General features: G+C 31.4%; 4 protein-coding genes and 3 long non-coding RNA genes across 16 annotated transcripts in view; 4 read left to right on the top strand and 3 right to left on the bottom strand.

Moving 5' to 3' along the window:
• The window catches only part of LOC134686859 (uncharacterized), a 63278-nt gene extending 20218 nt beyond the window's left edge, over window positions 1-43060 (top strand). For 4 of the 9 annotated variants that reach the window (XR_010101671.1, XR_010101666.1, XR_010101670.1 and 1 more), the window contains 20 exons: window positions 484-550; window positions 3751-3817; window positions 4114-4180; window positions 5204-5270; window positions 6302-6368; window positions 8480-8546; window positions 9578-9644; window positions 11756-11822; window positions 15741-15807; window positions 17920-17986; window positions 19373-19439; window positions 25295-25361; window positions 26748-26814; window positions 29290-29356; window positions 41140-41230; window positions 41520-41595; window positions 41855-41922; window positions 42187-42264; window positions 42569-42626; window positions 42880-43060. This is a non-coding gene — a long non-coding RNA (uncharacterized LOC134686859). Of the gene's footprint in view, window positions 1-483; window positions 551-3750; window positions 3818-4113; window positions 4181-5203; window positions 5271-6301; window positions 6369-8479; window positions 8547-9577; window positions 9645-11755; window positions 11823-15740; window positions 15808-17919; window positions 17987-18646; window positions 18714-19372; window positions 19440-25294; window positions 25362-26384; window positions 26452-26747; window positions 26815-29289; window positions 29357-41139; window positions 41231-41519; window positions 41596-41854; window positions 41923-42186; window positions 42265-42568; window positions 42627-42879 lie in introns of all 9 variants that reach the window. The other 5 variants (XR_010101667.1, XR_010101674.1, XR_010101669.1 and 2 more) reach the window with 5 other exon arrangements.
• On the top strand, window positions 30392-40076 carry LOC134686860 (uncharacterized). The gene is made up of 4 exons (XR_010101676.1): window positions 30392-30446; window positions 37108-37174; window positions 39283-39349; window positions 40005-40076. It is a non-coding gene; the product is annotated as an uncharacterized LOC134686860 (long non-coding RNA).
• On the top strand, window positions 34200-34996 carry LOC134686861 (uncharacterized). Its single transcript, XR_010101677.1, has 3 exons — window positions 34200-34270; window positions 34566-34632; window positions 34929-34996. It is a non-coding gene; the product is annotated as an uncharacterized LOC134686861 (long non-coding RNA).
• Window positions 43061-87991: 44931 nt separating the features above from the next.
• LOC134686038 (uncharacterized) lies at window positions 87992-89969 on the top strand. Its single transcript, XM_063545737.1, has 3 exons — window positions 87992-88178; window positions 88379-88599; window positions 89050-89969. Exons 1-3 carry the CDS (start codon window positions 88168-88170, stop codon window positions 89193-89195), a joined length of 378 nt encoding a protein of 125 aa, XP_063401807.1. The 5' UTR covers window positions 87992-88167; the 3' UTR covers window positions 89196-89969.
• A 1830-nt stretch (window positions 89970-91799) lies between these two features.
• LOC134687700 (uncharacterized protein K02A2.6-like) lies at window positions 91800-93676 on the bottom strand. Its single transcript, XM_063548158.1, has 2 exons — window positions 92340-93676; window positions 91800-92250 (listed from the first exon to the last, which is right to left on the bottom strand). Exons 1-2 carry the CDS (start codon window positions 93674-93676, stop codon window positions 91800-91802), a joined length of 1788 nt encoding a protein of 595 aa, XP_063404228.1.
• Window positions 93677-102649: 8973 nt separating this feature from the next.
• Window positions 102650-110172, bottom strand: LOC134686857 (zinc finger protein 239-like). The gene is made up of 2 exons (XM_063546672.1): window positions 110070-110172; window positions 102650-105583 (listed from the first exon to the last, which is right to left on the bottom strand). The coding sequence occupies exon 2, from the start codon at window positions 105410-105412 to the stop codon at window positions 104285-104287; it is 1128 nt and encodes a 375-aa protein (XP_063402742.1). The 5' UTR covers window positions 105413-105583; window positions 110070-110172; the 3' UTR covers window positions 102650-104284.
• Window positions 110173-120779: 10607 nt separating this feature from the next.
• Window positions 120780-128648, bottom strand: LOC134686856 (zinc finger protein 235-like). Of its 2 annotated transcripts, none has more exons than XM_063546670.1 (2): window positions 128609-128648; window positions 120780-122572 (listed from the first exon to the last, which is right to left on the bottom strand). In XM_063546670.1, the coding sequence occupies exon 2, from the start codon at window positions 122453-122455 to the stop codon at window positions 120917-120919; it is 1539 nt and encodes a 512-aa protein (XP_063402740.1). In that variant the 5' UTR covers window positions 122456-122572; window positions 128609-128648; the 3' UTR covers window positions 120780-120916. The 2 variants fall into 2 exon arrangements, with proteins under 2 accessions (XP_063402740.1, XP_063402741.1); XM_063546671.1 differs by lacking the exon at window positions 128609-128648 and adding an exon at window positions 128512-128599.
• Between the last annotated feature and the right edge of the window lie 15531 nt (window positions 128649-144179).

Here is a 144179-nt window from a genome sequence, read left to right as displayed (position 1 = left end):
TGTAAATCAAATGTCGCTGATTTAAGATTTGATTCAAAACACATCACATCAATTTCAAAAGCCAAAATATATTCCCCATTTTGAAGCTGATACTAATTTATTATTTCCTTTTGTTACAGATACCCAAATATGTTCCACTCCAACGAGAGGGATTTCGTGGTGAATAACACTCCGGGATGAGTCGCATGTTAGTATTTGCTAATTACAATTGTACTTGAAACTATGTTAATATAAGGGAGACAATAAAAATATGTTTTACTGTAACAATAGCTTAGAATTGTATGACAAATTTAGTCTTAAATCAATTTCTTTTATTCAAATTTAGACTCGAATGAGGCATATTTTAATTAGAATTCACAGTAATTGTAAATCAAATGTCACTGATTTAAGATTTGATTCAAAACACATCACAATAATTTCAAAAGCCAAAATATAATCCCCATTTTGAAGCTGATACTAATTTATTATTTCCTTTTGTTACAGATACCCAAATATGTTCCACTCCAACGAGAGGGATTTCATGGTGAAAAACTACCGGGAAGAGTCGCATGTTAGTATTTGCTAATTACAATTGTACTTGAAACTATGTTAATATAAGGGAGACAATAAAAATATATTTTACTGTAACAATAGCTTAGAATTGTATGATAAATTTGGTCTTAAATCAATTTCTTTTATTCAAATTTAGACTGGAATGAGGCATATTTTAATAAGAATTCACAGTAATTGTAAATCAAATGTCGCTGATTTAAGATTTGATTCAAAACACATCACATCAATTTCAAAAGCCAAAATATATTCCCCATTTTGAAGCTGATACTAATTTATTATTTCCTTTTGTTACAGATACCCAAATATGTTCCACTCCAACGAGAGGGATTTCGTGGTGAATAACACTCCGGGATGAGTCGCATGTTAGTATTTGCTAATTACAATTGTACTTGAAACTATGTTAATATAAGGGAGACAATAAAAATATGTTTTACTGTAACAATAGCTTAGAATTGTATGACAAATTTGGTCTTAAATCAATTTCTTTTATTCAAATTTAGACTCGAATGAGGCATATTTTAATTAGAATTCACAGTAATTGTAAATCAAATGTCGCTGATTTAAGATTTGATTCAAAACACATCACAATAATTTCAAAAGCCAAAATATATTCCCCATTTTGAAGCTGATACTAATTTATTATTTCCTTTTGTTACAGATACCCAAATATGTTCCACTCCAACGAGAGGGATTTCATGGTGAAAAACTACCGGGATGAGTCGCATGTTAGTATTTGCTAATTACAATTGTACTTGAAACTATGTTAATATAAGGGAGACAATAAAAATATGTTTTACTGTAACAATAGCTTAGAATTGTATGACAAATTTGGTCTTAAATCAATTTCTTTTATTCAAATTTAGACTCGAATAAGGCATATTTTAATTAAAATTCACAGTAATTGTAAATCAAATGTCGCTGATTTAAGATTTGATTCAAAACACATCACATCAATTTCAAAAGCCAAAATATATTCCCCATTTTGAAGCTGATACTAATTTATTATTTCCTTTTGTTACAGATACCCAAATATGTTCCACTCCAACGAGAGGGATTTCATGGTGAAAAACTACCGGGATGAGTCGCATGTTAGTATTTGCTAATTACAATTGTACTTGAAACTATGTTAATATAAGGGAGACAATAAAAATATGTTTTACTGTAACAATAGCTTAGAATTGTATGACAAATTTGGTCTTAAATCAATTTCTTTTATTCAAATTTAGACTCGAATGAGGCATATTTTAATTAGAATTCACAGTAATTGTAAATCAAATGTCGCTGATTTAAGATTTGATTCAAAACACATCACATCAATTTCAAAAGCCAAAATATATTCCCCATTTTGAAGCTGATACTAATTTATTATTTCCTTTTGTTACAGATACCCAAATATGTTCCACTCCAACGAGAGGGATTTGTGGTGAATAACTACCGGGATGAGTCGCATGTTAGTATTTGCAAATTACAATTGCACTTGAAACTATGTTAATATAAGGGAGACAATAAAAATATGTTTTACTGTAACAATAGCTTAGAATTGTATGATAAATTTGGTCTTAAATCAATTTCTTTTATTCAAATTTAGACTCGAATGAGGCATATTTTAATTAGAATTCATAGTAATTGTAAATCAAATGTCGCTGATTTAAGATTTGATTCAAAACACATCACATCAATTTCAATAGCCAAAATATATTCTCCATTTTGAAGCTGATACTAATTTATTATTTCCTTTTGTTACAGATACCCAAATATGTTCCACTCCAATGAGAGGGATTTCATGGTGAAAAACTACAGGGATGAGTCGCATGTTAGTATTTGCTAATTACAATTGTACTTGAAACTATGTTAATATAAGGGAGACAATAAAAATATGTTTTACTGTAACAATAGCTTAGAATTGTATGACAAATTTGGTCTTAAATCAATTTCTTTTATTCAAATTTAGACTCGAATGAGGCATATTTTAATTAGAATTCACAGTAATTGTAAATCAAATGTCGCTGATTTAAGATTTGATTCAATACACATCACATCAATTTCAAAAGCCAAAATATATTCCCCATTTTGAAGCTGATACTAATTTATTATTTCCTTTTGTTACAGATACCCAAATATGTTCCACTCCAACGAGAGGGATTTCGTGGTGAATAACTACCGGGATGAGTCGCATGTTAGTATTTGCTAATTACAATTGTACTTGAAACTATGTTAATATAAGGGAGACAATAAAAATATGTTTTACTGTAACAATAGCTTAGAATTGTATGATAAATTTGGTCTTAAATCAATTTCTTTTATTCAAATTTAGACTCGAATGAGGCATATTTTAATTAGAAATCACAGTAATTGTAAATCAAATGTCGCTGATTTAAGATTTGATTCAAAACACATCACATCAATTTCAATAGCCAAAATATATTCTCCATTTTGAAGCTGATACTAATTTATTATTTTCTTTTGTTACAGATACCCAAATATGTTCCACTCCAACGAGAGGGATTTCATGGTGAATAACTACCGGGATGAGTCGCATGTTAGTATTTGCTAATTACAATTGTACTTGAAACTATGTTAATATAAGGGGGACAATAAAAATATGTTTTACTGTAACAATAGCTTAGAATTGTATGACAAATTTGGTCTTAAATCAATTTCTTTTATTCAAATTTAGACTCGAATGAGGCATATTTTAATTAGAATTCACAGTAATTGTAAATCAAATGTCGCTGATTTAAGATTTGATTCAAAACACATCACAATAATTTCAAAAGCCAAAATATATTCCCCATTTTGAAGCTGATACTAATTTATTATTTCCTTTTGTTACAGATACCCAAATATGTTCCACTCCAACGAGAGGGATTTCATGGTGAATAACTACCGGGATGAGTCGCATGTTAGTATTTGCTAATTACAATTGTACTTGAAACTATGTTAATATAAGGGAGACAATAAAAATATGTTTTACTGTAACAATAGCTTAGAATTGTATGATAAATTTGGTCTTAAATCAATTTCTTTTATTCAAATTTAGACTCGAATGAGGCATATTTTAATTAGAATTCACAGTAATTGTAAATCAAATGTCGCTGATTTAAGATTTGATTCAAAACACATCACATCAATTTCAAAAGCCAAAATATATTCCCCATTTTGAAGCTGATACTAATTTATTATTTCCTTTTGTTACAGATACCCAAATATGTTCCACTCCAACGAGAGGGATTTCATGGTGAAAAACTACCGGGAAGAGTCGCATGTTAGTATTTGCTAATTACAATTGTACTTGAAACTATGTTAATATAAGGGAGACAATAAAAATATGTTTTTCTGTAACAATAGCTTAGAATTGTATGACAAATTTGGTCTTAAATCAATTTCTTTTATTCAAATTTAGACTCGAATGAGGCATATTTTAATTAGAATTCACAGTAATTGTAAATCAAATGTCACTGATTTAAGATTTGATTCAAAACACATCACAATAATTTCAAAAGCCAAAATATAATCCCCATTTTGAAGCTGATACTAATTTATTATTTCCTTTTGTTACAGATACCCAAATATGTTCCACTCCAACGAGAGGGATTTCATGGTGAAAAACTACAGGGAAGAGTCGCATGTTAGTATTTGCTAATTACAATTGTACTTGAAACTATGTTAATATAAGGGAGACAATAAAAATATGTTTTACTGTAACAATAGCTTAGAATTGTATGATAAATTTGGTCTTAAATCAATTTCTTTTATTCAAATTTAGACTGGAATGAGGCATATTTTAATTAGAATTCACAGTAATTGTAAATCAAATGTCGCTGATTTAAGATTTGATTCAAAACACATCACATCAATTTCAAAAGCCAAAATATATTCCCCATTTTGAAGCTGATACTAATTTATTATTTCCTTTTGTTACAGATACCCAAATATGTTCCACTCCAACGAGAGGGATTTCGTGGTGAATAACACTCCGGGATGAGTCGCATGTTAGTATTTGCCAATTACAATTGTACTTGAAACTATGTTAATATAAGGGAGACAATAAAAATATGTTTTACTGTAACAATAGCTTAGAATTGTATGACAAATTTAGTCTTAAATCAATTTCTTTTATTCAAATTTAGACTCGAATGAGGCATATTTTAATTAAAATTCACAGTAATTGTAAATCAAATGTCGCTGATTTAAGATTTGATTCAAAACACATCACAATAATTTCAAAAGCCAAAATATATTCCCCATTTTGAAGCTGATACTAATTTATTATTTCCTTTTGTTACAGATACCCAAATATGTTCCACTCCAACGAGAGGGATTTCATGGTGAAAAACTACCGGGATGAGTCGCATGTTAGTATTTGCTAATTGCAATTGTACTTGAAACTATGTTAATATAAGGGAGACAATAAAAATATGTTTTACTGTAACAATAGCTTAGAATTGTATGACAAATTTGGTCTTAAATCAATTTCTTTTATTCAAATTTAGACTCGAATGAGGCATATTTTAATTAAAATTCACAGTAATTGTAAATCAAATGTCGCTGATTTAAGATTTGATTCAAAACACATCACAATAATTTCAAAAGCCAAAATATAATCCCCATTTTGAAGCTGATACTAATTTATTATTTCCTTTTGTTACAGATACCCAAATATGTTCCACTCCAACGAGAGGGATTTCATGGTGAAAAACTACCGGGAAGAGTCGCATGTTAGTATTTGCTAATGACAATTGTACTTGAAACTATGTTAATATAAGGGAGACAATAAAAATATGTTTTACTGTAACAATAGCTTAGAATTGTATGATAAATTTGGTCTTAAATCAATTTCTTTTATTCAAATTTAGACTGGAATGAGGCATATTTTAATAAGAATTCACAGTAATTGTAAATCAAATGTCGCTGATTTAAGATTTGATTCAAAACACATCACATCAATTTCAAAAGCCAAAATATATTCCCCATTTTGAAGCTGATACTAATTTATTATTTCCTTTTGTTACAGATACCCAAATATGTTCCACTCCAACGAGAGGGATTTCGTGGTGAATAACACTCCGGGATGAGTCGCATGTTAGTATTTGCTAATTACAATTGTACTTGAAACTATGTTAATATAAGGGAGACAATAAAAATATGTTTTACTGTAACAATAGCTTAGAATTGTATGACAAATTTGGTCTTAAATCAATTTCTTTTATTCAAATTTAGACTCGAATGAGGCATATTTTAATTAAAATTCACAGTAATTGTAAATCAAATGTCGCTGATTTAAGATTTGATTCAAAACACATCACAATAATTTCAAAAGCCAAAATATATTCCCCATTTTGAAGCTGATACTAATTTATTATTTCCTTTTGTTACAGATACCCAAATATGTTCCACTCCAACGAGAGGGATTTCATGGTGAAAAACTACCGGGATGAGTCGCATGTTAGTATTTGCTAATTACAATTGTACTTGAAACTATGTTAATATGTTAATATAAGGGAGACAATAAAAATATGTTTTACTGTAACAATAGCTTAGAATTGTATGACAAATTTGGTCTTAAATCAATTTCTTTTATTCAAATTTAGACTGGAATGAGGCATATTTTAATTAAAATTCACAGTAATTGTAAATCAAATGTCGCTGATTTAAGATTTGATTCAAAACACATCACAATAATTTCAAAAGCCAAAATATAATCCCCATTTTGAAGCTGATACTAATTTATTATTTCCTTTTGTTACAGATACCCAAATATGTTCCACTCCAACGAGAGGGATTTCATGGTGAAAAACTACCGGGAAGAGTCGCATGTTAGTATTTGCTAATTACAATTGTACTTGAAACTATGTTAATATAAGGGAGACAATAAAAATATGTTTTACTGTAACAATAGCTTAGAATTGTATGATAAATTTGGTCTTAAATCAATTTCTTTTATTCAAATTTAGACTGGAATGAGGCATATTTTAATAAGAATTCACAGTAATTGTAAATCAAATGTCGCTGATTTAAGATTTGATTCAAAACACATCACATCAATTTCAAAAGCCAAAATATATTCCCCATTTTGAAGCTGATACTAATTTATTATTTCCTTTTGTTACAGATACCCAAATATGTTCCACTCCAACGAGAGGGATTTCGTGGTGAATAACACTCCGGGATGAGTCGCATGTTAGTATTTGCTAATTACAATTGTACTTGAAACTATGTTAATATAAGGGAGACAATAAAAATATGTTTTACTGTAACAATAGCTTAGAATTGTATGACAAATTTGGTCTTAAATCAATTTCTTTTATTCAAATTTAGACTCGAATGAGGCATATTTTAATTAAAATTCACAGTAATTGTAAATCAAATGTCGCTGATTTAAGATTTGATTCAAAACACATCACAATAATTTCAAAAGCCAAAATATATTCCCCATTTTGAAGCTGATACTAATTTATTATTTCCTTTTGTTACAGATACCCAAATATGTTCCACTCCAACGAGAGGGATTTCATGGTGAAAAACTACCGGGATGAGTCGCATGTTAGTATTTGCTAATTACAATTGTACTTGAAACTATGTTAATATAAGGGAGACAATAAAAATATGTTTTACTGTAACAATAGCTTAGAATTGTATGACAAATTTGGTCTTAAATCAATTTCTTTTATTCAAATTTAGACTCGAATGAGACATATTTTAATTAGAATTCACAGTAATTGTAAATCAAATGTCCCTGATTTAAGATTTGATTCAAAACACATCACATCAATTTCAAAAGCCAAAATATATTCCCCATTTTGAAGCTGATACTAATTTATTATTTCCTTTTGTTACAGATACCCAAATATGTTCCACTCCAACGAGAGGGATTTCGTGGTGAATAACACTCTGGGATGAGTCGCATGTTAGTATTTGCTAATTACAATTGTACTTGAAACTATGTTAATATAAGGGAGACAATAAAAATATGTTTTACTGTAACAATAGCTTAGAATTGTATGATAAATTTGGTCTTAAATCAATTTCTTTTATTCAAATTTAGACTTGAATGAGGCATATTTTAATTAGAATTCATAGTAATTGTAAATCAAATGTCGCTGATTTAAGATTTGATTCAAAACACATCACAATAACAAAATATATTCTCCATTTTGAAGCTGATACTAATTTATTATTTCCTTTTGTTACAGATACCCAAATATGTTCCACTCCAATGAGAGGGATTTCATGGTGAAAAACTACCCGGAAGAGTCGCATGTTAGTATTTGCTAATTACAATTGTACTTGAAACTATGTTAATATAAGGGAGACAATAAAAATATGTTTTACTGTAACAATAGCTTAGAATTGTATCACAAATTTGGTCTTAAATCAATTTCTTTTATTCAAATTTAGACTCGAATGAGGCATATTTTAATTAGAATTCACAGTAATTGTAAATCAAATGTCGCTGATTTAAGATTTGATTCAATACACATCACATCAATTTCAAAAGCCAAAATATATTCCCCATTTTGAAGCTGATACTAATTTATTATTTCCTTTTGTTACAGATACCCAAATATGTTCCACTCCAACGAGAGGGATTTCATGGTGAAAAACTACCGGGATGAGTCGCATGTTAGTATTTGCTAATTACAATTGTACTTGAAACTATGTTAATATGTTAATATAAGGGAGACAATAAAAATATGTTTTACTGTAACAATAGCTTAGAATTGTATGACAAATTTGGTCTTAAATCAATTTCTTTTATTCAAATTTAGACTGGAATGAGGCATATTTTAATTAAAATTCACAGTAATTGTAAATCAAATGTCGCTGATTTAAGATTTGATTCAAAACACATCACAATAATTTCAAAAGCCAAAATATAATCCCCATTTTGAAGCTGATACTAATTTATTATTTCCTTTTGTTACAGATACCCAAATATGTTCCACTCCAACGAGAGGGATTTCATGGTGAAAAACTACCGGGAAGAGTCGCATGTTAGTATTTGCTAATTACAATTGTACTTGAAACTATGTTAATATAAGGGAGACAATAAAAATATGTTTTACTGTAACAATAGCTTAGAATTGTATGATAAATTTGGTCTTAAATCAATTTCTTTTATTCAAATTTAGACTGGAATGAGGCATATTTTAATAAGAATTCACAGTAATTGTAAATCAAATGTCGCTGATTTAAGATTTGATTCAAAACACATCACATCAATTTCAAAAGCCAAAATATATTCCCCATTTTGAAGCTGATACTAATTTATTATTTCCTTTTGTTACAGATACCCAAATATGTTCCACTCCAACGAGAGGGATTTCGTGGTGAATAACACTCCGGGATGAGTCGCATGTTAGTATTTGCTAATTACAATTGTACTTGAAACTATGTTAATATAAGGGAGACAATAAAAATATGTTTTACTGTAACAATAGCTTAGAATTGTATGACAAATTTGGTCTTAAATCAATTTCTTTTATTCAAATTTAGACTCGAATGAGGCATATTTTAATTAAAATTCACAGTAATTGTAAATCAAATGTCGCTGATTTAAGATTTGATTCAAAACACATCACAATAATTTCAAAAGCCAAAATATATTCCCCATTTTGAAGCTGATACTAATTTATTATTTCCTTTTGTTACAGATACCCAAATATGTTCCACTCCAACGAGAGGGATTTCATGGTGAAAAACTACCGGGATGAGTCGCATGTTAGTATTTGCTAATTACAATTGTACTTGAAACTATGTTAATATGTTAATATAAGGGAGACAATAAAAATATGTTTTACTGTAACAATAGCTTAGAATTGTATGACAAATTTGGTCTTAAATCAATTTCTTTTATTCAAATTTAGACTGGAATGAGGCATATTTTAATTAAAATTCACAGTAATTGTAAATCAAATGTCGCTGATTTAAGATTTGATTCAAAACACATCACAATAATTTCAAAAGCCAAAATATAATCCCCATTTTGAAGCTGATACTAATTTATTATTTCCTTTTGTTACAGATACCCAAATATGTTCCACTCCAACGAGAGGGATTTCATGGTGAAAAACTACCGGGAAGAGTCGCATGTTAGTATTTGCTAATTACAATTGTACTTGAAACTATGTTAATATAAGGGAGACAATAAAAATATGTTTTACTGTAACAATAGCTTAGAATTGTATGATAAATTTGGTCTTAAATCAATTTCTTTTATTCAAATTTAGACTGGAATGAGGCATATTTTAATAAGAATTCACAGTAATTGTAAATCAAATGTCGCTGATTTAAGATTTGATTCAAAACACATCACATCAATTTCAAAAGCCAAAATATATTCCCCATTTTGAAGCTGATACTAATTTATTATTTCCTTTTGTTACAGATACCCAAATATGTTCCACTCCAACGAGAGGGATTTCGTGGTGAATAACACTCCGGGATGAGTCGCATGTTAGTATTTGCTAATTACAATTGTACTTGAAACTATGTTAATATAAGGGAGACAATAAAAATATGTTTTACTGTAACAATAGCTTAGAATTGTATGACAAATTTGGTCTTAAATCAATTTCTTTTATTCAAATTTAGACTCGAATGAGGCATATTTTAATTAAAATTCACAGTAATTGTAAATCAAATGTCGCTGATTTAAGATTTGATTCAAAACACATCACAATAATTTCAAAAGCCAAAATATATTCCCCATTTTGAAGCTGATACTAATTTATTATTTCCTTTTGTTACAGATACCCAAATATGTTCCACTCCAACGAGAGGGATTTCATGGTGAAAAACTACCGGGATGAGTCGCATGTTAGTATTTGCTAATTACAATTGTACTTGAAACTATGTTAATATAAGGGAGACAATAAAAATATGTTTTACTGTAACAATAGCTTAGAATTGTATGACAAATTTGGTCTTAAATCAATTTCTTTTATTCAAATTTAGACTCGAATGAGACATATTTTAATTAGAATTCACAGTAATTGTAAATCAAATGTCCCTGATTTAAGATTTGATTCAAAACACATCACATCAATTTCAAAAGCCAAAATATATTCCCCATTTTGAAGCTGATACTAATTTATTATTTCCTTTTGTTACAGATACCCAAATATGTTCCACTCCAACGAGAGGGATTTCGTGGTGAATAACACTCTGGGATGAGTCGCATGTTAGTATTTGCTAATTACAATTGTACTTGAAACTATGTTAATATAAGGGAGACAATAAAAATATGTTTTACTGTAACAATAGCTTAGAATTGTATGATAAATTTGGTCTTAAATCAATTTCTTTTATTCAAATTTAGACTCGAATGAGGCATATTTTAATTAGAATTCATAGTAATTGTAAATCAAATGTCGCTGATTTAAGATTTGATTCAAAACACATCACAATAACAAAATATATTCTCCATTTTGAAGCTGATACTAATTTATTATTTCCTTTTGTTACAGATACCCAAATATGTTCCACTCCAATGAGAGGGATTTCATGGTGAAAAACTACCCGGAAGAGTCGCATGTTAGTATTTGCTAATTACAATTGTACTTGAAACTATGTTAATATAAGGGAGACAATAAAAATATGTTTTACTGTAACAATAGCTTAGAATTGTATCACAAATTTGGTCTTAAATCAATTTCTTTTATTCAAATTTAGACTCGAATGAGGCATATTTTAATTAGAATTCACAGTAATTGTAAATCAAATGTCGCTGATTTAAGATTTGATTCAATACACATCACATCAATTTCAAAAGCCAAAATATATTCCCCATTTTGAAGCTGATACTAATTTATTATTTCCTTTTGTTACAGATACCCAAATATGTTCCACTCCAACGAGAGGGATTTCATGGTGAAAAACTACCGGGATGAGTCGCATGTTAGTATTTGCTAATTACAATTGTACTTGAAACTATGTTAATATGTTAATATAAGGGAGACAATAAAAATATGTTTTACTGTAACAATAGCTTAGAATTGTATGACAAATTTGGTCTTAAATCAATTTCTTTTATTCAAATTTAGACTGGAATGAGGCATATTTTAATTAAAATTCACAGTAATTGTAAATCAAATGTCGCTGATTTAAGATTTGATTCAAAACACATCACAATAATTTCAAAAGCCAAAATATAATCCCCATTTTGAAGCTGATACTAATTTATTATTTCCTTTTGTTACAGATACCCAAATATGTTCCACTCCAACGAGAGGGATTTCATGGTGAAAAACTACCGGGAAGAGTCGCATGTTAGTATTTGCTAATTACAATTGTACTTGAAACTATGTTAATATAAGGGAGACAATAAAAATATGTTTTACTGTAACAATAGCTTAGAATTGTATGATAAATTTGGTCTTAAATCAATTTCTTTTATTCAAATTTAGACTGGAATGAGGCATATTTTAATAAGAATTCACAGTAATTGTAAATCAAATGTCGCTGATTTAAGATTTGATTCAAAACACATCACATCAATTTCAAAAGCCAAAATATATTCCCCATTTTGAAGCTGATACTAATTTATTATTTCCTTTTGTTACAGATACCCAAATATGTTCCACTCCAACGAGAGGGATTTCGTGGTGAATAACACTCCGGGATGAGTCGCATGTTAGTATTTGCTAATTACAATTGTACTTGAAACTATGTTAATATAAGGGAGACAATAAAAATATGTTTTACTGTAACAATAGCTTAGAATTGTATGACAAATTTGGTCTTAAATCAATTTCTTTTATTCAAATTTAGACTCGAATGAGGCATATTTTAATTAAAATTCACAGTAATTGTAAATCAAATGTCGCTGATTTAAGATTTGATTCAAAACACATCACAATAATTTCAAAAGCCAAAATATATTCCCCATTTTGAAGCTGATACTAATTTATTATTTCCTTTTGTTACAGATACCCAAATATGTTCCACTCCAACGAGAGGGATTTCATGGTGAAAAACTACCGGGATGAGTCGCATGTTAGTATTTGCTAATTACAATTGTACTTGAAACTATGTTAATATAAGGGAGACAATAAAAATATGTTTTACTGTAACAATAGCTTAGAATTGTATGACAAATTTGGTCTTAAATCAATTTCTTTTATTCAAATTTAGACTCGAATGAGGCATATTTTAATTAGAATTCACAGTAATTGTAAATCAAATGTCCCTGATTTAAGATTTGATTCAAAACACATCACATCAATTTCAAAAGCCAAAATATATTCCCCATTTTGAAGCTGATACTAATTTATTATTTCCTTTTGTTACAGATACCCAAATATGTTCCACTCCAACGAGAGGGATTTCGTGGTGAATAACACTCTGGGATGAGTCGCATGTTAGTATTTGCTAATTACAATTGTACTTGAAACTATGTTAATATAAGGGAGACAATAAAAATATGTTTTACTGTAACAATAGCTTAGAATTGTATGATAAATTTGGTCTTAAATCAATTTCTTTTATTCAAATTTAGACTCGAATGAGGCATATTTTAATTAGAATTCATAGTAATTGTAAATCAAATGTCGCTGATTTAAGATTTGATTCAAAACACATCACAATAACAAAATATATTCTCCATTTTGAAGCTGATACTAATTTATTATTTCCTTTTGTTACAGATACCCAAATATGTTCCACTCCAATGAGAGGGATTTCATGGTGAAAAACTACCCGGAAGAGTCGCATGTTAGTATTTGCTAATTACAATTGTACTTGAAACTATGTTAATATAAGGGAGACAATAAAAATATGTTTTACTGTAACAATAGCTTAGAATTGTATCACAAATTTGGTCTTAAATCAATTTCTTTTATTCAAATTTAGACTCGAATGAGGCATATTTTAATTAGAATTCACAGTAATTGTAAATCAAATGTCGCTGATTTAAGATTTGATTCAATACACATCACATCAATTTCAAAAGCCAAAATATATTCCCCATTTTGAAGCTGATACTAATTTATTATTTCCTTTTGTTACAGATACCCAAATATGTTCCACTCCAACGAGAGGGATTTCGTGGTGAATAACTACCGGGATGAGTCGCATGTTAGTATTTGCTAATTACAATTGTACTTGAAACTATGTTAATATAAGGGAGACAATAAAAATATGTTTTACTGTAACAATAGCTTAGAATTGTATGATAAATTTGGTCTTAAATCAATTTCTTTTATTCAAATTTAGACTCGAATGAGGCATATTTTAATTAGAAATCACAGTAATTGTAAATCAAATGTCGCTGATTTAAGATTTGATTCAAAACACATCACATCAATTTCAATAGCCAAAATATATTCTCCATTTTGAAGCTGATACTAATTTATTATTTCCTTTTGTTACAGATACCCAAATATGTTCCACTCCAACGAGAGGGATTTCATGGTGAATAACTACCGGGATGAGTCGCATGTTAGTATTTGCTAATTACAATTGTACTTGAAACTATGTTAATATAAGGGAGACAATAAAAATATGTTTTACTGTAACAATAGCTTAGAATTGTATAACAAATTTGGTCTTAAATCAATTTCTTTTATTCAAATTTAGACTCGAATGAGGCATATTTTAATTAGAATTCACAGTAATTGTAAATCAAATGTCGCTGATTTAAGATTTGATTCTATACACATCACATCAATTTCAAAAGCCAAAATATATTCCCCATTTTGAAGCTGATACTAATTTATTATTTCCTTTTGTTACAGATACCCAAATATGTTCCACTCCAACGAGAGGGATTTCGTGGTGAATAATTACCGGGATGAGTCGCATGTTAGTAATTGCTAATTACAATTGTACTTGAAACTATGTTAATATAAGGGAGACAATAAAAATATGTTTTACTGTAACAATAGCTTAGAATTGTATAACAAATTTGGTCTTAAATCAATTTCTTTTATTCAAATTTAGACTCGAATGAGGCATATTTTAATTAGAATTCACAGTAATTGTAAATCAAATTTCGCTGATTTAAGATTTGATTCAAAACACATCACATCAATTTCAATAGCCAAAATATATTCTCCATTTTGAAGCTGATACTAATTTATTATTTCCTTTTGTTACAGATACCCAAATATGTTCCACTCCAACGAGAGGGATTTCATGGTGAATAACTACCGGGATGAGTTGCATGTTAGTATTTGCTAATTACAATTGTACTTGAAACTATGTTAATATAAGGGAGACAATAAAAATATGTTTTACTGTAACAATAGCTTAGAATTGTATGATAAATTTGGTCTTAAATCAATTTCTTTTATTCAAATTTAGACTCGAATGAGGCATATTTTAATTAGAATTCACAGTAATTGTAAATCAAATGTCGCTGATTTAAGATTTGATTCAAAACACGTCACATCAATTTCAATAGCCAAAATATATTCTCCATTTTGAAGCTGATACTAATTTATTATTTCCTTTTGTTACAGATACCCAAATATGTTCCACTCCAATGAGAGGGATTTCGTGGTGAATAACTACCGGGATGAGTCGCATGTTAGTGTTTGCTAATTACATTTGTACTTGAAACTATGTTAATATAAGGGAGACAATAAAAATATGTTTTACTGTAACAATAGCTTAGAATTGTATGATAAATTTGGTCTTAAATCAATTTCTTTTATTCAAATTTAGACTCGAATGAGGCATATTTTAATTAGAATTCACAGTAATTGTAAATCAAATGTCGCTGATTTAAGATTTGATTCAAAACACATCACATCAATTTCAAAAGCCAAAATATATTCCCCATTTTGAAGCTGATACTAATTTATTATTTCCTTTTGTTACAGATACCCAAATATGTTCCACTCCAACGAGAGGGATTTCGTGGTGAATAACTACCGGGAAGAGTCGCATGTTAGTATTTGCTAATTACAATTGTACTTGAAACTATGTTAATATAAGGGAGACAATAAAAATATGTTTTACTGTAACAATAGCTTAGAATTGTATGACAAATTTGGTCTTAAATCAATTTCTTTTATTCAAATTTAGACTCGAATGAGGCATATTTTAATTAAAATTCACAGTAATTGTAAATCAAATGTCACTGATTTAAGATTTGATTCAAAACACATCACAATAATTTCAAAAGCCAAAATATATTCCCCATTTTGAAGCTGATACTAATTTATTATTTCCTTTTGTTACAGATACCCAAATATGTTCCACTCCAATGAGAGGGATTTCATGGTGAAAAACTACCGGGAAGAGTCGCATGTTAGTATTTGCTAATTACAATTGTACTTGAAACTATGTTAATATAAGGGAGACAATAAAAATATGTTTTACTGTAACAATAGCTTAGAATTGTATGATAAATTTGGTCTTAAATCAATTTCTTTTATTCAAATTTAGACTGGAATGAGGCATATTTTAATTAGAATTCACAGTAATTGTAAATCAAATGTCGCTGATTTAAGATTTGATTCAAAACACATCACATCAATTTCAAAAGCCAAAATATATTCCCCATTTTGAAGCTGATACTAATTTATTATTTCCTTTTGTTACAGATACCCAAATATGTTCCACTCCAACGAGAGGGATTTCGTGGTGAATAATACTCCGGGATGAGTCGCATGTTAGTATTTGCTAATTACAATTGTACTTGAAACTATGTTAATATAAGGGAGACAATAAAAATATGTTTTACTGTAACAATAGCTTAGAATTGTATGACAAATTTGGTCTTAAATCAATTTCTTTTATTCAAATTTAGACTCGAATGAGGCATATTTTAATTAAAATTCACAGTAATTGTAAATCAAATGTCGCTGATTTAAAATTTGATTCAAAACACATCACAATAATTTCAAAAGCCAAAATATATTCCCCATTTTGAAGCTGATACTAATTTATTATTTCCTTTTATTACAGATACCCTAATATGTTCCACTCCAACGAGAGGGATTTCATGGTGAAAAACTACCGGGATGAGTCGCATGTTAGTATTTGCTAATTACAATTGTACTTGAAACTATGTTAATATAAGGGAGACAATAAAAATATGTTTTACTGTAACAATAGCTTAGAATTGTATGAGAAATTTGGTCTTAAATCAATTTCTTTTATTCAAATTTAGACTCGAATGAGGCATATTTTAATTAGAATTCACAGTAATTGTAAATCAAATGTCGCTGATTTAAGATTTGATTCAAAACACATCACATCAATTTCAAAAGCCAAAATATATTCCCCATTTTGAAGCTGATACTAATTTATTATTTCCTTTTGTTACAGATACCCAAATATGTTCCACTCCAACGAGAGGGATTTCGTGGTGAATAACTACCGGGAAGAGTCGCATGTTAGTATTTGCTAATTACAATTGTACTTGAAACTATGTTAATATAAGGGAGACAATAAAAATATGTTTTACTGTAACAATAGCTTAGAATTGTATGATAAATTTGGTCTTAAATCAATTTCTTTTATTCAAATTTAGACTCGAATGAGGCATATTTTAATTAGAATTCACAGTAATTGTAAATCAAATGTCGCTGATTTAAGATTTGATTCAAAACACGTCACATCAATTTCAATAGCCAAAATATATTCTCCATTTTGAAGCTGATACTAATTTATTATTTCCTTTTGTTACAGATACCCAAATATGTTCCACTCCAATGAGAGGGATTTCGTGGTGAATAACTACCGGGATGAGTCGCATGTTAGTGTTTGCTAATTACATTTGTACTTGAAACTATGTTAATATAAGGGAGACAATAAAAATATGTTTTACTGTAACAATAGCTTAGAATTGTATGATAAATTTGGTCTTAAATCAATTTCTTTTATTCAAATTTAGACTCGAATGAGGCATATTTTAATTAGAATTCACAGTAATTGTAAATCAAATGTCGCTGATTTAAGATTTGATTCAAAACACATCACATCAATTTCAAAAGCCAAAATATATTCCCCATTTTGAAGCTGATACTAATTTATTATTTCCTTTTGTTACAGATACCCAAATATGTTCCACTCCAACGAGAGGGATTTCGTGGTGAATAACTACCGGGAAGAGTCGCATGTTAGTATTTGCTAATTACAATTGTACTTGAAACTATGTTAATATAAGGGAGACAATAAAAATATGTTTTACTGTAACAATAGCTTAGAATTGTATGACAAATTTGGTCTTAAATCAATTTCTTTTATTCAAATTTAGACTCGAATGAGGCATATTTTAATTAAAATTCACAGTAATTGTAAATCAAATGTCACTGATTTAAGATTTGATTCAAAACACATCACAATAATTTCAAAAGCCAAAATATATTCCCCATTTTGAAGCTGATACTAATTTATTATTTCCTTTTGTTACAGATACCCAAATATGTTCCACTCCAACGAGAGGGATTTCATGGTGAAAAACTACCGGGAAGAGTCGCATGTTAGTATTTGCTAATTACAATTGTACTTGAAACTATGTTAATATAAGGGAGACAATAAAAATATGTTTTACTGTAACAATAGCTTAGAATTGTATGATAAATTTGGTCTTAAATCAATTTCTTTTATTCAAATTTAGACTGGAATGAGGCATATTTTAATTAGAATTCACAGTAATTGTAAATCAAATGTCGCTGATTTAAGATTTGATTCAAAACACATCACATCAATTTCAAAAGCCAAAATATATTCCCCATTTTGAAGCTGATACTAATTTATTATTTCCTTTTGTTACAGATACCCAAATATGTTCCACTCCAACGAGAGGGATTTCGTGGTGAATAATACTCCGGGATGAGTCGCATGTTAGTATTTGCTAATTACAATTGTACTTGAAACTATGTTAATATAAGGGAGACAATAAAAATATGTTTTACTGTAACAATAGCTTAGAATTGTATGACAAATTTGGTCTTAAATCAATTTCTTTTATTCAAATTTAGACTCGAATGAGGCATATTTTAATTAAAATTCACAGTAATTGTAAATCAAATGTCGCTGATTTAAAATTTGATTCAAAACACATCACAATAATTTCAAAAGCCAAAATATATTCCCCATTTTGAAGCTGATACTAATTTATTATTTCCTTTTATTACAGATACCCTAATATGTTCCACTCCAACGAGAGGGATTTCATGGTGAAAAACTACCGGGATGAGTCGCATGTTAGTATTTGCTAATTACAATTGTACTTGAAACTATGTTAATATAAGGGAGACAATAAAAATATGTTTTACTGTAACAATAGCTTAGAATTGTATGAGAAATTTGGTCTTAAATCAATTTCTTTTATTCAAATTTAGACTCGAATGAGGCATATTTTAATTAGAATTCACAGTAATTGTAAATCAAATGTCGCTGATTTAAGATTTGATTCAAAACACATCACATCAATTTCAAAAGCCAAAATATATTCCCCATTTTGAAGCTGATACTAATTTATTATTTCCTTTTGTTACAGATACCCAAATATGTTCCACTCCAACGAGAGGGATTTCGTGGTGAATAACTACCGGGAAGAGTCGCATGTTAGTATTTGCTAATTACAATTGTACTTGAAACTATGTTAATATAAGGGAGACAATAAAAATATGTTTTACTGTAACAATAGCTTAGAATTGTATGACAAATTTGGTCTTAAATCAATTTCTTTTATTCAAATTTAGACTCGAATGAGGCATATTTTAATTAGAATTCACAGTAATTGTAAATCAAATGTCACTGATTTAAGATTTGATTCAAAACACATCACAATAATTTCAAAAGCCAAAATATAATCCCCATTTTGAAGCTGATACTAATTTATTATTTCCTTTTGTTACAGATACCCAAATATGTTCCACTCCAACGAGAGGGATTTCATGGTGAAAAACTACCGGGAAGAGTCGCATGTTAGTATTTGCTAATTACAATTGTACTTGAAACTATGTTAATATAAGGGAGACAATAAAAATATGTTTTACTGTAACAATAGCTTAGAATTGTATGATAAATTTGGTCTTAAATCAATTTCTTTTATTCAAATTTAGACTGGAATGAGGCATATTTTAATTAGAATTCACAGTAATTGTAAATCAAATGTCGCTGATTTAAGATTTGATTCAAAACACATCACATCAATTTCAAAAGCCAAAATATATTCCCCATTTTGAAGCTGATACTAATTTATTATTTCCTTTTGTTACAGATACCCAAATATGTTCCACTCCAACAAGAGGGATTTCGTGGTGAATAACACTCCGGGATGAGTCGCATGTTAGTATTTGCTAATTACAACTGTACTTGAAACTATGTTAATATAAGGGAGACAATAAAAATATGTTTTACTGTAACAATAGCTTAGAATTGTATGACAAATTTGGTCTTAAATCAATTTCTTTTATTCAAATTTAGACTCGAATGAGGCATATTTTAATTAAAATTCACAGTAATTGTAAATCAAATGTCGCTGATTTAAGATTTGATTCAAAACACATCACAATAATTTCAAAAGCCAAAATATATTCCCCATTTTGAAGCTGATACTAATTTATTATTTCCTTTTGTTACAGATACCCTAATATGTTCCACTCCAACGAGAGGGATTTCATGGTGAAAAACTACCGGGATGAGTCGCATGTTAGTATTTGCTAATTACAATTGTACTTGAAACTATGTTAATATAAGGGAGACAATAAAAATATGTTTTACTGTAACAATAGCTTAGAATTGTATGATAAATTTGGTCTTAAATCAATTTCTTTTATTCAAATTTAGACTGGAATGAGGCATATTTTAATTAGAATTCACAGTAATTGTAAATCAAATGTCGCTGATTTAAGATTTGATTCAAAACACATCACATCAATTTCAAAAGCCAAAATATATTCCCCATTTTGAAGCTGATACTAATTTATTATTTCCTTTTGTTACAGATACCCAAATATGTTCCACTCCAACGAGAGGGATTTCGTGGTGAATAACACTCCGGGATGAGTCGCATGTTAGTATTTGCTAATTACAATTGTACTTGAAACTATGTTAATATAAGGGAGACAATAAAAATATGTTTTACTGTAACAATAGCTTAGAATTGTATGACAAATTTGGTCTTAAATCAATTTCTTTTATTCAAATTTAGACTCGAATGAGGCATATTTTAATTAAAATTCACAGTAATTGTAAATCAAATGTCGCTGATTTAAGATTTGATTCAAAACACATCACAATAATTTCAAAAGCCAAAATATATTCCCCATTTTGAAGCTGATACTAATTTATTATTTCCTTTTGTTACAGATACCCAAATATGTTCCACTCCAACGAGAGGGATTTCATGGTGAAAAACTACCGGGATGAGTCGCATGTTAGTATTTGCTAATTACAATTGTACTTGAAACTATGTTAATATAAGGGAGACAATAAAAATATGTTTTACTGTAACAATAGCTTAGAATTGTATGACAAATTTGGTCTTAAATCAATTTCTTTTATTCAAATTTAGACTCGAATGAGGCATATTTTAATTAGAATTCACAGTAATTGTAAATCAAATGTCGCTGATTTAAGATTTGATTCAAAACACATCACATCAATTTCAAAAGCCAAAATATATTCCCCATTTTGAAGCTGATACTAATTTATTATTTCCTTTTGTTACAGATACCCAAATATGTTCCACTCCAACGAGAGGGATTTGTGGTGAATAACACTCCGGGATGAGTCGCATGTTAGTATTTGCTAATTACAATTGTACTTGAAACTATGTTAATATAAGGGAGACAATAAAAATATGTTTTACTGTAACAATAGCTTGGAATTGTATGATAAATTTGGTCTTAAATCAATTTCTTTTATTCAAATTTAGACTCGAATGAGGCATATTTTAATTAGAATTCATAGTAATTGTAAATCAAATGTCGCTGATTTAAGATTTGATTCAAAACACATCACATCAATTTCAATAGCCAAAATATATTCTCCATTTTGAAGCTGATACTAATTTATTATTTCCTTTTGTTACAGATACCCAAATATGTTCCACTCCAATGAGAGGGATTTCATGGTGAAAAACTACCCGGAAGAGTCGCATGTTAGTATTTGCTAATTACAATTGTACTTGAAACTATGTTAATATAAGGGAGACAATAAAAATATGTTTTACTGTAACAATAGCTTAGAATTGTATGACAAATTTGGTCTTAAATCAATTTCTTTTATTCAAATTTAGACTCGAATGAGGCATATTTTAATTAGAATTCACAGTAATTGTAAATCAAATGTCGCTGATTTAAGATTTGATTCAAAACACATCACAATAATTTCAAAAGCCAAAATATATTCCCCATTTTGAAGCTGATACTAATTTATTATTTCCTTTTGTTACAGATACCCAAATATGTTCCACTCCAACGAGAGGGATTTCGTGGTGAATAACTACTGGGAAGAGTCGCATGTTAGTATTTGCTAATTACAATTGTACTTGAAACTATGTTAATATAAGGGAGACAATAAAAATATGTTTTACTGTAACAATAGCTTAGAATTGTATGACAAATTTGGTCTTAAATCAATTTCTTTTATTCAAATTTAGACTCGAATGAGGCATATTTTAATTAGAATTCACAGTAATTGTAAATCAAATGTCGCTGATTTAAGATTTGATTCAAAACACATCACATCAATTTCAAAAGCCAAAATATATTCCCCATTTTGAAGCTGATACTAATTTATTATTTCCTTTTGTTACAGATACCCAAATATGTTCCACTCCAACGAGAGGAATTTATTATTTCCTTTTGTTACAGATACCCAAATATGTTCCACTCCAACGAGAGGGATTTCGTGGTGAATAACACTCCGGGATGAGTCGCATGTTAGTATTTGCTAATTACAATTGTACTTGAAACTATGTTAATATAAGGGAGACAATAAAAATATGTTTTACTGTAACAATAGCTTAGAATTGTATGACAAATTTGGTCTTAAATCAATTTCTTTTATTCAAATTTAGACTCGAATGAGGCATATTTTAATTAAAATTCACAGTAATTGTAAATCAAATGTCGCTGATTTAAGATTTGATTCAAAACACATCACAATAATTTCAAAAGCCAAAATATATTCCCCATTTTGAAGCTGTTACTAATTTATTATTTCCTTTTGTTACAGATACCCAAATATGTTCCACTCCAACGAGAGGGATTTCATGGTGAAAAACTACCGGGATGAGTCGCATGTTAGTATTTGCTAATTACAATTGTACTTGAAACTATGTATATATAAGGGAGACAATAAAAATATGTTTTACTGTAACAATAGCTTAGAATTGTATGACAAATTTGGTCTTAAATCAATTTCTTTTATTCAAATTTAGACTCGAATGAGGCATATTTTAATTAGAATTCACAGTAATTGTAAATCAAATGTCGCTGATTTAAGATTTGATTCAAAACACATCACATCAATTTCAAAAGCCAAAATATATTCCCCATTTTGAAGCTGATACTAATTTATTATTTCCTTTTGTTACAGATACCCAAATATGTTCCACTCCAACGAGAGGGATTTGTGGTGAATAACTACTGGGATGAGTCGCATGTTAGTATTTGCTAATTACAATTGTACTTGAAACTATGTTAATATAAGGGAGACAATAAAAATATGTTTTACTGTAACAATAGCTTGGAATTGTATGATAAATTTGGTCTTAAATCAATTTCTTTTATTCAAATTTAGACTCGAATGAGGCATATTTTAATTAGAATTCATAGTAATTGTAAATCAAATGTCGCTGATTTAAGATTTGATTCAAAACACATCACATCAATTTCAATAGCCAAAATATATTCTCCATTTTGAAGCTGATACTAATTTATTATTTCCTTTTGTTACAGATACCCAAATATGTTCCACTCCAATGAGAGGGATTTCATGGTGAAAAACTACCCGGAAGAGTCGCATGTTAGTATTTGCTAATTACAATTGTACTTGAAACTATGTTAATATAAGGGAGACAATAAAAATATGTTTTACTGTAACAATAGCTTAGAATTGTATGACAAATTTGGTCTTAAATCAATTTCTTTTATTCAAATTTAGACTCGAATGAGGCATATTTTAATTAGAATTCACAGTAATTGTAAATCAAATGTCGCTGATTTAAGATTTGATTCAAAACACATCACAATAATTTCAAAAGCCAAAATATATTCCCCATTTTGAAGCTGATACTAATTTATTATTTCCTTTTGTTACAGATACCCAAATATGTTCCACTCCAACGAGAGGGATTTCGTGGTGAATAACTACTGGGAAGAGTCGCATGTTAGTATTTGCTAATTACAATTGTACTTGAAACTATGTTAATATAAGGGAGACAATAAAAATATGTTTTACTGTAACAATAGCTTAGAATTGTATGACAAATTTGGTCTTAAATCAATTTCTTTTATTCAAATTTAGACTCGAATGAGGCATATTTTAATTAGAATTCACAGTAATTGTAAATCAAATGTCGCTGATTTAAGATTTGATTCAAAACACATCACATCAATTTCAAAAGCCAAAATATATTCCCCATTTTGAAGCTGATACTAATTTATTATTTCCTTTTGTTACAGATACCCAAATATGTTCCACTCCAACGAGAGGAATTTATTATTTCCTTTTGTTACAGATACCCAAATATGTTCCACTCCAACGAGAGGGATTTCGTGGTGAATAACACTCCGGGATGAGTCGCATGTTAGTATTTGCTAATTACAATTGTACTTGAAACTATGTTAATATAAGGGAGACAATAAAAATATGTTTTACTGTAACAATAGCTTAGAATTGTATGACAAATTTGGTCTTAAATCAATTTCTTTTATTCAAATTTAGACTCGAATGAGGCATATTTTAATTAGAATTCACAGTAATTGTAAATCAAATGTCGCTGATTTAAGATTTGATTCAAAACACATCACATCAATTTCAAAAGCCAAAATATATTCCCCATTTTGAAGCTGATACTAATTTATTATTTCCTTTTGTTACAGATACCCAAATATGTTCCACTCCAACGAGAGGGATTTGTGGTGAATAACTACTGGGATGAGTCGCATGTTAGTATTTGCTAATTACAATTGTACTTGAAACTATGTTAATATAAGGGAGACAATAAAAATATGTTTTACTGTAACAATAGCTTGGAATTGTATGATAAATTTGGTCTTAAATCAATTTCTTTTATTCAAATTTAGACTCGAATGAGGCATATTTTAATTAGAATTCATAGTAATTGTAAATCAAATGTCGCTGATTTAAGATTTGATTCAAAACACATCACATCAATTTCAATAGCCAAAATATATTCTCCATTTTGAAGCTGATACTAATTTATTATTTCCTTTTGTTACAGATACCCAAATATGTTCCACTCCAATGAGAGGGATTTCATGGTGAAAAACTACCCGGAAGAGTCGCATGTTAGTATTTGCTAATTACAATTGTACTTGAAACTATGTTAATATAAGGGAGACAATAAAAATATGTTTTACTGTAACAATAGCTTAGAATTGTATGACAAATTTGGTCTTAAATCAATTTCTTTTATTCAAATTTAGACTCGAATGAGGCATATTTTAATTAGAATTCACAGTAATTGTAAATCAAATGTCGCTGATTTAAGATTTGATTCAAAACACATCACAATAATTTCAAAAGCCAAAATATATTCCCCATTTTGAAGCTGATACTAATTTATTATTTCCTTTTGTTACAGATACCCAAATATGTTCCACTCCAACGAGAGGGATTTCATGGTGAAAAACTACCGGGAAGAGTCGCATGTTAGTATTTGCTAATTACAATTGAACTTGAAACTATGTTAATATAAGGGAGACAATAAAAATATGTTTTACTGTAACAATAGCTTAGAATTGTATGACAAATTTGGTCTTAAATCAATTTCTTTTATTCAAATTTAGACTAGAATGAGGCATATTTTAATTAGAATTCACAGTAATTGTAAATCAAATATCGCTGATTTAAGATTTGATTCAAAACACATCACATCAATTTCAAAAGCCAAAATATATTCCCCATTTTGAAGCTGATACTAATTTATTATTTCCTTTTGTTACAGATACCCAAATATGTTCCACTCCAACGAGAGGGATTTCGTGGTGAATAACACTCCGGGATATGTCGCATGTTAGTATTTGCTAATTACAATTGTACTTGAAACTATGTTAATATAAGGGAGACAATAAAAATATGTTTTACTGTAACAATAGCTTAGAATTGTATGATAAATTTGGTCTTAAATCAATTTCTTTTATTCAAATTTAGACTCGAATGAGGCATATTTTAATTAGAATTCACAGTAATTGTAAATCAAATGTCGCTGATTTAAGATTTGATTCAAAACACATCACATCAATTACAATAGCCAAAATATATTCTCCATTTTGAAGCTGATAGTAATTTATTATTTCCTTTTGTTACAGATACCCAAATATGTTCCACTCCAATGAGAGGGATTTCATGGTGAAAAACTACCCGGAAGAGTCGCATGTTAGTATTTGCTAATTACAATTGTACTTGAAACTATGTTAATATAAGGGAGACAATAAAAATATGTTTTACTGTAACAATAGCTTAGAATTGTATGATAAATTTGGTCTTAAATCAATTTCTTTTATTCAAATTTAGACTCGAATGAGGCATATTTTAATTAGAATTCACAGTAATTGTAAATCAAATGTCGCTGATTTAAGATTTGATTCAAAACACATCACATCAATTTCAAAAGCCAAAATATATTCCCCATTTTGAAGCTGATACTAATTTATTATTTCCTTTTGTTACAGATACCCAAATATGTTCCACTCCAACGAGAGGGATTTCGTGGTGAATAACTACTGGGAAGAGTCGCATGTTAGTATTTGCTAATTACAATTGTACTTGAAACTATGTTAATATAAGGGAGACAATAAAAATATGTTTTACTGTAACAATAGCTTAGAATTGTATGACAAATTTGGTCTTAAATCAATTTCTTTTATTCAAATTTAGACTCGAATGAGGCATATTTTAATTAGAATTCACAGTAATTGTAAATCAAATGTCACTGATTTAAGATTTGATTCAAAACACATCACAATAATTTCAAAAGCCAAAATATATTCCCCATTTTGAAGCTGATACTAATTTATTATTTCCTTTTGTTACAGATACCCAAATATGTTCCACTCCAACAAGAGGGATTTCATGGTGAAAAACTACCGGGAAGAGTCGCATGTTAGTATTTGCTAATTACAATTGAACTTGAAACTATGTTAATATAAGGGAGACAATAAAAATATGTTTTACTGTAACAATAGCTTAGAATTGTATGACAAATTTGGTCTTAAATCAATTTCTTTAATTCAAATTTAGACTAGAATGAGGCATATTTTAATTAGAATTCACAGTAATTGTAAATCAAATATCGCTGATTTAAGATTTGATTCAAAACACATCACATCAATTTCAAAAGCCAAAATATATTCCCCATTTTGAAGCTGATACTAATTTATTATTTCCTTTTGTTACAGATACCCAAATATGTTCCACTCCAACGAGAGGGATTTCGTGGTGAATAACACTCCGGGATATGTCGCATGTTAGTATTTGCTAATTACAATTGTACTTGAAACTATGTTAATATAAGGGAGACAATAAAAATATGTTTTACTGTAACAATAGCTTAGAATTGTATGATAAATTTGGTCTTAAATCAATTTCTTTTATTCAAATTTAGACTCGAATGAGGCATATTTTAATTAGAATTCACAGTAATTGTAAATCAAATGTCGCTGATTTAAGATTTGATTCAAAACACATCACATCAATTACAATAGCCAAAATATATTCTCCATTTTGAAGCTGATAGTAATTTATTATTTCCTTTTGTTACAGATACCCAAATATGTTCCACTCCAATGAGAGGGATTTCATGGTGAAAAACTACCCGGAAGAGTCGCATGTTAGTATTTGCTAATTACAATTGTACTTGAAACTATGTTAATATAAGGGAGACAATAAAAATATGTTTTACTGTAACAATAGCTTAGAATTGTATGATAAATTTGGTCTTAAATCAATTTCTTTTATTCAAATTTAGACTCGAATGAGGCATATTTTAATTAGAATTCACAGTAATTGTAAATCAAATGTCGCTGATTTAAGATTTGATTCAAAACACATCACATCAATTTCAAAAGCCAAAATATATTCCCCATTTTGAAGCTGATACTAATTTATTATTTCCTTTTGTTACAGATACCCAAATATGTTCCACTCCAACGAGAGGGATTTCGTGGTGAATAACTACCGGGAAGAGTCGCATGTTAGTATTTGCTAATTACAATTGTACTTGAAACTATGTTAATATAAGGGAGACAATAAAAATATGTTTTACTGTAACAATAGCTTAGAATTGTATGATAAATTTGGTCTTAAATCAATTTCTTTTATTCAAATTTAGACTTGAATGAGGCATATTTTAATTAGAATTCACAGTAATTGTAAATCAAATGTCGCTGATTTAAGATTTGATTCAAAACACATCACATCAATTTCAAAAGCCAAAATATATTCCCCATTTTGAAGCTGATACTAATTTATTATTTCCTTTTGTTACAGATACCCAAATATCTTCCAATCCAACGAGAGGGATTTCGTGGTGAATAACTACCGCGATGAGTCGCATGTTAGTATGTGCTAATTACAATTGTACTTGAAACTATGTTAATATAAGGGAGACAATAAAAGTATGTTTTACTGTAACAATAGCTTAGAATTGTATGATAAATTTGGTCTTAAATCAATTTCTTTTATTCAAATTTAGACTCGAATGAGGCATATTTTAATTAGAATTCACAGTAATTGTAAATCAAATGTCGCTGATTTAAGATTTGATTCAAAACACATCACATCAATTTCAATAGCCAAAATATATTCTCCATTTTGAAGCTGATACTAATTTATTATTTCCTTTTGTTACAGATACCCAAATATGTTCCACTCCAACGAGAGGGATTTCGTGGTGAATAACTACCGGGATGAGTCGCATGTTAGTATTTGCTAATTACAATTGTACTTGAAACTATGTTAATATAAGGGAGACAATAAAAATATGTTTTACTGTAACAATAGCTTAGAATTGTATGATAAATTTGGTCTTAAATCAATTTCTTTTATTCAAATTTAGACTCGAATGAGGCATATTTTAATTAGAATTCACAGTAATTGTAAATCAAATGTTGCTGATTTAAGATTTGATTCAAAACACATCACATCAATTTCAAAAGCCAAAATATATTCCCCATTTTGAAGCTGATACTAATTTATTATTTCCTTTTGTTACAGATACCCAAATATGTTCCACTCCAACGAGAGGGATTTCGTGGTGAATAACTACCGGGAAGAGTCGCATGTTAGTATTTGCTAATTACAATTGTACTTGAAACTATGTTAATATAAGGGAGACAATAAAAATATGTTTTACTGTAACAATAGCTTAGAATTGTATGATAAATTTGGTCTTAAATCAATTTCTTTTATTCAAATTTAGACTCGAATGAGGCATATTTTAATTAGAATTCACAGTAATTGTAAATCAAATGTCGCTGATTTAAGATTTGATTCAAAACACATCACAATAATTTCAAAAGCCAAAATATATTCCCCATTTTGAAGCTGATACTAATTTATTATTTCCTTTTGTTACAGATACCCAAATATGTTCCACTCCAACGAGAGGGATTTCATGGTGAAAAACTACCGGGAAGAGTCGCATGTTAGTATTTGCTAATTACAATTGTACTTGAAACTATGTTAATATAAGGGAGACAATAAAAATATGTTTTACTGTAACAATAGCTTAGAATTGTATGACAAATTTGGTCTTAAATCAATTTCTTTTATTCAAATTTAGACTCGAATGAGGCATATTTTAATTAGAATTCACAGTAATTGTAAATCAAATGTCGCTGATTTAAGATTTGATTCAAAACACATCACATCAATTTCAAAAGCCAAAATATATTCCCCATTTTGAAGCTGATACTAATTTATTATTTCCTTTTGTTACAGATACCCAAATATGTTCCACTCCAACGAGAGGGATTTCGTGGTGAATAACACTCCGGGATGAGTCGCATGTTAGTATTTGCTAATTACAATTGTACTTGAAACTATGTTAATATAAGGGAGACAATAAAAATATGTTTTACTGTAACAATAGCTTAGAATTGTATGATAAATTTGGTCTTAAATCAATTTCTTTTATTCAAATTTAGACTCGAATGAGGCATATTTTAATTAGAATTCACAGTAATTGTAAATCAAATGTCGCTGATTTAAGATTTGATTCAAAACACATCACATCCATTACAATAGCCAAAATATATTCTCCATTTTGAAGCTGATACTAATTTATTATTTCCTTTTGTTACAGATACCCAAATATGTTCCACTCCAATGAGAGGGATTTCATGGTGAAAAACTACCCGGAAGAGTCGCATGTTAGTATTTGCTAATTACAATTGTACTTGAAACTATGTTAATATAAGGGAGACAATAAAAATATGTTTTACTGTAACAATAGCTTAGAATTGTATGACAAATTTGGTCTTAAATCAATTTCTTTTATTCAAATTTAGACTCTAATGAGGCATATTTTAATTACAATTCACAGTAATTGTAAATCAAATGTCGCTGATTTAAGATTTGATTCAAAACACGTCACATCAATTTCAAAAGCCAAAATATATTCCCCATTTTGAAGCTGATACTAATTTAATATTTCCTTTTGTTACAGATACCCAAATATGTTCTACTCCAACGAGAGGGATTTCATGGTGAAAAACTACCGGGAAGAGTCGCATGTTAGTATTTGCTAATTACAATTGTACTTGAAACTATGTTAATATAAGGGAGACAATAAAAATATGTTTTACTGTAACAATAGCTTAGAATTGTATGACAAATTTGGTCTTAAATCAATTTCTTTTATTCAAATTTAGACTTGAATGAGGCATATTTTAATTAGAATTCACAGTAATTGTAAATCAAATGTCGCTGATTTAAGATTTGATTCAAAACACATCACATCAATTTCAAAAGCCAAAATATATTCCCCATTTTGAAGCTGATACTAATTTATTATTTCCTTTTGTTACAGATACCCAAATATGTTCCACTCCAACGAGAGGGATTTCGTGGTGAATAACTACCGGGATGAGTCGCATGTTAGTATTTGCTAATTACAATTGTACTTGAAACTATGTTAATATAAGGGAGACAATAAAAATATGTTTTACTGTAACAATAGCTTAGAATTGTATGATAAATTTGGTCTTAAATCAATTTCTTTTATTCAAATTTAGACTCGAATGAGGCATATTTTAATTAGAATTCACAGTAATTGTAAATCAAATGTCGCTGATTTAAGATTTGATTCAAAACACATCACATCAATTTCAATAGCCAAAATATATTCTCCATTTTGAAGCTGATACTAATTTATTATTTCCTTTTGTTACAGATACCCAAATATGTTCCACTCCAACGAGAGGGATTTCGTGGTGAATAACACTCCGGGATGAGTCGCATGTTAGTATTTGCTAATTACAATTGTACTTGAAAGGCGGACGAAAGACACCAAAGGGACAGTCAAACTCGTAAATCTAAAACAAACTGACAACGCCATGGCTAAAAATGAAAAAGACAAACAGAAAAACAATAGTACACATGACACAACATAGAAAACTAAAGAATAAACACGAACCCCACCAAAAACTAGGGGTGATCTCAGGTGCTCCGGAAGGGTAAGCAGATCCTGCTCCACATGCTGCACCCGTCGTGTTGCTTATGTGATTACAAATCCGATAAATAGTCTAATTCGGTAGGTCAAATTCATGAAAGGGAAGGGGATTGTAGTTACGACGTAAGGAACATATCCGATATCATTTGTGAAACGGTTATTCCATAACGGTCAACCAACTCGTGATGGCGTCCGTAAAATTTACGAAGGGATGATTTCAGCTTCACCATTTGGAACTCTTGGTTTAATAGCTTCCTTGTGAGCAGTAACCCTCTATCAAGAAAAACATGATAGGAAATGCAAGCACGGGAATATCGTATCACTTGGGAGATATATACCCCGTATGCAGGTGCTGCTGGAATGTTGCTACTTAGAAATGGAAAGTTCACAATTGGAAAGCTGAAATCATCTCTTTTGTCGTAAAGTTTTGTCTTCAACGGACCCTCATTGTCAAATTGAAACTATGGGAATTTAATGCATTAAATTGGAGTTTATACATTTTCGTTCATGTCCTCATCATCTGTTACCCTTTCTTATCATGTGTTTAATATTAGCAGAAACTTTGATAAGTTATTTTTGTCTACAGAGATAAGATAAGGATTTGACCAATCACATTACAGATAGGGAAGGGATAGGTGGTCATTTTATAAAGCTTGTTGCAGTTACAGCAGCCATTTTTGTATCTCAGAGATTTAATTTGATTTTACTTCTATTATATTTGCTATTCGGATTTATATATATACAGTATTCGTATGTTTATTCTCAACTGACACTCGTTCACTAAGAAGAAGTGTTTTTGTTTCCAGTAACACAGATTTACGTTTTAAAACATTCAGAATCAGCAACAAAGGTACTTTGGTTCATGCTGCATTATCTTGTTGAAATAGAACACCGTTTTCTCCAGAATTTGTAACTTTCATTTTTTCTCGTAAAGATGATTCTAGTTGCGTGGATTATTTTCTGATTATTCTAAACCCTACGTTATCATGGGACCAATTCGTAGATCGGGTACAAGGACAAACGTGCATTAAGATCCGGAAATGCCTGAAAATTGGACACTAGTTAGACTTAGACAAGAACTAAACACAAGAGGGATAAGAAACTATGTTAATATAAGGGAGACAATAAAAATATGTTTTACTGTAACAATAGCTTAGAATTGTATGATAAATTTGGTCTTAAATCAATTTCTTTTATTCAAATTTAGACTCGAATGAGGCATATTTTAATTAGAATTCACAGTAATTGTAAATCAAATGTCGCTGATTTAAGATTTGATTCAAAACACATCACATCAATTTCAATAGCCAAAATATATTCCCATTTTGAAGCTGATACTAATTTATTATTTCCTTTTGTTACAGACACCCAAATATGTTCCACTCCAACGAGAGGGATTTCATAGTGAAAAACTACCGGCAAGAGTTGCATGTTAGTATTTGCTAATTACAATTGTACTTGAAACTATGTTAATATAAGGGAGACAATAAAAATATGTTTTACTGTAACAATAGCTTAGAATTGTATGACAAATTTGGTCTTAAATCAATTTCTTCTATTCAAATTTAGACTGGAATGAGGCATATTTTAATTAGAATTCACAGTAATTGTAAATCAAATGTCGCTGATTTAAGATTTGATTCAAAACACGTCACATCAATTTCAAAAGCCAAAATATATTCCCCATTTTGAAGCTGATACTAATTTATTATTTCCTTTTGTTACAGATACCCAAATATGTTCCACTCCAACGAGAGGGATTTCGTGGTGAATAACACTCCGGGATGAGTTGCATGTTAGTATTTGCTAATTACAATTGTACTTGAAACTATGTTAATATAAGGGAGACAATAAAAATATGTTTTACTGTAACAATAGCTTAGAATTGTATGACAAATTTGGTCTTAAATCAATTTCTTCTATTCAAATTTAGACTGGAATGAGGCATATTTTAATTAGAATTCACAGTAATTGTAAATCAAATGTCGCTGATTTAAGATTTGATTCAAAACATGTCACATCAATTTCGATAGCCAAAACATATTCCCCATTTTGAAGCTGATACTAATTTATTATTTCCTTTTGTTACAGATACCCAAATATGTTCCACTCCAACGAGAGGGACTTCGTGGTGAATAACACGCTGGGATGAGTCGCATGTTAGTATTTGCTAATTACAATTGTACTTGAAACTATGTTAATATAAGGGAGACAATGAAAAATGTTTAACTGTAACAATAGCTTAGAATTGTATTACAAAGTTGGTCTTAAATCAATTTCTTCTATTCAAATTTAGACTGGAATGAGGCATATTTTAATTAGAAATCACAGTAATTGTAAATCAAATGTCGCTGATTTAAGATTTGATTCAAAACACTTCACATCAATTTCAATAGCCAAAATATATTCCCCATTTTGAAGCTGATACTAATTTATTATTTCCTTTTGTTACAGATACCCAAATATGTTCCACTCCAACGAGAGGGATTTCGTGGTGAATAACACTCCGGGATGAGTGGCATGTTAGTATTTGCTAATTATAATTGTACTTGAAACTAAGTTAATATAAGGGAGACAATAAACATATGTTTTACTGTAACAATAGCTTAGAATTGTATGACAAATTTGGTCTTAAATCAATTTCTTTTATTCAAATTTAGACTCGAATGAGGCATATTTTAATTAGAATTCACAGTAATTGTAAATCAAATGTCACTGATTTAAGATTTGATTCAAAACATGTCGCATCAATTTCAATAGCCAAAATATATTCCCCATTTTGAAGCTGATACTAATTTATTATTTCCTTTTGTTACAGATACCCAAATATGTTCCACTCCAACGAGAGGGATTTCGTGGTGAATAACACTCCGGGATGAGTCGCATGTTAGTATTTGCTAATTACAATTGTACTTGAAACTATGTTAATATAAGGGAGACAATAAAAATATGTTTTACTGTAACAATAGCTTAGAATTGTATGACAAATTTGGTCTTAAATCAATTTCTTTTATTCATATTTAGACTCGAATGAGGCATATTTTAATTAGAATTCACAGTAATTGTAAATCAAATTTCGCTGATTTAAGATTTGATTCAAAACACATCACATCAATTTCAATAGCCAAAATATATTCACATTTTGAAGCTGATACTAATTTATTATTTCCTTTTGTTACAGATACCCAAATATGTTCCACTCCAACGAGAGGGATTTCATAGTGAAAAACTACCGGCAAGAGTTGCATGTTAGTATTTGCTGATTACAATTGTACTTGAAACTATGTTAATATGAGGGAGACAATAAAAATCTGTTTTACTGTAACATTAGCTAAGAATTGTATGACAAATTTGGTCTTAAATCAATTTCTTTTACTCAAATTTAGACTCGAATGAGGCATATTTTAATTAGAATTCACAGTAATTGTAAATCAAATGTCACTGATTTAAGATTTAATTCAAAACACGTCACATCAATTTCAATAGCCAAAATATATTCCCCATTTTGAAGCTGATACTACTTTATTATTTCCTTTTGTTACAGATACCCAAATATGTTCCACTCCAACGAGAGGGATTTCGTGGTGAATAACACTCCGGGATGAGTCGCATGTTAGTATTTGCTGATTACAATTGTACTTGAAACTATGTTAATATAAGGGAGACAATAAAAATATGTTTTACTGTAACAATAGCTTAGAATTGTATGACAAATTTGGTCTTAAATCAATTTCTTTTATTCAAATTTAGACTCGAATGAGGCATATTTTAATTAGAATTCACAGTAATTGTAAATCAAATGTCGCTGATTTAAGATTTGATTCAAAACACATCACATCAATTTCAATAGCCAAAATATATTCCCATTTTGAAGCTGATACTAATTTATTATTCCCTTTTGTTACAGATACCCAAATATGTTCTACTCCAACGAGAGGGATTTCATAGTGAAAAACTACCGGCAAGAGTTGCATGTTAGTATTTGCTGATTACAATTGTACTTGAAACTATGTTAATATAAGGGAGACAATAAAAATATGTTTTACTGTAACAATAGCTAAGAATTGTATGACAAATTTGGTCTTAAATCAATTTCTTTTATTCAAATTTAGACTCGAATGAGGCATATTTTAATTAGAATTCACAGTAATTGTAAATCAAATGTCGCTGATTTAAGATTTGATTCAAAACACGTCACATCATTTTCAATAGCCAAAATGTATTCCCCATTTTGCAGCTGATACTAATTTATTATTTCCTTTTGTTACAGATACCCAAATATGTTTTACTCCAACGAGAGGGATTTTGTGGTGAATAACACTCTGGGATGAGTCGCATGTTAGTATTTGCTAATTACAATTGTAATTGAAACTATGTTAATATAAGAGAGGCAATAAAAATATGTTTTACTGTAACAATAGCTTAGAATTGTATGACAAATTTGGTCTTAAATCAATTTCTTTTATTCAAATTTAGACTCGAATGAGGCATATTTTAATTAGAATTTACAGTAATTGTAAATCAAATGTCGCTGATTTAAGATTTGATTCAAAACACGTCACATCAATTTCAATAGCCAAAATATATTTCCATTTTGAAGCTGATACTTCTTTATTATTTCCTTTTGTTACAGATACCCAAATATGTTCCACTCCAACGAGAGGGATTTCATAGTGAAAAACTACCGGCAAGAGTTGCATGTTAGTATTTGCTGATTACAATTGTACTTGAAACTATGTTAACATAAGGGAGACAATAAAAATATGTTTTACTGTAACAATAGCCTAGAATTGTATGACAAATTTGGTCTTAAATCGATTTCTTCTATTCAAATTTAGACTGGAATGAGGCATATTTTAATTAGAATTCACAGTAATTGTAAATCAAATGTTGCTGATTTAAGATTTGATTCAAAACATGTCACATCAATTTGAATAGCCAAAATATATTCCCCATTTTGAAGCTGATACTAATTTATTATTTCCTTTTGTTACAGATACCCCAATATGTTCCACTCCAACGAGAGGGATTTCGTGGTGAATAACACTCCGGGATGAGTCGCATGTTAGTATTTGCTAATTATAATTGTACTTGAAACTAAGTTAATATAAGGGAGACAATAAAAATATGTTTTACTGTAACAATAGCTTGGAATTGTATGACAAATTTGGTCTTAAATCAATTTCTTTTATTCAAATTTAGACTTGAATGAGGCATATTTTAATTAGAATTCACAGTAATTGTAAATCAAATGTCGCTGATTTAAGATTTGATTCAAAACATGTTGCATCAATTTCAATAGCCAAAATATATTCCCCATTTTGAAGCTGATACTAATTTATTATTTCCTTTTGTTACAGATACCCAAATATGTTCCACTCCAACGAGAGGGATTTCGTGGTGAATAACACTCCGGGATAAGTCGCATGTTAGTATTTGCTAATTACAATTGTACTTGAAACTATGTTAATATAAGGGAGACAATAAAAATATGTTTTACTGTAACAATAGCTTAGAATTGTATGACAAATTTGGTCTTAAATTAATTTCTTTTATTCAAATTTAGACTCGAATGAGGCATATTTTAATTAGAATTCACAGTAATTGTAAATCAAATTTCGCTGATTTAAGATTTGATTCAAAACACATCACATCAATTTCAATAGCCAAAATATATTCCCATTTTGAAGCTGATACTAATTTATTATTTCCTTTTGTTACAGATACCCAAATATGTTCCACTCCAACGAGAGGGATTTCATGGTGAAAAACTACCGGGAAGAGTTGCATGTTAGTATTTGCTGATTACAATTGTACTTGAAACTATGTTAATATAAGGGAGACAATAAAAATATGTTTTACTGTAACATTAGCTAAGAATTGTATGACAAATTTGGTCTTAAATCAATTTCTTCTATTCAAATTTAGACTCGAATGAGGCATATTTTAATTAGAATTCACAGTAATTGTAAATCAAATGTCGCTGATTTAAGATTTGATTCAAATCACATCAATTTCAATAGCCAAAATATATTCCCCATTTTGAAGCTGATACTAATTTATTATTTCCTTTTGTTACAGATACCCAAATATGTTCCACTCCAACGAGAGGGATTTCGTGGTGAATAACACTCCGGGATGAGTCGCATGTTAGTATTTGCTAATTACAATTGTACTTGAAACTATTTAAATATAAGGGAGACAATAAAAATATGTTTTACTGTAACAAAATCTTAGAATTGTATGACAAATTTGGTCTTAAATCAATTTCTTTTATTCAAATTTGGACTCGAATGAGGCATATTTTAATTAGAATTCACAGTAATTGTAAATCAAATGTCGCTGATTTAAGATCTGATTCAAAACATGTCGCATCAATTTCTTTAGCCAAAATATATTCCCCATTTTGAAGCTGATACTAATTTATTATTTCCTTTTGTTACAGATACCCAAATATGTTCCACTCCAACGAGAGGGATTTCATGATGAATAACACTCCGTGATGAGTGGCATGTTAGTATTTGCTAATTACAATTGTACTTGAAACTATGTTAATATAAGGGAGACAATAAAAATATGTTTTACTGTAACAATAGCTTAGAATTGTATGACAAATTTGGTCTTAAATCAATTTCTTTTATTCAAATTTAGACTCGAATGAGGCATATTTTAATTAGAATTCACAGTAATTGTAAATCAAAAGTCGCTGATTTAAGATTTGATTCAAAACACATCACATCAATTTCAATAGCCAAATATATTCCCCATTTTGAAGCTGATACTAATTTATTATTTCCTTTTGTTACAGATACCCAAATATGTTCTGCTCACACGAGAACGATTTCATGGTGAAAAATTACTGGGAAGAGTTGCATGTTAGTATTTGCTGATTACAATTGTACTTGAAACTATGTTAATATAAGGGAGACAATAAAAATATGTTTTACTGTAACAATAGCTTGGAATTGTATGACAAATTTGGTCTTAAATCAATTTCTTTTATTCAAATTTAGACTTGAATGAGGCATATTTTAATTAGAATTCACAGTAATTGTAAATCAAATTTCGCTGATTTAAGATTTGATTCAAAACATGTCACATCAATTTGAATAGCCAAAATATATTCCCCATTTTGAAGCTGATACTAATTTATTATTTCCTTTTGTTACAGATACCCAAATATGTTCCACTCCAACGAGAGGGATTTCGTGGTGAATAACACTCCGGGATGAGTCGCATGTTAGTATTTGCTAATTATAATTGTACTTGAAACTAAGTTAATATAAGGGAGACAATAAAAATATGTTTTACTGTAACAATAGCTTGGAATTGTATGACAAATTTGGTCTTAAATCAATTTCTTTTATTCAAATTTAGACTTGAATGAGGCATATTTTAATTAGAATTCACAGTAATTGTAAATCAAATGTCGCTGATTTAAGATTTGATTCAAAACATGTTGCATCAATTTCAATAGCCAAAATATATTCCCCATTTTGAAGCTGATACTAATTTATTATTTCCTTTTGTTACAGATACCCAAATATGTTCCACTCCAACGAGAGGGATTTCGTGGTGAATAACACTCCGGGATAAGTCGCATGTTAGTATTTGCTAATTACAATTGTACTTGAAACTATGTTAATATAAGGGAGACAATAAAAATATGTTTTACTGTAACAATAGCCTAGAATTGTATGACAAATTTGGTCTTAAATCAATTTCTTTTATTCAAATTTAGACTGGAATGAGGCATATTTTAATTAGAATTCACAGTAATTGTAAATCAAATTTCGCTGATTTAAGATTTGATTCAAAACACATCACATCAATTTCAATAGCCAAAATATATTCCCATTTTGAAGCTGATACTAATTTATTATTTCCTTTTGTTACAGATACCCAAATATGTTCCACTCCAACGAGAGGGATTTCATGGTGAAAAACTACCGGGAAGAGTTGCATGTTAGTATTTGCTGATTACAATTGTACTTGAAACTATGTTAATATAAGGGAGACAATAAAAATATGTTTTACTGTAACATTAGCTAAGAATTGTATGACAAATTTGGTCTTAAATCAATTTCTTCTATTCAAATTTAGACTCGAATGAGGCATATTTTAATTAGAATTCACAGTAATTGTAAATCAAATGTCGCTGATTTAAGATTTGATTCAAATCACATCAATTTCAATAGCCAAAATATATTCCCCATTTTGAAGCTGATACTAATTTATTATTTCCTTTTGTTACAGATACCCAAATATGTTCCACTCCAACGAGAGGGATTTCGTGGTGAATAACACTCCGGGATGAGTCGCATGTTAGTATTTGCTAATTACAATTGTACTTGAAACTATTTAAATATAAGGGAGACAATAAAAATATGTTTTACTGTAACAAAATCTTAGAATTGTATGACAAATTTGGTCTTAAATCAATTTCTTTTATTCAAATTTGGACTCGAATCAGGCATATTTTAATTAGAATTCACAGTAATTGTAAATCAAATGTCGCTGATTTAAGATCTGATTCAAAACATGTCGCATCAATTTCTTTAGCCAAAATATATTCCCCATTTTGAAGCTGATACTAATTTATTATTTCCTTTTGTTACAGATACCCAAATATGTTCCACTCCAACGAGAGGGATTTCATGATGAATAACACTCCGTGATGAGTCGCATGTTAGTATTTTCTAATTACAATTGTACTTGAAACTATGTTAATATAAGGGAGACAATAAAAATATGTTTTACTGTAACAATAGCTTAGAATTGTATGACAAATTTGGTCTTAAATCAATTTCTTTTATTCAAATTTAGACTCGAATGAGGCATATTTTAATTAGAATTCACAGTAATTGTAAATCAAAAGTCGCTGATTTAAGATTTGATTCAAAACACATCACATCAATTTCAATAGCCAAATATATTCCCCATTTTGAAGCTGATACTAATTTATTATTTCCTTTTGTTACAGATACCCAAATATGTTCCGCTCACACGAGAACGATTTCATGGTGAAAAATTACTGGGAAGAGTTGCATGTTAGTATTTGCTGATTACAATTGTACTTGAAACTATGTTAATATAAGGGAAACAATAAAAATCTGTTTTACTGTAACATTAGCTAAGAATTGTATGACAAACTTGGTCTTAAATCAATTTCTTCTATTCAAATTTAGACTCGAATGAGGCATATTCTAATTAGAATTCACAGTAATTGTAAATCAAATGTCGCTGATTTAAGATTTGATTCAAAACACATCACATCAATTTCAATAGCCAAAATATATTCCCTATTTTGAAGCTGATACTAATTTATTTTTTCCTTTTGTTACAGATACCCAAATATGTTCCACTCCAACGAGGGATTTTATGGTGAAAAACTACCCGGAAGAGTCGCATGTTAGTATTTGCTAATTACAATTGTACTTGAAACTATGTTAATATAAGGGAGACAATAAAAATATATTTTACTGTAACAATAGTTTAGAATTGTATGACAAATTTGGTCTTAAATCAATTTCTTTTATTCAAATTTAGACTTGAATGAGGCATATTTTAATTAGAATTCACAGTAATTGATTCAAAATATGTTCCACTCCAACGAAAGGGATTCCCCATATATTTTAACCAAAAAATTACTGATTGGACATGAAATACCTGCCACATTTATTTTATAATTGATTTTATGAGCCAATAGTCTATCCAAAGCTGATGCTAATTCATTAAGATTTTTTTTGTTATAGATACAGCCTACATATGTTGTGCTACTGAACAATGAATATTGTTTCATGGTAGATGGATCTCACATCAGAATGTTTAGCATGTATGGATTTGGTATGTATAACTGTACTTTAAACTATGTCTATATGTGTGGGATAACAAATATCTGTTTTCCCCAGAACAACAGCAAAAATAACAATTTATTACAAATTGGTTTAAAATTTCTTTTATTCAAGTGTATACTGTTTTGTAGTATTGTTTAACAAAAAGGTATATAATTGTCTATATACTTGTCTCCAAATGAGGATTTTAAAGAAAAATGCATCATGAGATTAAATTTGAATAAATTGCAACTATCAGTTTTCTCTATTTAAAGCTATTACTAATTACTAATTTATTACAGATACAGCCAAAATATATTAAACTCCTAGACAATGAAGATGCTTTCATGGTATACAACACTTGAGGATTATTGACATGTATGTATTTGGTCATTGTAATTGTAAATCAGATTTTTCATGGAACATCTTGAAATTTAATAACAAATTGGTCTGACATTTCTTTTTTCCAATATTTACTATAGTAAGGTTTATTTCAATAAGAATGTAAAGTAATTGTAAATATGCTTGTCTCAAATTTAGGATTTGACATAAAATATGCGCCACTAATTTCTGAATTGAATGAACAGCAAATATTCTTTATTAAAAAATACCAATTTAAAACTTTTTTTTGTTGCAGATGCAGCCTATATATGTTACTCCTCTCCAATGAAGATAGTTTCATTGTAGATAGTGCATAAGTCACATGTAAGTATTCCACTTTAATCTATGTTTCTATTTGTTAGGTATTAAAAATATTTTTCAAGTAAGTGAAATAACAGATTGAGACTTTATAACAAATTGGACTAAAACTTCTTTTATATTTTGATCAGAATATACAGAAACTGCAAATATATATTTCCAATTTAGGATTTGACTTAAAACATGCATCTCATTGATTTCTAAATTGATTTACAAAAGCAAATTGTCTTGATTTTGGCAACAAATTTATAATTTTTGTTTTTGTTGTAGATCCAGCCTGAATATGTTGGCACTCCTTTACCATGAAAGATGCTTGCATTGTAGATAACACATAAGAATGAGTTACATGTAGGTATTTTGTCATTTCAATTGTTCTGAAATAATAAAAAAAAAGTTTTTCCAGGAACAACAGTTTAAAAGTTAATTACAAATTGGTCCTACATTTCTTTCATTAAATTATTTACTGTAATGATGTATATTTTCTTTTTTATATTTAATAAGAATGCTCATTGATAGTAAAACTACTTTGTCTCGTCTCTAATTTCGGAATTGGCATTAAAAAGGCATCACATTAATTTCTTAAGTGGTTTGCAACTGGAAATAGTCTCTTTTTAAAACTGAAATTAATGTATGTTTTTTGTTTTTGTTACAGATACAGCCTCAATATGTAACACTCCTTTACCATGAAAGCACATTGGGACAAGTTGCATGTAAGTATTTGGTCATAACAATATTTCTCAAAACTATGTCTATGTCTATTAGTTAATAAAACATTTTTGCTGGAAACAATAAACTGAAGCTTTATAACAGACATTGGTCTTAAATTTTTCTTTCATTCAGATTTATTCATGTGAAGTATATTTTTATCAGAATGTATAGAGATTGTAAATATATACCTGTCTCCAATTTAGGATTTAACATAAAACATCCATCACATTAATTTCCAAATTGTTTTTGTTACAGATTCAACTTAAAACAGATGATGTTTCAGTCGTATCAGGTGCAGCATGACAGCCAAACAGTTGAACTGATTATTGTGATGAGACAATTTATTGCTTTGGAAAATCTAATTATATAGTTTATAGATTTAGATAATAAAATTCTGTAATGTTCATAATATCAGATGATAATTTGTTAAGTGCCCTCAATATGTCTTCAACGAGATATTAACATGCACAATTAAGGATGTACTGTACGAAATCTTCAACATTCTTATTCATAAAAGTAGTTTCTGATTCTCAATTTTATAAGATATATACATATTTACCTGAATTTATTTTTAAGGTAATTGTAACAATATGTAGATTGTTTGAAATTCAAGTTGAGTTTCAATTATTTCTTTTCAAAATATGATATATCACATTCTTCTGGTTTCAATTTTTGAAATCTAAAAATGAAATATAGCCAAACGATCAATTGAACAGTGGTGTTGGTTGAAGTTAATACCAGCTCTTCATAGTATCTTAAAATGCCTCAAATGGAAACAATGTTTAAATTTAACAAGTTACCATATCTACTGATGAAGAAATTAGAATATTGTGTATGTTCCTTTTTTGTACAGATGGACATCTTTTGAGTAATTGATTGGAACACCCAAACAATAATTTAATCATTTGGGTTTTTTCTTGTATATCCATCATTGATTTTGTAAGATAAAAATAAAAAAAAGTCATTTTTTGTTAAAATTATTTCTCATTTTTATCAACACAAATAAAATTCTATTAAACTAATAGTTTAGTTCATGCTCCTTTTATCTATATCTTAAAAGTTTTGTGGTGGACTAAGAAAATATCAAATGATCATTTCAGAAATACACTTGATTGCAGCGCTGCATCTTCACTAACATTTAACATAGTTGGTTCTGGGTTTCTGATCTAGTTCTTGTAGGTGTGTTTCTTTGTTTTTTCTATTGAGGAATCGGCGGTTTCTAAGTCTTCATGATATGGTTTTGTCATTCAAAGGGAACTCGCAATCTTGCAATGTAATTCTGAAATGATCTACATTTGATATTTTATTTTCATTGAAAAAGAAACAATATTAAATTTGTTGTATGAACATTTGAACTATTTAAACTTTATAATTCATAATTTTTGGAAATAAAATTCAAATTGTACCTGACACAGTTTGGAAATAAAATTCAAATTGTAACTGACACATTTTGGAAATAAAATTTAAATTTTAACTGACACAGTTTGGAAATAATATTCAAATTTTAACTGACACATTTTGGAAAATAAATTAAAATTGTAACTGACACATTTTGGAAATTGAATTCAAATTGTAACTGACAGTTTGGGAATAGAATTCAAATTGTAACTAACACATTTTGATGGATAGAATTTTAAAAACAAGAAAATTTATGTACTTCATTTAAGCACAAGTGAAAACACAATTCCAAAATTAAAATTTTTGCTACATTTGATAAATTGGATTTGCAAAATCACTGATGGCTTTCAAGGTTAATTCCCTTATTAGTTAGATAATGAAGTATAGTCTAGTGGACCCTGTAGACATTCTACTAAATATATTGATATATTAAAAGTTTTGTTTATATCTCAATCAAAATTTGTACATGCCTCGCACAAAATGGTGCAAGCAGAGTTGCATGTACTAGACAGAGTCGGCTATCAACTTTTATATAAAAAACCATTTCACAATCAATATTTGTAAATGCCTCACACATAAAGGTGCAAGCAGAGTTGCATGTACTGGACATTGTAGAGTATTTTAATAACAAAACCACAGAACTGGTATCCAGGAAATTGAAATGAATCAACAATACTGTCATTTATGTTGTAGAAATATGTTTTTCAGCGTTTCGCAGTATAGCGGAAAAATTCTGTCTTAAAGTTTGTGTTATATTGTGTATGGGTCATAATGATTCGATAGGTCAGGTAACCTAATGTTTTGTTATGTTAATTTGTTTTTCACGAGTCCGTGAAAAAATTGTCTAGGTGGTCATTTTAGCTGTAGATATCGTACAGTTAAAACTTTTTTTTTGCATAAAAAAATGTTTTTTTTATATAATCATGACTAAGTACATGTACGGCATCATTACCCAGAAATGGCTCTTGCATTGCTCCGTGCGCAGGTTTTCAAACTATATAAGTTGGTTTTTCCTGTACGGAGAGTGTCTGTTTATGACGGGTATTTATGATGTGATATTTATCATTTGGTATGTTCTTGGAAGTTATAGATATTCATTACTATTGTTGCCGAAAGTATATTTTTTGGTTCACAAAGTTGTGTGTTAAATTACTTAGTATAGATACTATTACTGTGTTATATATGATGTAATATATGAAATTATTGTATTGTACTGAATTAAATGCTGGCTCCAGTCTGTCTGCACGGCAAAATGCATATTTTAGTTTAGTCTAATTTAGTTGATCAAAATTATTGTGTAGTTAAGGCTAATATATTTCTCATTATAACTTACTTATGATGCAGATTTAAAAATGTACTACATTGAAATAGCACCACACGTTACAATATATTTAGATACTGTCACTTATTTTGTACTTTCTGTCATGATGCAAATTTTTGTCATGTTATTTTAAACATGGTGCATTACTTTTTTATAGTTTTATGTATAATGACGTATGCTATATTTGCTAAACTTGAATGCATGTTCATTATGTTGATGAAAATAAAATATGATGTCTAGGTTATCAGCAATATGAATATATTGTTTGTTTTGTTTAAGCCTATAAATCATTTTAAAGATTCTTAAATAAAATTTGTTTGAAAACCAAAAATGTGTATAGTACCAGACTTATAATACATTTATATGTCTGATAGTATTATATGAATCCTTGATAAAACCTATGTAACATCTCATTACCCTCCTTATACGGTGATGCACATATTAAACAGATGTGGTATAATGGCCAATAATACAACTCTCCATTAGAGACAAAATGACATAGAAATTAACAACTATAGGTCCCCTTATGGCCTTCAACAACGAGTTAAGCCCAAACCGCATAGTCCGCTTCAAAAGGCCCCAAATGATAATGTTAAACAATTCAAACGAGAAACTAACGGCCTAATTTATGTGCAAAAAATGTAAGAAAAACAAATATGTAACGCATAAACAAACGACAAACACTGAGTTGCAGGCTCCTGACTTTTGACAGGTACATACATATAGAATGTGGCGGAGTTCAACATGTTAGCGGGATCCCAACCCTTCCTAACAGTACGACATGTTCGTCCATTCCTTTGTCCTATCTCATGTTTTCTTTCATTTCTGATTACCGGTAATTATGGTTTTAAGCTCATCTGACCCACTGGGCCAAGTGAGCTTTTGTCATCACCTGGCGTCCAGCGTCGTCTTCGTCGATGTCCATTAACTTTAACAAACATCTCTGAAACTACTGGGCCAAATTTGATCAAACTTGTCCACAATCATTATTGGGCTATCTAGTTTTAAAAATGTGTCGGTTGACCAGGCCAACCAATCAAGATGGCCACCATGGCGAAAAATAGAACATGGGGTAAAATGTAGATTTTGGCTTGTATCTCTGAAACCAAAGTAGTTTGAGCAAATCCGACATGTGGATATAATTGTTACTTAGGTCAAGATCAATCTGCCCTGAAATATTCAGACAGTTGGCCAAGCCGTTATTTGGGTGCTGCCCCTAAATTGATAATGTTAGGTAAATTTGGCAGATTTTGTTTGTCTTAACTGATCCATTCAGGAGTTATTGTCCTTTATAGTAAAATAATTTCATTAGATGTATGTTTCATTATAATAATACGTTATTCTGATTGGCTAATTGCACATCACATGTTATTCCGTAAGCAGTTGCATGAGACAATAACATTTCATTCATGATGACACGAGGTCCCACAATAAAGTGCACAGGTGAATTTAAAAATTTAACTTCATGAAAATCGTGTTTTTATAATCCTAGCTAAAAAATGTAATTATAAGTATTGAATGCTTCTTTTTGTAACTTTATAGGGTTGTAAAGGCGTTGACCGTGCGTACATTTTTAGAATGAAGCGCTTCCGCGCTTTATACAAAATGTACTTCGGTACAATATAAATGAGTCTGATGACCCTGCCTGCCAATCAACATGGCAGACATGGCTATAGGTCCTACAAAACTTTTAAAGGGGCCTTCAAATTTAGTTTTATGTTGTTTATTAGCTTCTTTATACCTTTACAATGCTAAAACCATGGTAAAATTGATTATTTTCCTTTAAATTATGGACCGTAAAAATTGCTCTTTCAAAATTTCAAATTTGAAGCCTCCATGGGGGAAAATCCCCGCAAATAGTGACCGTTGGCAGGTATGCCTAAGGGTATCAAATTTTTAAAATGTGTCCAATGACCCTGCCTGCTAAAATATTTTACCAGTTGGTCAGTTAGTTTTAGAAGAAGCCTAACTGCCAATTGGTAAACTGTTTTAGCCATTGCTATTGTGATACCACAAAGGTTACTTGATTAGCACAGTAAGGGGAGGGGTCAATTTGCAACAGCATAGTGTATTGCGCAAAAGCAAAAAAATGAATATAAAATCAAGTTACCAATTTAAATTTCTTTGGCTACAGTTATTCTGTGTCAGAAACCTATTATGTCGCAACTTTACTACACTCCAAATTTGAGAAGTTGATACGGAATATTTATCAACAAGGTCTTGGTACCTTCCGATGAACTTTTTTAGAAAAAGGACGAGACGTTCTTTGACATACCCCTGGTTCATCAACTTTCTACTCAGACACTGATGACGTTTTACAAAGTCTGAGTAGGAGCTGCAAGCTCTTGAATATCGAATAAGTTGGAAAATATATATCCCATATGCAGGTGAAGTTGGTATATTGCTACTTATGTGGGGGAAATTTATAATTTCGAAATTGAAATCGTCTCGTTTGTCATAGATTCTGGTACTGAGATGACTGTGTAAGTCAAATTCGAGATATAAGTCTAAAAATGAGGCGGAGGAAGCCGTGTCTGTTGTTTCTTTAATCTCGAGTTCTGGGGGATATATTAATGGAACCCAATCAGAAAAGTTCGGATTGTTTAAGGAAAGAACATCATCAATATATCTGAAAGTGAAATTAAATAATCTGGCTTCTTTGATCCTCTTGTTTTTGACAAGTGTCTGGAGGAACTCCGATTCATATGAAAATAAGAGGTCGGCAAGAAGAGGCGCACAGTTTGTTCCCATAGGAATGCCGACAATTTGTTGAAAAAGTCTACCTCCAAACTCAACAAATATGTTGTCGATAAGAAACTCCAGCATACTGACTACTTGTTCTTCTGTGTAGCATGATTTACCTTTTTGTTTGTCACTATTAACGAAATATGCTTTATGAAATCCCAAATTAATAAATTTATAGCGTATGCTACCATTTTTATGTTGAAAGGCATTGTGGATAATTTCTTTTAGGCGATTTTTCAATTTTACATGGGGAATGGTGGTATACAGGGTTGAAAAATCAAAAGTTTTGATGGAACTTATTTCAGAAAGAGACCGAGATTTGAAATTGTCTAGAAGTTCTATAGAATTTTTAAGAATCCACATATGGTTAATACCACTACGCGAGTAAACAGTTTCACAGTATTTCTGAAGACCCTCTTTCACTGCGGACAGAATTTTAGTCAATCTAATAGACAATTCTTTAGTGGAACATGAAGATGAGCCAGCAATATATCGTTAGTTGTACGAAATTTTATGAAGCTTTGGTATCCAATACAAACAAGGTAAGTCCTCCGATTTGGTGTTCAATGTAATTTTTATTGAAGCCATGCCAGAAGGACTTATGATTTGCTAAAATCTCATCCTTGTCAAATGATATGTCTTTGTATGTGGGATTACTTGAGTGCTCCGTTATACCCAATTCTTTTACAAGACATTCGTAGTAATACGATTTACATACAAAGACAATATTATTTGAAGCTTTGTCCGCAGGAACAACAACATACTTATCATGAAGAGTTGATAGACATTTCATGACCTCTTTGTCTCTGAAAACGGACTTTGGTCGATCGTTCACACAGTTTTTCAACTTGTGAATGCGACGTTTTATCAGAGACCTGATAGTTTTAACCCATTCTGACAAAGTGTCCAGTTCAACTTCTTCTCGCTTAGCCCATGCTCTGGCGTAGTCCTCAATAGAATCCCAAATTATTTTGAAGTTATGGTTCCAATTGATGTGTTAGGGTTCTCTAAACTTAGGACCATGAGAAATCACCTTTCGGAGATTTTCATGTTGAATTATATTTAGATACCCAGTTATAACATGACCAGAGGGGCTGTAATTATAAGGCGAGTGGGAACAGTCACATGTCGGAGGGTTTCCTTCTGACCAAACTGCATAATGCTTGGTTTTCCCTCTCTGATGGTGAAGATTGTCTCTTTTTTTTTTATTTCGCTAGGTATTAACATCGTTTGTTGCATGATTTTTTTTTATTAAAACAACGACCTATACTGGAATGGAGATGACCAACAATACGTGCAATTGCCACACCGACATTTAAACATCTGTGTTGCCTGCTGAAGAAGACTGAATGTAGATGATCATTGACTGAAACATATATACTGGTAATGTTAGTAAGTATAAACGTTAAGGCAGCAAGCATTTGATTTTCTGGAGGGGGCTATGGTTTTTTTTGGAAAAAAAAGTTTGTTTCCAGTTTTTGGTGAATCAAATAATTTGTTTTGGACCCTGAGAAAAAAAATTGTGTTTGTTTCACCCTCAGCTGCCACTATATGTAATGCTAAAATTGAAAGCAAAAAATTGTTTTCGGTTTTTCGCTAAAAAAATAGATCGCCGAAGACGAAAAAAAAAGTATAGAAAAAAAACCCATACTTAAAACTTAAAAGTCGCAGGAAGCTCGACATAGGGATAGTGATCCAGCGGCGGCGGCGTAAGCTAACTTCTAAAAAGCTTTATATTTTAGAAGGTAGAAGACCTGGATGCTTCATACTTTGTATATATATGCCTCATGCTATAAAGTTTCCGTCAATCACATGTCCAATGTTCTTGACCTCATTTTCATGGTTCAGTGACAACTTAAAAAAAGTTCAGAATTTTTGTAATATTAAGGTTTATATACCCTTCTGTAGCCATTTTGTACGAATTTTTCAAACTTCAATTGTATCAAAAATACAGATATAATGAATAATAGACATAGGTCATTAAGTACATATTCCAAGGGAACTTGATGCAAAGTATTATGTTTTACTGTTTCATTGCATTTGATATAAAAAGAGGACTTTGTGGCAAATTAATCAAGATTTTTATAGAAAATCCACAGCCTTTAATACAGAGATTTTTGTTATAAAATTTGAAACATAAATTACTTACTTGACTTTCTATGATGTGCTAGTGTTTATTTTTTACAAAAAGTTCTAAGCAACCTGTAAATTCCAAAACACCTCGTGCTGAGTCACTAAAGTCGAGCGCACCCTAAAAGGTGTACTTGATTTTGGCCATATTTATATTTGTTTTGACCAATAACTACATTTATAAACTTGTTTTAAGGAAATAAATGCTAGCACTGCATGCAAAAATCCTATATCTTTCAGTCATCAAATTGCCAAATATGAGAGTACAAGGATAAAGGCTGTGGATTTTCTATAAAAATCTTGATTTATTTGCCACAAAGTCCTCTTTTTCTAATAAATGCAATGGAACAGTAAAAAATCATACTTTGCATCAAGTTTCCCCTTGGAATATGTACAAAATGGCCTATCTCTATTATTCATTATATCTGTAGTTTTGATACAATTGAAGTTTTAAAAGTTCGTACAAAAATGGCTACAGAAGGGTACATAAACCTTAAATTTTCTCTTATTATAAGTAATCAACCCGTATAACCCCGATACAAATGAATCCGGACGTTGACGCGTTCGAAGCGATAATCAGGACAACATTTGGGATGACAACAATTTTGAATGCCTCTCTAGAACTTATACGAGTATATATAAATATGTCAATGTACATTATAGTTTATTTATTCAATTATACAGTTATTGTAAGTTTTAGATATTGCATAGAACGTTTGATAAAAATGCTCGATGCAAAACGCACAGACCTGGTGCAATTTCATACGTTTAATGAGATAAACAATGCTGAATTTCTTTTCGTACATACACATTTGCGTATTAACACCTTAGGCAATAATGAATTACTATACGTTGCATTACTGCGTGCCTTCAAATGTTCCGTAGAACTTAGAATAAACGCAATAACATACTAAATAAGTTTTCTCTTAATGTATTGTTCGTTCTACCAAATGTGTCCGGTTCGTTGTGCTTTTTTTAATAATCACTGTACAGTTCGTTAACAAAAGCCGTCAAAAATCACTTTCTTGTCAAGGTATTCGAGATGGTGTCGGCGACTCTATTTCTATATTTTACTGTAAATTTTTATATCTGTTAACTAAGTCAAATTAGTTGAACTTAAAATATCAGTCATACCAAGCCAAAAATTCAATGTTTAACCAACGTACATCAAATAGGAATGGGACTTCAATGTTATTCCAGATGAAATGAACAGTTAATAAATATTTTCCAGAGAAAGTATAGTTCAGTCAATAAAACTTTAATGGCTTACTTTTCACAATTTAGGGTTCTTCCAAATACCGATGTTTGTCCACATTCGCCTAGACGAAAGCAGACATAGGATCTCGTTGAACGTAGTTTACCGAATGACTTACATGGCATTCCAATTGCTTTATTTTAGTTTTTTTCTTTACATCTAAAGCTTTGTAGATGTGGTGTGATGGCCAGTGAGACAACTTTCCACCTAAGTTTAAATGAAGTGGGTGTATTTATTAAACAATTATTATAGTCCTGGGCAATGTGAAACATTTTACAATGAGGAAAACCTATACCATATAGTCTGCTAAAAAAGGCCCCGATATATATAAAAAATACAAAAAAACATGTGAAATAATTAAAACGAGGAAACTAACATATATATTAAAAACTTAAAAACTATGTATTAAAGAAAAAATTATATGACAGATATAATCAATGTACTGCAGGCTCCTGACTGGACCGACACACACAAAACAAATGCGGCAGGTTCAAACAAGCCCCCAACCCTCTCCTTTACACGGGACACTCGCGTAACAGCACAACATGATAAATAAAACTCTGGACAGTTGCAATTAGCTAAACTCAAAATGTCGGTTCAAGGCACAAAAACCATATACATAAAATATCGACAAAGGAGTAATAAAATAACTGATAGTTATTTCAAAGCGAACTACAACTATAAGAGGTAAATCATGTACCTAAAGTTGAAGTCAGTATATATCCTACGGTTTTAGGTAAAGACATAATAAAACGCATGAACTTGCGCAATGCCAAATAATTATAAGTAAACAGAATCAAGAGAAAGTACGATCTTATGAGTTCTCATAAGAATGATTATATTGTAATAATGTTAAGTGATGTTTTAATTTAACAGGTACAGCAAAACTTTCTACATTGTAGCCAAATTTTATTTTTTAAAATTTCATTTTATGAAAGAATTTGGTAAAGGGTGACTTGGATATATACTATTAGATATTGTCACTTTGGTCTTTTTTTCGACCGGCAGTAAAACCTGACCGAAGTTGGCCACCCGTTTAGTTGTGTGGGATTTAAAAGTACGCTGTCACGTCCAGTCCGAATGGGAATATTAGATACAATGTCTCGTGTAGAGAGAACACCACGTTAATACACTGTCCGAACCCCTGCAAAAACATTATGAGAGGTCCTTAAATGGCCTGATGAAAGGCAACATTTGTGTCCTTATTCAATCTACCTCATTTAATACAGTGACAGTCCAGGACCTACATGTAACACTGGGGTAAAGCTGACGACCGTAACTGCATTCACGGTCATCCCAAGATGTCGGATGAAAAAATAGGTCAGTTTCTGTATTGTCTGTTAAAGTGTTTCTATATTATTTTCTTTACAAATCATACATTGAAACGATGTAAATTTATAAAAGAATCACTCGGAAATCACTAATTACTTCCGAGAAATGTGCATGAAACGGGAAATTCGATTTGAAAAAATCATTAAGATGACCGTAAAAAATAATCAAAATATTTTCAAGATGACCGTAACATAAAACAAGGATGACCGTGATTGGTAAAATGATGACCGTAACTTGTAAAGGATGACCGTAATTTGTAAAGACTGACTGTAATTTGTATAGGACGATCGTAACTTTTATAGGATGACCATCAATTCTAAGAAATATCCGTATTGTATTCAAAGCTTTGTTGTTGAGTTTGTCGCTCTCAATAGAGATGACCAGGATATTGACGAACGAACGTACGAAAGCGTAACTTGACGAATCGTACGAAACGGGAGCGGTAGTTTACACATATTAGTGAATTAATCCAACATGAAATCGTCGAAGTGACAGAAATTGCATGGTTCTGCATGTAGTTTAAAGAAATATTACCTGTTTATTGGCCTACTCCAAGCATTAATAATTAAATGTTTGCTACAATAGAAAAGGGTGCACTCGATGTGCAAGACTGTGTTTTAAATTTGAGGTCCTGAAAGTGTTTTGGAGGGGTATAAAAGGGTGAAAGCATATATACCAAAGCTTACCATATTGATATGATTCATTTTTTTATTTTAAATCTTGTTTTCTTTTCCGCAATTTACCTATCTTCGTTGGCTTATGCATCCAGACAAGCCAGTTTAGGCTGGTTACAAGGAACCCTGATCAAATAAAAGAAATAATTTCCTAAATATTTTCCATGTCTTAGAAAAGGGATGCTACACATATAAATGTTGAAGTTTAGTACTAGTAGTATATTGATTCTTTTGATAATCAAATTGCAGTTGCATCTTTTATAGTTATTACATTTCCTGGTCATCTAATTAGTTTATTCACTATAATTGTAAATTTATACGAACATTAATAAGTTTAAAGACTGCTATTATCCAATATACCACATCATAGGAGGTGCATACTGGTGAGGGTCCAATCTTTGAGTACTAAGGGATATAACCCTAGAAAAATTGGACCAGAGCATCCAATCCACGCACACAGATGGACCTAAAGTACGTTTAAACTGGCTGAGTACCACAAAATGGCATAAAAAATAGACAATATATAAAACATCATTTTGAACTGCTATTGCTTCATGTGAAAATCGAAAATTTAGGACAAAGCTCTATTTTTTTTTATCTTTTTTATTAATATGAAATTACCGGAATTTATAAGTTATTTTATACCTATTTTTTTACACTAAATCAATGGGTATATTACTAAACGAAATCCTTCCAAATTTCAAACGTCAAAAAATGACCTATGGACTTGTAAGGCTTATCATTGGGAAGAACCGAAATGTATTGTTTTCTCGCCGAAACTCCCAAATGAAGACCAGTTACTTTGGGAAAATTGATGGCATGCAAAATAATTCCCCCATGTAGTTGTGTAAAAGAGGATCTACCCAGTCACCCACCAACTTTTACGTGTATCTTAAAATCAAATTTAAGGAGTTGCGATGCTAAGGTTCATATTGGAAAGAGAAAAACTCCAAAGTGCAATAACGCTTATATAAAAAATGTTTTTGACTTGTCTTTGGAACTTTGGAGTATCTGTGACAAGGTGCGTAATATATACAGTCAATTTTTTTTTAATTTCAAAGAGACTTTAAAGATTAAAGAATTCTAAAAAAATCAATGATAGAACAACAAAAAAGGGGGGTGTTCTACCCCACAAACGCTATTGGTCATTTTGATATATATATTAGTATTTGCATTTATCTTATAAGCTATATCTTACAAGTAAGCCTTGTTTGAAATCTGATGACCCGTAAACAGATTGAATCGTCAGAGGATGACAGGTATGATGAACGACTACTATTTGATTTTTAGGGGAGGGGGGTAGGATTAAATTTTAAAAAGGCAAGACATGAGTGTGGGGTAAAACAAAGGCGGATAAAATGATCGACAATTCATGTAAAAAAGTCAGGACAAACTTATATAAAAAGGCAAGACCGAAAAGAGTGAAAAATAAAAAGGACAGAGATTACACTAAATAAAATGCAGCACAACATTTTAAATACTAGCCTTTCTTCTTTAAAAAAAATCATTTTTGAACGGGTTAAAAAACGATATATTTTTTATATATAAACTGATCGACGAGATTATATATAAAACTTGAATACCCAATTAAAATGACAGATAAAGAAACAATCCATCAACATTACATTTACACATTGTCTCAGAGTATCTAAAATATGCATTCATATCTGTATGAGTAAAGTAAAAGTTGTCGGTGTACTCGAATACTCCTGTGCGTGATGGGCATTTCATTATGCGTTCAACAACTATTTGATATTGTAACATACGAAACACTTTTATACGTCTTTATCGATAAATCATACAAACCATTTTAAATTGGTATATGTAATGTATCTATTATCGTGATTGCACCCGAAAAATAATTCAAACATATTAACCATTACAAAGCAACACCTTTTGGTTAAAAGTACGTTTGTAAACATACAATTACCGCTCCTAATACGTTCGTTCGTCGAGATAGGTTCGTTCGTCAATATCCTGGTCATCTCTAATAGGGGCTCGGTTAGCGGATATAAATATGTTTCATAAATTTCTTTTTTTAAACTATAATATAATTGGCCGTATTTTGGATTTATTACAATGATAGTAAATTGCTTGTCCATTCGTTTTTGATGCGTTTTGTTTTTTGATTTTGCCATGTGATTATGGACTTTCCAAATTGATTTTCCTCTGAGTTCAGTATTTTTGTGATTTTACTTTTTGCATATTTCTCGTAAACAATGAAATATTTATTGATAACGACGTTAAAATTTTAACACAAATTGACAGCGATACGACGAAAATTTGATGAAACATGAATGTGTCCCTAGTACACGGATGCCTCATCAAGTTTAGTGGACTGTGAAAATGGGACAAAACTGTAATTTGGCATTATAATTAAAAATATCTAACCATAGGGAAAATGTGTACTAAGTTTAAATTTTATTTAACTTGAAGCGAGTGGACAAACGGACAAACAAACAGACGAACGGACGAACGTATTCACAGACCAGAAACACATAATGCCAATAAATGGAGCTTTAAAAACATAAATAATACATACGAATATTTGGTAATCGAGCCCATGTATATGGTTCCAGAGGAAGCAGATTAAAATCTTAATTTGTCTTGATATATGCAGGCGGAAACACTTTTGAAATAGAACACAAGAATCGAAGCTGTTTGTTTATCGAGAAAGCGATAAATGTTTACTGTAATGTTTGATATAGCAACAAAATTTTAAAAAGTTAATAGAATCCAATAAAACGACAATTTCTTCTCAATTACAAAGTGTTTTATTTTAAAACACCATTTGTATACATTTTCAATGTATCTATTACATAGTAATGCAAAACAATAAGATATCAAGTCGACGAAATGGGCATCTGTAAGTTGGATGTAAAAAATGCATAACCTCCGATTTTATTTTATTTACCACGGACGGAGAACATATCAATCTTTTAGTTCAGAAAAATTCGTGTCTGCCCTTCCATTATGTGAATCAAGAAAAAAATCCTCAAAATAAGTAACGATTGTATCGAAAAGAGAAAATCGAGTGCACTTTTTTATGTTAGTGCATGTTTGGGGTGTATATTTTGTCTTTAAAACGTACAAAGCAAGAGTATTTGATATAGCATCTCGCTTTAGATTCTATCATTTTTATATATCAAAGCTACAGGTTGACTTTATAACGTAAAACAATGACAGTACGAAAAGATGAAATATATAAGTCAAGTGAAATACCTATCTAATCATAATGAATCACAAAAACAGAGTAGGTGTGTTCGAATAGCTATTGTTTTCTAAAAGTACTTGACGACAGATTTTTAATTTGGATGATGAAAATGAATATCTCCGAAAAAATATGATTTTGTTGTGTGTGATAACTAGGGTTCAACCACTGAAAATGTTGGGTCTGCCCTTCCACGAAATATTTAATTAGATTTTTTTTAAATGCTTAAAGAGTTTTCGAAAATTCCGCCTGACATCCGAACAGACAATATTTTTTAAGTTTAATCAATGTAGACAAGATCATTAACTGATGCTCATTAGCTAGTATAGATACTTTTGTCTTTTGAAATATAAATGACATATACAGAGGTGGATTAAGGGGGGGGGGGCTTTTTCGAATAAAAAATTGGTTGCTTATATAGGGAATCACTGAGGCGTGACTGGAGCGCCCCCTCTCAGTGGCCCCCTTTTTATGAAAATTTCTAGATCCGCCAGTGATTTAAAGATCGATCGTAATGGTGCTATGTGGATAAATTTATCAGTTTTCAAGAGCAAAATTGGCAGAGCGTAATCCCTACAATGGCTTCCATTTCTACGATTGTGAGCATCAACTGGCGTATTTGGGAGATAATTTTGACGAAGTAGAATCCTGACTGTATGAATAACATTTCTGTATATATACAAATTGACAACGTTCCGCTTTGTGATACGCTATTCGTAAAAGACTATTTGAGGGATCTACTTTGCTGGAGCTCACATTTACTTGATTAGTCGTATGATATTTTCAAAATATTTCTGTTTTATTTGCACGACAAAATGGAAGACGATATAATATGAATGGGTGTACATGCATAGGCATTTTTAAAAATGTGTATTTATTATATTTCATTAATTAAAAGGAATCCCAGAAATAAAAAAAAATCTTTTGTCGAGCAGTTGGAGGCTCTCTGTACCGCATTATTTTCATTATACTTGTAAGGTGTCATTTTATCGCGCATTTGTAGTATGTTTTCTCTACCTGATCATTTGCATGTCTTTTTGCAAATTCATTTTTAAACTTAAACCCTCTACTGTAAAAAAAAGTTGCATATGGTAATTTTTGCAGTTGAAGCAAGTCTTATTTTCTTCTACCTATAGAATAATACTCTCATATTAATATGTTTATACCAACACGATTAATCATTTGATACAGAAAGGTAGTTATATAACTACAGATATTTCTTAGAATTGAGGGTCGTCCTTTAAAAGTTACGGTCATCATTTACAAATTACGGTCATCCTTGTTATGAATCGCTGATTCTGTTACGGTCATCTCGATTGTGATTTACGGTCATCTGAGCGATTTTTTCAAATCGAATTTCCCGTTTCATGCACATTTCTCGGAAGTAATTAGTGATTTGCGAGTGATTCGTTTATAAATTTACATCGTTTCAATGTATGACTTGTAAAGAAAATTATATAGAAACACTTTAACAGACAATACAGAAACTGACCTATTTTTTCATCCGACATCTTGGGATGACCATGAATGCAGTTGTACGGTCATCAGCTTCACCCCAGTTGTAATGTGTGTTGCTACTTTGTGATTATCCTGAACACGCATGACATATTTGCAACAATCAGCCATTACGTACGCGTGTCAATAACAAATAAGGGGATGCAGAAATTGGTCAGTACACACTGTGAAACGTTTCGTTTTTTATTGATAACTTTTAAGACACGAAAGAAGAAACAAAACAAATGACTAAATTTAGGTTGATGATTGATGCTTTGGTTCAATGTAGGGACGACCTGAATACCAAAACATATAAATAAAAATTTAAATACTCTAAGTCTTTATTTTTCTTATTTTACAATTTATCTTTGCTGTTCTTCATCCGCTAGTTACAGATAACACAGATTCAGATTCAATATTTTATTAAAGTCTCAATACTTGCAATACATAAATATACAGTACATACAGAGTATATACACAATATAAAACAGAAAATACACAAATATAAATTACAAGTACCATTCCATTAAGAATTATGAGAGACTATAAAACCATTTCTATATAAAACTAGTCAAATACATACGATTATTAACATCATTTCATTTTAAGAATATAAAAAGGTATTTATTCTACTTAAAATATCAAAGCAGGTTTTGGCAACCATATCATAACAATTAATGTTTTTAAATAAATAAACAAATTAATCATCATCAGACAAATCATTAAAATCTACATTATATTTCATAGCTTCGCTATATAAACAAAAGCGCAAATCTGCATATAAAGGACATGATAGTATTACATGTTTTTCGTCTTCTATGCTATCATTACACATAAAACACACTCTTTCGTCTACATTTTTATTTTCATACCGCCCTGTTTCAATTCTCAACGAAGCTACTCCGCATTTAAATTTAGCAAAAGCACTTCTATATCAATAAGATAATTTTTTAGATAAATATAATTCACTTCCATAACTGTCTTTAAACAATTTATAAGTCCGCAATTTTTTACCAACATCTTGTGTTAATATTCTATTTTGCCAATTTTCTATATACTTATCAAGTAAAAATTCTTCTATCTGCATAATCATTTGTTTACACAGTACATTATTTAAATCAGTATACAAATCTAAATTACATTCTTTAAACTTAGACATAATCCTAAAACACCAATTTCTTCTCTTATTAAGAGCTTTTCTATAACACCATTTAAAAATTCTATAATTTAATCTATCTGTGCACATTATGTTAAATCTAGCCCAGTGTCGAAAAACACAAGTCCACTGCTTAACACTTGGAGGTCTCCAGCCCATATCCCCTTGAATTGCATCGTTTGGGGTATATTTACCCACACCCAAAAAAGACCTGATAGCTCTTTTCTGGACAGTATTTATACATGAAAAATATCTGGTGCCCCAAATGGCTGCACCATAACTTATTACTGGCCAGACCAGGCTGTCAAATAATTTAGTAAATGTACTGTACTGGAAACCTCCCTGGGCCTTACTCTTTACAATAATCAAACTTAATGCCCTGTTCGCTGATTTGGCTACAGCTTGAGCCATTTCATCATAATTTAAAAATTCAGTTATTAATACATGCCGATTGCACAGGAACGATCATTAGAGGGATTACGGAGGACCTTAATGACAAATTACGCGTGAAAATTAACAAATAGCTTATTTTGAATACTGGAATGGATTGCTGCAAACCTTCGGCCCCAAATTTCAGATATACCTTATATCTCATTATTAAGCTTATAAAGAGAAACAAAACGTATATAGTCAATATGTTCCATAACTAAGGTAAACTTTATACACCATTTGAAAGCTTATTGATAGAGGAACAAAATGTTTAAAACCAATGTGTCGTGGCGTCATTACCGTTGCTAAAAATTGGCTTTTTTTTAAACGGAATATCACGTGACCAGAATAATAAAATCGACGCCATTATGAGATTTGCTGTCCGGCTGTATGTTCTCTCTTCTCCAATCAGCGAAACTACAATTTCTTCTGTATTTGTCAGTGGGAAATTACTCCTCTCTCCACCTCCAGTTAGAGTTTGATCCTTCCTAACACCAGCTGCTCTTTTCTTTGTGAGTCTCTTGACATCATCCTATTTCTTTCGAACTTCATCCACAGATCTTGACGGTACAACGGAAGTTGCGTTAACAGAGGTTTGTATCTCACCCCATGCCATTTTTTTCTTTTTGTTGGTGATTGTGTCACTTAATCTTGAAAATAACACTTCTGAATTCTGGTGTACTTTAGCAATGAGAGCATCCACTTCTTTCTCTGTAAATCTTGGCTTCCGCTTTAAACTTTTATCGTCCTGTTCCATTGTTTTCTCTGTTATGAAAACGTCATACATGTCATACATGACGTCATGTACAAGAACGTGAATATTCATGCATGTCTTGTTCGTGAAAACATTATTTGTACAAATTCGTTGTATTTACTATGTTCCAGACGAACAATGATACAGTGAAGGATATACATGGAACAACTATTATTTTGAGGTTTTAGAAAAAAGCAACAGCAAGAAGAACCAGTTTCAAAAGCTAATAAAAATAGCCAAACTGAAAGTTGGTGACCGATCAACAGTTTTGGAGAAGCAATTAAAAAACAAACAGTACTACAACATATAAGAGATGCAACTTTGATAATGTCATACAAGAATATACTGAAATATATTTGCATATGAAGTCAATATTTTGTCTCTTCTATTTTCATTTTTATCATTTAAATTTCTTTTTTTTTAAGGTTTCAATATTTTTTATAAGATGTCCTCTTTCTTGCGAACCCAACATCAAGTATATTCCCTCGCATATTGGATTATTTTTTCCTAATTTCATTTGTAACAGGAACGTACGGTAATGATATATCACCATCAATCCAAAATATATAAGGTGTATCATTTAACCCTTTTTGTTTATACTGTGACCAATAGCAGTAAATAATAAATTGAGAAGATTTGAGACCTTATAACCGTCAGGAGCACACTATTTGCACTAGCTAACCAAGACTAAATTAAATTGTTGATCATTATGTATTGTTTTAGACGTATTGCAGCAAATTTTATAAGCATACTTTTTATTCTGGATCACATTCGCAATTATATTCACTGTATAGTCTATTGGATTGGACTTTTAGACATCCGTATTTTCCGGAATTAATCTGGACTTCTCCGTATTTTCACTAGTGCTCACTTTCTCTTCCTCACCGGTCTATTAATTGCAAATGGATGCCACAACGAAACTGCTCTTGCGGATATTGTGACAAATCACCGTCAAGTACGTTTCAAATCAAATATAAACTGTTAAACATATATATCGTTAATTCCGTTAACTTGGATTCCACGTTTATTCAACAAAAACGAACTATAATTGTTTATTTCTATGAATTGAACTGAGAATTCTACTTTCGTTTTTGACTTGATATTATTATTGAATTGAACATTCATATATTTCTTTCGTACATATTGTAAAATATTGTATTTTTATTTCTTTCAGTTTACCAAACATTACACACTCTGTAAAACATTTCTGGTTGAATTACAATCTACAATCTTCACACACAAGTTGTTATTCTTTGTAATTTGCCGAGATTGCGATACAATCACATTGTTATACTAGCTGAGTCAGGCTCAGCATACTTTTTAATCTTGTTTTTACACAAGTCTTAAAACAACGCTTGATTTAAACCGTTATGATAAAAATGTAAACATTCATTTTTTACTGTATTTACCCGTTGATTCATAAACCAATCAAAACACCCGACTCATGAATTACGTCTAATTTGCATACTAACGCACCCGTTAATAGCGTACCCGTTAGCACAATGTTAACGGACACGTTTGTGGATACCACGTTAAATTTTAACGGACGTATCCGTTAACGTCTCCGTTAAGTTAACGGGTCCGTTAGTTAACGGATGCTTCGTGAATAAGCTCCCAGATCTTTCGCGACCCTTTTCATGATCTTTAAAAAGCAGTACGTGATCTTTCAAGATCTTTAAAAAGCAGTACGTGATCTTTCACGATCTGAAATTTCAATATTGTGTAAATACTTCTTTTTTTACCAATTGACAGATTCTGTTTATACAAAATAACTATGAGAACCATTTGATTCGTTCAAATAGTTTATTTTATTCGAATTTTTGAAAAAAATCATTTTATTAACGTTTTTGGTGTCATTCAAATGTCGAGGAGCAATCTGCACCTGCCTTTTGTGATCTTTTGTTGTTTTGTAAAAAACTATGTCCCATAAAACAGGATTTTCTCACATACTGATAATAAAGTTGAACCATTTCGACAGACAGTTTTACTTTGTTGTAAATTTGTCCGTGTAATTTATAAAATAAGATTATTTATCAAATTAGATTATTTATTGAACAAGATTATTTACTGAATTAGATTATTTATTGACCTTTCATATGTCTTCTCGATTAGATTTCTTTCACGATCAGGTACCAGACTTCCACAATCGCCTCGCAATTCTTGACCACCTCTACATAATTATTCTTTCACGATAATTTCTCTCGAAACCGAATGACACCGGTGATGTTACATTTTATCATAGTTATGTATGTTTGTAGTATATAAACAGTATGTTTTTACTAGGACACAGGTCTCCATCCTCAAAATAAATACTAATATTAAATACATCAATTGTCAATGTGAATGTATTATGTTTCTAATCAGTAAAATCAGAAATTCATATTATTCCTTATGCATTAAACATTTTTAAGGTTCTCTGTAAAAAAGTTCAATATTTTACATTTAAATACAATATTGAAAGTAGTATATATGCATACCGTTGCTCTCTAAAACCTTGTCAATGAAGAAAACTTTCGGTCTGTCAGAAAAGAATTTAGCATTTTTAACAAACACTTCACGTAGATATGCATTTCCATTTATAAAAACAACCCATTTTCCTCCAAGTGATAAGCTAAAAATACTTCCATATGTAGCCTTCAGCTTCTCACTGATTTCAATTAAATTTCCTTGTAACAGAATAGGTAAATTACCCAGAAGTGGCAACATGATCGGCCCTGGTGGCGAGCCATGTGGGCGGCGAGATTGTAACAGAATAATTGTGATAAAAACTATTAAAAACGCAATTAAAAAATTAGAATTCCAAAAGAAATTAAGAATAAAATGCATCTTTGATCACAATTTCAATAGATGTAAGAAGAAATGGTATGATTGCCGATGAGACAACTCACAACCCAATCACAATTTGTAAAAGTACGGTCTTAAACACGGATCCTTTGTTAAAAAACCTTTGTTAAAAATGATAACAAAAAAGTATATGAAGGATATTGAATTTACTACACGTAGCGTAAATTATAAACATAAAAGGTCACAGAAAAAAGAGAAAATAGATTATAATTTTTTAACCACTATAAACCACTTTTAAAAATGTCTATGTTTATGAAACTATTATAATACTATTTTAATGAAGGATTAAAACTGTATGGAAAAGAAAATATACAATATCCTTTTAAAAGGACACTTTGAAGTATTAGAAAATAGAAATTGTTTACTTTTGATATCTTAAATCTAGGAAAGTGTGCCCAATAAAGAGTTTTAACACTTTATCTATTTCGATGTACAAATGTTCAACAAAACGATATCTGTTAAATTTTCAAACATATAAATGAAAGGTTTTGAAAAATAAAGGAAACCACAATACTATCTTTATGGAAATAATAAAGATTTGTTATTCTTTTTGATTCAAATATTTAATCCTAAAATGTTTTTGATAAATTGAAAATATTGATGTTAGTATGTTTTGGCGAATGTAACCCGAATAATGTCAATCGTTATATTCCGCTGATCTCCCTCTAAGCCCGATTGCTACATTAACCTCGATTGAGAATAGGCCGCTAGAGGGCGCAGAATTATTCGAGTTATGGCGAGTGGTGAATATGACATATACACCATTCTAAAATTTTATTTGTTATCATAATTATCTTAACCATCGAAGCAAATAACCTTTTAGACACGAGTTTCTTCTGCTTTTAATTCATTTTATCTTTCTCAATACTATGCAATTGTAATTCTCAATTTTGATATTTAGACTTGAATTCTCTGTGTTTTATTATTCATTTTATTTTATATTTTCGTTTCATACACAAGACTTAAATCAACGCTTTGATATGCAATTTATTTCTCGGTTTGGACATAGAGTGACATCATGTTTTAGTCAGTTATCGAATTAGTGACATTTTACCTTTTTCATAATTATATCTTTTTCAATATCATAATCAGATAACTAAATTTACTTTATTCTTCTAGTTTAAAAAAAATAGTTTAATCTTTGTCAGTAAACAATATTACTTAAATGTTTATTATTGTCAATTCAATTGTGTATAAATTATTCATCTATGGTCATACATGTACTGGGGTCATGATCCAGTTCTTAAAAGTGTCATACCACCAATTAAAAGTCCCTATCTGTTCAACCAAATTTTGCATTTTTACAGCTTTCTAAATATTTTACCTTAAGTTTAACTTCATAGAAACTAGGTATATCCTGAATCGTATAGCTCTCACCTTTCTGCATGCCAATTTTCAACATACATTCAAAATCATTTAAGAAAGAAGAGAGCTTCCGAAAGGAGGTACCACTAAAAATAACCCCTGGTTTTCTGGAAATCTCAAATTCGTATACTATGGGGTGCATTAATCCTCAATTTTTAATGCAAACTCATAGACAGGTGAATTTTGGCTCCAAATGGTCTTAATATATTTCTCGTTAAACAAATATTTCATTTATGCAAATTTGTTGGTTAGTTTAGGTGAACACTGACATCAAATGCACTATTTGTTTGTCCGAGTAGACTACTAAATTTGAGGGAGTAATTGGTGGTATGACACCTAAAAGAGATAGTCTTTTTTTCTACATGTCTTTTAATATTATTGATCAGTCTCGTAGTTCTGTCCAAGCGAATACAAATGTTTGTAATGAACGATACTTTATTCTGAATGATTTTTCTGATTTCGGACTCTTTTCTGGCTCAAAAGTGTCATTTCGATTTTTTTGCGGAGAATATAATTAATCATTTGCTATACTCCACAGGATCAGAATTGGATGATTTACACTTTTTATCCATTATATCATTTATACGTTAGATATTTATATGATGCACTTGAATGATATATTAAGGTGGTACCCAACACTTTCACTTAAATTAATTTGGCTCGTTTAATTTTCATAAAATTTTGACAAAGTATTTACTTTGACCCTTTGACAAAAATATAAAAATAAAAAAAAATTTGAACCAACCGTTTTGTCAGAAATATTACACTGGTTATATAGCAATTTGACAAACACCAATTTTGATCATTGAGAAGCTTAAGATTCCTTTTACAACACAACGTAATTAAAACGTTTAGCTGACTTTACAGAGTTATCTCCCTGTAGTGTTAGGTACCACCTTAACTTTAAACTCACTGATGACACATGTTCATTATATAAGATAACACATTTAACCAGTGTCACATATTTTATAGGAACCTATTTCACTAGGCAAGGCATAAATTTCGCCATCTCGGTACTTATTTCACTAGGCAAGGCATAAATTTCGCCATCTCGGTACTTATTTCACCAAGTAAGGAACAAATCGGATAAACCCGCAACATATTTCACTAGGTATGGAACAAATCTCACAAACCCGCTACCTATTTCCCCAGGTGAGGGACTGACAGTATGCCGTTTAATCACTGCTTTTAAATCATTACACATACAACTAAGAAGGTTAATGAGTCGAATTTTATAAATGGAACGAATATTCCAATCTAGCAAATTACAGATATTTAATCATATATTTTGGTTATTCTTATTTAAAGTTCCTAAAGTTTTTTTTCTGAATATAAACATAATTTCTTTGACTCCTATTTAACTGCTCACTTTGATTGTCTTCTAGGTTGAGTTTTTAGCAGATAATAAGGAAATATGGCTTGGTGATTATCAGTTTAATAGCGAGCTTTAAACAATTGTATTACTGTGCGAAAGGTGTAAATTAAGTAAAAAATTCCTTTTTATTGGAATACCCATTCGTCCAAACTCAGCAGATTCCGTAGAAGCGGAGTCACCCGAAGATTTCCGATTGTCGGAATACAATTTTACGTACGATGTTTTCAAACGAACTAAACTTTCTTATTGAGTTCTTCGACTCACAAAGGTTAAGTAAATGCGCAGACTTGTTTATCATGGTAATAAAAATATGTTCAAATTCACAACTACGTCATTTTTACTTTGAAAATACTTGTATTCAGATTGTGTTATATGCCTTGTTTCATATTTTTTTTTTCGAAATAAGTTATCCATTTTATAAAGAGGATTATTTTTTAAATAAATAAAACACACGTTAAATGACTTTTTGACTCAAAACAGCAACGGTCTCAATTATAAAATGTACGCGTATACTTAACAAAATCCCATTTTTCTAAGCAGTCACGTGTACAACAATTTAACTGTATCATACATTCATGTGTATATTGTTAATGTATCCTGCAGCATACATAGTTTATGAATCCATTAGACATGTCTACACTATCAATATTTTCAACAATGAAACGTTTTGAATCATTGTTTCCTACGGTAAGGTGCACAATATCAATGTATTCAGCAATACTCTAAATATCAGCACAACAATGTCAAATCTACAAATTTGCGGAAGCAAAACTTTGTTCTTCCCTCGGTGGGATTCGACGTCATGCTATCGTAATATCGAGACTAAAACTCCTTCACTCTGTCCAGCGCTCTAGACTTCTCGGCAACTTAAACTGAATCAATAATCAAATATATATATATTAATATGAACTCCATATTCTTCAATGTCTGCAATATACCTTCAATTTCAGTCTATTCATTTATGCACTAAAAGATAAACAACGCCGTTCAGTATACCACCCGTTGAACCAGTAAATATTGTTGCATATCTTACACCAATTGGAGGTTCTTCGATCGATATCCATAGACCTTCTATTGAATTCCCGCCAAATTGAATTATATGTATAAGTACATACAGGGATAATTTGAGAGCAAGACGTCTGGCGTTGATAGCTGACTGTTGTCCGAAAGAAGTATTAATCGCATTTGTATGTCTCTTAATATAACACCACATTATCATGTACAAGGTTGTAATAACAACGAAGGACAGAAATATACTGAGGAATATTTGTAGGAAATGGAATGTCAGGAATCCTCGCTCTTCTTTCATTGAACAACTAAAAATTAAAATAAAACTATAAAAGACGTTTGCATGGATGAAAGAAGAATAAAAAAATCAGACACTTAAACTGTTATATAACATATATATATATATAATGATATGTATAAATGTCAAGCTAGTCTATTTTCAAGAGCTTGTAGCTGCTATGCAGATTTTTTTTAGAACGTCGCAAGTGTCTATCAAACAAATTATAAATGTTGAAGTAAATCATAGTTTTAATTTTTATGAAGAAAAAAAATGACCTCACACATGTCATTTTTATTTGCCTTAAAGCATATTTCATTGAGACAGGGTATAGTCTGTGATGATTCTTCGAAATAATGACATATCGTTCTGAAACAAAATAAATTTATATAGGTCAATCACGAATTTTCTTCTTATATGTTTTTTTTTTTGTATCGTCAATGTCTGATAATAAACTCATCATAGATACCAGGACTAAATTTATTATATACGTCATACTCGCGTTTCGTCTACAAAAGACTCATCAGTGACGCTCGAATCCGAAAAAAGTTAAAAAGGACAAATAAATTACGAAGTTGATTTACATAACTATAAAACCTTGTTAATTAAACATACTATACTTGGTTTGGTGCAATCTGGCCAAAACATGCAGCGGTTGTCAGCATTATCAAAGGGAATCCAAAAACAGGACACAATAAAAATATATCCCACTTGCCAAGCAACATATGACGATTTCTCATCACAAGGTTAAAAGCATAAACAGCCATTGCCGTGCTAAAGATTATTTGTGAATATGCAAACTCCAGTATCAATACTCCGTAAATTGAGCATGCCAATTCGTTAAATTTCATATCATTCCTAAAATGTTGATGAATACCAAATACTGTTTGAGCTGCATACAGCAAGAGATCCCATATAACCGTATATAGGCTGAATCTGTCGATGATTTTCCATTTAAAAAGATTTCCTGTTTTTGACCTTATTAGGAAAGTTAAAACAACGGAGGACACGACGATGCTGGTAAACGTTATAACAATAATCGTTACACCAACAACATTTGGCATTGTGTTCCAATTACCTCGACGTGCAGAGGTGTTCTGTAAAGTGTCATTGACAAACTGAATCATCATTTTTTAAAGCAGCTCACAATTGATATGTTGATTTGTTTTTTTGTCTCTAGATATTTTCATATAATCTGTGGTCGTTTTTCAAAATACTATGCGCTATGAACTGCGCAGCAGCCAGTCTGTTGAAATGAGAGTTTTTATATGCTGGTTGGTAAACTACATTTCGTACAAGTTGGTAAGCTCTGATAGATGCAAAAAGCATTAAACATCAACTATATTTGTACTGGAGATTTGTTAAAGATGACATTTTAAGTGTAATATATGCCATTCAATCGTTTCATGTTTGTTTCCAAATCGACTTATATCTCATTAAAATGGAATATTTTAGAAAGATATTATATCATTATATATTCTATGTATAAATCGAATATCTGTTGGTTTCCGGATGTCAATACCACAACTTACTAATTAGAGGACTTTTATTCAGTTTGTGAATTAATTGCACCAGTTAACACATCCATAAAATCTACAAAAATGTCTTTAATTTTATAAAACAGTTTATATAACATTTTTAAAAATATTAGAAAAGCCTTGTTATTTTCTATATTTTTCAATAGAGAAAAGTGTCCATAAGAAATGTCTGAACAATCTAGAAAGATTAATTTCCCACCAAATTTGTAATTGTTTTCATATCAAAAACAAGTACAGAGACCTTACATATTTTTGGAACTTTATTTTCAATGTCTATAATAGTCTGGTATGTCGTCATTCAACTCAAACCTTTAAATAAACTTAGTAATTATTTGTATGATATTGTTGTCATGTCACTAAGGATGCCATTTAATTGTTTTAAATTAATATCGATTCACTCATATGGTCTACGCAAGGATAATAAACAACTTTATTTTACAACCATTTGTTGGCATGATACGAGTTATGTTCGTTTCTTATGATTTAGGAAAGTATGACTAATGTTACGTTCGTGGTTGATTTTAACAGGATGAAGACATTCTCCTTCGATCAGTTTAACAAGCATGTCAGTCACTATAAACTATCCTTAATTAATGTATGTTGATCATTGTCATTTTCTTTAGCTTCATTTATTATATCTGATAAGATCGTACATTTTACTACATGTATGTGGTTTGCTGTGTGTTTGATTATTTCACATTGACAAAGGGGTTTAAAGTAGGATTACAATCTCACAAAACATTTTTAACCGCACACATTTTGTGCCAGTACAGTTGGGGTTTAGTATGCTCTTGATTTCGCTGATCTGATATATATATATATATATATATTCGGATGCAGTTTCATCTTCTTTTTTTTCTGGTTGCTGCTTTGTTCACCAATTGATGGATTTGGATGTTTTCTGCTCGTTGATCGGGTTATGTCTTTCAAACGTTCCGGTTTCCGTTCTCTGTTATATTCTATTGCTAATGTGCATTCATTATTATTCGTTGGATATATATCAATGGTCGATTATTTCATTGGAACAGATAAACAACAAAATTAAATGTTCAACAAATAGCCAATTTTCTAGAGCCTTGTATGCAGATTTCACCAAAACAGCGACATTAAATATGAACGAACATTTAAGAAAGTTGGTACCCACGGAAATAAATGAATCTACAGTATTTGAAACAGGAGAATCCATAAGTATGGTGTTGACTAAAATACTTTCATATTGTTTATTATTAAGTGACATGTAACTACTGTTGATATTCTAATATCTTTGCTATAATAATGTCTGTTTCTCGTTGAATTTTAATTTACAAAATTATATGATGTAAACTACAAGCATGAACTGGTTTTGAGATTCCCTGACTATAGATATACTTATATCAAGGAATACAAATTCTCACCTCACCCTCTGGAATAAAAAAAAGAAGATGTGGTATGATTGCCATCTGGAAGGATGATTGAAATGAACCTTCCAATTAAATATGAATGATTTTTCGAAAATATATCACCTTTCCTCAAAACAGTAAAAATGCAGCTATACAAATTTACATTTCCCCACAATTCCTCTTATAAATATAAATATAAATAATTGTGGGGGAAATGTTAGTTTGCAAAATAATTTTTCGATGTAAATGGATCTATTTATTTGCACCTCACCATCTGGAATATAAAAAAGAAGATGTGGTATGATTGCCATCTGGAAGGATGATTGAAATGAACCTTCCAATTAAATATGAATAATTTTCCGAAAATATCACCTTTCCTCAAAACAGTAAAAATGCAACTATACAAATTTATATTTATATCAATAAAAGGAATTTTGGGGAAAAATTAAGTTTGCAAAATAATTTTTCGATGTCAAGTGATCTATTTATCAGATATAATGGAATTTGTTATGTTTATATATTGTTAATTTGGACACAAACAAAATATCTCTTTGATCAAAACACCTTTTGTGGAACTATCCTATGTTTGGTAAAACTGAAGTATTACTGTTTCATCCATCCCATTAAAAGACTATCAATCTAATTGGTCAATTCATAACTTTCAGTTTAAAGGTCAAACTCGCGGGAAGGAATTAATTAAAGTACATATCTTTATAACTTATGTCTGCTTACCCTTTCGGAGCACATGAGACACACAGTCGTCAGTGAGGTTTGTCTTGATTAGTCTTCTATGTTGTGTCTTGTGTACTATTGATTTTTTATCTTTTCCCTTTTTAGCTATAGCGCTATCAATTTATTTTTCGAGTTTGAATGTACCTCTTGAATATTTCGCCCCTCGTTGATATATTATTTGTTATATATGTTTTGAGTCATGCAGTTCTTGCATTGTTTCGGTTGGTTTTAGTTCACACTTGGCTTTGAGAGTTCCTGCTGTAGATAAATGTATATCTTCCAAAATTTGATCTTGAATTAAGAAATCTTCTCTTTGTGTTTCTTTGATACACATGACGTGGCTTTCTATTAACACTTCCCGTCATTGTTAAATGATAATGTTTATATTCTTGCTTTCCCATTTTGCTAATGTACTTCATCTATATGCCTCTTTGTGCTTTTTTTGTTACATGTTTCTTTTCTATAGTTATTAAGATAATAACACAATGTTCGCTGCTGTATCCTTATTTTTGACTTTTTTACCTATCATGTCAGTTGTCAATATAATAGAATTTGATGCGACTGTGAAACAAGTAAGAGGTTGATCTAGCTATAAAACCACGTTTAATCCGCTAATGTCGACATTAGAAAAAGCCTGTACCAAGTCAGGAATATGACAGTTATTATCCATTCGTTTGAAATTTTGATTTTGCCATTTGATTAGGGACTTTCAATTTTGAAATTTCCTTGGAGTTCAGTATTTTTTGTGATTTAGTTTTTCAACCATACCTATTTGAGTATAAGACTGTTATTTTGTCCAAACGGATAAAGCAGGTGTTTGTACATGGTTGAACTACGACTGCTTCATATGACTTGGTGTTGTTAGACTTGATATAATCCTCACTATTTCAAAAGGGTTAAATGAGTATTATTACTGATAGCATTTTTCTGGGTTTCTCGCCAGAACTCATGCGTTTTTAAAAATCATCCCTTAAAACAATTAGTTTACAAATCCAGATGAGTTTTGAATTAATAAATTATATATATATGAAACCATCAAAGAACATTTGACAATGGGAATGGAACATCTCATGAGAGTTTGCTTGCCTATATAGTTAACATTTGAGATATATAAACTCTCGTATCAATGAACATGCATATATTGGTTTTCCAGTTGGAATGGTTTTACACTAGTTAGTTTGTGGGACCCTTTATAGCTTGCTTTTCGATGTGAGCCAATGTTCCGTGTTGAAGACCGTACCTTGAACTTGATGATTCCCTTTTTTAAATCGTGACTCGAATGAAGAGTTGTCTCGTTGACAGAGACACCACTTTTTCCGATATCTATATAAAACCGATGAAAATCATCATGTTCAAACCGCTCCTCAATAAAGGTAAACAACCAATTTTCCAAACAACCTAATTTGTTTTTCCGTTCCATACAAATTCTAACATAATATCATTTGTTTCCTATATGTATTTGTTGGGGATCCTTTTAATTACAATGCCATATCCAATAAATGATTGCGATTAATTTATATATATTGTTTAATATAATTAGTGACACAAAGACATACAATTTTTTACAACATAGTCACGTCTATATAACCAATATTAGTTCTACGCATACCATCAATGCATAATACAGTTATTTATTCCATATAAATGTTCACTCTTACTGAAAATACAATATATATTCATTGGTAATTGTATGTAAACTTAATCTCTTCTCATTTGATGTCCAAATAAAACGTTTTCATTGATATTTACATTCAGGTTTGTCCTTTTGTGTTTGTAACATTGAATTATTATTAACTTCTAAATTCTACATCATAATATGCATTTTCCTGGAAACTAGAATGTTGGTTTTACCTTTTTCACACCATGATATTTACGCATATTAATGAGTTTATTACTGATGGCTTTTTTCTGGGTTTCTCGCAAGAACTCATGTGGTTTTTTAAAGTCCAACCCTTAAAACAATTGGTTTACAAATGTAATATGGAATTTTATGTCATATAGATACATTTAATCAGAAAACCCCAAAAAAGTATTCACAAAATTGATTATTTAATATATAGTCATATATCTCCCAGTAAAACAGGTATATTAAACCTGATTTTATAGCAAACTTAAACGACCATTTGTGCGACAACAACCTGACAAAAGAGCGGAACCAATGGGTCTACATTGCAGCGAGCGTATCCTGCATGTACACGTAGAGTCCAGCTTCGGCTAGTCCCTAAACAAATTATGCACTAGTTCAGGGACAATGAACGTCAAACAAATTAAGGAATCAAGTTAAATAAAAGCTTCTGTTGTGATATATCGTTTAAGCTAAAACAAATCCGGGTCACAACTAAAACCAATGGAAAGACATCAACTATTAGAGGAAGACAGCGGAACAACTGAAACACTGCTTCAAAAAGACAAATGACATCATAGATGGAAATGGACTTTTGATGACAGCTGCAATATTCCTGACTTGCTATGGGACGTCTTGAGAAAAATGGCTATGAATTACCACAGTTGTGAATATAACATAGAATGCAAAAGGGCCATATATTCATGGCTAGATATATAATTTTCATGGATAAACAAAATTTAACGACACCTGTAATATAACATTGATTTCGACAATCACACGAACAAAATCATTTACATGGCAGTAATGTTTCCAACATTGGATTACAAAACAATGACAATACCATTATTTTATGATTTGTCGCCCTCGTATTTATGTCTCTGTCCATGTTGTTTCATTTGCGCGTTGTAAGGAACACCAAACCGTTCATTATACCTCCGGTTGCGCCTATAAATATTGTTGCATATCGGACATTCATTGGTGGTTCTTCAATCGAAATCCATAATCCCTCGACTTCATTGCCGCCGAACTGAATAACATGTACTAGCACGAACAGCGACAGCTTCAAAGCAAGACGTCTCGAGTTCACCGCTGATTGTTGTCCAAACGATCTATTCATTATCTTGGTCTGTCTTTTAATAAAACACCACATGATTAAGTACAGGACTATGATGATGACGAATGAGAAGACAATACCAAGACATATTTGTATAAAGTGAAAGGTCAAGAATCCACGTTCTTCTTTCAATGAACAGCTGGAAAAATGAAGCGGATACAATTATTTTTACAGCTGATTCCATTGAGTGTATAGACAAAGGTAATATTTTTGGCTAGCCTGCATATTAGCTGAACAATGAAGTCATTATTAGGTTAGGTATATTGTACCATAGTCAAATAGACAAGAAAGATGTTTTGTCTATCGAACTAGTCTAATCTTATAAGAGGGTAGTTCACCTAACCCAATAATGACTTCACGGTTAATCAAGCTTACCAAAGATAATACCTTTGCTTACACACTCAATGAAAAAGGCTGTAAAGGTTTAATTAGACACAGTTTGTTTGTTTTTCTTATGTTTACGAAAGGAAGCTAACAAAAGTCTAAAAAAAAATTAGAATATAGCTAAACGACAAACGGCGAATAAAAAAAAATGTCGATTCCAATTTACCAAAAAAAACCTGCTGATAACTTTATGCAGAGTTCCTCTTTATAAAACAAAAAGAAACATACGATAGACACTAATTAGATTCATATATGCTATAGTCCTGGTTCGAAAAATATATAGACCCTTTCTTGTAATACATCCGCCTATAATCTATAAACGTTCCCTTTGTGTTTTAAAGATTTTCTATATGAGGCTTACATTGAGTTTTTCATTCACTATTATGTTATTATATGATACATGGTTGTTTAAACATTTGAATCTCACATTCATACATATAGTAAACGGTTATTAACATTTCATTTATAACTGTTAATTATGATATAATTTTTAATTTCTTCTATCACAGAAAAAAAGTTAGCAAGTTAACGACGGAAAAACTAAATAAAAATAGAAAGATGTAGATACAAAATATAAAATGGAGTGCATAAATGTTATGATATTTTCTTTTTTGTAAAAACAAAGCAGAAGAAATAAACCGTTGATATAATTAACCGCTTGATTTACAGTTTTTATACTTGATTCTTTAAAAAGATAAAATGGTGCAAAAATTCGAATAAAGAATGATACATGTGATAGTACTTTTCTAAAAACAAAACAATATTTTTAACAGTTTACATTTGTATAATCAATTGACCTATTTACAAAGCCTAAAAGATAAGTTCTACTTACTAAACTGGGTTTGGTGAAAACTTTTCAAAGAATGCTGCAACTGTCAACTCGATAATTGTGGCTCCAATTGCGGGGAAGATAATAAAACTATCCCACTTTCCTAAATACAAATTCTGATTTCTCACCACTAGGTTGAAAGCATAAACAGCCATAGCCGAGCTAAGAGTAACTTGCGAAATTGCAAACTCAAGTATTAAAACTCCGTAAATCGAGCAGGCCAAATCGTTTATGCGGGTATTTTTTCCAAATCGTTGATGAATACCATATGATGTTTGAGTGGTATAAAGGAGGAGATCAAGAAGTACTGTGTATAAGCTGAATCTATCGATGACTTTCCATGTAAAGAAATTTCCCGTTTTTGACCTGATTAGGGAGAAAATAACAACTAAGGATACACAGATGCTGCAAAATGTTATTAAAATGATAGGTATACCAATTGATAGCGATAAAACCTCGAAGTTATTTGATGGTCTTGAAGTTGTGATGTATATTGTGACATTTTTAGGTAGTTCCGTCATTTTCCTAAGCAACACAGAAATTGATCTGTCGAACGTTTCCCTTTCATAAGATATCAGAAATTCCGTAACTATTCAACATCTATATGTGAATGTGTGATAAACATATAATTACATTTCATGTGTGTTTCATTTTGATACGTTAATTTGATTGGCTAACAACAATCTCGAGTCAATCTAATATTAAATATTTTTTTTTAAAGAAATATAACATTCATGACGTCACAAGCTTCCATTATAAATGGCACAGGTAAAATTAAAAATTATATAGAAATCGTGTTCTAATAATCCTTGCAAAAAAAGTAATTATAAGTATTATTTCTGATGCCTCTTTTAGTAATTATAATAATCCGCGCTTCATACAAAAGGTACTTCGGCCAATGATTTACTCCCAAATAAATTTACAAAAAAAGCATTAAATTCCTAAATAGACTTAAAATCACTCAAGTGTAAAGTGTCAAAAATCTTTCATCAGATGAACCTGAAGTTTTGGGCTATATTGGCTCTTACCAGACCTACTCCTTAGGTATTATGTAGTTGTAGTCATTATTCATCTTATGAATTTATTGTTATTCTCAGTCATATGTGTAATTTGTTTAATTAATGATATAAATATTACACTGTGCTTAAGTAGATTCAATAAGTTAATGTACAAGATTTATACTGATTTAGTCATGAAATTCAAGTTCAAGCTTAAAAATTCAAAATCTATCAAATATGCCATACTACGTCACTAATCAGATGGTTTTTGGCAAAAATGAAAGTGGCCGCATCCGTGTTCCTCCTCAACCTATAAATGTGTTATCATCAAATATAACTTACATTTAAATAATAAGAATGACATGAGTGCGGCCACTTCCATTTATGACGAAAACCGTCTAAAAATTAAGTCCAATGCTAAAATTGTGAAGATTTCAGTAATGTAATTGGCACAACTTCTTGGAATTTTGGGTCCTCAATGCTTTTTAACTTTGTACTTGTTTGGCTTGATAACTATTTTTATCTGAGCGTCACTGATGAGTCTTATGTACACGAAACGCACGACTGGCGTATTAAATTATAATCCTGATAACTATTAGCATGAATAAATGATGCTAGTACCCGATACATGTGCATTGTATTGCCAAAAACAGCCCATATTTAGCTAACAGAAGTATTCTAATTTCCAATAAATAGTTAAATGTACATTTTAACAATTTTATAAAATCTGCTGTATTTTGGGGCAAAAAAATGGGTCTTACTGAATCTACTCCTTTTTCAATATTGCACAAAAATTAACCTATTGTTGGCATTTAGAAGTCACTTCCCTTTCAAAACAAAATACGAAATCTGGAAGGTTTCAACAGACGAAGAAATTGACAATTGACATAAAGCTAACAATGTGTTATTGTGGGCATTTGTTTTCTGTATATGCTAATGGAAAAAGGATCTTAATTCTAAGTATTGAAGACTTATAATTACTAGTCAAAATACCACAGTTGAAGATAGTCGGTAAGATAACCGAGTTACCGTGACGGTGTGCTTGTGAAATAAAAATTCGCACTCACCCAAAATGGAATTTACTGACCCCATATATATCGTATTAGGTCACTAACACACCATGTAACTAATTTTATATTACAGATGGGTGCGGTCTTAATATAACCTGTACACTGGTTAACTAAAAGCAGTTCTTATGACTGTTTTATAGGTTAACTGGGGAACATTTTAGCAGACATGTAAGTTAATTTTATCCAAGCCTGTTCGCCTTTTTATGAATGCCGTAGACCAGACCTGTTTACAAGTTTGTCAAGAGCAGACCTGTTCTTTATCGGGCTACACGTATTTTAAAAACTCTTATTCTTGTTTTGTAAATGTTTTTCACGATTTATCCTAGGTTATGACTTGAATATTAAGAAAGAGTTCGTTACATAATAAAGATTGGCGCTGACGAATGATGTTTTATACTATACATACAACAATATTACCTTACAATACTGGTTATTTAGCATATGCTGATACGTGAAATATAAGACAACGTTAAACATATTTTACTTTTTTTCTTCTTCTAAATAGTCCTTAATTCTTTTAAACAAATAATTTATGCCCGACATTCTTTCTGAAATGTATTGAATTCGCCTTTTTATTAGAAGTTTTAATATTAAGATTTAAGAGCTGATCTCAGAGAAAACCATGCAAAATGGTCCAGAAGCAAGGTTGTCCAAATTTTATATTATTTGGACAGTAAGTTGTTGCATTGATAAGCTTTCAAATGACAAATTATTTTTTCTCAAAAATTTAAAATGGCTGTATTTCTTGTGTTGTAAACACGGTACTGTTTGATTATGATTATTCATTGGTTTCATCATCAATTTGATCAACCTTCAAGGTTGTTTACAACATGTTTTAATAATTCATGTGTTTCAAATAAATTAGTTAATCTTTTAATCTTTAATTCTGAAACATTTATCTGAGTAGTTTTTCCTCCCAATCACCATTACATCTTCAACTTTCAAAGAAAGATTAATATTCTTATCTTCCGAACTTTTAATCATCCTATGCAATAATGTATTGTTCGTATATACATCTTACTTTGATTTTGTGACGTCTTGACAAATCACAAAGAGTGGTAATAATTAATCTTTCGACAACTAATTACAAGAAAGTCACGATCCTTGTAAATATTTACCCTGTTTACTAGTTTATAATTGCAATCGGGTTTAATTAAGATATAAATAAACGGCAAAATAAATTCTGGTATTCCAGTATAAACACAAAAACATTGTGTCATTTTTTGTTATAATTTTGTAGCAAATGTGGATGATCTGTTTACTAGTCAACTCTGACTTTGATTTTAGTGCGTACTATTCTCTCATATTTTGTATATTATAATAGACGTTTTTACTGTTAAAAATTCACGACTGATTTAACTTTTTGTTTGTTTGAAAAAATTACATTTTAATCTTTCCTATTATAGTTTTTTTTAAACAGTCAGATATTTCTGTTTGTCCAGTAAGTTTTAAATATTGCACGTAAACCATTTACCCTTGGTTACTATTACACACAAGATTCTTTTGCAAGTCGAAGTAATCATTGACATTATTTACCCGAAAAATCGGAAGGTACATTTCACTGTTCTGCAATGGCTACATTCACGCCAGAAAGGATTATCAATAAAAAAAAACCGACAAATTATCATTTGGAATTAGCTCGGGATTTACCTATTTGGATATCATTAAGCCATTAGTTCACAAGTTCCTCTTCACAGAGACCATTATTCACAATCCACGAGACATGAAGCGTTTTTATCAAAAGATCAGTTGAAAATAAACTTTAAAACAAAATAGCCTGCACACGGAGTACAGATCTCCACATTGATACGATTTTCCCGGGCTGGTTCTCAAATCCCGATTTCCTCGATAGAGGTTTGCTTCTCTCAAGAAAGCTATTAAACAGAGTGTTAACGTTACAAATGAATAAAGTTGAAATCAATCGTTCGTAAATTTTACAGACGTCATCACGAATTGGTTGACTGTTAGATCTTTTAGAGTACATACAATCTAGGACTCTCTCATCTTGCAATAGTATTAAAACATTTTACTTTTTTACACTTTAATCAAGTATTCCCCATTCCAAACTAAATAAAAATATGAAGAGTTGGTTTTGCTTTGTTTCATAAAAAAGAACGGCGAACGTATATACAGGTATCTTGTCTTGGGATAGACACATCTTACTGTGTAAAGAATTACTCTGATTCTAACATAAAATTCTCTGAAACTGACATTATCAAGATGCTTGATTTCTTGATTGAAAAATTATTTATTACGTTCGGAGGACGTGTTTTTCAATAGACTGTCCGCATTCCAATGGAAACCAAGTGTGCCCCTCATCTCATCGATCTGTTTCTTTATTATTATGCGACTGACTCCATACAGGAACTTCTTAGGATGAAAGATAATAAGATAGCAATATCCTTTAAATCTACTTTCCGCTATAAAGATGATGTTCTCTCACTAAATATTTCTAAATTTTGTGTCTATGTTATACGCATCTATCCAATCGAATTAGAGATAAAAGATACACCAAATACAGTCAAGTCTGATCAATTGGCAGCGAGGGTCGATTGAAAACAAAACTTTACGACAAAAGAGATGACTTCAACTTCCCAATTGTGAACTTTTCATCTCTATGTAGCTACATTCCAGCAGCGCCTGCATTCGGAATATTTATCTCCCAATTGATACAATATTACCGGGCTTGTATGTCCTTTCATGATTTTATTTCATAGAGGATGCGGCTCAAAAGGAAGCTATTAAACCAAAAATTTCAAATCATCTGGTTGACCGTTATGAAATAACCGTTTCACATATGAAATCAGATATGTTCCTTATGATGTAACTACAATCCTCTTCGTTTTTCACCATGATGTGACCTACCGAATTAGTCTATTTACCGGGTTTGTAATAACATGAGCAACACAACGGGTGCCACATAAGGACCAGAATCTGATTACCCTTCCGGAGCACCTGAGATCACCCCAAGGTTTTGGTGCGGTTCATGCTGCTAAGGTTGCACTCCACAGTTAGAAAATAAAATGAAAAATGAATCACAAAATGTTACATCATCTCCTATTCCTGGACTTCTAATACTTTAACCTTACTGTTTGTGTTGTACATTTGCACATGTATGTAATCAGTATCTTCCATAGATTTGATTTAAAAAAATTAAAAGAGTGAAAAATAATTCCTTTAATATGTTTCCATGGCAACAATCTGCATTTTTTTACCATAAAATATTGCAAAAAGGGGGGGTAAAACTTTCACATATCCCCCCAAAATTTGGATCAAACTAGAATTTCAATGCCCAGGAGTGATACCTTTTTAGTAACTGTTGACATTAATCTTTCTTATGATCAAATAAAAAGGGGGTGGCTTTTGCCTCATTTTCGTAAAATTTAATCACAAATTTCGTGCGACAAAAAGTTGGAAAAAAACATTACAATAATTGCCGAACAATGCATGTGTCGGATATGCAAATACGGACTGTCATACAGAAAACAGCCTATATTACTTACATAACATAATATTAATGGTCATATAAACCCAATAGGAAGGCGATTTTAATCCTTAGCTATCCAAAAATGATTTTTATTCCATACTAGCTCTCATCTTTAAAAAATCCACAGGAGCCAAAATGCGATACTACACCCTAACTGTGTATACGTAGTGCTACCTTAGTCTTCGGTTTTCTATGTTGTTGCTTGTGTACTATTATTTGTTTGTTTGTATTTTTATGTTTTAGCCATGGAATTGTTAGCTTATTTTCGATCTATGAGTTGGACTGTCCCTCTGGTATCTTTCGCCCCTATTTTATTGGATATTCGTTTCACAGATGATAGCGTAAATGTTCCAAATGTCTACTACAATCCCGTCCCAGCCTACCAAATCAGATTTGTTTCCGGGTTTGTACTTACACGAGCAACACGACGGGTGCCACATGTTGAGCAGTATGCTCATCCTTGCGTGGCCCTTGAGATAACCCTTGGTTTTTGACGTTATTCACGTTACTTAAAGTCTTATTTTTTTTTTATTTTCCTTGTAACGTTATGTTATGTGTACTATTGTTTGTTTCTTTTCTAAAAATGGTGTTGTAAGTATATTTTCGTAAGCGTTTAAATGTAAAAAATGTCATACCAGCATTGTGTCAACAGTTCAGATTCACGCTTCAATGTAGAAGCTTCGCATTGACATTAGTTATATTACATTATATCATATAGACCTAAAGATACAATGTTGGTCTTTCTGGGGTTTATTTTTATCAACTGTTTTTTGCAACGAAAATAAAAAACTTCTGGGAATAAAATCATTTAAAAATTTAATAATTTTCATTAACAAGTATTTTTATTTTAGTCGAAAAAAATATTCTCAGAATTTACTCAGCAGAAGACGTCTTACACAACTGTATTGCTTGTGACCTTGTGAACACAGGTGTAACAGTCATAATCAAAATATTTGAAGTTTGATATAAAACCAGTCTTTTATTAAACTATGGAAACATACCAGACTTTCATTAAACTATGGAAACATACCAGTCTTTCATTAAACTATGGAAACATACCAGTCTTTTATTAAACTATGGAAACATACCAGACTTTCATTAAACTATGGAAACATACCAGTCTTTCATTAAACTATGGAAACATACCAGTCTTTCATTAAACTATGAAAACATCTCAAGGATTAACTAGCCATAAATTTCAATCATTATTATCTTTTTAATATATTACTGTGGGTTTTACTTTATTGTCGTTAAGAATTAAACTGACAACACCATGGTCATAACCATACAAACAATATTACACAAAACAAAACACAGCAACACAAACCCCACCAAAACATGGGGTGATCTCATGTGCTCCATATGAAAATAAACTCATCATTGATACCAGAATTAAATTTGGTATTTTCGCCAGACGCGCGTTTCGTCTACACAAGACTCATCAGTAACGCTCGAATTCAAGTTAGTTAAAAAGCAAAATAAAGGACAAAGTTGCAGAGCATTGAGGACCAAAAATCCTAAAAGTTTAGTTTTGCCAAATACAGCTAAGGTTATTTATTTCTGAGGTCGAAAAGCCTAAAGTTTTGTAAACGGTCAATTTATAGATATGAGTCTTTTATATGACCATACCAATGATAACTCATGTCAGCACATACGTGCCCGTCGGGTCGCTAATGCAAGTACAAAAAACGTTTGAAGGTCTCATTCAACAGGTCACACTCGGGGAACAGATGGAATTGTAGTTACTAAACTTGATAAATATCCGTCGTCAACTGTGACACAAATATTCAATAAAAGTCAACCTTTTCGTAAAGGCGACACTAAAAATTATAAAGAGATGATTTCAACATCACCACGTGGACTTGTTTTCTTTTAAGTTTGCTTGTCGACAGTAACAATCTCTCAAGGAAATACAAGCCTTGTCATGGAATACCATTTCATCTGGGAGATACATATTCCGTACTCCGATTTTATCTATATATTTTAACGTTGATGATAACAGGCAAATACCTAAAACAAATTGTGGAAATAGCCAAAGAGGTAATCATGAGTTGTCAGAAGATATCTTAAATATACCTTACTTGAAGATTTCGTCTTGATGATCATGTTCGCTAGTTTGAAGTTATATCTATCTATTGTATTAGTTTAAGATATAAAACAAAAAAGGCATTACTTGTAAAAAACGTCATTAACTTGATTAAAGGACAAAACTCGACTGAAGACTTCAGTAGTTTTACGTAATAGTGAATAGTGTATATGTTAACATTTTTTTACTCACGATTCTCTCTATCTATTATAGTATGTTTAAGATATTAGACAAAAAAATCAATATTGGGTATGGTTCATCTTTAAGGCATCTGTTATGGCTAAAATGCAAGAATTCATAACAGAAAGCAACAAAAGTAACTAAAAACGTAACATGACTGTTTACTTTACACCAAAACACATGTAAATGGCGAACTTCCGGTTGGGACATGTATAATTCCTGAAACAATTTCGGTAAACACACGATTTATTAATGGATTTTGACAATCCATATTAATATTTTTAATAGAAAAAAAATGCCGACCTACCGATCCTATTATTTGTAAGTTTGTAACTGGAACCACACGTATATTTTTACTTGGCCTAATGCGGGTTCACATATTGCCGATTATTACTTCCGTTTGAGATAAGACGGTGATAAGACACGAAAAGTCAAAAAGTCGATTACTATCATCAATTATCTGGAATGTCCTACCATTTTCTGAACGCAGTGGTCATGGTGGTAACAGATTCATACGGGTCAGGAACTATCCGGATAGTTCGGAGATGCACCCTAGGTGCGTCCTGTAACATTCGGGGAACCTCAGCAGATTTTGTCTAGTCGGATTACAAGCTTGACTATGTCGTGACAGATTCTGATAAATCGGATCAAAATCCAAACAATGTTCATAGTTTTCTGGACGGTGACCGGTGGAACTGAAATGATCTTGAGAAATTTGTCATTGCTGTTTTTCTGCCGATTGAGTCCAGATTGCATCCAGATCTTGTCGATTGCGAACCGTCTTTGCCAAAACCGTTCCAGAACAGTCCCGTTATTTATACGAAATTCGTCAATGATACCCACAGCAGAGTGCCGACTATTATAGAATACAATACGACTGAGACCCGGTAAAGCCGTTTGCAATACGATAGAGCGGACCATGATAGGTTTATGTTCTGACAGTACATGATCATCCCGAGTATGCCGACAGTTTTCGAACGGACAACTTTCGTCAGCGTCGGTTCACTGTCTGGTCACTGTCGGATCTCTGTTGGGGACTACATTTGGTAGAATAGGGACGCAGTCGTGAAAGACTCGATCAAAGTTTACCATGCGAAAGATACAAATCAGATTAGAAGCGGATTGAGAACGGGATTATCGGGACAAATTCGCTTGGAAATATCGACGCTTACTGAACAATATCTGATTGTTGTTGTGATTAAATATTTTTTTTTACAATTTCAATTAAAGTTTGAATTTCACAGGATCTTAATCAAGCTTTTGACAAATTTTAATCGGGAATGGTCCTGTCAAGGACGGCATTAAAAATCGTGAATATGTGACCCCAGCTTTAGGGCAACGACTCATGTAATAAGTCGTCAGACGGTTTTATATAAATAGACAAAAGGCAGAATTCATCATTAGGACATTTCTGTAACGGATTTCAAGAAAATAAACAAAACTTGCATTGACTTCCACCATGACCACTATGTTTTATTTGTTGCAGCCTTGCTGGTTTGCAAGCAAGGTCAACAAACATACTTTTTCAAACTAAATACCCCATTTGTAATTGTAGCAAGGGTTTGGTAAAAGTTTGGTAGAATTGATCATATCGGCGATCACTCAATAGTTTTCCTTTAGACACACCCAAAATTTAAAAATCTCTCTAAAAGTCTTTTATAACTCATGCTACATGTTATGAAATGAAAGTGCAGAAGGATAATAGTTACGCTGAACGGTGCCCACTGGTCACCTGACCAGAAACGGAAAAAAATTGAGTCTATACGCGACAAAAAATAGTACATGATTTCCGGTTTAAAGTGAAAGTACGTTACTAAGGGGATACACAGTTTATTATTGCTGCTATACAATACGGATATGAGCTTAATGCATAGTTCTGGAATAACAATATTTCATAGGATACCGTGAGAGAGATACAAAAAATTAAAAATGATACACAAATAATCAATTATCATAATGATTCTCTAAAAACAAACAATTGAAAATGTATAGAAGATTCACCCTTTACTCTGTTAATATCTTAAAGCAAGTGACCTGACTTTTTTTTTCAGAGAAAAATAGCCGAATGGCCTACAGTCTCATGACATATAACTAAAAAAAATGGTATGCCTCGACTCATGTTCCTTGAAACTGCCATTGGTTACCTCTGGTCACCCTACACAGAAACTAATAGTGCTTGCAGTTACACTGGTCATTTTATACAAATACATAGTTACTTTATCAACATAATCCCTTTGCAGATAAATTAACAATGGTTCTTCTATTTATCTGACACAAATAAAGATACTGAATGGCCCCCCTACACAGATATTGAATTTCGTTACATCTTGCCATCTTTTACATAATTAATTGTGGTGACCTCTGGTCACCCTACACATATATTGAATTTGGTAACCTCTGGTCACCCTTCAGATATATTGAATTAACCTACAATTATAAGGTACTGAATTTGGTAACCTCTGGTCAACCTTGCCACCCTAAACAAATATTGAATTTTGTTACGTTGTACACAATTAACTATGGTGACCTCTGGTCACTCTACACATATATTGAAATTGGTTACCTGTTTTCACTCAACACATGTATTGAATTCCCTTAAAATTATAAGATATTGAGTTTGGTTACCTCTGGTTACCCTGGCAAGCCTTCACAAGTATTGAATTTCGTTACACATTGTCACCTGTCACATAATTTACTGTGGTGACCTCTGGTCACCCTACACATATATTGAACTTATAAGAAAGAAGATGTGGTATGATTTCCAATTCAAACGAGAAAACTAACGGCCTTATTTAAGTAAAAAAAAATGAACGAAAACAAATATGTAACCTCTGGTCACCCTACACATATATTGGACTTAGTAACCTCTAGTCACCCTTCACATATAATGAATTTACTTACACATATACTGAAAGATACTGAATTTGGTAACCTATGGTCAACCTTGTCACCCTATAAAGATATTGAATTTTGTTACATTCTGTCACGTTTTACATAATTAACTATGATGACCTCTGATCACCCTACACATATATTGAAATTGGTTGCCTGTTGTCATCCAACACATGCATTGAATTCCCCTAAACATTATAACATATTGAATTTGGTTACCTCTGGTCATCCAACACATGTATTGAATTCCCCTAAAAATTATAACATATTGAGTTTGGTTACCTCTGGTTACCCTGGCAAGCCTTCACAGAAATTGAAATTTCGATACATCTTGTCATCTTTTACATAATTAATTGTTTTGACCTCTGGTCACCCTACACATTTATTGAACTAAGTAACCTCTGATCACCCTTCACATATATTGAATTTACCTACAAATTATAAGATACTGAATTTGGTAACCTCTGGTCAACCGTGACATCGTAAACAGATATTGAATTTTCTTACATCTTGTCATGTTTTAAATAATTACCTGTGGTGACCTCTGGTCATCCTACACATATATTGAAATCGGTTACCTGTTGTCACCCAACACTTGTATTGAATTCCCCTAAAAATTATAAGATAATGAATTTTGTTACCTCTGGTCACCAAACACATATATTGAATTCCCCTAAAAATAAAAACATATTGAGTTTGGTTACCTCTGATAACCCTGGAAAGCCTTCACAGAAATTGAATTTCGATACATCTTGTCATCTTTTACATAATTAATTGTGGTGACCTCTGGTCACCCTACACAATTATTAAAATTAGTTACCTCTGGTCACTCTACACATATATTAAATTTGGTTACCTGTGGTCACCCAACACATGTAATGAATTCCCCTAAAAATTATAAGATATTGAATTTCGTTACGTCTTGTCACCTGTTTTTATAATTAATTGTTGTGACCTCTGTTCACCCTTTACAACTATTGAATTAACCTGCAAATTATAAGATACTGAATTTGGTAACCTCTGGAAAACTTGCCACCCTAAACAGATAATGAATTTTGTTACATCCTGTCACGTTTTACATAATTAACTGTGGCGACCTCTGGTCACCCTACACATTTATTGAAATGGGTTATCTGTGGTCACCCAACACATGTATTGAATTCCATAAACATTATAAGATATTGAGTGTGGTTACCTCTGGTCACCCCGGCAAGCCTTCACAGATATTGAATTTTGTTTCATCTTGTCACCTTTTACATAATTAATTGTGGTGACCTCTGGTCATCCTACATATATATATTTTTTTTTTAGACACTATGAATAAATATTGAATTTAGTTACCTTTAATAAGCCTAACTAGATGTTTAATTTGGTAATCTATGGTCACCCTACCAAGATGTTAAAAATGGTTAACCCAGGTTATCCTACAAGGAGGTTGAATATGGTTACCTCTGGTCACCTTTCAAAGATATTGAATATGGTGACCTCTGGTCACCCTAGCAAAATTTTGAATATGGTTACTTTTTGTCACCCTACACAGATATTGAATAAGATAACCTCTAGTCATCCTACGAAGATATTGAATATGGTTACCTCTGGTCATCCTACACATCTATTGAATATGGAAACCACTGGTCACCCTATACAGATTTTTGAATTAGTTATAAACTTGCCATCATACACAGATAAGGATCACAGTTATATCTGGACACCTTTCACATACTTTTAATTGAGTTACGTTCGGTAACAAAACGTATATACTGGCTTTTACTACCTCTTGTCACCCTAAATAGGTCTTGATTTTTGTAACCTCTGGTCACCCTATACTAAGACAAAAACAATCAAAACCAAGGAGTAAACAGATATACCAAAAGACATATACAACAACATTAAAAAAATAAGGAACAACAGGAATCTTCTTAATCATGTTAGTGAGGTTAGATGCCTTGAACGTCCCATCGTGTGAGTTCTTTCTTAAGTCCGGTAATAATGAAAGTGTTCTGATGACTGTGGAAGAGTTTTTATATAATTAATTATAATGCTACTTATAATATTCAAATGTATACACATTAACATTTTATGTACTTTTTTATTTGTACATTCAAACATAAATCATAAATTCAAAGTTATTAACATTTTGTCATTTTCAGGTTTTTCCTGGGCATGAAATACCATTTCCTTGGTGGGTATGCCAATAGCAGAGAAGGGGACTTACTAATCCTACTCCATGGAATGTAACTATGTTTTATGAGTAAGTAAGTTTAAATTTGTCACAATCCTGTTATTCTTATCGTTCACTTGAATCGTCTGAAATTAGAAAGATCATTTCATTTAAAGATGCAAATACATTGAATATTAAATACTGTGAATTTATTTTTTTAAGAAATAATTTATTAATAGATCTTTGAATTATGTTTTCATAATAAAAAAAATAAAACATCGTAATTTTAGCTATCTAGATGAACTCGAAAAGATTGGTCGCCTGAAAAATATGGGAGGACAAAGTGAAGACAAAAGTAAATTGACAGCAGAGAATATGCTCAAGACAGATCTCGACCAAACTGTGCAATGGACCTCATCCATCGAATGCACTGTTCCATCACAGACAGCAGTTGTAACGATTTATAATGTGGATATTGTCAATGTAGTATGCAATTGTGCAACAACAGGAAGTAAGTTTTTTTATAGTCTTAAGTCAGTTTAACAATGTTTAAAAGTACAACATCAAGTATGAATTGTTAAAATCAAGTTCATTATTTTCGGGTGCGTATATGGTCCCGGAAATTCTCACCCTTCTGGAGCAACTTATTTTACCTCATGTTTATAGTGGAGTTCGTGTTGTTTATTATTGTGTTTTTACTGTTGTTGTAAATGTCTTTGGTTTTATGAGTCTCCTCGGTTTTGATTGATTTTGTCTTCCAACAAGGCGTTATCAACCGTCATCAGGTTATACAAGTGCAAATGATCATTTGCCTCATCAAATTTTCTTAAACAATGCAATCCAATTTAAGTCAATCTTTACTGAATGTTCATTAGTGGTTTTGTTCAAATTTTGTACAATTGAAAGTAAACCATAAGGGTACAATGCATTTATTTATGTTCCATTCTCTTCTATTTTTCAGGAATGTGTAAGCATGTTCATTTAGCTGAATTGATTGCTTCTAAAAGGAACATCGACCTCACTGTCGAGTGCAGATCAGAAGCAATGAATGCACTTAATGCAGAACAATATTTTTATGACAGAGATAACAACCAGGTAGAGGTTTAGTCCAGATTGGGAAATGTATCAGTTGTTAATTTGACCTCATTCAAATGTACATGTTTTGCCAATAGCCATGGTATACATTGTGTTTGTGTGATGGTACCAAAAATGGTAGTTCCATCACCTGATATAGAGTCTACCTCAATTGATGAAACAAGACAACAATTAAAGGAAGACAAAGAAACAACCGACCAGGCTATTAAAAGAAAAAATGAGGAAATCAATATATATGTAAACAATAAAAATTTCCAGACAACTGACGTGAATAAAAAGAAAACTATTTTACAAGCACTCACAGCGGCATTACATATTTGTAAGACAACCAACTTTTCCAAAACAACAAGAAAGAGAAAGCAACAACCGCTGTTTCCAAGCAGACAATCCAAAAGTTCAAGAACTGATCAAGATTATTCAGTAAGCCGAAAGTGAATTCCGAAAAAACGAGGGCGTAAAGATAATGGTGATGACAGTTTCAAATCTACCCAAAGAAAGAAAGGATCCATTCGTAAACCATTTCAATGAAAAAAATTATGAAATATTATACTAATTTTGAGAAACTGTTTTTTCTTGATATTCATTTAAAAATTTTATATGTTTCATTGGTGCCTAAAGGCTTCAAAAGTAGGACATATACAGTTTGCTCTTGAAATGTTTTGCAAAGATACTGATGTTACCAAATGTATATAATTTAATATAACAAATACCTAGATTTTTCTAATAAAGACTTTGTCAAGCAGAAACATTGGCTAAATATTGCATTGGACTAGGTCTCTTTGCTGTCTCAAGTAGGTAATATTTGTTAAGCAAATGATAAAATATGTTTTAAGTTAATATAATACGTGTGATGTGTCTAATAAATCATTACCTGGTAGCATTGTCTCTATTGTCTTCTAAGGGGCCATAAAAACTTTCCTATGCATTTCCTTGTTAACATTTGTTTTATTTAGTTCGCCTATAACATGGCCAATAATTTCTCTGCAAATAAAAGTTAAGACAACAATTTTATTATTACAGCACATTTCTTTACCAACATGATTTCATATAATGACATCATTTTAATTCTTCTAGTTTTAATAAGAATCATTTAATCTAAACAAAGAAAAGACTTTACAAGAATGCATTTTATTTTATTGACTTAAATATTCTTTTTAAATGTTTAAATATGTTGGTACTATAATGCTTAATTTATATAATTAATAACAAAAAATGTATTCAATAATTTCAAATGTTTCCTAGCTACAAAAAAAAGAGCATGTTAAACCGTTGAAAAATAAATGAGAAAAGCATTGTTATACATATCAAAAATAAAACATAGGACCAAATCGTATTGGAAGGCCAAATTAAATAGTAATTTGTACATCAATAATTATAAGTCAATTGTTCTACCTAGCTTTCCGATGAAAATGTAGTGTGGATTGTTTCAACTTTTAAATCCAATATCTGCACATCGAGACCACAGGTCCCATAATAAAGTATTTGCATTAGAGGACCAGAGGTTCTCAAATCCAATATCTGCATAAGATGACCAGATATTTCACAAATACAATTTCTTCATAGGGTGACCAGAGGTCCACAAATAAAATATCTGCAGAAGGTGACATTGGTCCCCAAATCCAATATCTGCATAATGTGACCAGAGGTCCCATATCCCATATCTGCATAAGGGGACCAGAGGTCCCCAAATCCAATATCTGCACAAGGTGACCAGAGGTAACCAAATCCAATATCTGCATAAGGTGACCAGAGGTAACCAAATCCAATATCTGCATAAGGTGACCAGAGGTAACCAAATCCAATATTAACATAAGGTGACCAGAGGTAACAAAATCCGATTACAACATAAGGTGACCAGAGATAACCAAATCCAATATAAGCATAAGGTGACCAGAGATAACAAAATCTAATATATAAATAAGGTGACCAGAGGTAACCAAATTCAATATTAACATAAGGTGACCAGAGGTAACCAAATCTAATATATGAATAAGGTGACAAGAGATGACCAAATCCAATATTAACATAAGGTGACCAGAGGTATTCAAATCTAATATCTGCATAAGGTGACCAGAGGTAACCAAATCCAATATAAACATAAGGTGACCAGAGATAACCAAATCCAATATTAACATAAGGTGACCCGAGATAACCAAATTTAATAGTAACATGAAGTTACCAGAGATAATTCAATCTAATATATGAATAAGGTGACCAGAAGTAACCAAATCCAAAATAAACATAAGGTGACCAGTGGTAAAAAAATCAAATATATACAAAAGGTGACCAGAGATAACCAAATCCAATATAAACATAAGGTGACCAGAGATAACCAAATCCAATATTAACATAAGGTGACCAGAAGTTTCCAAATCTAATATATGAATAAGTGACCAGAGGTAACCATGCAAATCCAATATTAACTTAAGGTGACCAGAGGTAACCAAATCTAATATACACTAGATATCTTAAATTTCACTAGATATTATAAATTTTCACTAGATATTATAAATTTTCACTTTCTTTATAACATTATTGACATTTCTTTATATTTGATGATATTTTATATGCACATATATTTTGCAATTTTGCTTTCACTTAGATTTCACATATTTTCTAAACATAAATTTCCTTTCCTTCTGAATTTACACTGATTGAATTACATACATAATCATTATATTTGATCGGCACTTTAACGGATCTTCCTGATCTTGTGCTACAAGTTGGTTCAACTGATTTCCTTTCGATTTGAATTTCCTGATTTTGAACGGGTTTGTTTATTTCTGTTGCTTGTTTGAAATTTTCAGTGATAGGATCATTTCGGATTTCTTGTCGAGGTGTATTTACATCCATTGGCAAATGTTGTTCTATTTCCATTTCTGGTTGAAATGTTACTCTTGTTGTTTTAAGATGTTTGCGGTTTCTTCTTAGGCGTGTTCCTCCAAGAGTTTCAACAATGTAAGATCTAGGTGTTTCATGTTTACGGACAACCTTTCCAGGAGTTAACTTATTGTTGTGTTCTATCATAACTGTTTCATTGTCTTTTAGTTCTCTTAACGGTTTTCCACTGTGTTTGTTAAAATAATATTCTTGAGTTCTTTGTCTTTTTTGTATAGTTTTTTAACTTTTTGTTCGTTTACAACTGTTGGTTTTAACAGTAGCGCTGATGTTGGAAGACTTGATTTCAAACGTCGTCCTAAGTGCAATTGTGCTGGTGATAATTCTATTTCATCTAGGGGTGTGTTTCTGTAGTCCAACATAGCTTTGTATGGATCTTTGCTTTTCTTGATTACATTTTTCACAGTTTGTACAAATCTTTCTGCTTGTCCATTGGCTTGTGGATAATGTGGACTAGTTGTGGTATGAACAAATCCATATTCTTTTGCAAACTGTGCAAATTCTCTGCAAGCGAATTGCGGACCATTGTCTGTGATCAACTGATCAATGTATCCAAATCTAGACATTTGCTTTTTTAAGTAGCAAATTGTATTTGATGAACTTAATTCATCCAGTTTATCAATTTCTGGCCATTTTGAATAATAATCAACTGTTAGTAAATAATGTTCTCCTTTGTATTGAAACAAATCGGGTGCTAGTTTAGATGAAGGTCTATCTGGAAGCTTTGACGTTATCATAGGTTCCTTGTTGTTAGTTTTCTTGTTGTTTACTGCGCATGTTTCACATTTTTCTACAATGTCTTGTATATCGGACATCATTCCAGGCCAATACATGAACTCTCTGGCTCTGGTTTTGCATTTAACGATTCCCATATGTGTTTCATGGATTAGTTGTAACATTTCTTTACGTAAACTTGTTGGTATTATAAGCTTTAATCCTTTGTACAATAGGTTATCAATGCAGGTAATTTCATTTCTAAACTGCCAATACATTTTGAGATCTTCTGGTAACTCTTCTTTTTTCAGTGGCCATCCTTCTTCATTTATTTTCTTTATTTGTTGCAAAATTTCATCACTCTCTGTTTGTTTTTTAAACAGTTCATATTTCTCTGGTGATATTGGAAGATGAGCATTTAACTGAATTTCATTAATTTCTATATCTGGTACCAGTTTTTCTACTGTTTCCTGTAAGTACATTCTTGACAATGTATCTGATACATACATAGATTTTCCTGGCTTATATCTGACGACAATGTCATACTTCTGTAGCTGTAATACAAATCTTTGTATTCTTGGTGGTGCCTCATTTAGTGGTTTACTAAATATGTTTTCTAGTGGCTTATGGTCACTTTCTACTTCTACTTGTCTACCGTATACGTAATGGTGGAACTTTTGACATCCAAAAACAATAGCCAAAGTCTCTTTCTCAATTTGAGCATATCTTTGTTGAGTTGGAGTAAGTGCTCTCGATGCATAGGCAATAGGCTTGTCATTTTGGAGTAACACCGCACCTAAGCCTTTTGAGCTAGCATCAACGTTCAATGTTAGTGGCTGTTTTGGATCATAGTAGGATAGAATAGGCGCATTAGTGGCCATGTCTTTAAGTTTATTAAAACTAGTGTCTTGTTCTTTTTCCCAACACCACTCATTCTTTTCTTCTAAAAGTACTCTAAAATGGAGCACTGACATCTGACATATTTGACAGAAATTTACTGAGATACGTAATAAAACCAAGAAATGTTTGCAATTCTTTCTTGTTTTCTGGCTTTTTCATCTTCTGTACTGCACGCACCTTTTCAGGGTCTGGTTTCAGCCCATCTTTACTGATAATGTGTCCAACATAGTCAACTTCACTTTTTCGGAACTGACATTTTGATTTACTTAGTTTCAAATTGCATTGTCTTGCTCGATCTAAAACTTTTTTCAGTCTCTCATCATGTTCTTGGATTGTTGAACCCCATATCAGTATATTATCAACAATAACTTCTGCTCCTTCAATGTTTTCCATTATTTCTGTCATAACTCGTTGGAATATTTCCGGAATTGACTTAATTCCAAAGGGAGCTCTTAAAAAACGATATCTCCCAAATGGTGTGTTAAAACATGTCAGTTTGCTGCTATCTTCATCTAGTTTGAGATGCCAAAATCCTGACGTTGCATCAATTTTACTAAATACTTTAACATTCGGAATATTAGCTACTACTTCTTCTACAGTTTTCATAGGGTAGTGTTCCCTACTTATCGCTTTATTAAAGTCCTTCGGATCAATGCATATTCTTACATCTCCATTTGACTTAACTACAGTTACCATACTGTTGACCCATGCAGTCGGTTCTTACTGTCTCACAATTACTCCTAGTTTCATCATTCGGTCTAGTTCAGTTTTGATTCTACCTTTCAGTGAAACTGGCACCTTTCTTGGTGGGTGTACTACATGGTTACTACTATCGTCTACATGTATTTTATGTATTCCAGGTAAACATCCAAGTCCAGTAAATAAATCTGAATATTTGGCTTCTAGTGTATACACTCTTTTGATTAAACCTACTTCTGAGCATGTCGCAGCTCCTAATACTGATTGTGATTTTGTATTCGCAACATAAAACTCTACTTCATGTTTTTGTTTTTTCAATGTAATTGGTAAAGTTATTTTGCCGTCACATTCTATGTTGTGTCCCGAGAATGATTTCAATCTTGAATCTGGTTTGCTTAATACATTATTTGTCTTCATGCGTCTAAAATCTGTACGATTCAGAACATTACACCGTGCACCGGTGTCAAGTTGAAAATTAATACTGACATTTTCAACTGTGATATCTTCACACCATGTGTCACTCTCATTTTTTTCATTGTAGAGTGCACCAACAAATAATGTGTCTGAGTCACTTGAGTCATAGTAACTAGAACATTCTTCTCGGTCTATCTCGTGTACCTTTTTTTCTTTTCTGGTTTTGCACATTTTAGCAAAATGATCTTTCTTGTCACACTTTTTGCATTGTTTACCTTTGGCTGGGCAATAACTACTTGCATTATGGTCATAACCACACCTCTGACATACGTGTTGTTTTGATTTGTCTTGTTTATATCTAGGTTTAGCACCTTGTTCATATTTGTGCGGATAACTGTTTTTTGATGTTTGTTTTGGGTATATTTTCTTTCTGTTTATACTGTTGACATTTGGGTCTTCACCAATATTCATTGTTTGTAATTGTCTTTGAGAAAGCTCATAAGTTCTTGCTATATCTAAGGCTTTTTCTAATGTAAGTTCTGACCCTTCATTTATTAATTTTTCTCTTACTTTAGATGATTTTGTTCCAAAAACAATCCTGTCTCTGACCATTCTATCCGGGTTTGCATACTGACAATCTTTTACTAAAACTTTTAGATCTGTCACAAATTCTTTTCATTTGTTTTTTGTATTTTACATTGGAATTTATAGCTGGAGAAAACTTGGTTGGATTTGGGTTTAACATAAGCTTCAAAGTTTTCATAATATTTTTCAAGTTTTTTCTGGTCTTCTGCCTTCATATCCCAAGTACTGTAAACATTCCTTCCCTTTTCGCCAACCCATATCATAAGATAAGCGCATTTCTCGTCGCCTTGTTTCTTTTTTAACGGCCCTTGGAACATAAATTCGCAATGCGTTTTAAATGCTTTCCAGGTCCCTGGGAGGTCCCCACTGTCCCAGTTCATACACGGTGTTCTACCATTTATACCGTCTGCCATTTTACCTCGATGTGTTCATTTGACACAAATCTAAGTGTATATATTAATGACTAGGTTTTTCGCGACTTCTTCTTGGTCCTTATTTCACGATTTTAGCGGACCCACATCTGACACCATATTATATAACTCAGTGCAGCATGGTAGATATGTTTAATGACTTCACATAAGAGAGTACAATATACAGATACATCTGATAACCCAATACAATGTAAGACCAATACATGACAGTGACCAGAGATAACCAAATCAAATATTAACATAAGATGACCAGAGGTAACCAAAACCAATATAAACATGAGGTGACAAGAGATAACCAATTCCAATATTAACATAAGGTGACCAGAGGTAACCAAATCTAATATCTGCATAAGGTGACCAGAGATAACCAAATCCAATTTTAACATAAGGTGACCAGAGGTAACCAAATCTAATATATAAATAAGGTGATCAGAGGTAACCAAATTCAATATTAACATGAGGTGACCAGAGGTAACCAAATCTAATATACGAATAAGGTGACTAGAGATAACCTTATCCAATAAAAACATAAGGTGACCAGAGGTAACCAAATCTAATATCTGCATAAGGTGACCAGAGGTAACCAAATCCAATATAAACATAAGGTGACCAGAGATAACCAAATCAAATATAAACATAAGGTGAACAGAGATAACCAAATCCAATTTTAACATAAGGTGACCAGAGGTAACAAAATCTAATATATGAATAAGGTGACCAGAGGTAACCAAATCTAATATATGAATAAGGTGACCAGAGTTAACCAAATCCAATATAAAAAAGGTGAACAGAGATAACCAAATCCAATATTAACATAAAGTGACCAGGGGTAACCAAATCTAATATATGAAAAAGGTGACAAGAGATAACCAAATTCAATATTAACATAAGGTGACCGGAGGTAACAAAAACCAATATAAACATAAGGTGACCAGAGGTAACCAAATCCAATATAAACATAAGGTGACAAGAGATAACCAAATCCAATATTAACATAAGGTGACCAGAGGTAACAAAAACCAATATAAACATAAGGTGACCAGAGGTAACCAAATCCAATATAAACATAAGGTGACCAGAGATAACCAAATCCAATATTTACATAAGGTGACCCGAGATTACCAAATTTAATAGTAACATGAAGTTACCAGAGATAATTCAATCTAATATATGAATAAGGTGCTTAGGGGTTACCAAATCCAATATTAACATAAGGTGACCAGTGGTAAAAAAATCAAATATAAACAAAAGGTGACCAGAGATAACCAAATCCAATATAAACATAAGGTGACCAAAGATAACCAAATCCAATATTAACATAAGGTGACCAGAGGTTTCCAAATCTAATATATGAATAAGGTGACCAGAGGTAACCAAATCCAATATTAACTTAAGGTGACCAGAGGTAACCAAATCTAATTTACGAATAAGGTGACCAGACGTAACCAAATCGAATATCTGAATAAGGTGACCAGAGGTTACCGACTCGGATATCTGAATAAGGTGACCAGAGGTAAACAAATCAAATATTAACATAAGATGACCAGAGGTAACCAAAACCAATACAAACATAAGGTGACCAGAGATAACCAAATCCAATATTAACATAAGGTGACCAGAGGTAACCAAATCTAATATCTGCATAAGGTGACCAGAGGTAACCAAATTCAATATTAACATGAGGTGACCAGAGGTAACCAAATCTAATATACGAATAAGGTGACTAGAGATAACCTTATCCAATAAAAACATAAGGTGACCAGAGGTAACCAAATCTAATATCTGCATAAGGTGACCAGAGGTAACCAAATCCAATATAAACATAAGGTGACCAGAGATAACCAAATCAAATATAAACATAAGGTGAACAGAGATAACCAAATCCAATTTTAACATAAGGTGACCAGAGGTAACAAAATATAATATATGAATAAGGTGACCAGAGGTAACCAAATCTAATATATGAATAAGGTGACCAGAGTTAACCAAATCCAATATAAAAAAGGTGACCAGAAATAACCAAACCCAATATAAACCTAAGGTGAACAGAGATAACCAAATCCAATATTAACATAAAGTGACCAAGGTTAACCAAATCTAATATATGAAAAAGGTGACAAGAGATAACCAAATTCAATATTAACATAAGGTGACCAGAGGTAACAAAAACCAAAATAAACATAAGGTGACCAGAGGTAACCAAATCCACTATAAACATAAGGTGACAAGAGATAACCAAATCCAATATTAACATAAGGTGACCAGAGGTAACAAAAACCAATATAAACATAAGGTGACCAGAGGTAACCAAATCCAATATAAACATAAGGTGACCAGAGATAACCAAATCCAATATTTACATAAGGTGACCCGAGATTACCAAATTTAATAGTAACATGAAGTTACCAGAGATAATTCAATCTAATATATGAATAAGGTGCTTAGGGGTTACCAAATCCAATATTAACATAAGGTGACCAGTGGTAAAAAAATCAAATATAAACAAAAGGTGACCAGAGATAACCAAATCCAATATAAACATAAGGTGACCAGAGATAACCAAATCCAATATTAACATAAGGTGACCAGAGGTTTCCAAATCTAATATATGAATAAGGTGACCAGAGGTAACCAAATCCAATATGAACTTAAGGTGACCAGAGGTAACCAAATCTAATTTACGAATAAGGTGACCAGACGTAACCAAATCGAATATATGAATAAGGTGACCAGAGGTAACCGACTCGGATATCTGAATAAGGTGACCAGAGGTAACCAAATCAAATATTAACATAAGATGACAAGAGGTTACCAAAACCAATACAAACATAAGGTGACCAGAGGTAACCAAATCCAATATAAACATAAGGTGTTCAGATATAACCAAATCCAATATTTACATAAGGTGACCCGAGATAACCAAATTTAATAGTAACATGAAGTTACCAGAGATAATTCAAACTTATATATGAATAAGGTGCTTAGGGGTTACCAAATCCAATATTAACATAAGGTGACCAGTGGTAAAAAAATCAAATATAAACAAAAGGTGACCAGAGATAACCAAATCCAATATAAACATAAGGTGACCAAAGATAACCAAATCCAATATTAACATAAGGTGACCAGAGGTTTCCAAATCTAATATATGAATAAGGTGACCAGAGGTAACCAAATCCAATATTAACTTAAGGTGACCAGAGGTAACCAAATCTTATTTACGAATAAGGTGACCAGACGTAACCAGATCGAATATCTGAATAAGGTGACCAGAGGTAACCAAAACCAATACAAACATAAGGTGACCAGAGATAACCAAATCCAATATCAACATAAGGTGACCAGAGGTAACCAAATCTAATATCTGCATAAGGTGACCAGAGGTAACCAAATTCAATATTAACATGAGGTGACCAGAGGTAACCAAATCTAATATACGAATAAGGTGACTAGAGATAACCTTATCCAATAAAAACATAAGGTGACCAGAGGTAGCCAAATCCACTATAAACATAAGGTGACCAGAGATAACCAAATCAAATATAAACATAAGGTGAACAGAGATAACCAAATCCAATTTTAACATAAGGTGACCAGAGGTAACAAAATCTAATATATGAATAAGGTGACCAGAGGTAACCAAATCTAATATATGAATAAGGTGACCAGAGTTAACCAAATCCAATATAAAAAAGGTGACCAGAAATAACCAAACCCAATATAAACCTAAGGTGAACAGAGATAACCAAATCCAATATTAACATAAAGTGACCAGGGGTAACCAAATCTAATATATGAAAAAGGTGACAAGAGATAACCAAATTCAATATTAACATAAGGTGACCAGAGGTAACAAAAACCAATATAAACATAAGGTGACCAGAGGTAACCAAATCCAATATAAACATAAGGTGACAAGAGATAACCAAATCCAATATAAACATAAGGTGACCAGAGATAACCAAATCCAATATTAACATAAGGTGACCAGAGGTTTCCAAATTTAATATATGAATAAGGTGACCAGAGGTAACCAAATCCAATATTAACTTAAGGTGACCAGAGGTAACCAAATCTAATGTACGAATAAGGTGACCAGACGTAACCAAATCGAATATATGAATAAGGTGACCAGAGGTAACCGAATCTGATATATGAATAAGGTGACCAGAGGTAACCAAATCCAATATAAAAAAGGTGACCAGAAATAACCAAACCCAATATAAACCTAAGGTGAACAGAGATAACCAAATCCAATATTAACATAAAGTGACCAGGGGTAACCAAATATAATATATGAAAAAGGTGACAAGAGATAACCAAATCCAATATTAACATAAGGTGACCAGAGGTAACCAAATCCAATATAAACATAAGGTGACCAGAGATAACCAAATCCAATATTTACAGAAGGTCACCCGAGATAACAAAAGTTAATAGTAACATGAAGTTACTAGAGATAATTCAATCTAATATATGAATAAGTTGGTCAGACGTAATTAAATCCAATATTAACATAAGGTGACCAGTGGTAAAAAAATCAAATATAAACAAAAGGTGACCAGAGATAACCAAATCCAATATAAACATAAGGTGACCAGAGATAACCAAATCCAATATTAACATAAGGTGACCAGAGGTTTCCAAATCTAATATATGAATAAGGTGACCAGAGGTAACCAAATCCAATATTAACTTAAGGTGACCAGAGGTAACCAAATCTAATATACGAATAAGGTGACCGACCAGAGGTAACCAAAATCAATATTAACATAAGGTAACCAAAGGTAACCAAAACCAATATAAACATAAGGTGACCAAAGGTAACAAAATCCAATATAAACATCAGGTGACCAGAGATAACCAAATCTAATATATGAATAAGGTGACCAGAGGTAACCAAATCAATATTTACATAAGGCGACCAGAGGTCACCAAATCTAAGATTAACATAAGGTGACCAGAGGTCAACAAATCCAATATATTAATAAGGTGACCAGAAGTTACCCTATTCTAGCATATAAAGTCCAACAGAGGTTTTACCAAAAACGATTGCAAGTTTTAAGTTCAAAAAGAATAATAGTTGCAGCATTATATAAACATAGTGTATGTTTCCATCATATTAAAGGTTTGATACAATAAATCAAATACATACATACCACTCTCATCTACATTTTCTTGGGACTTCTGAAAAAAGATTTCCTTCTAGTCTGTGATTTGAACATTTAAAAAAAATCGTGTCATCACAAATGACAAATCATGCAAAATGAATGAAACAAATATTTTGCTTTGAATGACCAAATCAAATATTAACATAAGATTACCAGAGGTAACCAAAACCAATATAAACATAAGGTGACCAGAGGTAACCATATCCAATATAAACATAAGGCGACCAGAGATAACCAATCTAATATTAACATAAGGTACCCAGAGGTAACCAAATCAATATTAACATAAGGTGACCAGAGGTCACCAAATCTAATAAATATTAACATAAGGTGACCAGAGGTCACCAAATCCAATATATTAATAAGGTGACCAGAAGTTACCCATTTTCTAGCATATAAAGTCGAACAGAGGTTAACAAACCCCATTTCTGGTTAAGATGACCACATGTAATCAAATTAAATATTTGTGTAAGGTAATCAATAAAATGATTTGTTCAATCCAGCCTAAGTGGCCATTTTACCAGAAACGATTGCAAGTTTTAAGTTCAAAAAGAATAATAGTTGCAGCATTATATAAACATAGTGTATGTTTCCATCATATTAAAGGTTTGATACAATAAATCAAATGCAAACATACCACTCTCATCTACATTTTCTTGGGACTTCTGAAAAAAGATTTCCTTCTAGTCTGAGATTTGAACATTTAAAAAAAAAATCGTGTCATCACAAATGACAAATCATGCAAAATGAATGAACCAATATTTTGCTTTGAATGACTTAATTAAACTTAAGTTTGTGTTATTCATTGTATTCAATTGCTCGGTATGTTAATTTTATTTACAGATAATACAGATGTTGACAGGATTTAGATCTAGGGTATATTGCTAAATAGAAAGAAGAATTGTCTATTTTTAGTTTTCTATTTTTAGAACTACAATATTACTACACAGAGAGTACTATTTATAGGGTGACCAGTGGGCACCGTTCAGCGTAACTATTATCCTTGTGCAATGAAAGTATGACGTGCATGACGCATTTATCAAAATGGCAATTGTGCAAATTTATAAATGTGAAAGTAAAATAAAAAGGAAAATTCAAAACGGAAAGTCCCTTAAAAATGGCAAAAACCAAAATCTTAAATTCATCACAACGAATTGAAAACAACGGTCATATTCTTGACTTGGTACATTCCTTTTACTTATCAAATTATGTAGATATGCCGGTATTTCTAACCTTGTTTTAGAGTTAACTAAGCTTCACTTGTATGACAGTCACATACAATTCCATAATATTGACAACAATGTGTAAACAAAAGAAACAGACATAACAGGTAAAAATATCAAAAGAAGGAGTACAGCAGTCAACATTTAATGTGTGTTATAATCGCAATCCCTGAAAAAACCTGATAACAAAAACATAAATGAGATTTGTCAATGAATGAACAATAATCTGATTTTAAAAAAAATATAATATCTGGATAGCTTCATCATGTTCATGATTTATAAACATGGTAAATATCCCACCAAATATAAAATCAAACCTCTATTCAGTAAAAAGATGGAATTTTTAAAATTAAACTTTTTCCCACATTTAAGATTTCACCTGTGAGGAAAATGCTAGATTTTAGTGATTGTTTCCCGTTTTTTAAGCTTAACGCTTTTAGGCCATTGAACTACGTACTAATAAAAAATTGTTATTGTTTTATCTAATAATAATTTATGTGTCATCTCAGACATCTTGGTCATAAAACTAACCGTGTTAATATAATCGTTACTTTTTTTCTTCAAAATATAATCCAGTGTGATCATATAAGTCTAAAACACAACTCTGTAGGACAAAAATCAAGAATTCAGAGCCCATTATTTTCTATGTTGAAATCTGCAATTTCAAGCTTATATAACAATTTTGTTTATTTGGTTCAAGCATGTGAAATAAAGTGACAGTCCTATGAAACCCTTGGTTTTGAATTAAGTCATTTTGGTACCCTTGGTAGCTGGCTGTTCGGTGTGAGCCAAATCGTTGTGATCAAGAACGTACTTTTACATATAGTGGTTAACTTTTAAAATTGTGACTTGAGAGTTGTCTCTTTGGCAATCATCATGCTCATATTACATTTTCTTATATCTATTTATAATTTTACATTTCAAACTAATGTGACCCTTTAATTATAAATTAAACAACACCTGTCCAGGTATATCTTTATCTGAAAGTACATCTTAATCTATCTCAGGCAATTATTACATATATGTACATGATCAAGAGAATGAAAAAATAAAATTTCTCATCATGACAATTATTGTTTGAAAAAAACAACAATACAATTCCCAAAAATGAATACAAAGAATAGAGTTCTTGAAACAATACATGCACTAGAATTCATACTACAATAGATTTACTTTTTGATAAGTTGATTATATCATGAATTTTGAATATTACAATTTATTTCAGGACTACAATTAAGTTATCATAATTATATGTAAAGTTTGTCATGTCTGTGTAACATCATGGTGGCTGTTTACAATTGCATGTAATATAACCGACAATTAAGTTGATAATTGTTCATCATTGCTGTTCACTGAGGGCCAATGCTACGTGTTGAAGCCCATACCTTGGCCTATAATGCATTTAATTGGTTAACTTGTATAGATTGTGACTTTGATGGAGAGGTGTCACGTCTGCTCATTGGCACTCATACCACTTCTTCCTATATCTAAATAAGTAAGACATGTCAAACTGTATGAACGTGTAATTAGATGTTTTATCATTGGGTCATCCCGTGAACATGGCGAACCCTTTACATAATGCCAAAATTATAAAGCTTTCCCATTTGAATGGTTTTCCACTATAAACATGATAAAATTGAGAATGGAAAAGGGGAATGTGTCAAAGCAACAACTACCCGACCATAGAGCAGAAAACTAGTAATTTTTTAGACCTTTATAGCTTGATGTTCGGTTCGAGCTAAGGCTAAGAACATACTTTGACCTATAATGGTTTACTTTTATAATTGTGGCTTGGATGCATAGAGAATCGTTTCATTGACACTCATACCACATCTTCTTGTATCTACTAACTGCCACCAGTTGTCATCACGTACATGTTGTATATATGTAAGTTGTCTAAAAACCAAGAAAAACAATTAAAATACATATTATCTATATAGTTTATCACGAATGTGTGCTCTCATGTGTTTGTTGGTACACAAAACCTTTAATACAACATCAATCAGGGTATCATGGTTATGAAATTTATCATGTTTATCGTCAATATCTCATTTGTGAATTGAAACTTAACCTTTTCCCACAGGCATAACATTCATTTGATCTTTAATGTCGTCTCCTGAGTGCTTTGTTTTGTGATTTTTTAATTGACTAGCTTGAATAAATCCTTTACCACATTCATCACATGTATAAGGTTTTTCCCCAGTATGTATCTTCATGTGTCTCTGTAATTCCTGACTCCCACTTAAACTTTTACCACACACATCACACTTGTGAGGTTTGTCACCAGTATGTGTTCTTATATGCCTCCGTAAATTAGAATTTTGACTAAACTCTTGCCCACATATATCACATTTATATGGTTTATCCCCAATATGTACCGTTCTCTTATGTTGGTTTAAATTTCCAATGTCACTGAAGGCTTTATCGCATACGGTACATTTATAAGGTTTTTCACCCGTATGGGTTCTCATGTGTCTCTGTAAGTCCTGACTCCCATTGAATCTTTTACCACACACATCACACTTGTGGGGTTTTTCTCCAGTATGTGTTCTTATGTGCCTCCGTAAGTTAGAAGTCTGGCTAAACTTTTGACCACACATATCACATTTATATGGTTTATCTCCAAAATGTATCGTTTTCCTATGTTTATACACACTTCCTATCTCACTAAACTCTTTACCACATACATCACATTTAAACGGTTTTTCACCACTGTGTATGATCCTGTGTCTCTTTAAGTCTCTATTCATACGAAACCCTTTACCACATACATCACATGGAAAGGGATTATCACCTGTATGTTTTCTGATGTGTCCATACAAGTCCTTACTATACTTATACCCTTTACCACATACACCGCATTCATAAGGTTTTTCATTAGAATTAGTTATCCTGTAATTCTGTAAATTGCCTAAATGATCTTTATGAGAATTCTTATCAAGGGAGATTACTGATCCTGTAGTTTGCTGTCTACTGTGGCACACATCTAACCCGTCTATGACCTGGTCAGAAGATATATCATTTGATCCCTCTAAAGTTTCATCATTATACATTTCATCTGTCTCTGTTTTTTCTTGTCCATTCCCGTCTTGTTGGTATATATCTGATATATACATCTCTATTTTGCTTGATATCTGGTTAGGGGAGATAAAAGAACACCCATCTATCTTTTCAATACTAGAGGTTTTATTCATTTCTGTGTTTTTCTAATCACTCTTGTCATGCTGGTACATATACATTTCTTACTTGTCAGAGTTATTGTGTATATCTGGACCTTTCTTATTTCTATAGTTTCGAGGCCTCTATTTACTGGATTAAAACTGTTTCCATATGGTCTGTTGTTTGGTCAGTTGTCAAACTAAAGGCTAAAAAAGAAAAATATATTTTTAAATAAAAGAACATTTCCTTAACATGCCAATTAGCATGATAAGTAAACAAAATACAAGCTCAGTATCAACTTCAAATTACAAACTTGTTTGTGATTTTACTTTTTAGATAGTAAGATACTGAAAAAATAAAGTATACAGATATAAACATTACCAAATTATTATTTTTTCAAAACAGTCACAAAGCCACAAATTTGCAATTTCTTTAATGAAAAATGCTCACAAAAAAAACTACCCAACATACTAGTTTGGTTTTGTACATTTCACGAGGGGAAGAGGTTTTATAAGTTAGTCAAATAAAACTAACAACCCCATTAAAGTATCATACTTTACATAAATTTTAAGAAAATCAATCAGAAACTCACAAAAAAAGACTCATTTTTTGTGGAGTTGTCTCCCCTTCCAATGTTAATTTCCGTAGGAAATTAAAAATGCAGATTTTGAGTTTCCCTTAGGTTATATTTTATGGGACCTTTTTTGCGTATGTTAAGGGCTTCATGCTATAGATTAGAACTAAAACATTTTCTGTTGCAATTAGTTTGAGATTAAATCTTAGTTTGACTGGACTAATAATGACGCATTTATAATCACACTAAGAAAGTTATGTTTTCAAAAACAAAGAACAATTACTATGATGACACATTGACGATTGACAAAGACAAGCAATGCATATGGCAAAGTAAGTTGGAGCAGGCGGTGATGGAGTGCTACATGTGGAAAATATCAAATTTAAAAAACTAAAAAAAAATAAATACAATATAACAAGAAGGAATATAATTACGATACTGTTGTCAAGTCATTTCAGATTACATATTTTGCATTAATATTGAGTCACTAATAAGGTATTTGCATCGGAACTAAACACATTTATTCTAAAAACAGTTCTTGGCATGACACGGGTTATTTTCTTCTCATATAAATAAAGGCAACAGTAGTATACCGCTGTTCAAAACTCATAAATCCATGGACAAAAAACAAAATCGGGGTAACCAACTAAAACCGAGGGAAACGCATTAAATATAAGAGGAGAACAACGACACAACCCCGAAACGCAACACACACAGAAACGGACCAAGCATCAGACAAAATACCACGAGAATAACAAATATAACATAAATGTTATGATGGTATGATACTAAACCCCTAACGGGAAGGATTGTGTCTGATGTTCATATGATGAAATCATAATCTTTCAGTCAGTTTAATTGAAGTCTGGAGCTGGCATGTCAGTTAACTGCTAGTAGTCTGTTGTTATTTATGTATTATTGTCATTTTGTTTATTTTCTTTGGTTACATCTTCTGACATCAGACTTGGACTTCTCTTCAACTGAATGTTAATGTGCGTATTGTTATGCGTTTACTTTTTTACATTGTCTAGAGGTATAGGGGGAGGGTTGAGATCTCAGAAACATGTTTAACCCCGCAGCATTTTTCACCTGTCCCAAGTCAAGAACCTCTGGCCTTCGTTAGTCTTGTATTATTTTAATTTTAGTTTCTTGTGTACAATTTGGAAATTAGTCTAGCGTTCATTATCACTGACCTAGTACAGTATATATTTGTTCAGGGGCCAGCTGAAGGACGCCACCGGGTGCGGGAATTGCGCGGTACATTGAAGACCTGTTGGTGACCTTCTGTTGTTGTTTTTATTTGGTCGGGTTCTTGTCTCTTTGACACATTCCCCATTTCCATTCTCAATTTTAATATACAATGTAATCATGATAATGAAACTTAACTCCGTGAACCAAAATTGTGTATTTACAATGAGTAGGTTTTAAGTAATACATTTTTCAAACATTTGTCAAATCTTTTTACCAATCAAGTCTGTCTTTTTAGTCAAAGTTTTGAGAAAATGGGTGAGAGGCACAAAATATGATTTTTACCAGAAACATGTAAAAATGTACATTTAACATAATATAAAAAAGAAGAGGGGATATGATTGCCAATGGAACAACTGTCCCCAAGAGACTAAAATGACACAGACATTAACAACTATAGGTCACCGTACGGCCTTCATATAACCATTGATAACCTTTTGGTTTTGAAATTACTCAGATATGTATTTTTTTCAATCATTTAAGAAGTTGAAATAATATGCATTTTGTTTTTAAAACCGAGAAAAATAAAATATATACAAAATATACATATGACATGGTGAATAAAGGCAACAGTAAAATACTGCTGTTTGAAAGTCATTAATCCATTGACAGAAAAAAAATCAGGATACAAACTACATGTTCTAAAACTAAGGTAAACACATCAACTTTAAGAGGAAAAAAACAGAAACATTCAAGTGCAAAAAAAAAACTAAAAGGACGATGAAACAGACACAGAAACGATCTTTAAGATAACAACTGCCATTTTCCAGACTTGGTACAGTACATTTAAAAATGATGGATTGAACCTCCTTTTGCGGCTAGCCAAACCTCCCGCTTTTGTGGCATTGTTAAATATAACACTAACATGATAGTATTACATGACAGGAACACAGTACAAATTAATGCAAGAACATTACGGACAGAGAAATAGACAAATAAACATTACAATAGGACATTTCGACATGATAATTGTTATCAAAGGTACCAGGCCTACAATCAAATACACCATATGCACGCTTCATCTACATTTCACCTACCAGTTACACCTCGATCAAAATAGTAAAGAAAGCCAAATATACAAAGTTGAAGAGCATTGATGACCAACAATTCTAAAGTGATTTTATTTTAATTCTATCTAAAATACCATGTATACCTGGGACAAGAAAATCTGTACAATTTAGAATAATTTGTACCCTTGCAAAGAGTAAATTTAAAAAAAAAGACTATAAACCTGATGTTCATGTCAACACCTTAGTGGGGACTAACCACATAATTAAAATGAACACGTAAAAAAGAAAACGCTATAAGACTGCTTAAAAAAACCTACATTGTCACATGATGATCACGCTACAAAAGTGACGTCACAGGTAATCTAATTCTTATTTGATATTGTTCAAAATCAGGTTTGTAATTATTGTATTTGATGTACAATATAACAATTACAATTTTATTGATATAGAATTGTGTTAGTAATCATGGTAATTAGATCACAAATTGCATTATCTAGCTATGTTGGTATTTCTTAAGTCATGTAAGTTGCCCCAAACTTAATTCGTATAAATGAACTGGGTGATGAATTATCTTTACTTTTACAAATTTATTCAGATTGGTCCAACTCCAGATTTCATATTTAGTGAAAGTATGAAAAAAAGTTTAATTGTCAATTTGTCATGTTTGAGGAACTGTGTTTTTTTCACAATCATCATGTTCATAACCCCAAAATAGGTATATATATAGAGCCCAGGTGGTCGTGTGGTCTAGGGGGACGGCTGCAGTGCAGGCGATTTGGTGTCACGATATCACAGTAGCATGGGTTCGAATCCCTGCGAGAGAAGAACCAAAAATTTGCGAAAGCAAATTTACAGATCTAACAATGTTGGGTTGATGTTTAGACGAGTTGTATATACATTATGTACACAGCCATGTATCACCATCATTGATGGCGATCCGATGGATACATCTGTTGTAGGGTTGTCACTGACTCAGACGTACTTATGTATATATATAATATATGTATATGTAAAACATGATGAAAATGGAAAAAATCATTAAAATTATGTACTTTCAACATGTTCAAAGGGCCGTAGCAAAAAAAAGTGTACCACCATATTATTTTGTCTGCACCACTTATTTTATTACAGTCATAGAAACCCAAAAATCAGGTTAAGAAAAAAAGTTAAATTCTAGAAATGCTTCTCAGCGGTTTACATTCTCATGATTCTGGGAGTATTTTATATAAAAAATGACAGCATTTTTTCATATTTTGTCAACACATAGTATATATTGTGATGAGTCAAAAATATAATAAAAACAATAGGTCATTGTGCATTTTCTCAACCTACAGGTTGTAACAAAATGACACATTATGTATGGATTTATATATACAGCAATGTACAGGAAAACCCATCAATATGTGATTAAAGATTTAAGATTAAAATTAGAACTGCATATAAAAAATAAATACGAGAATATTTAAGGAAATGCTTGGAGATTGCAAAAAGAAAAGATAGGGTCACCGTACGCTTTATCCGGCTAATATATAAAATAGCAAATTTCATTACATACATACATGTATGTTATTTCGGCGTTCCATAAGAAAATATTTGCTTTCCGTCTTCCGTTTTCCTACAAACATTTACATGAATAAATGAATGTAAATGCGTATGTAATATCTTTGTTTACAAATGTGGTTTAAATTCGGTTTGATAATCGTGGACATAATAAAAACCCTTACAAATATACACGAGATAAAAAGCTAGTATACAGGTATATGCTGTTGGTATTTTGAAGCGACTCAAGACTCAGAACAATGTGTTGACTATTTTCTAAGGTTTGAACTTTAGTTGATAAAAAGATACGTATGAACTCACCATGTTTGTATTCTACAATTATTGTTTTACGTACATGAAGTACTTTAAATCAAACATTGATACAATAGCCGAACATAGAAACAGAAAACATAGGGGCGATAATCCTAAACAATTATATACATATGGAGCGCAATTTTAACTATTTCGTACCAACATCATAGAAAAATATTTACAGCATTTTTTATTATTATTTGACATAGACCTAAAAACCGTAACTACTATAATAACGTACGAACATATTTATATCCAGAAACTATAATCAAACAATTAAGTGTGTGTTGTAAATTTTTTTTAACAGAATTTTATATTTATTTCATAATTTAAACTGACATTTAATTGTATGGCTTATTTCTTTCATTATTTTTCGAATACTATAATTTAGGTTTCAGTTACTATAAAATTATTTTTTGATCATATATCTGAGTCACGATCTGCGCCAAGGTATATATCAGTTCTGAAGGTCACATATCCGGTTAGAGAATCTGAAAAAAAAACTATTTTTTAAAGGAACCTATATCTGTTGTTGAGTGGTTGTCAAACTTTGGTATGTTTCACAGGTGTTTCTCGTTTTTCGTTCTATAAAGATTGATACTAGTTTGTATAGGTCTTGCTCAAGTTATGTTTCACTGTGATATCATACACTATTCCAGGTAAAAAAAGGAGAGGGGTTGGGATCCAGCTATCATGTTCAGACTTTGTATGTAGTTGGGAGCCTGTATTGAAAGCCGTGGTTGTCATTTGTTGCTGTGTAACATTTTTGTTTTTTGTAATTTTTTGGGATTCATTAATAAATCCGTTTCGGGGCCTTTTATACCTGACTTTCTGGTATGGTATTTGTCCACTGTTGAAGGCCGTATGTACCGGGTGACATTTCGTCCCCGAGGGTATCACCAGCCAAGTAGTCAGCACTACGGTGTTGACATGAATATCAATTATATGGTCATTTTTATAAATTTTCTGTTTACAAAACTTTGAATTTTTCGAAAAACTAAGGATTTTCTTACCCCAGGAGTAGATTGATTACCAAAGCCGTATTTGGCACAACTTTTTTGGAATTGTGGGTCCTCAATGCTCTTAAACTTCGTATTTATTTGGTTTTTTAACTATTTTGATCTGAGCGTCACTGATGAGTCTTATGTAAACGAAACGCGCGTCTGGCGTTCCAAATTATAATTCTGAAACTTTTGATAACTATTTATACCACTGGGTCCATGCCATTGCTTGTGGACGTCTCGTCCCCAAGCGTATCACCAGCCCAGTAGTCAGCACTTCGGTGTTGACATGAATATCAATTATATGGTCTTTTTTTATAAATTTTCTGTTTCCAAAACTTTGAATTTTTCGATAAAAACTAAGGATTTTCTGACCCCAAAAGTAGATTGATTACCAAAGCCGTATTTGTCACAATTTTTTTTGAATTTTGGGTCCTCAATGCTCTTCAACTTCGTATTTATTTGGCTTTTTAACTATTTTGATCTGAGCGTCACTGATGAGTCTTATGTAAACGAAACGCGCGTCTGGCGTACCAAATTATAATTCTGGTACTTTTGATAACTATTTACATCACTGGGTCGATGCCACTGCTTGTGGACGTCTCGTCCCCAAGCGTATCACCAGCCCAGTAGTCAGCACTTCGGTGTTGACATGAATATCAATTATATGGTCATTTTTATAAATTTTCTGTTTACATGGTTTACAAAACTTTGAATTTTTCGAAAAAAACTAAGGATTGTCTTTCCCCAGGAGTAGATTGATTACCTTAGCCGTATTTGGTACAACTTTTTTTGGAATTTTGGGTCCTCAATGTTCTTCAACTTCGTATCTATTTGACTTTTTAACTATTTTGATCTGAGCGTCACTGATGAGTCTTACGAACCGCGCGTCTTGCGTATTAAATTATAATCCTGGTACTTTTGATAACTTTATATTTGGTTGTTAATGTCTGTGTCATTTGGTCTCTTGTGAAGAGTTGGCTCATTGGTAGTAATACAACATCTTCATTTAAATAAAGACAATATATTGGAATACCTGTTTGCTAAATACATTAAAGTTACTTTGGGTTTTTTAACTTTATTGCTCGGTTTGATCCAGTGTTTAAGACAGTATTTTAACCTGTAAATAATAACTTTTTATCTTCTTAATTATGTCGTACTGACTTTTCTGCTGCGTCTGATGACCTGATGACATAAAGCACCTGGTGTAAAACAAAAGAAAGTTCTGGTAAATGAAGATGTGTATTGTTGGAAATCAGTAATCAAAGTGCAACAGATATTACACAATAAAAAAGCAAGTCTCACTTCATAATTTATTTAGAATTTCACAACTGAACTAAATTAAGGGACAGAACTCTGTGTAAATTTTAACAAATTTAAATAAAAAATGACCAAATTCTATTTTATCAAGGATTTGTATAGTTAGAAGGATTGCCGATTTTATCAAGTGAAACAGCTTCATAAAACTTAGCTTCCTCTGGTTAATGCATAATACAACAATTTTGTTAAATAAACTATATTATTTCAACTAAAAAAGAATATACCCATGTTGCTTAGCAACAAACATGTACTTCAGTCACGAGTTCCGTGTATGGATGTGTACATTAGTTCTAAATTCAATTCAAATGCTCAAACAATTTTGTAAACAAACTGAAATCAGGCGGACAAGTGTCGTTTTCCAAAACTTGGTATACCAATAAAGATAAAACAAGAAGCTGTCAAAGTGACAGCAAACCGGATTTTTTAGCTGGCATTTTTTAAAATCACCAGTACCATACTTTAACTCCTGAACTGTAAAAGTGACATTCAACAATTATTAATGTATATCTTGATATCATTTTTGTCGCCGTTAACAACATATCAATATTTGGAAAGCTTTGGTTAAAGCAGGGACACGTTTGGAAACATATTTCAATCTTTTGAGAACTCCAAAACGAACGTTTATGTTTGTACCGGCCGACAAAGCAGCTAACAATGTGTTGGTAGTATGACGTAACTACTACACGGACGATCTTAAAAATGAAATTCTAAATTCAACTACATTCAAGTCCATCCACTCCACAGAGAGTCATATAGTAAACAAGTATATCACAACCACATCAAAGCTTGAGGCTTCTTCTGAACATTTGAAGGCCCCTACTATGTATTGGCTACCTAAACTACACAAAAAACCATTTAAATATCGTATCATCTCGACCTCTAGTAAGTGTTCTACAACTAGTCTGTCAGTGCTCTTAATTAGTTTATTAACTACTATTAAAGAGCTTATCATAAACTATTGTAGTAAAATATATGAACATTGTGGTATAAACCATTTTTGGAGTGTAAAACATTATTTTGATGTTTTAGATAAATTACGGGCTTTTGATTGTCCTTTTGATTCTGTTTATAGTTTTCATTTTTCTACTCTTTACACTACACTTCCACACTATCTTATTGAACACAAGTTTTCCTATTTAATTAAATGGTCGTTTGGTAAAGCTGAATGTAGAGATATTTGCTGCAACTCATTTAAAGAAATCTTCTCTAATGAGAAAGGTAAATATGCTAGATATACTTACTGGAGGTGTGATGAGATGATAGATTTTTCGTTAAATAATCAAGAATTTTCACAATATACTGCTGAAAATTACCCCAAGGAATTTGCTTTAAATAAATCAAATTTATTCGGTAATAACTGTCCTTTCTTGGATTTAGATATTTCGGCTTTAAACGGGAAACTCCACACTAAAATTTACGACAAAAGAGACGATTTTTCGTTCCCTATTGTTAATTTTCCATTTTTAGATGGTGATGTTCCTTTGACACCATCTTACGGTGTTTATATTTCACAACTATGCCCGTGTCTGTTGTGCCTTTTTTGATTTTGACGAACGCAACCTATGTATAACTGGTAAATTATTAAACCAGGGATATCGTTACCATAAATTACTTAAAACCTTTACTAAATTTTTGCATAGAAATAAAGATTTGGTCGTTCCTTCAGAAAACTTATTTCAAACGGGATAGCACATCCTCATTTTAACGAAAATGCTGTTAACCGTGCCCGGAAATTTAGAAATAATCCATGTAAACTTCTCGCTCCTTTAAATAAACTTATTCTAAAAGGTTACATATTCAATTAACTCTTCAAAGATACCAAGACTAAATTTTGTGTTTACGCCAGACGCGCGTTTCGTCTACAAAAGACTCATTGGTGACGCCGCTCGAATCTAAAAAAGTTGAAAGGCCAAATAAAGTACGAAGTTGAAGAGCATTGAGGACAAAAGTTCATAAAAGTTTGCTAAATACAGCTAAGGTAATCTATGCCTGAGGTAGAAATGCCTTAGTAACACTGTAATAAGATCATTGAATATTGTTTTTATTGGTATACATATTGATTTTGTTATCAGTAAATTAAAAACTAACTAAATATTACTAGTACGTTATATGCATATACATATTCATGGATCTTCAATATGTCGATACCTGTAACTTGGCATTGCACAAGGTTTTCTCTGGCTGTTTATGACGTCTTTACACTAAATACATTGGATGTTGGATATGTACGGATTGATAGTTTAGTCTTAGACGCATGATATTTTTATTAGTTGTTAGTGGCTTTGAACTAGCTGTCAGATAACTGCGAGTACTCTCAGATCTGTTCATTGTGTTTATTTGTGTCGGGATGCATAAGTTCCCGGCCACGTCCACTTATATGTTTATCCATCTGATGAGTTCAGCCTGTTTTTGTTCTTATGTTGTACTGTTATACCGCTGTCCCAGGTTTGGGGAGGGTTGAGATAACGCTTACATGTTTAACCCCGGCACATTATTTATGTATGTGCCTATCCCAAGTCAGGAGCCTGTAATTCAGTGGTTGTCGTTTGTTTATGTGTTACATATTTGTTTTTCGTTCATTTTTACATAAATGAGGCCATTAGTTTTCTCGTTTGAATTGTTTTACATTGTCTTATCGGGGCCTTTTATAGCTGACTATGCGGTATAGGCTTTGCTCATTGTTAAAGGCCGTACGGTGACCTATAGATGTTAATGTCTGTGTCAGTTTGGTCTTTTGTAGATAGTTGTCTCATTGGCAATCATACCACATCTTCTTTTTTTACATCAAGAACGGCCGTGAAAGTGAAAATCGTCAGCATCGAAGTTGACCTCCTTCTTGTCATCAGTAACAACATATCAAAGATTGAAAAGCTTCAGTTGGACGTACGTTTCGTGAGTTTTATCACAGACACGAATGGAAAATTTATACAGATTTTAAGCAGTTGTCAAAAGATGCTCACAAGATGATAACAAAATATCTATCACATTGAAAAAATGTAAAAGCGTTGATATTGTGATCAATTGGCATAAAGCAGAAATTGCAATTCGATCATTGATTTGACGGGTCTATATTAATTTCTCTCTTCAAAAGGTAAATGCTTTATAAATACGTTTGTGGTTACCTTATTTCATGAAAGACAACCCTGTCAAATTGGTCAAAGAATATAAGATAAAAAGGAAATGAGATAACAGTAGATCTTGTATAACTAATAATTTTTGATTATTTAAGTTTCTGTCTAGCTTTTATAATTTTATGATGCCTGGCAAAGGTAACACGCAAACAAAATCGGGAAAATCGTCATTCAAGGGTAAAAAAAATTAAGGAGTCGTCAAAACATTTCCTCATTATACCTTATTGTAGATCGTGTCTTTTTGATCATTTTTGCGATTTCAAATTTCTACCTTTCTGTATATTTGTAATTTTTTAAATGTAAATCAAAAGCGCTATAAATTTGTCAGCATCGTCATTAATTAAGGGAAACTCTTTAAGGCAAGTCTGACGATTTCATCAGGTATAATAAAATGTGGATCGTGTCTTCTTGATTATTTTTACTTTTATTACTGTAAATTCAGAAATTATTGCGAGGTTTTTATTATTGCGAATAATGCGACTGAGTTGTAAACGCAATAATTAAAACTCGCATTTTGTTATATTTTAACGGAATTAAGCATGACTTTTCTCAAAATCGTAAAAATTAAAATCGCATTCAAGTGTAAAATGACAAAATCGCAATAATAAATGCACGCAATAATTTCTGAATTTACAGTATACTTTTTAAGAAATTAGTCACAAAAACTATATTTGAAAAAAAATCTTATCTACAACCACGCTACGTCAATCTTTAAAGACCCAAATTTTGCAATACACTTCGCCTACCTCCATTACAAATATGTGTTTGTCCCTATACACAAATAAAGCCCCGCGCAGCATCGTTTTTGTGTGAAAAACTCATTACAACTCGAATATAAATGAATTAGGTCTTGATAATTCAGTTGGAAACACAACATATACCCCCACGACAATTACCCAAGAGGAAATCCTGGATAGATATAGGTCTGTTCTTTGTTCCTTTGTTTCCAACAAAAGATAAAGAACTGTATCTACCATCACTATTTTGGATACCTAAACTACATGCTAGTCAGTGTCCTTTCACACAACGGTATACAGCTGAGTCTTACAAGTGCTCCACAAAACCTCTACCTAAATTATTAACATCTATGTTATCATCAATCAAAGCCAGTTTTAAAAGATATTGTGAGACTGCCTATTCTAGAGCCGGTGTGAATCCGATACGGATACATAAAGATCTTTTAGAATACAGGCAATCTAAGACTCTTTCGAATTGCAATAGTATTAAAACATTTCTACTTTACACAATAATTCCCCATTTCATACTTTAAGACAAATTCAAAGAGCTAACATTGCTTTGTTTCATAAAAAAGAATGGCCATCGTTGATTCAAGTATCTTGTCTAAGGGAGGAATACATCATACCTTGTAAAGAATAGCTCTGATTCAAACAAAACAATTATGTGAAACTGATCATGACATTAACAAGAAGTAGATTTCTTGATTGACAACATAATATAGGTGACGTTTGGAGTTCAAGGACATGTTTTAACAAATTCGAATGGGATTTAATCGTGCCAAGCTAATTGCAAACTGATTCCTTTATTCTTATGAGGCCGACTTCAGACAGGACTTCTTAGGAAGAAACAAAAGAAGTATAAGCACTATCCTTTGACTTTACTTTTCGTTATATAAGTGGTGTTTCCTCTCTAATTAAAAAAAATGGTGATTATGTTGAAAGCATCTATCCAATCAAACTAGAGATAAAAGATACAACATATATAGTTGAGCTGCCTCATATGTTAACTTCTATAAATCTCGAAATTGACAATGAGGGTCGTTTGAAAACAAAACTTTATAACAAAAGAGATGATTCCAGCTTCGTTTTTGTGAATTTTCCATTTTTATGTAGCAACATTCCAGGAGCGCCGGAATTCAGGTTATATATCTCCTAATTGGTACGATATTTCCATGTTTGTATTTCCTATCATGAATTCCTTGGTAGAGAGTTGCTGCTAGTTAGAAAGAGTTCCAAAGGTTGAAATTAATATAATTCCTTCGTAAATTTTACGGACGCCATCACTTGTTAGTTGACAGTTTTGAAATATGCGTTTCACAGATGTCTTTTTTCTTTTTTGTTGGCCATGGCGTTGTCAGTTTATTTTTGATCTATGAATTTGAATGTGCCCCTGATATTTTCCGCCGCTCTTTTAATGTCAATACTACTCGCGAAAAAAAGGTCTTCTGACAGTTTTGATTTGAATAGACCACATCTTTAATTTTTCTCCTGGACAACATACATTTAAGTTTCGGCGTTAAAGTGTATCGACAAGTATGACTTATAAATTTTCAGTAATTTTTTGTCTATTATGAACAATATAATTATTATTTATTTTGTAAAAAAAATATTTCTGTTCTCCATTGCTGTATACCTTACAACAGAATTATTTACATTTACTCGTGTTCATAGTTGTATTTGCTGGAATTTTGTTTAAGGTTATGGTTGTCTTTTTGAATTTTTTTAAAATCTCACCTTTATTTTATTTATTTTGTATTTACATTGTGCCATAGTTCATAAACATATGTATATTCGTTCAGTGTGTTAATATGTCTTTTGATTGAGTAAAGCCATTTCAATTGTAATTTAATGGCGAGTCTTTATATGTTTTGATGTTACAATACTGTTTCAGGTAAGGGCGAATGTTGGTACTTAGTGAAACGTTAAAACCCGCTGCATTGGTTTGCTACTGTTCTTAGTCAGGAACCTGATGATCAGAAGTTGTCGTTTGCTGATGTGGTTGTAAATTGTTTCTCTTTTTTCTTTTATTGTGTATACCATTGTTTTTTTCTCCGTTTAAATGATTTAAAACTAATAATTTTATAGCTTGCTGTTCGGAATGAGACAAGGCTCAGTGTTGAAGACCGTTCTTCGCCCGACAATGGTTTACTTTGACTTGGACGGAAGGTTGTCACGTTGGCACTCTTATAACATCTTATTATATCTAAATAGAGTTCAACATTCTTCATGTTCTGTACATGTCTGTTCTGTCTGATTTTCTTTATCAATGGCGATTTTCAGGGCAAATAACATAAATTGTATTTTACCTCTTTCTCTGTTTTGGCGACCATGTTGGTTTGCAAACGGGGCCGCTGGACATACTTCTATAACTAAATACCCCAATTGTAATACATTTGTAGTAAAATGGTAAAATGTTGTTAAAGACGACAATATATTGAGAAATGCAAGGGACTACAAACAAAAGACAACTGACGCCAAGTCCTGGGAAAAAGGAAGGTGGTCAACTTTCATCTAGTTTTATAGATTCGATTACTAGTATACCAGCGATCACTCAATTGTTTCCTTTTTTTAAAAACATAATACTCGCCAAAACCGGTCACATTTTCTACATTTGAAAATTCCTGTACCAAGTCAGGAACATGCCAGTTCTTGTCCATTCGTTTTTTATGCGTTTTGTTATTTGATTTTGCCATGTGATTATGGACTTTACGAATTGATTTTCCTCTAAGTTCAGTATTTTTGTGATTTTACTTTTTATTACTTGTGTAGAAATGAAGTTAATCAAATGTGGCAATTGTGCTGATCTAGTACTGTAATAGTAGTTCTTACGAATGAACAATTATTATAGTGTATTAGAAAAACAGACCAAAACATAATTTTGACCACCGAACCATCAAAATAAGGGCAAGGTCAGAGGACACATGCCAGTTAGATATGTACACCTTATAATCATCCCATACACAAAATAAACTAAATCAATTGCTTATAGTATCTGAAATATGTTTAACCTTGTTTACTGATCCATGAAAGTCAGACGAGCACGAAGACCAATGCAAGACGTTGCAAGGTACGCACAAACCAAATATAGTTATCCTATTACTCATAATAATTAAGGGAGAAATTAACATTACAAAAAATCTTAACTTTATTCAAGTAGTCACTGAACCATGAAAATGAGGTCAACATGGTCAAGGACAATGAAAATGTGACAGGCGGAATCTTCGAAACATAATGAATCTATATATCAAGTGTGAAGCATCCAGGTGTCTTCAACCTTCTAAAATATAAAGCTTTTAAAAAGTAAGGTAACATCACCGCCGCCGGATCACTATCATGACTATCCATATGTCGAGCTTTCTGCGACAAAAGTCGCAGGTTCAACAAAATATGAAAAAAACACACTATTTCAGATATTTTTATCTGAAACATGTGAAACTAAATCTTATTAGTTTCAGGCTATTATAACTTTGTAGTTGTTTGGGTTTATAAATATTTTTGATTTGAGCGTCACTGATGAGTCTTATGTAGACGAAACGCGCATCTGGCGTACTAAACTATAATCCTGGTACCTTTGATAACTTTTATAACCATGATTGCATACATAATTATGTTGATGAAAAAACACTATCACATTACAATTTCTGTTTTGAAAAAACTTCCATACAAATCAACAATGTTCAAATATTTAAGGTGGTATAGGTGTCATCATCCTTCATCTTGGATTGTAAAAAACAGAGAACCAAAGGTCCAGATTTTCTACCAAATAGCAAAATTTGATGCAGGAATGTAGATATTTAATGTGAATTTCCATTAAAATGAACCAATTCATAAGAATATAGCTTATAAATATTAATATTTCTGCAAATGTTGATTATTAAAGGTTGTTTTAAAAAAAAAAAAAAATTGGCATTTTAAGGGGAGGTAACTCTAAACAGTGCATTTTTTGAAGAACTCTACATGAAATTTTCCTATTTTGTATTTTAGCCAGAAAAAAACATACGTAGTCCCCTATATTTTCTTTTGATAATCTCAAAGCAGTGTCTGAAAGCTCTCTTTTCCTTAAGTATTTAACAGTTCTATCATTTTGTTTAGTTTCTCATCAGAAAATGGTGTTTTTTCCTGTATAATCAATACAAAATATGTAATTTTGTCACGTCCTGTCGCTTGAGACAATGCACGGTGACCTATCATTTTTATTATATTTTTCAACATATTTTACATGTATTAATAGATACTAGGTTTTGGCAAAGTATGAACAAATTTTATCATTTTTATTTTAGACTCCCATACCACCTTAAATACAAAATATTAAAGTCTTTTAATAGCGCACTACAGCTTATGCTAGAATATACAGTGTATCTACATTCTGATTGTCTGACAGTGAAGTAAGATATATTTGTATCATGGACATGGAGATACTACTACATTGTATATATATATGTGTATGAATAGTACAAAACAATAAGGCTGACTGCCACCTGATGATTATGCCAGTTGCCTTAAATCAGTGATCTCCAGAAAACATACATGTAAATGGTGTATTAGTTTATTACCCTTGTGTGCTTTTAAATGTTTATTAGATACATAAACCCTTTACAACAACAATACAGTGAGGAAAATCTTCAAGGTATGTTCCAATTTGTGAATTTATAAGATAAAACGTAGAATTAACTTTTTTCCACAGTCATTACAGAAATTTGTTCATTACTGTTATCTTCTTGGTGCTTTTTCTTGTGATTTTTTAGTTGAATAGCTTGAATAAATCCTTTACCACATACATCACAGGAAAAGGGTTTTTCGCCAGTGTGTATCTTCATGTGTCTTCTCAAACCCGGGGCATAACTAAAATGTTTCCCGCAAACATTACACTTGTAAATTTTATCATCAACGATTTTGGCTGCGTGCTTTCTCTTGTGATTTTGTAATTGAATAGCTTGAATAAATCCTTTTCCACATACATCACAGGAAAAGGGTTTTTCGCCAGTGTGTATCTTCATGTGTATTCTCAAACCCTGGGCATAACTAAAGCGTTTCCCACAGACATTACACTTGTGAATTTTATCATCAACGATTTTGACTGCGTGCTTTCTCTTGTGATTTTGTAATTGAATAGCTTGAATAAATCCTTTTCCACATAGATCACAGGAAAAGGGTTTTTCGCCAGTGTGAATCTTCAGATGTCTTCTCAAACCCTGGCCATAACTAAAGCGTTTCCCACAGACATTACACTTGTGAATTTTATCATCAACGATTTCGGCTGCGTTTTTTCTCTTGTGATTTTGTAATTGAATAGCTTGAATAAATCCTTTTCCACATACATCACAGGAAAAGGGTTTTTCGCCAGTGTGTATCTTCGTGTGTCTTCTCAAACCCTGGCCATAACTAAAGCGTTTCCCACAGACATTACACTTATGAATTTTATCACCAACGTGAACTCGCATGTGTCTCTGTAATCCCAGTTTCTGACTGAAACATGTACCACACACATCACACTCGTGAGGTTTATCACTTGTATGTGTTAATAAGTGACGTTGTAGGCTAGATTTACTACACAGCTCTTGACTACACATATCACATTTATAGGTGATTCCACCATGAACTGATCTCCTATGATGAAATACATATCCTTTATCACTAAACCCTTTACCACATATATCACACTTATACGGTTTTTCACCCGTGTGTATTACCTTGTGTCTCTTTAAGTCTCTACTCATACGAAACCCTTTACCACACACCTCACATGGAAAGGGTCTATCACCTGTATGTTTAAGCATGTGTCCAGTCAAGTAATAACTACTAATATACCCTTTACCACAGACCCCACATTCAAAAGGTTTTTCACTGGAATTTGGTATAGTCTGATTGTGCAAACTGCCTGAATTACCTGTATGAGAACTAGAATCAAGAGAAATAACTGTTTCTGTACTTCCGTCTCTACTGTTGTACGTCTCTAACCTGTCTGCAATCTGGTCAGAAGATATACTAATTGATCCCTTTACATTTCCACTACAACACACTTCATCTTTCTCTGTTTTTACTTGACCATTATGAAACACTTCATCTGTCTCTGTTTTTACTTGACCATTATGAAACACTTCATCTGTCTCTGTTTTTACTTGACCATTCTGGTCCTGTTGGTATATGAACATCTCTAACGTGTTCGTAATCTTGTCTGAAGAAATAATAGTGGAACCTTCTGTCATAGCTATATTTTTTATAAGACATTTAATATTTCTGTAATTTCTTGTCTGCCATGAGACATATTCTATTTTAAGAGATCTGTAATCTGTTCTGTTGCCTTGTCAAAGGCTACATATTTCCTAAATGATTAACAAAATACAAGTGAGTTTATGAAGTGTAGTTATAAAACAAACATATAAAAAATATAGAAAGTTTAAGTTTAATAAATCTAAAGTAACAATAACACATACATGTTATATCTGTAGACACTTGAAGTATTATTGTTACATTCATAATTCATTGATTCCTTACCCAACCCTGCACTCCTGCAATAATAAGTCGCCAATGTAACAATAACTTTTTTTATTATTGTTACATTTGAATGTAACTGTAGCCAGTATCTTATTTGATTTAGTACGGGAAAGAAATATTATTAAGTCGATTACAAAGGAATAGCATTATTAAAATACAGCCTTAATCTTTATGGCAAATCTTCTGTATCTTCATGATCTCGAAAATACATGTAATTTGATAAACACTTTAAATGAATTCATTAATGTAAAAAATAAAACAAACATCATGCTCTAAAGAGCCTGAATCCCAAAGCTGCTAAAATCCTGGCAATTAAGATATTCATTTTTTTTTTTTTATTGCTATCCATGCTACATGTATCAGTAATGTTTGCTCTTTTGAAGATCTTATTTAGTAGCATTTTTGTAGATCTATATATATTTATGAGATCATAAAAGATCATATACTAGTGAAACAACATTTTATAACTACATGAACTAGCGTGCCAATGAAAAGTCAATGGTTATAGAAATCACTAATTGATTGAACAAGTTTATTTTGACCCCATGTCAGATTTTCTTTAAATGCTTTTGTTTCGGAGATATAAGCCAAAACCTAAATTTTACCCTTACGTTCTATTTTTAGCCATGGTTGTCATCTTGGTTGGCGGGACGGGTCATCGGTCTCTTGTTTAACCTAGAAACCCTAATGATGATTGTGGCCAAGTTTGGTCAACTTTATCCCTGCATTCCAGAGAAGATTTTTGTAAAAATTAACGGATGACGACGGCCATCTTGGTTGGTTGGCCGGGTAACAAAACACAAATTTTAAACTAGATACATCAATGATGATTGTGGCCAAGTTTGGTTTAATTTGGCCCAGTAGTTTCAGAGGAGAAGATTTTTGTAAAAGTTAACGCCGGACGTCGGACGACGGACGACGGACGCCAAGTGATGAGAAAAGCTCACTTGGCACTTCGGGCCCGGTGAGCTAAAAATGACAACATAGGTGTTTCCTTTAATATTCAATAAAACAAATTTATTTTGCCATTTCTTTTTTGCATGCCGAATCAATGTGCACGCAACTGCGGAGCTACGATCTTTTTTTGGATGAACAGCTTCATCAACACTTGTATCTAGGTTGTCAAACTAATATCCAGGATAGACGAAAAAGACAACAACACTAACAGTCTCCAAACTTTAAACAAATATCCTAATCATAATAGTCTTAGATAATACATCCATCACGCTGTCTAATTCCGATTGACCAACTCATTTCTCTCTTCTGTATTTTTTTGTGTGAAAACGACGTAGATGCACGTGTTGTCGTGCCTCCGGGTAGCTACGCCCCTGACAATCGTTCATTTTAAATGCCTTTCGATAAGGAATTTTGAATGAATTTAAAATATGAATAAATAAAGGATGCATGTAGATTCCTACATCTCAGGTGGATTTTGCTTTTCTACTCGTCTACAGTTCGAGTGGGAATTGGTTGGGCAAAATGTCAAGCTTGTGGGCATGCAATTTCTTTTGTTTAATCAAAAGACTTGCAAGTGCAATCAATTGAAAAAAGCAGATGAGTATTTATAATAAATATCTTTACAAAAAAAAAAGAGATTTTAGCTGGATTGGGCACTGGTTTGGCTGCCCACGGTGGGCCGGTGGAAAAAAAAGTCCAACCTGGCTGTTGTTGTAGATGCATGCATGGCATGTAGATATGCAAAAAAGTTTTGTTTTTGTTGAATAAGAATGCAATCATTCTTTCTTTGAATGCAAACTATTGACCGCCCTTTGGATGTTTGTACTTTTTATAGTTTAGAATTTGTTGCTTTTCAGAAAAGTAAAAGAATATCAGAGAATATATACTAAAACGTTGTTTCTCATTGTTTAAAATTACCAATTTCTCTTGTTTTGTTAAAAAAGTATAATGCATAAAAAAATGTCGTTTTTTTTACAAAAGTCGTGTACATTTGATAAATAAGAGTTATTTGAAAAATAAATTGCACAAATTCAAAGGACATTTATATAAAACAGAGTTTACAAATAATTCAACAAAAAGCAGCTTGTGTTTATCTTTTCTAACAAAAAAGTTATGTATTTCTGTCGAAAGGAAAAATATGTCCACACATTCAAATTTTGAGCAAATATATAACTTTTGGACCTCGTTTTACTCAAAAAGTAGCAAATGAAGGTATATTTTTTATAACATATTTGATTTAATCAGGCAAAAAATAGCCGACAGAATATGCAAATTGTCAGCAAGATTTCAAAATTGGATCAAAACTGTATCGTATGCCCTTAAACTTTTGTTTGTGTTGAATAGGAACGCAATAGTACCTTCATTTTGATAGAAATAATGAATCAGCATTTGATGTTAGTACCTTTTAAAGATCAGGATTGGTTGTATTTCATAAAATATTTTGAATTTCAGGGAAAAGATACATGTACAAACATGCTAATGTTTGATTGCTTAACAATGGAAATATTTCTTCTATCAGAAATAACATGAATAATGCAATGTAAATTGCTAATTCCGTCATTATAAATGCCTTTGGAAAAGTAACTTGGAATAAAATGTGAATAAATGAAAGAATAAATTTGCATAAACTTTTGTTTTTGTTCAATAAGAATGCAATCTATTTGAATGGAAATTATTGACTGCCATTGGATGTTTGTACTTTTTATAGTTTAGGCCAATGTATTTTTCATAAAAGTAAAAGAGTATTAGAGAAAATACACTATAATGTTGTTGGCAATGTTTAAAATTACCTATATCTCCTATTTTGACAATAATAATGCAATGTTATTTGTTACTAGTTATTTCAAAGGCTTCAAGATATGATTTTTCATAAGAATTTTAATATTGTTAGTAAAATAATGCCTAAAAAAATTAAGTTCCTGTTGAATATAAATGCAATAATATCTTAATTTTGATAGAAATAGTTAATGAATCATCATTTAATTTCAGCCCTTTTCATACATCAGAATTGGTTGTTTTTAAAATTAAATGTTTAAATTTAGGGAAATGATACTAAATTTAATGTTCGATTGGATAACAATGGAAATATTTCTTCGTTTATATCAAAAATAATGCAACATCAATTGCTATCAGTCATTATAAATGCCTTTCAATAAATAATTAAATGTGAATAAATGAAGGACAAATATGCATCAGCTGTTGTTTTTGTTGAATAAGTATGCAATCATTTCTTTATTTGAATGTAAATTATTGATCACCATTGGATTAGGGTACTTTTCATAGTTTAGGATTAGTTATTTCTCATTTGATATTAGAAAAAATATACTATAACATGTATAATGTTGTCTTCATTGTTCAAAATTACATTTTTTTTTAAAAGAAAATGCTGCAATTTCATTAGTAATTTGTTATCTTGATGGCCTCAGCATAAGTTTTTTTTATATAGGATTTGAAGATTAACCCCTGGTTTGATAAACTTAAAAATATTGAAAATAATACTCCAAAATTTGCAATTAATGATCATTTCATTTTATTTTCCAGAACATTTTCAGAAAATAATAAAATAATAATGATCATAAAAAAATAGAATTCTCAGAGTTTTAAAAGATATAACTTAAATAGATTCGAAAATGACAGACCATTCCTCTTATTATTATATTTAAATTTAGTTTTATATATATATGTTACAGTAAATAGGTGAAATTAGGAATTACACGTAATTACTAAACATTTCAGTTAATACCTGTAATTACTAGACAATTTAGTAATTACCTGTATTTACTAGTTGTTTCAGTGATTACTGGTAATTACTGATTTTTTTTGTCATTTTTACAGCTATTTACTAACTTGATTTTTTGTTTTAAAATTAAAAACATAACTCAAGATTCAAAATAAGAAAGTAAAGGGGTAGGGATTTTAAGGGAGCTTACTTGAGGATGTAGGAATATAAGGCACATCAAAAGTGCATTCTCTTTACTGTTTGTGAATTGAAACTGGAAAATGGTTGTTTTATATGTCTTGAAATTCTGTAAATGTATGCATGCAAGACAATGATATCAATCCAAAATTGATTTTCATAATTTTGTTAAACTAAAATCTCAATCATGCACTGTGGTTTAAAACTTTAAAATAACTTTCTCCAAATATCTTGGATTTCTATCAAACTTGGACAGAAGCTAAATGTTTATGATCATAAGATAATATCCGAAAGTAAAGCTTGTAAAAAAAATCCTTTTTTTCCTATATCACTTATAATCAGGATAAATGGACTAGTTTTTTCCCAGTTAACATTGCATACACTCTGAAGTTTAAGTTTTTAAAACATTAGATTTTATAAACCATCCTGGATTTTTACCCAATTTTGACAGAAGTTTCTTATAGTACTAGTTAAAGATAGTATCTAGAGGAAAATTTTAATATTTTTTCCTCATTTTTGTTGAGCCTGCGATTAATAGCAAAAGTAGTCGAGACTGTTTGTTCTGCAAAACCCTTACAATTTTAATAGCTTAATACATCGATAACCCATCTTCAGCTAGGGGTTGAATTGAAGGTGACATGAATACGTATTCAATGAGGTCCAAATATTCACTCGCAAGTGCACAACTCATCAACCTTGTTTCTCAGCTAATTATAGAACTGGATTTTTCCATTTCTGATTTCCATGTCTGCTGAAATTGGTCAAAAATTATCTGTATAATACTCAACTTTAACCATTTTGGATTAAAACTAAAGTTACTCAGATTTAACCAAATATTTGAAAGTCCATAATTATTCAAGATATTTTGAATACAAATCAACCATTCAATATTCTAAGACTACTTACTGATCATCTAGTTAGTATTACCATAACTTTTGATCATCTGACCATAATAAAACATTGTTTTAGCAGTCAGTAAATAGGTGTAAAAACTCATTTTAAAGTTAGTAATTACTGGTAATAACTGGGCCGTTTCAGGAATTACTTGTATTAACTAAGTGCATCGGGAATTACCTGTAATTCCTAAATTTTAGTAATTACATGTAATTCCTAATTTCACCTATTTACTGTAACATATACATAGATCTGTATATTTCTATTCTTTTTAAATTCTTAATACTTTGCTGAATAATTAATAAAAAAAATGTTGATCATTTGTACTTGGAAGTTTCATATTTATCAATCCTCCATTTTAATTAAGTGAAACTAATTAAGATTCTGTTATTTGTATTAGTTTATCATGTGACATAGAAAAGTTTGTCCATCCCAAAAGTGGATCTGTCCTACATCTGTCTGTTCAGTCAAAAACTTTTACTATAAGTCTGGCGGATTATTTGGTAACCCAAGTTAAATGGGGATTTGACTGATTGATGACCATGCAAAGATTGATGCCAAAACAGTAAGTTGCAAGTGCTGTATATTTTCTGGTTCACTTTTCTTTGGCTGTATTTATTTTAATGTTTTATTCATTTCAAATAACGATAATGCATAACAATATCGCTCAATTCAATTCAAATGAAAAACACATTTTACCAATGCTTTTCTAAATATAAAATTGAAGTGTTATTCAGGCGTTCCATAATAAGAAATGTTGTTTACCTTTTACAATATATTCTTTTATCTTCTTAACACCCATTTTTACAATTATTTTTAAAACAACAATGATGAAAATTATATCTGTATTCTGAATATAAAATTCTTTCCGACATTCGTGATTAAATACAACTTGTGACGTCGGTCTGATGATTTTCGCATTGTTCAACAATTCATTTTTAACTGTTTACTTTACCAGTTTTATTTTCCTTTAGCAATAATAAATAACTGTTGTCTCACCTTTGTATAATTTAGCTTCTGATACATAAATTTCAAAACGTTAGGTTTATTAAGCATGTTAAAAGTGCAGATAGTAAAAATAAAAATAAAAATATACCTGTAGGGACAAACAACAAAGGGCAATAATCAATGTGCAGTTACATATGGAGCGCAAGTTTAACTCTACTTTATCCAGATAAGGTACTTGTTTTGCATTCAATGTTTTCCTTTTTCTTAAGCATTATAACTGACAGGTTTTAAACGTTATATTGAGATATGTTTTTATCTTGTTAGTCTACTCAACGACTATAAAAATGTTCTGTGACTGCAGTTCGTCGTTTGTTAAAATTGTTTATTCAGTATATAATTATATATGGGCGTTTTTCAATAAAAACGTGTTTTCTTGTCCCAGCAACTTTTTAAAAAAAGTGTTTGATCTTTGCAAGTAACTTTTTGTACAGTCAGTACGTTAAATTATATTCAACATTTTTAAGCAAAGAAACAGTTTATTTTTTAGAGGGATTGATAAGACGGTACCTCGAATTACCGAATTACAGTGTTATTATCCGAATAACTCATGTAATTACCGAATAACTCTTCAAATATCAATATTAACACATTTAAGTGACTTTTAAACATATATTATTGAATAAAATTATAATAGAAGTGTATTTTATAACCTAAAAATAATTTACAAGTTGCAGGTAAGTTAATATTGACAGAGACATATAATACAAGAGATTGGCAACTCGGCGAAATCCCGTGATTTACTCGGCCAGATTTAAATCTCGCGACTTTCTGTGGTTAATAGAGTCTTTATCAAAGTATTAAAGGTACTCGAAGAAATGGTGAAGTTGAAGCATGAATTAACTGTTTCAGTGTTAGATTTAACATAATTAATTGAATAATTTTAGTTCATACGTAATTATGTATTTCAATGTCATTTTAATTTTGATTATTTGTATTATTGAATAAGAGACATTATTTGATATTGTATTAAAAATACGATATTTATAAAATACTGCAATTACTTTGTTTGATTAATTCTGTTTTACTTATTGGTTAGTATATTGTGTGCTCATTTAAATCCTGTTCTTTAACCATAGCATATTGATAACTTATTGACTCCGGAATAGTAAAAAAACAACAAAGATGACATGTCCCTAGACCGCCTGTTCAACATTCATACTCTTATACTATATATCGTAAAAAAATGTAGAAATAAATGTTATTTTTTATTGATATAAATTCTTTAATAGTTCAAAAGTATGTTTAGAGCCAACTTTTTTTTAATAAACAGCTTTTAAAATGGGATTTTTTATTTCAGAAGGTGTGTCCCTGACCGTAAATGTCCACTACGAAACGAAGTCATTAACATTTGCTAATAAATAGTTCTGATAAAAGCAATGTAATTTTGTTTGCAAATGATACAAACATTAGGGTCTTTCAAAAGAAGTGATGCTTTTTTAACGGCAGTTAAATTATTGGTAAGAAAAATTGAGCCGACATCAAATGGACCAGAGTGATATCGTATTTTTGTTAATGTCCACTACGAAAATGGTAAAATCTCCGTCAGTATCTCATATTAAAATTATGAAAAAAATATCAGTGTACAGCTTAATACATGCTTTGATGAATACAATAAGTCTTGTTACTGTTGCAATATAGGGATTGTTGGAAAAAAATAGAACATGTGAACATGTCCCCTACGAAACGGTCATCTACGAAACAAGTATGGGAGAAAAACGTACGTTTCGTAGTGGACACTACCACTACCATGCAGTCTTTTTTTAACTCTTTTTTCAATTATATTCGTGCAAAACAAATAACAAGGGTTAGTTTGGTGTAATTTTTAGTATGTTTTTATTAACATAGAATAGGGTTGATGTCAACTACGAAACTTTTCAAGTGTCCACTACAAACCGGTTTTGTCAACTACGAAACGCATCAAAATTTCCACTACGTAACATATGTGTTGTACCTTCATTTGTGAAGTACTGTCTAATCTTTAATTTATCGATAAGAAATGGTTCTCTAATTCAGAAAAAAATTAGATATTTCTAGTATCACTGTGTCTAAACCACACCGGCAAATTTTGCTCGGCCTCGATGCTATCTAACATCCGGCACAATGACGGAACACCAATAGACAAAAGAAAGGTAGGTTTCTCCTTATTGTTTTATTCTTTTTATGATATCGAAGAATATATATACATATACAACTATTTTCTATTGTGATATGCAATATTTTCTACAACCGTTCTCTATTAACGGAGAAATAAGTCAAAATGCATGTTAAAATGACGAATTGAGTGAACCTTGCCTCGAAATTGTTTAATTTATCGTTAAATTGTTCACATTGTACGGAAAGAAAGGTACGGGAAGATAGATATTGACACGGAGATTGCAAATTTAGTTATGATGAGCATCTCAATAATTGTAACTCTGTTTATGGAACGAAAGAAAAGGGTCATGTCAAAATCGAACTGGCCGGTTTCGTCAATGTATACAACCCGGTTTCGTCATAGATTTCAAAATGCATAACCCGGTTTGGTCAAATAAAAAAAAATCATAATCGCATTACATTAGAATTGATTATTTAACTTCAGCATTCAAAAGGAGTTTTGTGGGTCGTTCGTGAACAAGTTTGTTCACCGGACAGCGGCTTATTATTTATATGAGTCTCAGATCATTCAAATAAATAATAAGCAAATTCATACTCTTATAGCCGACACTTATATTTTAATTTTACTTTGCATTCCGAAATTTTTTAACAGCTTAAACAGATTAAAGCTCTCTAAATATGTTTTTTTCTATATGAGTTATGGGAAAATATGTTGAACATTTTTAAACTTGAAATTAAAGTTTACGGTCTTAAATATCGAAACACACAATTGATATGTGATTTTCTCGCACAAAAGAATGGACACCTTTATAAGTAATCTAATCATTCCATGTATGTAATCTTTTCTACCATCGTTAAAAATAAATCTTCTTAAGGATAAACGTTGATAATAAGACAAATGTATATGCATGCATAATCGGCATAGAAAATGAATGTAGGGTTACAACTACCATGCATTAAAATAAAATTTATTTATCACTATACTGCTATGTACAAATTAGTATAATAGTCTCAGGTCATCGATACAATTGAATAATAATCATTGTGTTAACATTATTAAAAAAAACGAGTCTGCACTGTCGCCATTGTGTTATGATGATCGTACACTGATGTTGGTCAATATGTTTTGACAATATATACGGACAGACGAATTCAGTTTATTTCAAAGTGGGCGTATTTCGAACAACTTTTACATACTGCCGAGCGTAGCGAGTCGAACATTATTTTGATTATTTTTTGCTTTACAAAATCTTTAAATACAGGAATCAATAAAGTTTTGGCAAACAAAGGTGGGGTCGGGGCGTGCAACATATACGTCATCTAGATTCGAAACTTATCTTATAAAGTGTATACTGAATTAAAATATTGTAAGAAATGAGAAAACAGGGACACCCGGGAAATCGGATTATGTCAGTTGGATTATGTTTCTCATAATAAATGCCGAATATCAAGTTCATTTTATCGATTTCTATACATTTTTTTTTCAAATATATATAAAAGTAATATAGGAAAATGATAAGGCAGACAAATATACAAATAAATCGACTTGGCCGATATCCTAATAAAAGTTATTGACCTTTAATAACGATTTTTTTCTCCATTTCTTCGCGTCTATCTATCCGTCTGTCCACCATAAACATGTCGCACCGTAACTTCAGGACAGCTTATCTTATTTTCTTAAAATTTAACATGATCTGTAAACCTTTTAGTGAAAATCAAATTAAATCTTTTTGAGTTACAGAACATGTAAGTGAAACAGGAATGTGGGTTTTTTTAACATGTCGCGCCATATCTCAAAAACGAAGTATTATAACTGCATCAAACTTTATACACTTCTTAGTTATATAAATACTATAAACTTCTATTTACATTTTGGTGATGTTTAAAATTTTGGTTTAGAGGGATTGAATTTTTTTTGGTAAAACAAAAACAAAAAAAGGGGGGGGGGGGCATTTAAACATGAAAAATTCATACAAATTTCAAGCGACAACAACCCGACCATAGAGCAGAAAACAGCCGAAGGCCGCAATGGGTCTTCAATGAAGCGGGAACCTCCCGCATCCGGTGGTGTTCTTTAGCTGGCCCCTTAATAAATATGTATAATAGTTCAGTGATAGTGAATTTCATAGTAAACTGCGAATACATGTATATTTATCATATTTAATGGATAATTTTAACTATGATACAAGTTTTGGCACAAATCGCGAATTTACTATAAAGGCTCTGTCATAGGACGAGTTAAGGTTTATTCATCATTTTTTATTATTTGTACTTTTGTTGTACTGTTTGTGTCAGCGACAACACTTTGACTCAGTCCATTTCCCGAGTCACAGACTTGTAATTCCATGGTTGTCTTTGGTTGCTTTATACCATATGTGTTTTGAACATAAAATAGGCAGGTAGTTTTTTTGTTTGAATTGTTTTACATTTATAATTTAGGGCCCTGTTATAGCTTGCTTTCATGCGGTTTGTGTATTTTTCTCATTGTTTAAGGCATACGGTGACCTAAACTTGATTAATTCAACATCATTTTTGTGTCTAAAAGAAAGTTGTCTCATTGTCAATGTGTATGGGATAAGTGGTTACCTTCACTTCTTCTAAATAAGACCTAGATATAAATGACGGTCATGTTTTGCAAACCAACTTTTATTCACATTGAAAATACAATACTGTCAGATATTGTTTTCGAAAGTTATCTTGAAGTTTCAATTGAATTCGAACTGTAAAAAAGATGAATTTGAAATGTAAAAAAAAATGAATTTGAACTGTAAAAATAATGTGAAAAACATGCCTTTAGGAAAATAAATGTGCCTACCAGAAACGGGGAGAAAGTTACAAATCTCATTTCTATGTTATGGATGCTTTAAAAGTGTGAAAACTTGCGTTAGTGCGCAGGGAACACAGTATATATAGTACCAGAAAATCTGGCAGGACTGCATGCATGATAAACTTGTGCAGAACAATATAGACTATAGTCGGTTTGGGACTGTTCGTCAATGATTGAATGCAAAGTGTATATAATTTAGTATAGTAAATTAAAATTATGGCACAATCAAAACACATACTTTTATTTTTCATCTTTACATACTACTATTATAAACAAAGAACATATAATAATGTTACAAAATAATTAGATACCAGTGTTTGCTATTGAGTATTTATATTCCATTTGAAATTAGTTTGAAGTTAAGTGAAATAAGGGATTCGCCTTTCATTAGGAAAATGTGTATTATCATAATTAACTATGTCCAAAAGTGCCTGTTTAAAATAGATTTTAACACCCAAAGTTTACCTTACAATAAATATATATTTAAATTCTCGAAATACAATGTTCAGATCCGTGCCAAAGTTGCTTTTCATAAATTGTTTGTTAAAAAAAACCCCAAACGGTTTATTTTAATTTGACATGACCCTTTTCTTTCGTTCCATACAAAGAGATACAATTAATAAGATGCTCATAATAACTTAATTTCCAATCTCCGTGTCAATATCTATCTTCCCGTACCTTTCTTTCCGTACAATGTGAACAATTTAACGAGAAATTTAACAATTTCGAGGCAAGGTTCACTCAATTCGTCATTTTGACATGCATTTTGACTTATTTCTCCGTTAATAGAGAACGGTTGTAGAAAATATTGCATCTCACAATAGAAAATAGTTGTATATGTATATATATTCTTCGATATCATAAAAAGAATAAAACAATAAGGAGAAACCTACCTTTCTTTTGTCTATTGGTGTTCCGTCATTGTGCCGGATGTTAGATAGCATCGAGTCCGAGCAAATTTTGCCGGTGTGGTTTAGACACAGTGAGTATATAAAGTAAACAAACTGGAATGTCTATAGGAGATATTTAAAAATTGCAATAAGATGTGTGTTTAGAAGCAGTTTCGTAGTACACGAATTATGAAAATAATATCATTTTAAAGAGTATTCAAGATTGCACTTTTTGTTTACAAACAGGTCTTTAATAGGGTATTCAAAATAACTCTTGAAATAAAATTTTAGACAACTTATTTTTCCATTTTTTTTTAGGTCTGATAGTCACGCCCATATATGTTGGATATTCATATGTGATTTAAAAATATTAAGATAAAGGTAGGATTACGATTTTAGCTGTTTTAGTATTCAACTTTGAGGTTTCTATAATGTACTTTTTTTTAAGAATAATCAATTATTCAAGTTAACTTAAGGACCTGCTCTGTTTTAAATTTAAATTCATTTTTTGAAAGTCCGAGCAGAGTCGGCCTTGCACGGGCCTCCACCTCTCTGGGATGCAAATATCCTACAGAGGACATAGTAAGCAACCACTTTAAATGCAGTTCGCATGAGTAAGTAACCCGGCCTTTTATACATGATAAGGTAAAAAAATTTCTATTTTTAAACACAACGCATTTCTGTACATCAACTTAATTAAGGCAGCGGTTATTTTGCCGGCTCCGGCAAAATCTATAGCCTCTTTGGGGTTATTTTACCGACGAATGTTGCCACTGCAGACATGAACTTCACATTACACTTATTTATTTTGCGTCTTAATCACTTCTAAAATCCCGCCAAGTTAATTGCTCATCCTATATATAAAAAAGATGTGGTACGATTGCCAATGAGACAACTGTCCACAAGAGACCAAACTGACACAGATTTATAGCTACTATTAAAAATAAAACAAAAGTTGAAATATGTGGTACATCTTGACACGAACTAACTCGTGTGCTTACTAATTGAGAATTTTTGCTTATAATAATGACATGAAATAAAGTCATTAGACACATTGGAAAAGTCGCACTACTTTTAAATCTACGATTTTTACGCTGTTTAAGTAGACAGAGTTGCCTTTCATACATCTCTGTCACTTAATCCGATAACGCCAACTAAAAAAAATAAGATTTAAAGAAATGATGATATACATCACTATCAAACAAATAACATAACTAACAATTTTGAGCCATACATTTTCCCCTAAAAGACACAGTTCTTATAGTTTACATTCATAAAACTGACATGGACTATATTTATAGACAACTTATATACGAGTGACCAAACAGGTCGTTTTTGAAGAAAACAAAATATCATTTCTTCTTTTTCTATTAAGTCCTTTTATCTTCTCTTTTGCATTTTCTCACTTTATTATACATGAAATAACACCTTAATTGCATGTTTGAAAATATGTAGTGTGCAACAAACAGAATGTGGGGTAAACGTCAATAAGACAGCAACCTAGTGACGCAAATAAAAAAACCGACATGAGCACGCTGAATGGAGAAAAGAAGATGCGAGTTTCCCTCAATGAGACAGCAACCCAGCGACTACAGATATATATGAATGATATATTCCACTTGTTTCGTTTTTGTTTTCGTTTCTACTGATAAAAAATGTCCGCAATGAAAAGCCGGTAGTAATGAAAGTGGCATTAAACACCCCCCAAAAAAAAGCAATACAATAAATCAGGGTTTCTTTTAGACGTGTCGTACATCGTATTTTGGTTTGGCAAACTCGAACATGTTGGAAGGATTTTAAATTGACTGAAAGCAATGTTTTGCAACACATACATGTTACTATCTTCTTGTATTTTGATTGATATATTTGTCGCTGGACATGAAGCAGATTCAATGATGATTAAAAGTTCTTCTTGAATACCTTGTAGAATCTGTTAACTGGAATTTCAATTTAACTAAAGCAATGTTTTGCAACACATACATGTTACTATCTTTTTGAAACATGACTATTATATTTGTCGCTGGACATGCAGCAGCAACATCAAATACACAAGTAATGCATCAATGCCTTGTACAATTCATTCATTTGTTGAGAAACATATTGCTTATATAAGTTATATGCTTGATAAACACAAGCATATGACAAAGAAGAGTAAGTAGACTGAAAAGAAAGGAAAGAAGGGTTAAGCATCAAACATATAGGGCCTGCGTTTATAGGTCTTTGTGTCCACATAAATATAGTATGGAGACCTTTCAGTTTTAACTTTATACTTAAAGTTTAAACTTTATAAAGCTAAAGTATGTTCGTTGTGTAACTTTAACACGTCACCTTTATATATAGAACTATTTTTCTTACAACGAAAGGGTGTGGTTTATGTTCAAGAATTGCGAAATTTTTGAGAATATATTACTCAGTCATTATTTGGATGCATCATTCGGTAGCTAAGAAGACATGTCGTTGGAAAGCACAACTGTGCTTCACTGGCTGTGTCTGTAAAGATTCTATGTGCAAAAATGTCATAGAGTTACGTCCCTGCTAAACTGAAGTCTGTAGGTTTCAGCTCTGGAGTTCCCAGTGAAGACATATTTTTGTATGTTTGCAAACACACATTTAAGATTTATAGCTACTATTAAAAATAAAACAAAAGTTGAAATATGTGGTACATCTTGACACGAACTAACTCGTGTGCTTACTAATTGAGAATTTTTGCTTATAATAATGACATGAAATAAAGTCATTAGACACATTGGAAAAGTCGCACTACTTTTATATCTACGATTTTTACGCTGTTTAAGTAGACAGAGTTGCCTTTCATACATCTCTGACACTTAATCCGATAACGCCAACTAAAAAAAATAAGATTTAAAGAAATGATGATATACATCACTATCAAACAAATAACATAACTAACAATTTTGAGCCATACATTTTCCCCTAAAAGACACAGTTCTTATAGTTTACATTCATAAAACTGACATGGACTATATTTATAGACAACTTATATACGAGTGACCAAACAGGTCGTTTTTGAAGAAAACAAAATATCATTTCTTCTTTTTCTATTAAGTCCTTTTATCTTCTCTTTTGCATTTTCTCACTTTATTATACATGAAATAACACCTTAACTGCATGTTTGAAAATATGTAGTGTGCAACAAACAGAATGTGGGGTAAACGTCAATAAGACAGCAACCTAGTGACGCAAATAAAAAAACCGACATGAGCACGCTGAATGGAGAAAAGAAGATGCGAGTTTCCCTCAATGAGACAGCAACCCAGCGACTACAGATATATATGAATGATATATTCCACTTGTTTCGTTTTTGTTTTCGTTTCTACTGATAAAAAATGTCCGCAATGAAAAGCCGGTAGTAATGAAAGTGGCATTAAACACCCCCAAAAAAAAAGCAATACAATAAATCAGGGTTTCTTTTAGACGTGTCGTACATCGTATTTTGGTTTGGCAAACTCGAACATGTTGGAAGGATTTTAAATTGACTGAAAGCAATGTTTTGCAACACATACATGTTACTATCTTCTTGTATTTTGATTGATATATTTGTCGCTGGACATGAAGCAGATTCAATGATGATTAAAAGTTCTTCTTGAATACCTTGTAGAATCTGTTAACTGGAATTTCAATTTAACTAAAGCAATGTTTTGCAACACATACATGTTACTATCTTTTTGAAACATGACTATTATATTTGTCGCTGGACATGCAGCAGCAACATCAAATACACAAGTAATGCATCAATGCCTTGTACAATTCATTCATTTGTTGAGAAACATATTGCTTATATAAGTTATATGCTTGATAAACACAAGCATATGACAAAGAAGAGTAAGTAGACTGAAAAGAAAGGAAAGAAGGGTTAAGCATCAAACATATAGGGCCTGCGTTTATAGGTCTTTGTGTCCACATAAATATAGTATGGAGACCTTTCAGTTTTAACTTTATACTTAAAGTTTAAACTTTATAAAGCTAAAGTATATTCGTTGTGTAACTTTAACACGTCACCTTTATATATAGAACTATTTTTCTTACAACGAAAGGGTGTGGTTTATGTTCAAGAATTGCGAAATTTTTGAGAATATATTACTCAGTCATTATTTGGATGCATCATTCGGTAGCTAAGAAGACATGTCGTTGGAAAGCACAACTGTGCTTCACTGGCTGTGTCTGTAAAGATTCTATGTGCAAAAATGTCATAGAGTTACGTCCCTGCTAAACTGAAGTCTGTAGGTTTCAGCTCTGGAGTTCCCAGTGAAGACATATTTTTGTATGTTTGCAAACACACATTTAAGATTTATAGCTACTATTGAAAATAAAACAAAAGTTGAAATATGTGGTACATCTTGACACGAACTAACTCGTGTGCTTACTAATTGAGAATTTTTGCTTATAATAATGACATGAAATAAAGTCATTAGACACATTGGAAAAGTCGCACTACTTTTAAATCTACGATTTTTACGCTGTTTAAGTAGACAGAGTTGCCTTTCATACATCTCTGACACTTAATCCGATAACGCCAACTAAAAAAAATAAGATTTAAAGAAATGATGATATACATCACTATCAAACAAATAACATAACTAACAATTTTGAGCCATACATTTTCCCCTAAAAGACACAGTTCTTATAGTTTACATTCATAAAACTGACATGGACTATATTTATAGACAACTTATATACGAGTGACCAAACAGGTCGTTTTTGAAGAAAATAAAATATCATTTCTTCTTTTTCTATTAAGTCCTTTTATCTTCTCTTTTGCATTTTCTCACTTTATTATACATGAAATAACACCTTAACTGCATGTTTGAAAATATGTAGTGTGCAACAAACAGAATGTGGGGTAAACGTCAATAAGACAGCAACCTAGTGACGCAAATAAAAAAACCGACATGAGCACGCTGAATGGAGAAAAGAAGATGCGAGTTTCCCTCAATGAGACAGCAACCCAGCGACTACAGATATATATGAATGATATATTCCACTTGTTTCGTTTTTGTTTTCGTTTCTACTGATAAAAAATGTCCGCAATGAAAAGCCGGTAGTAATGAAAGTGGCATTAAACACCCCCAAAAAAAAAGCAATACAATAAATCAGGGTTTCTTTTAGACGTGTCGTACATCGTATTTTGGTTTGGCAAACTCGAACATGTTGGAAGGATTTTAAATTGACTGAAAGCAATGTTTTGCAACACATACATGTTACTATCTTCTTGTATTTTGATTGATATATTTGTCGCTGGACATGAAGCAGATTCAATGATGATTAAAAGTTCTTCTTGAATACCTTGTAGAATCTGTTAACTGGAATTTCAATTTAACTAAAGCAATGTTTTGCAACACATACATGTTACTATCTTTTTGAAACATGACTATTATATTTGTCGCTGGACATGCAGCAGCAACATCAAATACACAAGTAATGCATCAATGCCTTGTACAATTCATTCATTTGTTGAGAAACATATTGCTTATATAAGTTATATGCTTGATAAACACAAGCATATGACAAAGAAGAGTAAGTAGACTGAAAAGAAAGGAAAGAAGGGTTAAGCATCAAACATATAGGGCCTGCGTTTATAGGTCTTTGTGTCCACATAAATATAGTATGGAGACCTTTCAGTTTTAACTTTATACTTAAAGTTTAAACTTTATAAAGCTAAAGTTTGTTCGTTGTGTAACTTTAACACGTCACCTTTATATATAGAACTATTTTTCTTACAACGAAAGGGTGTGGTTTATGTTCAAGAATTGCGAAATTTTTGAGAATATATTACTCAGTCATTATTTGGATGCATCATTCGGTAGCTAAGAAGACATGTCGTTGGAAAGCACAACTGTGCTTCACTGGCTGTGTCTGTAAAGATTCTATGTGCAAAAATGTCATAGAGTTACGTCCCTGCTAAACTGAAGTCTGTAGGTTTCAGCTCTGGAGTTCCCAGTGAAGACATATTTTTGTATGTTTGCAAACACACATTTAAGATTTATAGCTACTATTAAAAATAAAACAAAAGTTGAAATATGTGGTACATCTTGACACGAACTAACTCGTGTGCTTACTAATTGAGAATTTTTGCTTATAATAATGACATGAAATAAAGTCATTAGACACATTGGAAAAGTCGCACTACTTTTAAATCTACGATTTTTACGCTGTTTAAGTAGACAGAGTTGCCTTTCATACATCTCTGACACTTAATCCGATAACGCCAACTAAAAAAAATAAGATTTAAAGAAATGATGATATACATCACTATCAAACAAATAACATAACTAACAATTTTGAGCCATACATTTTCCCCTAAAAGACACAGTTCTTATAGTTTACATTCATAAAACTGACATGGACTATATTTATATACAACTTATATACGAGTGACCAAACAGGTCGTTTTTGAAGAAAACAAAATATCATTTCTTCTTTTTCTATTAAGTCCTTTTATCTTCTCTTTTGCATTTTCTCACTTTATTATACATGAAATAACACCTTAACTGCATGTTTGAAAATATGTAGTGTGCAACAAACAGAATGTGGGGTAAACGTCAATAAGACAGCAACCTAGTGACGCAAATAAAAAAACCGACATGAGCACGCTGAATGGAGAAAAGAAGATGCGAGTTTCCCTCAATGAGACAGCAACCCAGCGACTACAGATATATATGAATGATATATTCCACTTGTTTCGTTTTTGTTTTCGTTTCTACTGATAAAAAATGTCCGCAATGAAAAGCCGGTAGTAATGAAAGTGGCATTAAACACCCCAAAAAAAAAGCAATACAATAAATCAGGGTTTCTTTTAGACGTGTCGTACATCGTATTTTGGTTTGGCAAACTCGAACATGTTGGAAGGATTTTAAATTGACTGAAAGCAATGTTTTGCAACACATACATGTTACTATCTTCTTGTATTTTGATTGATATATTTGTCGCTGGACATGAAGCAGATTCAATGATGATTAAAAGTTCTTCTTGAATACCTTGTAGAATCTGTTAACTGGAATTTCAATTTAACTAAAGCAATGTTTTGCAACACATACATGTTACTATCTTTTTGAAACATGACTATTATATTTGTCGCTGGACATGCAGCAGCAACATCAAATACACAAGTAATGCATCAATGCCTTGTACAATTCATTCATTTGTTGAGAAACATATTGCTTATATAAGTTATATGCTTGATAAACACAAGCATATGACAAAGAAGAGTAAGTAGACTGAAAAGAAAGGAAAGAAGGGTTAAGCATCAAACATATAGGGCCTGCGTTTATAGGTCTTTGTGTCCACATAAATATAGTATGGAGACCTTTCAGTTTTAACTTTATACTTAAAGTTTAAACTTTATAAAGCTAAAGTATGTTCGTTGTGTAACTTTAACACGTCACCTTTATATATAGAACTATTTTTCTTACAACGAAAGGGTGTGGTTTATGTTCAAGAATTGCGAAATTTTTGAGAATATATTACTCAGTCATTATTTGGATGCATCATTCGGTAGCTAAGAAGACATGTCGTTGGAAAGCACAACTGTGCTTCACTGGCTGTGTCTGTAAAGATTCTATGTGCAAAAATGTCATAGAGTTACGTCCCTGCTAAACTGAAGTCTGTAGGTTTCAGCTCTGGAGTTCCCAGTGAAGACATATTTTTGTATGTTTGCAAACACACATTTAAGATTTATAGCTACTATTAAAAATAAAACAAAAGTTGAAATATGTGGTACATCTTGACACGAACTAACTCGTGTGCTTACTAATTGAGAATTTTTGCTTATAATAATGACATGAAATAAAGTCATTAGACACATTGGAAAAGTCGCACTACTTTTAAATCTACGATTTTTACGCTGTTTAAGTAGACAGAGTTGCCTTTCATACATCTCTGACACTTAATCCGATAACGCCAACTAAAAAAAATAAGATTTAAAGAAATGATGATATACATCACTATCAAACAAATAACATAACTAACAATTTTGAGCCATACATTTTCCCCTAAAAGACACAGTTCTTATAGTTTACATTCATAAAACTGACATGGACTATATTTATAGACAACTAATATACGAGTGACCAAACAGGTCGTTTTTGAAGAAAACAAAATATCATTTCTTCTTTTTCTATTAAGTCCTTTTATCTTCTCTTCTGCATTTTCTCACTTTATTATACATGAAATAACACCTTAACTGCATGTTTGAAAATATGTAGTGTGCAACAAACAGAATGTGGGGTAAACGTCAATAAGACAGCAACATAGTGACGCAAATAAAAAAAACGACATGAGCACGCTGAATGGAGAAAAGAAGATGCGAGTTTCCCTCAATGAGACAGCAACCCAGCGACTACAGATATATATGAATGATATATTCCACTTGTTTCGTTTTTGTTTTCGTTTCTACTGATAAAAAATGTCCGCAATGAAAAGCCGGTAGTAAAGAAAGTGGCATTAAACACCCCCCAAAAAAAGCAATACAATAAATCAGGGTTTCTTTTAGACGTGTCGTACATCGTACTTTGGTTTGGCAAACTCGAACATGTTGGAAGGATTTTCAATTGACTGAAAGCAATGTTTTGCAACACATACATGTTACTATCTTCTTGTATTTTGATTGATATATTTGTCGCTGGACATGAAGCAGATTCAATGATGATTAAAAGTTCTTCTTGAATACCTTGTAGAATCTGTTAACCGGAATTTCAATTTAACTAAAGCAATGTTTTGCAACACATACATGTTACTATCTTTTTGAAACATGACTATTATATTTGTCGCTGGACATGCAGCAGCAACATCAAATACACAAGTAATGCATCAATGCCTTGTACAATTCATTCATTTGTTGAGAAACATATTGCTTATATAAGTTATATGCTTGATAAACACAAGCATATGACAAAGAAGAGTAAGTAGACTGAAAAGAAAGGAAAGAAGGGTTAAGCATCAAACACATAGGGCCTGCGTTTATAGGTCTTTCGTTTATAGGTCTTTGTGTCCACATAAATATAGTATGGAGACCTTTCAGTTTTAACTTTATACTTAAAGTTTAAACTTTATAAAGGTAAAGTATGTTCGTTGTATAACTTTAATACGTCACCCTTATATATAGAACTATTTTTCTTACAACGAAAGGGTGTGGTTTATGTTCAAGAATTGCAAAATTTTTGAGAATATATTACTCAGTCATTATTTGGATGCATCATTCGGTAGCTAAGAAGACATGTCGTTGGAAAGCACAACTGTGCTTCACTGGCTGTGTCTGTAAAGATTATATGTGCAAAAATGTCATAGAGTTACGTCCCTGCTAAACTGAAGTCTGTATGTTTCAGCTCTGGAGTTCCCAGTGAAGACATATTTTTGTATGTTTGCAAACACACATTTAAGATTTATAGCTACTATTAAAAATAAAACAAAAGTTGAAATATGTGGTACATCTTGACACGAACTAACTCGTGTGCTTACTAATTGAGAATTTTTGCTTATAATAATGACATGAAATAAAGTCATTAGACACATTGGAAAAGTCGCACTACTTTTAAATCTACGATTTTTACGCTGTTTAAGTAGACAGAGTTGCCTTTCATACATCTCTGACACTTAATCCGATAACGCCAACTAAAAAAAATAAGATTTAAAGAAATGATGATATACATCACTATCAAACAAATAACATAACTAACAATTTTGAGCCATACATTTTCCCCTAAAAGACACAGTTCTTATAGTTTACATTCATAAAACTGACATGGACTATATTTATAGACAACTAATATACGAGTGACCAAACAGGTCGTTTTTGAAGAAAACAAAATATCATTTCTTCTTTTTCTATTAAG

The sequence above is a fragment of the Mytilus trossulus genome, chromosome 10, assembly GCF_036588685.1.
Source record: "Mytilus trossulus isolate FHL-02 chromosome 10, PNRI_Mtr1.1.1.hap1, whole genome shotgun sequence".
Classification (NCBI taxonomy): Eukaryota; Metazoa; Mollusca; class Bivalvia; order Mytilida; family Mytilidae; genus Mytilus; species Mytilus trossulus.
This window is presented reverse-complemented; position numbering and strand designations above follow the sequence as displayed.

Excerpts from the sequence above, each read along its gene's own strand:
- LOC134686857 (XM_063546672.1), bottom strand. The coding sequence starts at position 105,412 with ATGAATAAAACCTCTAGTATTGAAAAGATAGATGGGTGTTCTTTTATC.
- LOC134687700 (XM_063548158.1), bottom strand. The coding sequence starts at position 93,676 with ATGGCCACTAATGCGCCTATTCTATCCTACTATGATCCAAAACAGCCA. Across the intron at positions 92,251-92,339 it reads CTTCCAACATCAGCGCTACT|TGGAAAACCGTTAAGAGAAC; the intron begins GTTAAAACCAAC and ends TAACAAACACAG.
- LOC134686038 (XM_063545737.1), top strand. Across the intron at positions 88,600-89,049 it reads CAATTGTGCAACAACAGGAA|GAATGTGTAAGCATGTTCAT; the intron begins GTAAGTTTTTTT and ends TCTATTTTTCAG.
- LOC134686856 (XM_063546670.1), bottom strand. The coding sequence starts at position 122,455 with ATGACAGAAGGTTCCACTATTATTTCTTCAGACAAGATTACGAACACG.